The 144,179-nt window shown below is 34.0% G+C and overlaps 5 protein-coding genes across 15 annotated transcripts; 2 read left to right on the plus strand and 3 right to left on the minus strand.

Annotated features, from left to right (window-relative positions):
• The first annotated feature begins 1,115 nt into the window (after positions 1-1,115).
• Positions 1,116-30,752, plus strand: LOC128183935 (cytochrome b5 reductase 4-like). 4 transcript variants are annotated; one of them, XM_052853168.1, is made up of 18 exons: positions 1,116-1,229; positions 5,078-5,195; positions 9,413-9,430; positions 13,999-14,309; positions 16,830-16,930; positions 17,941-18,025; positions 20,280-20,327; positions 21,268-21,306; positions 22,329-22,380; positions 22,840-22,991; positions 24,222-24,254; positions 24,954-25,076; positions 25,796-25,936; positions 26,324-26,473; positions 26,724-26,874; positions 27,234-27,320; positions 27,888-28,052; positions 28,481-30,752. In XM_052853168.1, the coding sequence occupies exons 3-18, from the start codon at positions 9,417-9,419 to the stop codon at positions 28,533-28,535; spliced, it is 1,707 nt and encodes a 568-aa protein (XP_052709128.1). In that variant the 5' UTR covers positions 1,116-1,229; positions 5,078-5,195; positions 9,413-9,416; the 3' UTR covers positions 28,536-30,752. The 4 variants fall into 4 exon arrangements, with proteins under 4 accessions (XP_052709128.1, XP_052709130.1, XP_052709127.1 ...); XM_052853170.1 differs by lacking the exon at positions 9,413-9,430; XM_052853167.1 differs by lacking the exons at positions 1,116-1,229; positions 5,078-5,195; positions 9,413-9,430 and adding an exon at positions 11,349-12,955.
• Positions 30,753-31,985: 1,233 nt separating this feature from the next.
• Positions 31,986-74,121, minus strand: LOC128183367 (SAM and SH3 domain-containing protein 1-like). Of its 6 annotated transcripts, none has more exons than XM_052852351.1 (18): positions 73,545-74,121; positions 66,548-66,691; positions 61,857-61,979; positions 61,305-61,363; positions 55,640-55,689; positions 52,391-52,423; positions 50,687-50,794; positions 50,316-50,401; positions 44,910-44,957; positions 43,068-43,143; positions 42,004-42,587; positions 36,100-36,175; positions 35,511-35,665; positions 34,972-35,187; positions 34,533-34,683; positions 33,285-34,354; positions 33,040-33,171; positions 31,986-32,919 (listed from the first exon to the last, which is right to left on the minus strand). In XM_052852351.1, the coding sequence occupies exons 1-18, from the start codon at positions 74,007-74,009 to the stop codon at positions 32,629-32,631; spliced, it is 3,867 nt and encodes a 1,288-aa protein (XP_052708311.1). In that variant the 5' UTR covers positions 74,010-74,121; the 3' UTR covers positions 31,986-32,628. The 6 variants fall into 6 exon arrangements, with proteins under 6 accessions (XP_052708311.1, XP_052708310.1, XP_052708315.1 ...); XM_052852350.1 differs by having other exon boundaries at positions 50,316-50,419; XM_052852355.1 differs by lacking the exon at positions 61,857-61,979 and having other exon boundaries at positions 50,316-50,419.
• Positions 74,122-78,373: 4,252 nt separating this feature from the next.
• Positions 78,374-93,591, plus strand: LOC128183922 (neurofilament heavy polypeptide-like). 3 transcript variants are annotated; one of them, XM_052853153.1, is made up of 10 exons: positions 78,374-78,470; positions 79,236-79,433; positions 79,807-79,832; positions 80,141-81,992; positions 82,266-82,398; positions 82,707-82,883; positions 83,401-83,586; positions 84,271-84,351; positions 92,634-92,831; positions 93,203-93,591. In XM_052853153.1, exons 2-9 carry the CDS (start codon positions 79,258-79,260, stop codon positions 92,820-92,822), a joined length of 2,820 nt encoding a protein of 939 aa, XP_052709113.1. In that variant the 5' UTR covers positions 78,374-78,470; positions 79,236-79,257; the 3' UTR covers positions 92,823-92,831; positions 93,203-93,591. The 3 variants fall into 3 exon arrangements, with proteins under 3 accessions (XP_052709113.1, XP_052709111.1, XP_052709112.1); XM_052853151.1 differs by lacking the exons at positions 92,634-92,831; positions 93,203-93,591 and adding exons at positions 87,525-87,734; positions 88,123-89,777 and having other exon boundaries at positions 78,375-78,470; XM_052853152.1 differs by lacking the exons at positions 92,634-92,831; positions 93,203-93,591 and adding exons at positions 87,525-87,734; positions 88,123-89,777 and having other exon boundaries at positions 78,446-78,465.
• Positions 93,592-94,593: 1,002 nt separating this feature from the next.
• On the minus strand, positions 94,594-116,401 carry LOC128184797 (uncharacterized). The gene is made up of 9 exons (XM_052854384.1): positions 116,096-116,401; positions 115,689-115,773; positions 113,111-113,296; positions 110,846-110,996; positions 110,347-110,501; positions 105,098-105,217; positions 104,639-104,789; positions 98,446-98,594; positions 94,594-96,073 (listed from the first exon to the last, which is right to left on the minus strand). Exons 1-9 carry the CDS (start codon positions 116,399-116,401, stop codon positions 95,943-95,945), a joined length of 1,434 nt encoding a protein of 477 aa, XP_052710344.1. The 3' UTR covers positions 94,594-95,942.
• Positions 116,402-120,404: 4,003 nt separating this feature from the next.
• Positions 120,405-140,297, minus strand: LOC128185757 (uncharacterized). The gene is made up of 12 exons (XM_052855417.1): positions 139,323-140,297; positions 138,801-138,885; positions 135,369-135,554; positions 133,808-133,958; positions 129,902-130,053; positions 129,581-129,703; positions 129,322-129,472; positions 126,940-127,091; positions 126,437-126,556; positions 125,875-126,022; positions 121,897-122,048; positions 120,405-121,110 (listed from the first exon to the last, which is right to left on the minus strand). The coding sequence occupies exons 1-12, from the start codon at positions 139,614-139,616 to the stop codon at positions 120,977-120,979; spliced, it is 1,848 nt and encodes a 615-aa protein (XP_052711377.1). The 5' UTR covers positions 139,617-140,297; the 3' UTR covers positions 120,405-120,976.
• Positions 140,298-144,179: the final 3,882 nt, after the last annotated feature.

Raw genomic sequence — 144,179 nt, forward strand, 5'->3', positions numbered from 1 at the left:
AACTATTCTCTTTTCCCTATAAATTTAATTAAAAACAAGATTTATATTTAAAAGGGTTTTTGTTGTTATTTTTTGTCAAAATTTGAAATGTTGACACTTTTTGACATACAGTGAATTGTTTTCTGTCAACTCATTTTATAAAATTTGATATTTCAAACACAACAGGAAGATATTTTTAAGCGGCCTAAAAAAATTATAGCTTTTCTGATATGCGAGCTGAAAAATCTTACTGTCAAATCTCAAGAACTGAAGGTTGGAAAAATATTTCAAATATGATGCTAAAAAAGCTGGAGATTTATCAATCCAAATCTTTTCAAAATCGGTCAGGGGTTATTTTTTAATGATTCTTTAAAAATTTTGGTTTTCAATGAAATATATAGTGAAATTAAAAAAAAAAATTATCACACTTTTGGCACCTGAGTGTACATATCAATTCGTAAAATAACTCGGTGACATTAATGAGTACAAATTATTACGCAGCTGAACATGCATGGAGTGATTTGTCAAATTCATGTAGAAGACACTTGCACGAAAGAAAAACAGTCTTAGATCATAAACTTATCATGTGTACTGAAATTAGGACAAAAGTATAGAATTAAAAAAAAAAAAATAGATATGTATGTTATACCAGAGCATAGGCGTCGGAACCGGGGGGGCTAGGGGGGGCTTAGCCCCCCCACTTTTTTTGCAAAGTTATACCTAACCATTAGAAACATAGCATGATAGAGGGTTCAGCCCCCCCACTTTTTCTCGCAAGAAAGATTATTGTTCCTAAATTTACCTTGAAAGATTGAAAAGTTAGATTCAGAAGCAGACTAGCCCCCCCCCCCCCCCCCCACGGATTAGGAATTTCATGATTTTGGAAAAGAAAAGTTGGATAAGTAATTTTTTTTTTTTGGAAGTATAGGTATACTTCCCCCCCCCCCCCCCCCCCCCCCCCACGGATTAGGATTTCCATGATTTTGGGAATTACTTTTTTTCTCAATATTTCTGAGGATTAGTCTAGCCCCCCCACTTTCAATTTGCTTCCGACGCCTATGCCAGAGTCTCTGGTTATACATATGTATTTTTTCCCTCTCAATATTTTACTGAGTTATACACAAGTTATTCCCCTTGAACAACTCTCTCGTCAAAGAAGATACAAATTGTTTCTTTCATTTATGGTGTTTGTCCTGTTACTGACCAAATCGGTCAATTTTGTCGACGAAGCCGGTGATTTTAGTCCCAGAGTAAGTTTTTAATTTGTAAATTAACTATAGAAAATATAAAAAAGTATCAAGGTTCTAGGCAAGAGAGGTTTAATTTGCCATACAGGGAAGATTGGGTTCATTTACACATGTTTAATCAATATCAGTGCATCATTTTTCAACTGTTTATGGGAGCATGTAGAGTATATACTGACGCCAGTATCATTTAAGTACTTTACTTAACCAATTTTGAATGCTAACTATTTATAATTAAGCCATATGTCTTCCATATATGAGATAAATTTGGTCTACAATGATTAATTTTAAACCTCAACATCAAATCCCCCAGTCAGCTACCATCATTTCATTGTCAGGGAAATAAATAAATTCGATCAGTTATATATATTGTGGTGGTTTTCCTTATTTTTATTTTAGAGTTATTTCCCTTTAACCCGACCGGGCGTGGTATGCGCGTGCCGGGACTGTAGAGCCCGACCAGTCGGGGCGTTTTAGTCAGTCTTTAACTTTATTATATCAGATACAGACGCACTTTTGGGGATTGGGGCTAAATTTCATATTCATCTATTAATTACGGTAAATATCACACTCCCTTGGATTTTTATATGATACTGTTTCATACCTGTTACGTTTATATATGTTTATGTCTGTTATTTATTACAGAATATAATTTCTAAACACTGAATATATACTCGTTATCCTTTTGAATCCGGATCACATACATATGTACGGGACTTAACCCCTAGACGGTCCCGTTACAATATAAATTAAACTTTTCGCCTCTGTGTTTTGAGTATGACCAAACCAAGTCCCTTTAAGGTCAAGTCATCTATTAAATGAAAGATGCCTACAGGTTTATGAAATTCAATTCAGGATATAAATTCTTTCAATAATGCTTTATAACAAAAGCTTTGTTTGAAAGGGAACCTAGACTTATCGAGCGATCAAAATCTTCGAGCGATTGAAGTTCGTGCTATCAAGAGTTACCTGTATATAGCAAAATATTCAAATTTTAAAGCTAGAATATATGAAATTTTCTTTAATTACTAAATGATAATATATGTTTAATCAAATTAGATCTAAAAAATTAAGATAGATCTTATAATGACTTTGTTGACCACCCATACAGCCACCTTAATATCAATTTGTCTGCATTTAGTTGAACAGAACTTACAGATACAAGTACCGTACTTATAGTCCTGACCAATTGAACAACCAATTTGGTATAGATTTATAAGTTGGACAAAGGCAAGTGATCTCAATGTCTTTCTGTTCAATTTCAAAATCTACAATAACTTTTTAAAATGAATTGTTATGCTTTACACAAGGTACAGTAATTGTTGCTACAGATGTATTTAACTGGTATATTGTGTTAGCAATGAAGGTAGTAACAAGATATAGAGCTGTTAACTTAGAAATAATATACACACTGCATTGTACATTCTTGTACAGGGAGTGTGTTCATTTCATGATTTATCTACTTGATTGATAAAAGCAAACATCCTAATAAGACTTTATACAGGAAATTGCAGAATTTTTTTCTTCAATCACAAATTTGAAAAATAAAAGTAATGAATTCCATTTAATTTTTTACTTTCCTCTTGGTTCTCTGTGATGAACTATAAGAGTTGTCTATCTTTAATGATGTTGCAGACTAGAATCTATCAATCCTTTTATTCTCAAATTGTTTTAGAAACACATTGCAAAAAAGGTGTTTTGTAAATTATCCTGAAGATCTAATTGTAGCTACAGAGTGAAAATGATATTTATTGGTTATTTGACAGCTATATAGTCTTGAAAAAAAACTGAGAAGTCAAAGAGTACGGTATTGTTTCTGAACGCAAGCAGTGGATCCATAAGTCTGATGGTATTGATTTTGGTGAAAATTGGATGAAAGCTTATAACCCCTGGCTATATTTCCAGCAGTTGTCACTTGTGACATGAGCAGAATTAAAAATACAAAGCAATGGGCACTGAGAATCGCACGGAAAGAAGGAAAAACTCCTTTGTTACTGCATGAAATGTCTGGAGTTTTAAGTAGGTTCCATTAATCCTGTATAAATTAATGATTAATGTTCATCAATTATCTGTTGGAACAATTGTTCAAAATTGTGATAGTAGAGAGAGAGAGAGAGAGAGAGAGAGAGAGAGAGAGAGAAAGAGAGAGAGAGAGAGAGAGAGAGAGAGAGAGCTTTAATTAGGAAAAAGAGGAGAAATTCAGCTCAATGTGTGTTACTATTAATCTGTGAAAATTGCTTTATGATAATCATTACCCAAAATTTATGATTAATTCTCAAATATTAATCCCTATCTAATATACATATCAAGATCTGTGCAGAGTTCAATCTTGAACACTATCACCATAAATGTCCTCATCAGTTCGTGATTCTGCAACAGAGCTATAATGTTGAATAAGATCATTGCTCTACTCTGGTAAACCCCTGAACTCATCTGAGGCTTGTACAGGCAGGGAAGAAAAAATAAACTGGCATGCAGGACTCCCGGTCAGTCCTCCTATTGATTCCTCGTCCAGCGTAAAGCTGCGTAATTTGTTTCTTCATTTCCATTTGATGGTGATAGATTTGTCTTGTTAAATCAAAGGGCAGCGGTTCCTTCTTTCCCTTCCATCAGTTGCTTTCACCCTTTGCTTTACAGGAAATGGATTGATCGCTGCCTTTAAAAAGTTGCATATCAAGAGTCTTTGTGGCAAATAAAAATCTATTAAAGATTTAAGTCCTCAGCTATCACTGCAAGTCTAGTGGTTAGTTAATCGATGATCAAGGACCATATGGGTTTAAAAGTTAAGTCTTGAAAAATAGAATTCAGTAGAATAAACTGCCTTCTATATATATTTTATAGTTCTGTAAAGGTTTATATTTTAATTGCGTGAAAAATATTTGGTGAAAAATGATTTTTCAAGAAGTTAGCAAAGATTTGAATTAGGGTATCTCGGAATGTTTTTCATACAACTATACACTGCATTTACTTTATTTAGTAGTACCAGTAGTTGCTTTCCTCCAAAAAATCTAAACAAAACACTAGCTCAGCCATTAAATGTAAAGTGGTTACAGTATTTCAATCTTTTTATTTTCGTCATGCGTGTTGCAAAAATTGCAAAAATGAAATACATGTACCGGTATATATCTGCAATGTTTTTGATTAGATGAAATACTGGATAATTTTTATGGCATGTCACACTAACTAATTTCATTACAATATGTCTTTTATTTTTTAAATATTAAAATGAATTTGAAAATATGGTAGCAAACATTTTATTATTAATGTTGATTACTATAGCCAAAGAAAACAAAAAAAACATGGGATGTATCATATAATTTAGATGGATCGATATATAGCATTTCTACTTTGTGGTAGGTTCGAAATTTAAGAAATATTGTTACATTGATGTACTATAAATTACATATTGTGAAATAATTAGAATTTGTGGTGGCTCAGTTTTCATGGTATTCTTGGGTAGCCCTTCCCCATTAATGTACACCCTCATAGAAAGCAAATTAAGAAAGAGTTATCTTTGTTACTGAAACTGAAAATGGAAACATCCGCAAAATTACATCCCTGGGCAATGAATAAGCAAAAAACCCACAATCCACGAAAATTGGCCCCCATGAATTTACAGTAAATGATTCCACAGTATTCATATATTTTGAATTAATGTGTGTTTAATTTCATAGTGTAACAAAGTACCAATCTAAAGGACATTACAGATGACGACAACATCAGATTGTATTAGCATGAAAAGGAAATCCCAACATCAAGATAATTTAACAGGGATATTGATGTGTTTTTAATGACAAGATTAAGGAAAATCGTTGGTCAATATTTTGTTACATTTAACATTGTATTTTTTAAAGGTGGATTTAGAAAACTTCAGAACTAAAAAACATCTACGAGACTGATGACAAATTGACGTTCATCTTTCATCGACAGACGAGCCAGGATTAACGGCAAAAAATGACAACGGTTAATTAGGTAAGACAATTAACAACAGAAATAGATTCTTGGAGGATTTTCCTCCACATCAGGGTGGTTCATTACACACAAACGACGAAACAGTGAATATCCAATAGATATGGACCAATCAAATTAATAGAATATCCAGACAATAAGGAAGAAATAATGAGCTTGTCTTGTTCGTCCAATGACACTTGGATTTTCCAGTTTTCATTCTAGGGGAGTTTCCCTTTGGAAAAAATGGCATTGGAGGGAATGTTCTATTGAAAATAGCTTACGATAAGCTATTTTGATTGTCATTTAATATATATATATATCAATCGTTGATATTTTTTCTTTTGATACCTACATAAAGCTTTCTTTAAATGTGACTTTATTTTAAACTGCATTTGTGATACATGTAAAAAGACGAAAGAAGCATACTTTTTTCTAAGATTTCAATAAAAATCTCAATTATATGTAAAGGGACATCATTTTTTGTTGTTTAAATAAATAGTTTGTAGGTTATGCAGCTTTTACTATTCTAGCCAGCAGACAAGTTGCTCTGTACAACAATGATTACTGTAGAAATGAATGAATTTTGCAAAGCTTTTTTACTTTGGAAAAACACTCTAAGGTCCCCCAAAAAATCATCACTGCACAGACTTCTAAGATGAAACCATATTACTGTTGTGTGCTATTTAACAGTTTAGCATACCATTTGACCTATTGATGACAATGCTACCATTGCCGGCTTGCAATAAAAGTACCATTGTTCAAATGTACTTTGATTAATTAAGCTTTCATCAGATCATTGCATATTTACTAACAACAAGAAGTTCAAGGCAAAGGCAGGGCAACTTGTTTCGATTTGAACTCAATTCTACTTGTAAAGTGCTTTGAAAGAAGTTCTTCAGAATACACTTTAGAAGTCCTTTTACAAGAACAAGAGCTGTGTAGAATCTCTGAAGACTGGAAACAAAAGCAGTATTGAGTGGATTTTGACTTTAGAAGTGTTATTTGCATACATGCAGGCTTCTAATTGCCTTGCCACAGGTTGTGTGTGATGGGTTTGAACTTAGCAGAACAACGGCGTACAGTGTCGGAGCCTGCAGTAATATTAGGAACGTAAAGGAGCCATACTTCAAATCCGCCCATTATCTTAGTGTTGTGTGAATGACCAGTTCTATTTTTTTTTAATCATCAGACATATTTTAAAAAATAAAAGGAAAACATCTTTAGCTGTTTGATTGAAATTTTTCATGATATCATAAATTGCTACAAGACATGCAGTTAGTCAAACTTCGTAATCTCGAACTAGATAGGACTGTTTAAAAAGTTTGAGATATCAGAGTATTCGAGATATCAAGGGTAAAATACTTAAAAAATAAGGGATTGGGACTTGCAAATTACTTTGACATATCCATTGTATTCGAAATATCAGTTTTCAAGATATCAAAGTTCAACTGTAATTATTGCCGAGGTGTATTAATAAGTGCATTACATCAAATAATTGTTGCAGTCTATTGGTATTATATAGATATAGCTATGTTCTGCATGGAATTTAACTGTATACATGTATATTTACATCTACCAAGCATAATTCCCTCTATTTCTTACGGAAACTTATAGTTAATTCATAGCTCTATAGAAACAGCCAGACTGAAATCTACACACCCTATTTATCGATTGGTCTAAATCTACAGCGGCTGAAAGTGACATGACTGAAATTGACACGCCCTGTTTATCGATTGGTCTGAACCTACAGCGACCTTAGTACGGTAAAATCCCGGACTGCACGAAATAATCATGACGATGCCAGACTCAAAGTCTCACAGGAGACGATTTGACTGTTTCTTTTAGCTAACGTACTTTTGTACATTAACAGTAATTTAGTGAATTTTACTAACTTTTCATAATCAGTTTATTAATTAGTTAAAGAAAGATGTTAATATAAACAATAAAATGCTTTCTTTGATGATTCATGCGGGTTATGAAGGTAGCGATCATTGCAGGAAAAATTTACATAACCCCCTAACGCGGGTTATGTATTTTTCCTGCAATGTTGCTGCCTTCATATCTCGAATGAATCACCAAAGAAAGCATTTTATTGTTTAAATATATACCAGGGATTTTTTTCAATATAAACATGACATGTACATTATTTTTTCATACCCCTGTATTGTTGAAGAAATAATGTCTTTGTGATACATACATCGTCGGAACCCATGGGTTTTCTATCCGTTACCTATCTGTTACACTGCTTTACGGATAGAATATCCCTGGGTTCCGACAATGAACTAAAGTGAACATTTCTGGTACAGTGTATATGAAACTACCGTTATGTGAATGCCAATTACAGTTCATGTATACCCATATATGATCTGTGACAGTGAGAAATTGGAAGGGAGATGGTGTCTTTCAATCATACATAAATGTGCGATGTTATCGTCTAAATATCAATGCTGCTGCACTAGTCCATAATTCATCTCTCTCTCCGGTCACACATAGCAATGTGACCAATTGAATTATTGGAGGATGCTGAAGGAGAGAAGTGAACTTTAAATGCCTCTCAGAATAGGAATTCATATAATGAGCAATGCAAGGTGATGCTGATGCGAAGAACACATTTTTTTCCCCGATGGCCAGTATTGAATAGCTTGTAACTTTGCACTCTTCACGAGTCTGAAAATCTTGCATCATCGGATGGATTTAGTTCTGAAATACAGTGTGTATTAAAGATCTTTCCATCCTTCTATCGCGGGGGTATTCTATCAAGCCCCCTAACATTTATGAAAACACTGATGTCTGATCAATACGCTTGATGACTGGGCTTTGTTATAGATACAATTAGTGATAAGTCATGCTTTTAGTTCGGTGCTGATTCAATTGTGACAGCTAACAGCCTCAGTTGGGGACTGGCAATCGCATTACGCAATCTGGAAACAAAAATCATCAGTTCATTCCTCTTAGAAGTGATTTATACAGTTTCAATTCCGAACACCGAGCCAGAGAGGAGAGGTTATCCAATGGACAGAGATGCGCCGGTTACTGTGACGGATTTATCTTCTGCAGCTGAGGGCTTTCTGTTTTTTATAGATGTTCGATTTGTATAAACAGATATTCTACTGAATTTCATTCTCGGGGGATTTTATTTTTTTTTCCTTCTTTTGATGATGCGAGTGTATATAAATTATATATCAACCTGATAAATACTGAAATGGATGCAACATCTGTTACAGAGTGTCGTTATAAATCCACGGAACTGTGTACAGCTATTTAAATTCTCTGTGTGTCCGATACGAATCAGCTGTTTCAGTGAAGAGAATTATTCTGTCGAATTGTGTTTCTTATCCCCTGGACATTTTTCACTTCTGAACTGCATTATTAATTTTTGTGATAAAAAAAGGAGGAAAAACATTAACACGGAAGGATATATGTTAATCTGTTTAAAATTACATTCCTAAATACCTATATACCCATGGAATTTTACCAGAGGTTGAAGCAGTGATATTAAATAATTTATTTTTTTTTTGTGCCATGATGAAAATATCCAGCATTTAGCCTGGCTTATGTCAAATCTCTCAAGAGAGTTCAGTTCAATTTGCCAACAAGAGACAAGATATTGAATAACAATTAGAGCACCTGCAACTTTTTTTTTCTAATATATATATCCTATTCTCTATCTTTCTCACCGACCATTCATCAGCAGATATCTCTGTGGAGAAGAGGTGTATTATACTGAACTGCGTCACTCTCATCATATACATAATACATTCTCCCAGGGATTATTCAACACACTCAGAAACAAATGGATGTATAGCAACCCCTTCAACCAACCAACCCTAAAAAAAAAAAATCCATCTCCTAAGGACTCCAAACAATGGAGGCACCTGTCTATCCATAGCACCTAAATAGCATTTACATGTGGATCGGAATGACTTGAATGTGCTACCAAGTGTTTCCATGTTTCTTCTCGCCACTTGGCTGTCTTGAAGGATAATTCGCTTTCAGTTTACTAGGAGCTTTTTTTTTTCTTTTCGGCTTTGCCGGTATATTATTATATCGGCTACACTACTACGCCTGAGATGGATTTATGATTACTCCTGTGTGTTTTATTTATAGGCTTTGAGACATGGAGAATGATATTTGTTACCTCAGGATTGATCAGACTTAGATAAAAAAAACTGCTTTATTATATAAAAAAAAAAGTTGAATTTCCCTTACGTTTTCTTTTTTCTTCTTCCCCCCAACAGCATCATGGGATGTACCAGGTAAGGCCATGTTTTATTTACATGTTTGATTTTTTTTTTTCTTCGTCTGTACACCTCAAGCATGCATGCCTCTCTAGATGTAGATAAATGCTCTCTCTCTCTCTCTCTCTCACTCAAATCTTCCCCCAAGTTCTTTCCTTGTAACGCATAAAAGGTTATTTAGTACATTAACAAGCAACACCTCTTACTCTCCATTTCTCCATATCTGTCAAATGGTATTACATCTGAATCCCACAGACGTTTTAAATGTCTGGATATTTTAAATATTGTAATATTTGCAGGAAACTATACATGTAGTTTGTAAACATGTGTTGTTTTAATCTGAAGATTTATTTGTATGTGTCTACGTTTTTGAGAAGTTTCCCTCATTTTTCAAAATGCTTTCAACATAAAGTTGATGTCTCGCATTCTTGGAAAGTTGGCACAATGCTATGACAAGTTCCACTGAACCAGGAACGTTTTGTACCACCCTCATAGGCAGCTGTTGTCTCGGAGAAATGTTCCATTAGTAAACATTTAATGTTTTTTTTCAATTTTCATAAAAATAATGTTTTCATGTGTGTGTCTAATAGCATCAACTTTATATAGACCAAACAATTTGTCATTTTGCCATGTTACCGATATTTTTTATATTTTATTTACTGTTCAAGCTTGTTAAAATAATAACAAAATTCTTTATAGACAAATGTATTCAGACATTACCTAGATGGAAAAAAATTCATTTCTGCCCCCGAGTGAAATTCATTTTCTCACTGATTTGGCATGTATGGAAATGACAGCAGAAAGGATGAATTGGTCTCGGTGTGTGAATTTTGGAATTGCAGATCAGCAAAAAAATGTAACAATAATCTTTTAATGTTCTGCAGCCAATCTGCCAAAGGGTTTATCATTATCTCCCATCTCCAAGGTATCTCATACTAACTACTGTGGAACATCATATAAGTATGTGAGCCAATTTCTCTTGACTTTTCCTGGTGGGGATAAAGTTTCTTGGATACACTAGTATGAATGATGAATAAAGACTATTTCGGATGCATTATTAAGTTTCAAGAGGTACCAGAAAAATCTACAGTAATTGAGCATCACAAATTCGGATGATTATAGATCCTAATACTGATTGAAATGGATTTGTTTATTTTTATGATTTATAAGGTCTGATTTTATCTAGTTGATGAGGAAAATTTAATGACAATGTCTAATTGTGCCTTAACATTTAGTGATTTACAGTACCGGTATATATACTGTGGTTTCATTACAATCAGTGGGCATCACATTACATTGGATTTATATAATGAAAATGACAGTTTAAAGGATAAATAAATTTGTATATGATGATCCTATCAATACAACAAGTGATTAGAAATTGCACTTCAAAAGTTCAATTAACATTAAATTTTGTGCTTCATTACTCAACAATGAAATCCACACACACAAAAAAATGGTCAACAGATATTGATGGAACCAATACATGAAATGTTGGATGAAATAGGTAAGGTATGATTTTGAGGATCTATGTCAAATGACAGGATGAAATCAAAGACTTGATTCACTGTGTTATTCATGTGAATGTGTTTTAGTTACCCTACAAGATTAATATTTGCAAAAGATTTCTACCCCCCCCCCCCCCCCCCCAAAAAAAAAATATATGTAACAATGACAATGACAATTTCTTTATTCTCTGAACTGCATAATTTACAGTGTTGAGAAAAATCACAAAAATTTTGAACAATAATACATATAATACATACATTGCATGCACTGGAGTGACAATACATAAGTGAAAAAAAGGTAAAAGGAAAAAAGTATGATTAGCAATTAACCTAGAGAGCTAACAGAATATAAAGATCTTGGTCAGCTTTTGAAACATGGTACCGTTTTTATAATTATTTTTTTTTAACAAGCCATTAGTTTCAAACATGCTTCAGTTTGCTCAACACAAACCCAAAACCCAAGCCACCAGTGTAAAATCATTATCCTTCTCTTAGGAAAAATTTATTACCTCGCAAAAAAACGGGCAATAAAATACATGTAACAGTAAAATCAATTCTGCCAGTGGTTATTATAACTGCATTCTTCCCCGGAATCAGGAAATTAAATTGGGACATTTGTTTCTTGAACTGAGGGACGTCTGAATGCACTCCAGATTGACGTCTGCATCAAAAAAGAGATTGATTACCAATCAAATTGTAAATGTCTTGATACCTGCTCGTCAAAAACTCCCAAGAATAGCATATGTCGTACAATGGACAGCTTCTGCTGTAGTTCACTTACCTGTGATGTTATTTTTAAAGTGAATTCTATATCTAGAGATGCTTTATCAAAAACATGACTGTTTTTAGAACATTCTATTAGCACCTGATTTGCTAAAATAAGTGACATCAATATAATGTTTGCGTTATATTTTATTGAATTTTAGAATTTAATTAGCTTGCAGTTGTGGTATTGATGATTGTCTACCAGCGAAACGAATTGTTTACTTATTAGCGTCTGTTTGTATTGGCGTATGACGTCAGTTACATGCAGGTATTTACCCTGCTCGTATTTAAATGCTAGTTGTGTTTGTGTTTTGAAAAGACGAGAAATATAATGTCGAGCGGGCAGATAGGAGGAAAAAAGTTTTATTGCTGATTATTAAAACAAAGGAGTTTTTATACTGCATTTAGTATATTCCAATACTGGCTCTGTAGACAAAACTATTAAAAAAGAGATGAGCTGAGGTAATGTAACTTTGAGATTCACTTCGTGTCATCTTTTTTGGAGGAAAGGACTTTGTGGGGAGGAGTTGTTAAACCTAGTTTCTTGTGTCTTTGTCCTTATGGATTGAATGGAGATTAAACCTGGATTTTAGTGTGCAGACTGTCATTAATAAATTTGTTTCAATTACCTGACTGACATCGGATCTTTACGTAAGCACAGTTTTGCATGCCATTGTGTTCCGGACATTGCCTCGTGAAGCCTTTCCGAGATCCATGTTTATTTTTCCCACTCCTTGTTTCCGAGCCCAATTCCAAACAGAGCTACATCGTATGCACTCAGACAAATCAAGGCATTATTATGAATCCTCGACAAATGGATTTACTCCACGAGTAGGATTAGGAAAGTACTGAAGGCTTTTAGGATTAACAAGAGACAGTCGGATATTGAAGTTCGAGGAAAACTGTCCTCTCGCTCTGTTTTTCTTTTTTTTTCCCTTTTTTCATCATGCATTGCAGATTCAGAAAGTATTACAGAGGATGTAATAAATCAATGTTTCTGGACTGAATCCGCAGAACAGTTGTTACGGTAAGCGAGGCCTGCGATCGTAAGATATAGCAGATATTGAGGACAATGGAATCAGCACAGTCCTAGTCATGACTGTGTGAGAACTGTTAATACACATCCTGTGAGGTACCGGCTGTATTGTACTGTGTAATTGCACGATTTATCAAGTACTCTCTGGAGCCATAACCTTGTGTAATTGCGTTGAGACGACGTGATGTCTCAAAAGCAGAGTTGCTGTTTTCTTGGACGAATGTTCCAGCTTTGGTAAATGGATTCACAGTTCATGTCAAAATAAGTCAAAAATTGAATTACCAGTTATCATTTTTTTCCCCTGTGTAGTTTTTTTCCCTTTCTATCATTATGACTGTGTGCTGAGTGTGTTGATGTCTTTTTTGTTGTTGTTTATTTTACATCCAATCCTAATGCATTTAGAATAAAAGTTTGTTAGTGTCTGCGGGTTGTGTTAGGGAGGTTTGGAGAGGGGGGGGGGGGGGGGGGGGAGAGAGGGGGGGGGGGGGGAAAGGGATGAGGGATGTAGTATGCATGCTCATTTATCTTTAAGAATTAAGAATGATTAGAGAAGGTTTGCTACAACATTCTAGTTTGTGCATTATCTGTGTAAAGCTCTTGCATTTTGAGGCTTTACTAACTAGATATAATATCACATGAATCTTTGATAAAGAGACGTGAATTGCTTGGAGGATATCTTTTTCAATCCCTCAGATGCAATTCTAGAGTGCAATCATATCAATACACACTACTGGAACATTTTCTTGATTCCTATGTAAGACCAGGGATATTAAAACCTGCTGATAAAATGTGCTGGAAAATGAAACTGTCATCCAAAAGAGATTTTAGAAATTGAAATTTGCACTTTTTGGAAAAGGTGACTCTCTTGGAACATGCAGAAGAACATTTCTTAGATAATTGATATGTAATTTATATTGAAAGTTGAAGTCGTTGATAAGGATGCAATATATAGGTTTACCATCCTCCAGCATGTTCAGTTGTGTCATTTTTTAATAATTTACTGATTTTCCAAAAGAAATTTAAATTATAATTTGAATGCACAGTTTATTTCAGAATGCCCTGCAGGGCAAAGTTTGAAAAATATTGCCTAGTAACTAGACAATTTTCAAGATGAATTAATTCATAAATTTTACTAAAGGTTATCTCTCTTGCCAGAAGGTGGATGTACCTTAAGTTTGGGTTTAAAAAAAAAGATTTTATCAAGCATTTGTGCTGAACAATTTATATAATAGCTCAGTACACTGTACTGTATTAACTTTCTATCTTTGATATTTCAGCTCATCCAAATCCCAGGACAAGACAAAAAAAGGATCACCAACCCCAAGTAGAAGCTCCATGGACTACAAGATGGCTGGCAAGGATAACCTCCTCCAGCCCAGCTTTCCCGCCTTAAACTCCCAGCAGAGGCTTTCAGACGCCAAAGCCCGCAACAAGGTGGAGCTAAAACCAGGCAGGTCCTTGATGGACTGGATCCGACTGGGGAGGAGTGGAGAGGATCTAACGGGGGTGGGGGGTAAAGTCTTAGAAGTGGATGCAGAGGAATTGGCCAAGCATAATCAGATTAACGATGCCTGGATTGCTCTTCGAGGTAATTAGCACACTGCATGTACTGGTGCATCACATGTAGTTAAGATATACTGTAGAAGCACATGCATATTTTCGTTTGGTCAAAATTTTGTTGTTTTTGAACCAAATAAAATTCCGTTGGCATTTTATTTTAATTGCCACATTGTAATCTCTTTGTATCCATTAATACTTTGGTTAAAAATTTGTCATGGATTTAATTTTGTTGATTTTTACTGCCAACGAAAATAACGAAATTAAATCCTCAACAAATATTTCTGCTTCTACAGTAAGTAAATCTGATTGAAAACGAGGAGATTAAGGCATATGTATTATTACATGAGAGATTAAAAGTATGTTAGAGTACCCTGCATATACTGGTTCGTTACATATACATGTACTACGATAAGTAAACCTGATTGGAAATCGGGAGATAAAGATGCGTATTGACTACATGAGAGATTAATGGTCTGTTAGAGTTCCTAATAAGTGTTTATGCAGGCTTTATTGGCATCTCATTGCTGATCGCTGATAGAAGGACAGAATGAAAACTGTTAGAAGGTTTCTGTACCTGGGCATTTTGCATTTTCCTACATTTTCCTATTGATTTGTGCCAGTGTTGGCTTGTATGAGAACATTCCTGGTGTTTTGAGCAACAATTTTCTCAGCCCTAAGTTCGTTTAATTCCCCTTCATTAGCGTACTTTGTCGGATAATTTCCCTGACAAAGATACGTTCCCTTTCTAGTAATTGTGAAAGATTACAAGAAAGGAAGTGGAAAAAAAAAAGAAAATGGTTGGGATGAATAGCATTTCCTGAAACTTCTAATTTGAGTGGGAATTAGAGGGGTCTTCCAGTAGAATGATAAAAGAAAAAAATCCCAACGGAATCAGTGGGGGGCTGGAAGTGAAGAGATGTGTTAAATGGAAGTTGTCTGTCACGAAAACGGCTCTAATTGTCTGCTCTATACTTGAAAGTTGATCAAGTGCTATATACAGAAAATAGGGACTGTCTTTGATATATCTGTCATTGAAAGACAAAGTGATAACTGATTTGGTTAATTTTGATCCATATTTTGTTAAAATGTTAGTCAGCAAGTTGTATAGTTGACATTGTTTAGTTATCGTTGGTTAAATGTTGGGTTAGTCAGTTGGTTTGTGTTAAGTTAATTAGTTGCTGGTCACTTTTATTGTTTTAGTTGAAATGTTAGTTGATTGTTTTTGTTCAGTTTAATGGACTTAAAATTGATTTAAATAACTTCATGGACAACTTGGTAATAACTAATAGTTAGGATGATTGGTTGACCAAATTTGTGTCCAATGTTGAATAGTTTGCTGCTTTTTTATGCTGGTTTGGTTATTCAGATGCCCATTTATATGTTCATTACGTCATTTAGTTGATTTGTTAGTTATTTGAATCTGGTAGTTATTTTCAATTTTTTGATTGATTGGTTGTTGGCTCAGTTGATTTGATTAATCACATTGTTTAGTGATTAATTCATTTGAGAGTCAGATTTGTTGTTTTTAAAGTTATTTTAATTATATTGTAAGTCATTTGTTTGATTTGCTGGTTTGTGAGTTCACTGTTAACGGGAAAGTCAATTGGTTAGTCAGCTGGTTATTTGGTTATGGTTGAGCGGTTAGTTAACAAGTTGGTTAATTGGTTGTTTGATGGCTGCTTTGTTTTGTCATGATTGATAGGTTAGTTGATCAATTTGGCAGTTGAATAATAGTTTGTCAACCAGATGCTTTGTCAGTTGATTGAATTAACATAAAGATAGATAGAAAAGGTAAAAGGATATCACATTGGATTTCCCATTGTCTAAGTTTATCATTATTGCATTGAAAATAAACTACTCGTGATTATTGCCGAAAGAACGCTGATTGTGCAGATATTTTTGCAACAAGCACCTGGCTAGTAGTTCAGCAGGGCTCTTTGCAAATCCATTGAAAGTAATAGTAATAACTTGCACAACTATTAATATATTTAGATATAGACATTTGCAAATAGGAACATTATAGACTCCTACACTGTTTCTGTGGGTAAGAACACACCGTGGATTTGTTTGATTCAATAAAAGTCTGTCTGTGAAACTTCTGGTTTCTAATTGATTAATTACTGGGTGCACATTCAGAGATTACGAAACTTTGATGTCGGCTTTTAGGTGAAGGTACTCTTTTGTAGATTAGAGAGATGGTAGATGTTTTAAGAATGGGTTGCACTTTTGTGTCTGTATATGTATTTAATTCATTTTGATCTTTTTTACTTCTCTGTAGAAAGCAATTATAAAATATATGAGATGAACATTAAAGAAACAATTATAGAACATTTACGTCAAAGAAGGTGGGATGACGATTAGATTTGACAAAACTGTAGACCTAAGCAAATTGAAAATTACCTAACATAAGTGAAATTGAATTCCATTGAAAGTTAAATAATTGTGAAGAAATTTATTTTGTCTCATGTATATGATTCATGTTATAATATTATGTACAATCATAGACAAATATGTATGTTAAATAATGACGTAGACAAAAAATTTTCAGGCAAAGTGTACAATATAACGCCTTACATGGAATATCACCCTGGGGGTGAGGAAGAGCTGATGAGGGGGGCAGGGATAGACGGCACTCAACTGTTTGATGAGGTTTGGTCTGAAAAACTTTTTGAAAATTTTCAAAATTGAAATATTTGCAATCATCATAATTTAAAAAATGAGCCTACTGAAGAGCAAAAATGATCATTTCTATGTTAACTTCTTTAGGGGTCAATAGGTCATGTTTATGATGTTACAATGATCTTGAAAAAAAATTAAAGGTTTACCTGATGCTTTAGAATGTACAATACATGTATATAAAAAATACAGATTCATAATCGATCCGTTCCAAGCTTTGATATGAGAAATAAGTACTTAAAGTATTTGTTTCTTATATGAAAGCACAAAACAGATAATATTTAAAAAAAAAGTTCACAAGGATATGAACTTGGTTAGTATTCTTTCTGTTCCTGAGAAGCCTATTTTAAAATATTTTCTCCTTCAAATGAATGTACTCTGTATTAAAGAGAAGTATTTTAGAAATATTTCACATCCCAATGTCTTCATATAAAAAGATCTAGGTGAAAAAAATAAGCCCAGTATAGATATTCTGTCATAAGCACATTCTAGACATGGTTTAAAAAAAATTACATTATCTGGTGAACTTGCTGTGACGAATTTGCAAAAAAAAATGAATTTGTGTTTTGCCTTTCTTTATCGCTCTTTAAATCATCATTGTATGAAATATTTAGAGACTTAGGGCATTTACCGGTACTCAATATTTGTTTTTCTTAATAAGAAAATTAAGGTTTTTGCCCTTGTCACAAGTTCTAATATCCCGGAGATCAAAGTATTCCATAAAATGTATTTTATATATTACATGTATTAGGAATTGGAAAGTTAATTGGGCTCAATAACCTGTACATTAAGATTTCTTCTGTAGTCTACCGTCTCATAAAAACAATATGATATTTGTAAACTTACGATGTCAAACAAATATGAATCTCAGCTTGGACCTCCCATTGTTTCATTAGGTTATTTTCTTTTCATAAGAATAAAAATCAATTGAATGGAATGAAAAAGTAGATTATATATATATAGGATTTACTCATTTTTTGCAGGTTCATAAATGGGTGAATTACGAATCAATGCTGGAGAAATGCTTTGTGGGCAAGCTGAAATCTACACCCCCTGCACATAGGCGAGGTAGGAACGAGAAAAATAGGTCACCTTGACCCAATTTTGTAGTATTGATTCCAATTTGAAAGCAGTACGAAGTGTCCACTGCATCCAAATACTAGCTGGTGTCACAATCTAACAATGCAGTTACAAGTGGTCAATAGATGTACTTGCAGCGATGAAGTTGACCATCAGTTACAGTTTAATTACTGATCATTGATTACCTATGTGACCTGTTATTAACCCTATGGGAGACCTATCTACCACGAAGCAGGGAAAATGAAATCCAGTAATCGAATATTTGACAGCTATTATTCAGTTTATTGATCCACTTGAGCAGTAACCTTTTGGAGTTTTTTTTCTCTCTCTCTCTTCTCTCCACTGGCTGGTATAGATTTTCTCTCTCTCTCCTCTTTGCTGTTACAAGTATTGGAATAAGTTTTCTTTCTCTCTTCAGTTTAATATATATTTCTTTCTTTTTCTTTCTATATCTTTCCTGTATTGATATGCTATGTTAGGTATAATATTCATTCATCTTTCTTTCTCCCTCTCTGTCTCCTGTATTTGTCTGTATGTCTGTCTCTCTCTCACTTTCATTGATGTTCTCTCTCTCTCTCTCTCTCTCTCTCTCTCTCTCTCTCTCTCTCTCTGCATTGATATGTCTCTGTCTATCTCTCTCTGTTCGCTGCTGGTCGGTATATAGATTTTCTTTCCGAGACAAGGCAAGAGAGACCTTAGGCAGGCGAGTCTTGCTTAATCCATACATCCAATATAATTAGAGCCACTGAAACTGTGAAAAATGTTTAGAGTACTAGGGTAAATATTTAACAGTAACCGCCTCTCAATCTGTCACTAGAGCTGGTAAACTCCTCATCCAGTTGATAACTGAACTTCCTGAGGAGATATCGGTGTGGGAGGATGCATCATTGGATGATCCTGTAATTACTCCTATCTGAATTTCTGATAATAGGAAATCAAAAATGGTGTCAATTTACTGTAAATTTTGGAGGAGGCTTTTGAAGGGTTTTTTTTTTTTTGGGGGGGGGGGTATGGCTAAATTTTCATCATAATTTATTTTAAAGCTAATAAAGGTACTTTTGAACATTAATTGATTTACAAACTTTATTCAAATATTCTTTGTAACATTGTTTTGTTCAAATATAAGATTTGCACTAAAAAAAAGCTATATTTTAAAACAATCTCAATTTTCTATTGCAAGGTAGAATATGAATGTTTATATGTGATTATTGAAGCAAGAAAAAAATATTAAAGTAGCTTGAGAAACATATTGGATCGAGTTTAGTTTATCTGTTAATGACCTTTATAACATATCGGCTATTTATTTTTGCACCTTCATCTTAATATATATATAATTATATCTGTTAAATCAATCACCAGGTATGTAGGATTATCTCAAGTTTTATTTTCATAGCAAAGGTCTAAAATTTAAGCTAGATGGTGTATAATGATAACTGAATAAACTAGTAAGTTGAAATATGTTGCACAATATACTTCTTTCAACATTTCCCCTAAATTTTTGCCAAAATTTGCTCGAAACAATTTTTACATGGAAATTTGCAATTTGTTTTTGCACACATTTCTGGATTAAGTTGTAGGGCGTAAGTTTTGTCTGTAGACAAAAAAATCTTGAAAACTAATCTTCCTGTTTTGTTTTGGTTGGAAGGAATGTTCTGTATCCAAACACCATGTGTTTTTTATCGTACATACTAGAGTCGTACCTACTGTAGAATTCACCTCTAAGATTTCACAAGCTGTTACACGAATTGCAACATCAACACACAACCAATTATATGATATTCCCTAATCGCAATAAAATTTGTTTGATTTGGATGTTGACTTTAACAAAGGCTGTCCATTTTAAATGATGGATGAAATCATAAAATTTTTCACACCAGCCTAAGTAATATGGTACTCAGTTGATTCAGACTTTCATTGTTAAAGCCTTGTGTGTTTGCATGGTCCTTGGTCATTAAATATTGATCATCTTTCTAATCTTTAATTGCTGAATAATATGGTTGGGAAGGAGGAAGGTTACTATTTTGTTGATTTGTAAAAACAAAGAGAGAGAAGATAGAGGTAAAGGCAGAGGGAAAAGAAGAGAGAAAGTGAAATTAAGAGAGAGAGAGAGAGAGAGAGAGAGAGAGAGAGAGAGAGAGAGAGAGAGAAAATAAGACAGGATGAATGAGAAAGAGAATATAAAGGAAAGATTTTAGTGAGAGAATCTATCTTAGCAAATCACAGTTATTGTTTTGTGATACAGTATCCCTGCTAAGAACCTTGGAGCCAGGGGGACCTGCTAATACCAATAGTAAGTGTATCATTCTATTGCCAAATTGCCAGTGGCTAGCTATATGAGGACCCAGCAGAGCTTTCTCAATTTAACTATGCTTAAAAGGGCTTTTTTCTGAGAATGATTCTGTGTCTGTGTGTATATATATATGAAAATGTGGTAAGCAAAAATGACAGCTTGCTTAAACTCAAATGAATTGCCATGCTGCACTATGCTTCATTATGCTGAGAGTAATGCTGCGAGTTAACCTGTGGATTTTGGCCTCTAGACATATTCCCTTAGTTATCAAAAGGTTTTTGAAGGATGGAGGTCTTTTTTAAAACATACATCTTCAGCCTTATTTTTCCTGCTTATGACCAATTTTTTGCAGTTGTTAGAATTAATTAACACACATCCCTTAAACTAACATTTTTTTTTTTCATAAAAATTTTCATTTTATTCTTAATATTTCAAAACTTACAAAGTTTATAGAATGAAATTAATTTACTGTAAAATAAAACCTGCTGATTAACCTGCTTTAGTTGTTCTCTCTCTCTTCTAAAACATCATTTGTTTGGGCAAGACTCCTCGTTTCAAAATTAAAGATTTTATCGAAAAACTCTTGAAAACTCTTGCACCCCATTTCCCAAAACATTGGTGACAATGAAGTGGAAGTAAGGTTTTTGTTAGTTGCAAATAATGCAGAGTTGTTAAACTGAAAAGTAGAAACAAATGAAAGTTTTATATAACTACATTATGCGGGAGCCAATTTTTGTGGATTTTCAGTTTGTTCCAGGCTTAAAAGGACCACTAAATCCACAAAAATTGTGCGGCTATACAAATTCTAATGATTCTGCAATATATCATGTTTCATCAATAAAAAGTACATTGTAATGGCATTACATGTATATGTAAACATGAAAAATGATGACATTTATTTTTTTGATAAATATTATTGTTTTTGCTATTGTTTTCACAGAATCTCTGTTAAAGGCCAATTCTACAGAGTCAAAGAATGGTAAGTGACCTTGGATCTCAACACTAACTACGTGGTTAACCAAAAATGTCCTTACAAATGTCATCTGGCATTTGGAATAAGTAAGGTACTACAGACACTTGGGTGTCTGCTTGCGTCTGAACTGTGCGGTAATTAAATAAGGAATAATGAATCATTCTTTGAGTCTTATGAGGTGATAATTTTAGTCGGGGCGTGATCAAATCCAATAAAGCCCGAAGGGCTTTATGATAGATTTGATCATGCCCCGACTGAAATTATCACCTCATAATATTCAAAGAATGATTCCTTATTACTTATATTTATATAATTTTAAGCCATCTTACGATTAAATATTTAAATATAAATAAGCAAACCCCGCTGGCACCTCTGTATTAGGGTTATATACCGTAGTACAAAATCGATACGTGGTGTTATCACAGGCAAAGACACTGGAAAATGTAAATATTTCCGGTTATTGTCGATAAGTGTGAAGAATAGAAATTTAATAAGAGACTTATTAATTGATGTTTTTAATATCAAGTTTCATTTATAAAGATTATTTGATGTGTTATATCAAAAATTGTAAGATTTAATCTAAAGCAAGAATTTGATTGAAACTGTATGAATAAAGTGAATGAATATCTTCTTATGCAATGAATTAATGTTGATTTCATAATGTTCTTTTGAATACATTCTTTAGACCTGACTAAATCTGAAAGTTGGCAATAAGAATTTTGTATGCCATTATCAATGATTTTGCAATCAAAAAGTGGTGAAAATTAGGTATTTGTATTGTAAGCTGTATCTAAGAGGTCATTTAATGGTGACAAATATATATTGGTTACCGTGGCAATGGTACCTTAATGAAACATTCTACAGCCAAATTCAATGAAAGGGTATTACATTTTGATCGGTAAAATGAAGCGATAATGATTTGGTATTTCTTGACACAGTGCACACTGAATTATGAGTGATATGGTATGAAAAGAGATGATTGCACTATGAGTACTGGTAAATCACCAAATTCTCTCTATATTTTGCAGGACCCATGTCTCCACCAGCATTTAAAGTTCCAGAGTCCCCCACCCTTCCCAAGTATGTACTAGTACTGGTGTTTTGTAAACTTTGAGTACAGTGCAGATAGTCTAAGTACATGTACTGTCTATATTTATAAAAAAAATGAAAAATTTTTCTGAGCAGGATGGAGGGGTAGGAAAAGGTTGCATTATTTTTTGTTGTTTATCTTGCCCTTTGAAAAATAACTTTTAAATTAGATTATTAACCACTAAAAGGTAGTTTAGAAAAATTCATCATGCAGAAAAAATAAGATGGAAGCAAAATGACCTCCTTTTTTCTGGTCTTTGAGAGTCCTGCATCGATTAGAACAGGATTATTTACTTTGTATTAAGCATATTAACGATGCTGAAAAATCTTAAATTGTCTAGAAAAATGTATATTTATATTCCAAAGCATACATATACTCTAGAATTTTTTTGTTACTTTATTATATTCAAATTGAAGAAAAATTGTTTTTTTGTTTGTTCTTTTTTCCAGATTTGATTGGTTTCAAACTAAAACAACCGTGACTTTAGTAGTGTATACGAAATGGAAGTCCATGAAGTCCGATTTTGTTGTCATTGACAAGCAGGGAAACAACTTTCTAGCCACCCTGTACATAGAAGACTATATCTACTACCTACATATAGGTAAGTAATAATTTTAAATAATTTAATTCTGTTTGTAACACAGCATTTGATTGGATAGAAAAATTTATTTAATTTGTATAACCTGCTTTGCACATCACAAGACACGTCACAATGCACCAACATCAAAAACGTACGATTCCACTTGACATTACGCTTGAATTTTGAACAGAATTATTTCATTTTAAAAGGAAATGGACTCAGTTTGAACAGTAAATTACAGAAAATTAAATTATAAGGAATGAACACAATGTCTACCCAAGTTATACTCGTATACCCTGGGTTGGAGCAATTTACGCTTTTTTATAATCCGCCTAGCAGATTATAAAGCGTAAACTGCCCCAACCCAGGTTATACTCGTATAACTTGGTTAGACATTATGTTAATTTCTTAAGTAAAAAACTTGTGAAAGAGCTTTGGTTAACATTTCAATAACAATATCATGCCGTTACTTTGAGGGAGTACGTTGTGTTAAATTTAATAAAGGGAAAGGTTAATGTATTTGTCTGGATTTTTTGAAAATATTTATGCAGCATTTGAACTTCTGATGATATTAATTGCTGATCTAAAAATAGATACCAGGGTATGAATCTCTCACGATCTGCACAAAAATAAAAACACTTTCAAATATAGCTATGTATATGAATTTAGCAAATATCATGTCTGATTTGCTTTCCTATGGTCACATAATTTGTTTTTCATTTTTAATTAATTAAAATGTTTTGTCTGAAATGAATGACTTGTCCAATTTACTCTCAATCAATCAGAAGATTTTTTACCTTTCCCTGTTTCTGATCAACCTTTGCCTCGTAAATGTAACCTTTATAAACTGTTTTTCAATTTTTATGGGTGATAGACGATTAGGAGTATGTGAGACATAGAAAACAACCCTTGGAAAAATTTAATCAAATGAACTTTAGGCAAGGGTGTATGTGTTTTATATGTGCGAGATAAGTAGAAAATAGGGAAAAAATAACTTGTTTACATGTTTCTGAACATATGTCTGATCCCCATGACTCTGTATGAAGTCCACAAAGAATTTTCAAACTTCATTTACCGGTACGTAAAAAAACGTCCCATAAGCTTTGTGTAATATATTTAATTACTTATAAATCCTTTTATTTTTTTCTAACTTGAATTCAGGTAATTAAGGAACGAATACACATGTTTAGCCTAACTGATTTCCCGGACCAATATATTGATTCATTTCTACGTAATTGTTGTGTTTTGTAGAGCTTGCAGAGGCAATATCATTACATTATGAAGGTATGTATTATGATACAATTCATCATGTCAGAAGGATTATACAATATTAAAACAAGTTATGTCGCGATGATTGTTCCTCGAATAATACAGCTTTTAGGTAGTTTTCAGCTGTTGTTATGAAATAAAATTGCATAATTCCATGATTTTGATTAAAACGAGAAAACGTAAGGGGGATTGGGAGCTGCCTGATTGAAAGCATCATTAAAAAGACTAACGTTGTACCAGCAGAAATCAATCTGTCCCACATTGTTTCTGATCAAAAGCTTCAGGCCCACACAGTTTCCAATGATGTCATCATTAAGTAAATATTTTATAACCCGATGAAATAATTCATTAGTGCATGCAGGCTTTTGGTTTAATTGTTTCCATCACGTAATTAAGATTTTTTTTTTCAAAATTGCATTCGACATTGATAACTGGTATTTGAAAAACTGAGGGGGAGAAACACACTTTCTTAATTTGACAAATCCTTGTGAAAAAGACAAAATTTAACAAATCTTTGTAACATAATACAGTAAGGCTCACTTTGTATAAACACAGATTAAGTGAAATCACAGAAAAAAGGAAAGTTTTTGGGAAGATTATAACCACCAACAAAATATTTTGAAAATTCCTCTTTACTTCTTATATATAACTTGCTGATCAAACCTTCTTAGAGCTGTTTTGATTTTTTTAATTTGTTTATTTGATATTTGACAGTGAAAGTAAATACAGACAACGGCAAAGTAGACATTATACTGACAAAGGAGTCTGAGAAACAGTGGCCCAGTGTGGGAAAGCATCTACAGAAACACAACAAAACAGTCAAACTCAAAGACCAAGGTACACATAACCTGTTGATTTTTAACAAAACTGTATACAGGGTTATTTTCGCCCCGTGTAATTTTCGCCCTTCTTTACACTTGTAAAAAGTTTCACTCCATTTTGAATTTGCCCCGACACAGTTGTGTAAAGAGAGATGATTTGAAACATCAGAATATGCCCAGTCTTAAATTCGCCGCTGACAACAAGGGCAAAAGGAGCAAAAATAAAACAGGGGCGAATATTTCCCTGTATACCGCACTGTGGTTTCATCATTATTTATTGAAAACCAGTCTTCATGAATTTTGTTAAGTTGAAAACTTTTTATTAAGTGTTCATTGAAGTGCAGTATCTAATAACATATTGTATTGATAAAATCATTGCCCAGCAAATTTACATATCTTTGAAATAGTGATTTTTCACGAAATCCATGAAAATTGGTACCCACAAATATTTAATGAAACCCTGGTAATGTAAACTATAATGACCTTGTCAGTCTGTCAGTCAACAATAACCGTCCTCTGAACTTTTGAACTGTAGAATATAGAAAACCTTTATGCTTCCTGATGTTAAAGGTCAAGGTCTAAGGTCAATAATTCAAGGTCTTTTTAAGTTCAAGGTCAAATTGATTGTAATGGTTCTATTCTCTTTGAAAGTATAAGACTGATTGAAATAATGGAGTTTTGGTCATACAAAACCCCTTTGCACTGCATTTTTTGAGTTCCAATTTCTCCTTACAGAAATAACATACAGAACATGTTCCGTTGATTCCGTGTCTCAAGTTACCCATGATTCCAAGTTGTTATGCCTGTCCCTCCCCGAGGGGACCAGGATGTGTGTTCCTGTGGGGTACCATGTACACCTCCAGCACAAAGTGTCAGGTGGGTACAGAACTCTGGACCATTGGCTCTGGATTTTCATGAAAATAATTTGTCGAAGAAAGGTCCATCATGTGAAAATGAAACGTTTATGTATACTTTAGCCAGCGCACACTGTAAAGTAAATTTTATTCACATGCAAGGAAATTCCCTAAGCTATGCCATGAACTAATGCCTGTCAAACATTTAAAAAAACATAAAGTAGTACCTATACATTGCCAAGAAAATTAGTAATTTCATAGAAGATTATCAATGGTTGCTAGAAATAAAAGTTGGTTTATAGCATGTGGTTGAAAATAGCAAAATGTGTTTTTGTCATGAATAGAAATGAATTTTTTTGGTGCAATGCATTAATATTATTTTCATCTCCACATGTTCACCTGGTTTCAGGGATGGAGGTGGTGAGGAGTTACACAGCAGTGACAGCGACCTTGACTGGGGAGCAGGATCCTAGGGTCAAGGACGGGTCAGTAATATACCTGATGATAAAGATCTACAAAAATGGAGCTCTTACTCCATGGATCGATTCCCTCAGTAAAGGTAGGTACACAAACAGTGTAGCTTTAATATTGTGTGAGGTTTAACTTCAGTGTAAAATTTACCAGACCAGAAATAAGACTACTGTTACTTACATGTATTACTATATATATCTGCCATTCAGCATTGAGGTAGAGAAGTTATGTGACTAGAATGGTTTTTAATATTGTATCTGAATGGCAGATAAAAAAATTCTTAATTCAGAAGGCTGGATAAGAAACAAATAGTTCATGAACTTTGACCTCTGTTGTAGGTGACCCTGTAGAGGTCAGTACATTTACTGGGAACTTCAGCGAGGATCGTCTGTCTGTGTGTCAGAATCTAGTCATGTTCGCCGCGGGTACGGGTTTTACTCCAATGGTTCGACTTATTCATCACTGTATAGAAGACACAAAGTCTAGAGTGTGAGTATTAACAAAGTATGGATCAAATTTTGTTTTTTTGTATAAAAAAAATTCTTGTTATTTAATAAACATCTTTTATTTTATGTCAATTAAATATTACCTTTGGCCAGAGTAAATTAATCTATAGATTCTTAGACTTGTAATGCAGCAGGCAGGTAATTCATTTTGTAATGGGGAGTAACTCAGTTTTCATGTTTTAACTTAAAATTGAAAATTTGAGTTATTCCCCTTTTCAATATAGCAATGAAATTAGTAAATGCAACAGCATTTGCCATGATGCTGCGGTGCCTGAGAATGAAAACTTAAGTTTTTTAGCCTTTCAGTATCTGAATACTTGAATGAATTTTTCACTCTTCCAGAAATCTTAAGTTAGTATTTTTCAATAAGAGAGAGGAGGACATTCTTTGGTGTGACCAGCTACAGTCCCTGGCTGAGAAAAGTGATAGGTTTGTACAAAAGAATCACTGTGGTTTCATCAATATTTCATGGGCACTGATTTTTGTGGTTTTAGTGACAATCATAGTTTTAAGGATACATAAATTCGTGAACAATGATCCCATCAGTACAATGTAGATGTAATATTAGAAATTGAACTTTGATGCATACTTCATTCATTGATCAACTCGACAAAGAAATCCATGAAAATTGGTATTCAATGGATAATGATGAAACTACAATGTCATGAAAGTTGTCATTGATTTCAGTAAAATTTGGCTCCAATGCATTGTTTAGACTTACGCTTTGAATTTCATCAGCTGACTAGCTACATTGTAAGCTGAAAAACAGCAAATTTTAAGATACAGAAAAAAATAAAATGTTTCAATAACTTTAATTTTCTATCAAATTGGTAAAGGTAAGATACATGTATAATAAATACTGATGCATATATTTTTGATTTGCATGTTAAAAGAAACGCTTGCAAGTTTGAGAATTCTTTGTAACTTTTTTGTAAAGTTAAAAACACTGAAATATGGCTGTATTTATTAAATATGAAATGAATTTTGATAATACAGATTTTCCTGTGATTATATCCTGTCTGAGGCAGACAGTGGCTGGTCCGGCAAGACAGGAAGGATAACTCTCGATCTAATGAAAGCATCATTACCTCAACAAACAGAAAAATCCAATTTACTTATATGTGCCTGTGGTCCCACCCCATTTACTAACTTAGTTACTAAGTAAGTGTGTCCATCTGTCTGCCTTTTTCCTTTTTCTCTCGATTGCATATTTTTATTGGATATTAAATCTTTAAAAAAAATCTGAAGGTCTTATTTCAACCTCAGTGATATTTTAATGCAGTTCATACTGAATACTAAAAATGCACAGATTTCTATTCTTTCAAAGGTTCAATCTTGTAATATACTAGTTATTGAATAACATTTGTGGTCTTGAATATTTTTCACAAAACACATGTATCAAAATTTTGCTTATTTGATATACTTTTAATCAAATATGCAAAGGATTTATAATTTTCATGAATTTATGTTGACTGGTATGTGCATATATAGTAAATATACTATATTTGCAGAGGGCATCAGATATTCATAGTTTTTGTAATGGTTGATAGATAGATTTGAGTTAACGTCTCATTTATTTTTGTTGATAGATTTGCCAAGGAGCTCGGATATTCTGAGAGTGAGTACCATGCATTCCAAGGGTGATTGAGATACAAATTATCTCAACTCAAAAAATCCATCTCAGGGAATTTGTATCTCACAGCTCATCTCGGTCTGTCACCGGCCAAGTTCCGTCGGGGATTTCCTCTTCGAAATGACAGTATTTCACAGAAATGTGGTGGATGCTCCATTAAGTTCTTGAAGTACATTGGTCAAACTCCATGTTATTGTTAATGGCAATTAATGGCAGTTAGCTTACATGTTTAACAAAATTATGTGACTGTTGACAGAACTATTTTTTCAAAATTAATTTTTTAAAGTTGGTGTTCAGCTCCGTATTTTGCAGTTGTAATTAAATTAAAATTAAAGTGGTTTAAGAAATTTAGTTTTCAATTTTTTGTATGAAGAGAAAGTGAATCTTCTTTCAAAAAAATTACAAGTTTTGATAAGTTTGAGAATACATGTAGCAGTACTTGTGCATTTAATTATGCCGTGGTTTCATTAATAACTTTGGGGAACAGTTTTCATTGATTTAATGAATATCAGAGCCATAAAGTGAGTATTGTACTTCTAATGAAAAAGGTTCATGTGCTGCTGACTTTGAATTTTCTCACTCTTGATTTAGTGGATCAGCTTCATGAAAAAAAAAATTACTGGTACATGTTCAACATACAGTTACAGAACATATGAAACTACATTATTCTTATGATGAAGGAGACTAGCTAATAACAAATTTTTTCGGGCGTATTACATGTATAATGAAAGGGAGACAAATTCATTATTATTTAGCATCAAGATATTTTTCTGACTTATCAGTTGATGGAGGAGTTCAATGATAGAGACAGGCATTATGATTGTTAAAACTAGCATTCCTAGAAGCTTTCTAGCTCTGTATATCAATTTTCAATGTTGTCGGATTGTTTGTTAATTTTGTTGGTTTTTAGTTTTGATTTTTTTAAAATATTAAAATAAGATTGATGGGTAATTAATATTTATGTGTGTCTTGAGAATTTTTTTTTTTCGACTTGAATTTGTAAAATATTCAGGTTGTCCTCATAAGAAAAAAAAAAAGTTTTAAGATTTAACTTATTTTGTGGTCAGAAGTCATGCAAAGATACATGTGTTATACTTTGTAAGTATTAATTTGAATTTTTTTTTAAGACCTGTATGGTCAAGAGATTTTCAAGCAAAATTATGACACCAAGTGGTCCAATTCTGCAGCAGCATTGACAATAAATTGAACTATTATAAATATATGACAGCTCAATAAATAAATTTTAAAAAATGAATTTTTACCATCTAAAGGAGTAATTTTTAACAGTTATTTATGAAGTAAAATTATCCCTAGGCATAAGCACAGCATACTTTGAATGTTGCGGGGAGCTGGTTACATCAATACATATAATATTTGTGATATTAGGGTCTGCTTATTACAATGTAAATGTCTTAGATCTTTATTTGACACTTGGTGTCAATTTCTGTGATATCTAATTCATTGATTTCTAAGAACTTGCAGAACCTGTGGTAATTTTTAAGATTCTTCTCCCAGCTAATAGTTTTTATGTGTTTTTTATTTATTCTCACAGCTAGCACATGCATGCTTGACATATTTTTAAATATTTTTCCAAATTGTGTGCAATATATTAAGTGATGTTATATTATCATAAAGTGGGATGAAAAAAAGTCGTAAATTAAAAAATCCAAGCTATTTGTCGCATAAGCAATGAATGTAAAACCCAACATGAATTACCTCCCATCATTGTTTCTTTTCCCCCTCTTCATCTCCATTTCATTCAATAGGTTTATTGTTTACATTTCATTTGCTCAAATATTGTTTTTGTTTTAGAGTAACATTACAGAGTTATTTCCCTTTGATTGATTTCTTACATTTCGTATTGTCTCCACAAACCTATTTGTTTCCCTGACATATGATTTTTACTGAACTGTCAGTCTATCTATTCACTAGTATGAACCAAGATTTATATTCAAGTCTTACAAAGACCAACTCGTATACGACATTTCGTAATGATAGAAAGATTCTTGCATACAAGTTGAGTCTTCGGTTTTGTTTATGATATTTTTTGTTTACATTGAAGATATAAACCCTTATACGAATTGGTCTTTGTACGACTTGACTTGACCTTTGAACCTAACAACTTGACATATATGTATTCTCACCTTTACCTCAGGATCAAAAGCAATTATAGAATATTATTAAATGGAACATATGTAATATACATTTATAAATTTTTTTTAGTAATATATCTAAAAAACTTTCGGTTTTGACACCTGACCCAAAGAACTAGACATACATGTATTCTCATCTTTTACCTCAGGATCAACAGCTATTATAGAATATTATCAAATGGAACATACATTTATACTTATTTTTGGTGTAATATATCTAAATTATTATCTTTTGGTGGAATTTTACTCCACACAATAGTAAACTATGACAAATAAGATATTGTCAAGTGACTCAAGTCAAAGGTTATCAAACAGGTATTTTTTTTTGTGTGAGTTGAATTGACTTATCTTACTAAGACATCAGTGGTAAGGCCCCTCTGCAATACATGTATGTATTTTTTGGGTGTGTATTTGTTTTGTAATTTGTAATTCTACATATTTTAGTAAATTCTATACACACACCTATATAGCAAAGGTTGACTATTAATGAGATTACAAAAGTGATGAGTATTGAAAAAATTCATGTTTTATTACTTTTGTATATTTTGTGGTATTAAAAATCAAATGCAAGCAATGTAACTATTTCAATTAGTTTTGACAAGAGAAATTATGACAATATTTTAACAATATGTACTCCGCCACTGAAGGGTTTATAGATTAAAAAAATATATACTTTATTGTCCTGTAGGAGAAATGGATAAAAGAACAGAATCCATCTCCCAATGTGATTATAGAGTTTGGTTGATTGATTGATGAAGATACCGAGCTATTGTTTGTTTCGTTTCTTTGCTACTATTTGTCATTTTCATATGAAAACAAAATATTTTTACATTTTGTACAAATTAGTTATACTTGTTGTTATATAGAAATTTGTTTATAGTGTTACAACAAAAATAAATTCTATAGATACATTACAAAATCTTGTTCAGATTGATTAAGTTGGGTATCTGAAACATTGATATTTTGTATACCGGTACTATAAATATGCCCAAGCGAATTGGAAGTCCCTTCCTACATCACTTCATGTATAATATGTTTATATCTTAAATCCTACAATATCTCCATGTTTTTTTTGCTGTCCCATCAAGATTTGACTTCACTTTACTCATGCAATTTCTCCCCCCAAATTCCTGTCTCCAATTTCTCTCTGTCCTTTCCTTCACTCCCCCCCCCCCCCAAACTTGAGCACAGCTTGGATGCTGTGATAAATAACAAACTTTACCAGGAAATGTGCAGCTTTCTCACTAGCTAGAACTTAAAGAGACAGATATTTCATCAAAGTTGGTAACTAAAGAAGAAACACAAATATATTATGTCCCACTTTTTATTTATGTTCGTAAACTGTTTAACAGAAACAAAAAGGGATATAAACAACAAACGTCTTTGGCTTACAGCCATCATAAATTAAACTCAAATCTACATTTCATCAACATAGTATAACTGTGTGTGATTATGACATTCTTCATCCATGGACCAAATTAAGTTACAACCATCATGTTTTATACACAAGTTTAAACTTCTTGCATTTCAAAGCAAAAAAAAATCAAAATCAGAATCCACATAATTACACTGGTTTCAAACTACAATACATGTACATGTACCATAACATAACTTTTCCACCCACATAGTAATTTTATAAAAATTGTGTAATAATTTATACATGTACAGTACATCAATTAAAATGTATTGTTTAAAATAAGTTTTTTTGAACACTGAAAGCATCTGTAGTTTTGTTTTTAATAATATGGATATAATAGGTACTAAGTAAAACACATTTAATAAAACGGTATATGCAAATGACAAATGTGTCTGTCAAATATCTAAAAACGAATTGCCCTGGCATATATTTTGCGTAAAATAATATAAAATACATATAAGATTGCACCAAATTTTCATGAAAAATAGAAAACATAAGACTTTAAGCTAAAACTGGACCGACATTTGATATATTCTACACTCGATCTATCAGACCAGATTCGTCAGAGCCGATTTGTGCGGTCATTTTCTTTTTCACCCAAGTGAGAGCGTGAGAAATTCTCTTGGCATGCTTGTGAGGTGCGCCCGTAATGTCACGAATCTCCTGATTGGTCAATTTGTAAAGCTGCTCTAAATATTTGTAGTTCTGACCAATCACAGTACTGATATACATAGGAAGGCCAATGGAAATGAAGAAATCAGGAATGGACGAGGTTTTGAGCTCGGCACCTAGAGAGCATTTATCAGCTAGGTTTTCCATTTGTATCTAAAAACAAAGAAGAGAAACGATGAGTTTTAGAAAATTGAACTATTCAATGTCTGAACTCATGAAGAATTTCATTTGATTTACAAAATTGAAAAATACGTGAATGAACTTGAAACTTACCACAGGTCTATGCTGGGTGGTGAGCGAGTGCACTCGCACCTGTTCCAGTACAGTGCACACACTGGTCACGTCATGCTTGAGTTCCTCAGAGTATCTTTGGATAAGAGGTGGAGGAATCCGACACTCTCCAAGCTGAAAAAAAATTCCATTCAAAAATTAAGTCATTTCAAGATATGAAATGTTTGTTAAAAATTGTTTCTAAAAAATAATTATTTAATTTTCGTAAAAAATGAAAACTGTATTACCTTAGTGGAATAAGGTTCTTGGGAGAGGTTGATCTTCTCGTCCGCCAACTTGGCTGTGACTAGTGATACTAAGGATTTCTTAACATTCCTGAAGTCTTTGGGCGATGGAACCTGTCTTGAACTGTCCACAGACTGCGGTCTGTTGTTTGGCACTTTCTTGTCACTGTATTGCACTTGTCCCCCTTGACTTGATATGGCACCTAGAGAAGACTGGGCTCTTCCCTGTAGTTCCCCAGTGGGGGTCGAATCGGAGGAACCCCCCGTGGAGCCCCGCTGGTTCTGAACACAGTCTTGTCTCTGATTTCCTTCATGAACCAGTGAAAGAGGTCCAAATGGACACATCACTTGAACCTGAGCATCCTGTTTAGTGTTTTTGGACTTGTTCACAACCTTGCTAGGAAACGGTTTGGACCTCTCACACTCGGTAGCACCATTAGAAAGACTGTTCGCCTGAATGGCAAACTTAGAGCACCTTTGGTCCGTCGACTCACAATGGGAAGAGGTCTGTGTGGCAGCATTTGAACACATGAGAACATTGAAGTCTCCAAACACAGAATTATCCTCTGCCTGTGGGGTCACATGTTCCCCGGGGTGGACACAGGGAGGGTCACTCCTCTGGATGGCGCGGTTGATTTCACACACCTCCCGGTCCTCCTCCGTGAAGTCTTTGTCACTGCGCTCCATGTCCGACGTCTGACTCTCCCCTCCACAATTTTCCACACTGGTACGTCCACTGCTGGCACTCCCCCTCCCGCTGCTGTTAGCCGGTCGACTGCAGACATATCGAATATCCCCCACAGTTCGATTCTGATTCACAGGCTGCAAGTTTTCCTTATTATACTGAAGCGGGGACACACGACTAGTTTGGTTCTTTGACGAGATCATGTAGCCTTGTTTGTTAAAAACCTCCTTGTGACCCAAATGTTCACAGCTGCCAAAGCAACCAGAGTCCCTACTCCCCGGGCAGACCCGGTGGTGACAGTCGTTGATCGTCATCAGTCTAGGTGAATAACAGTACCCTGCATGATTCGGCAATCCGTTTGGGGTCCCCATTTCTGGAAACTCATCATCTGCAATGCCATGTGAAAACTATGTAAACGTTTTTTTGTGTTTTTCTTTTCCCTCTCTGTCAAAATGGGCTATCCTTTTATAAATAAAAGTAAAACCCTGTTTACTTACTGCCATCATACAGCTATATATGAAATCCTCAATTAATATCAATCAATGTTATCTTTGTACATGTATTACCTTCTGCACTACAGAGTAACTCTGCCGCTGTTAAAAGCTTGGCTCTCTGCTGAGGGTCCATGATTTCAAGAGCGTCCAAGTCACTCTCATTCAGGTCGGCAAAGTTGTCCAAGTGCTCAAATCCATTCTCCAGAAAGACTTTTTCTAGGCTCTGTCAATAAAAGAATTTTCATTTTAAAATTTACTTCGACCGATTCTTTTTTAACAGTGCTCTATATCATTATAAATATTGAATTTTTCTGTGGGGTGTTTTATGAAAATTTTGAAGCATTATCCATATAGTAAAATTAAAAAGATGCTGTTTTTATAGCCATCCATTCAAAATTAGCAAAAAATAATATTGGAAAAAAAATTTAAAATGTAAGTAAGCATATTTCTGTACCAAAACACAAAAATATAATCTGCAGAAAAAAACCAGTTAAACTGTGAACATGCTTACCTCTAGGCCTATCCTATATAAAAGCTCCTCAACCGTCCTGGGTTTGGTTTTTCTGGGGGTTCTCCGGGGGTTCGGGGTCCTCCTCTGAGTTCCCTCCCCATTGCCGTGACTACAGGGCTCTGTGTGGGAGGGTCTGAACCACCCCGTTCTCCCACTTAGCACTCCCTTCCACAGTCCCCCCGCAGTTCTTGTGGCAACCCAAATAATGTCTCCTTTCTGCAACGGAAGATATAATTTATTATTATGCAATTTTATCCATAGTCTATCATCTCAAGGCAAAGTACATTTACTTGACTTCCATGTAAAATGACCATGCTCCTTTTTTTTTTTATATTTTTCATTTTTTTGATAAATTGTAAATAAAGAGATATATTTAAATTGAAATCAAAATATACTAAATATGCATAAAAGAAAAAAATTATGGGGTAAAAAAAAATCTTAATTATATGGATCAAAAAGATTATGAAGAAGCAGTTAACGTTTCAGAAAACTTCTTATAATTAATTTTAATTCCTTAATTGTTAATCACAGTCGTATACCTTGATGTGTAGCATGTCTACTTCGGACTTGGACGGTGAGTAGTCGGTGAGGACCCTGACAAGTGAGGAGGTGCTGTTGTCATGGATACCCCCCACCCCCTCAGCCTCCATCGACGAGTGACTCTTGCCACTCCCCGGACTAGCACTGTGAGTGGCTGGAAGCAAATATAAAAATCTTGTCATTCAATTACCTGTAATGTCACCACATTTCATGGCTTCAATCTTTAACTACAGAAGGGCACCAAGATCAATTTTAAAATATTGAAGTGATTTTTTCGTTTCCATGCTAAGTCTAGAAACTCTCATAAATCATTTATTTCCATGTTATGTCATTTCATCATTTTTTTTGTAAAGTAAAAAATAATTAATGTGATCAATCTCACAATAAAATAAAATTTATATCCACATTAATCAAAATCAAACACACTTTCATCCAAATACCAGAGGTTACACGAGACCTTTATTTTGTTAACTACACAGAGAAAATGTGGGGGGTGATGCATACATTTCTATTTTCATCTCCCTCGTGAATTTTTCTGTGATATTTTGATCAAGAGATCAGTTGGAAAGTAAAGTTTATAATACATACACATGTTCCCCGATCCCCCACTCTGGGAACTATCGACAGAGCTAACCGATTTATTGGTCCCAGACTGGTTACGCACCTGCAAAAAGAAAGACGAAAATAACAAATTAGTTCTTTCGTAAACTCTTAAAAGGGTTTGATGCAATTCTCTGTGAGATATGGATTTTCTTGCATAAAAATCAGTGATTTATTCCCCTCTAATCTTTCTCTCCCTCTAATCATTATCCCAAATTAAGAACAATTATCGACATAAAACGGAAAGGGGGGTAACTCTACCTGCCCCATTAATATTGTCAAAAACATTTGTTACGTGAAATCTGATATCAATTTATTCTGACTGAACACGCAGGTGTGACAGTCTCAATAATCAATATCTTAAGCTGTTTCCTTTAACATGTCAAACAGTTATTACTTTAGGCGGTTTTCTCGCCTTCTCTCTTTTTTCCCCCCTTTACACAATTTCTTCTTCCCAAGTCAGTTTAGGAATAAAAGAAAAAAAAAGACAAGTTTCACCATCTGCAGATAATGCTATTTTCTGCATGATAAGCCGTGGTCAATTGTAGTGTGTTGACAACTTTATTAATGCCGAAATCAATGAGGGGACATCCTCGTCTAATTGAATAAATCTAAGGCTTCTCAATCCCTCTACTGTCTGACCCAACAATCGCATTACTTTACAGTTCCTGAAAAACCACACTTCCCACCTTCTTCTATATAATCTGACAATAAAAACTACTAAACCTTCGAGACAAAATCAATATTTCTTCCACATACAGTAAGCTCCGGAGCTATCTTCCGTGAGACAGATATTCTATATGCAAACTATTTTCACAATTTCTTGCTCTCAAAACAAAGGAATTGCAGAAGCAAATCCAAGCCCTATTTTTTTTTCTTTTTAATATTTCCGGTTATTAAAAAAAGAAGAAGAAAAAACCCAGAAAATTGTTTGACTTCTCCAGATTATGAACATTGATCAATAAATTTTTAGAACATTCAAATAAATTCACATCAAAATCCTATCAGCACTTCAGCATTAGTTAAAAACTTGGGCCTAAATTAAACCTGAAATGAACAGCCGTATGTAAACAGAAAGTGTCAGACGATATCGTCAGTTTCCATGAAAATGACACAGAGTTTGAAATCCAAGTCATTTGTTGATATCTGCTGCTAATGATGTGTATATTAGTTGCCTCATAAATATCCAAAATGAGGGCTGCAGTGCAAGATCTGTCTGTGATGTTGTTTATTTTAGAAAGCCCTGGGTTCTTTTGGTGTCTATCATAATTCACGAGAGAGAGAGAGAGAGAGAGAGAGAGAGTACTTTACACTTACATATGCAATTATTTTTAATTTTGATTATACATATTTTAGTCTCAGTATTTCAAAATTCATATCAGTTAAAAAACTATAAAATTTCATTTCTTTTTTTAAATGAATCTCTAAAAATGTTAAAAGCAACCGAATCCACTATTGATGTCTTTGCGAATATAAAAGAAATGTTTGAAATCTGACAAACATTGGACAATTTACATCTTGGTTTTTGAAATTTATCTGACTTTTAAGACAGTAGAGATACTTCACACACAAACTTATCTGAGAGAAAACACACTGCTCAAATCTCTTAAAAAAAAGATAATTACAAAATACATTAACACAGAGATGAAAACAAAAAAGATTGCAATAATTTTCGAGAAAACAATCAATTTCCCTGTCTTCAACACAATTATTATACTCAAAACTGAAAAATCCCTACAAAACATTTTCTTTAATTTTTTTTTCTTTGCAAACACTGCCGAGTACAGATTCATGCTTTAATTGATTCTGACATTGACACCCTTTTTCCAGTTCCTAACGCTGATCAGCTTGTGGTGCGAAAGTTCAGGATCCCTATGTATTATATATGAGGCATCTGATCAAAATCCCATCAAGCTATCAGCTAGCTAGTGTAGAAGAGCTCCCTTGACCCAAGAAATTAACACCCTGCATGGAAATCTTATTTTCATATACATGTACTAGCTTGCTTAAAACTGAGACAAAAAAATCCTGGTTTTAAAATTCTTTTTAGATGAAATTATCTACATCCACTAGTGACTACCCCCTCCTAATATCTTACATTGAACCAATATGCTTATAATTTTTTTTTAACTTATTGTGTTTTAGTTTTGTGCATTTTATTAATTAAAACATTGACATTTTATGAACCAGAAATCTTAAACCAGTACTTTTAAAAAAATAATTTCATTCAATCGGCATCTGACTTTCCTCCGTTGCTGTAAAATATGATGTAGCTGACATGAATCTCGGAAAAAGAAATTGCGTAGAATAATGGCGGAGACTATCAGAAATTGATCTGTGCACTCAGTCTTGGATACTGACATGGCTGAATAAGGAAAAGCGGAAAAGCAATACTGTTTTATTCTTCACAAAAGGAGATATTCATTTGTTGGTGTGTCAAAATATTTACGTAAATTAATTTTCGGCAAAAACAAAAAAATATTTTATTTCATTTCCTACCACCAAGGAGAAAGAAACTGAACCTTTTCTATTTTGAAGGGTAAACACAGATTTCTCCCATGTGTGAACTGAACAATTATTTTATTTGTTAAAAGTGTTATCAACATTAATTAACTGATATGGTCCAGATTTATCAAATTCCCCAAAAATATTCTTGAAGCAAATGGGAATGGAATATTAATGCAGTACAGCCATAAGCAATACTGTAACTCCATGTATTACCAAAAATTACCAAGACATTAGGAGGATAGGGTTGTTTTATATCAAAGATTTTCATTTGTATCTTCATATTACAGAAAGGAGAACTTGCATTTCATTATATATGTACGGTCAAACTTCATTATCTCAAACTATAGTTTAGACTGTTTTAAACTTCAGGATATCCAAGTATTCGAGATATAGAGGGTAAAATACTAAAAAAAAAAGTGGTTGGGAATTACTAATCACTTTGAAATATCCATACGAGGTATCAGTGTTTGAAATATCAAAATTTAACTGTACACGTGTATATACCCTTAGCTACTACACAGATTATTGATAACACCACAATTTATTTTCTCCCCCTCAAGACAGCTTTCAGGAAAATGAGACGAAGCTCTTCTTTTGTTTGATTTTTCTACAACTTTCAATTAAAGGCCTTTTAGAACTCGCCTGATTACTCCATCAATAATTGATGCTTCTTTGCTCCAACAAAAACAAATACCGATAGTGTATTCTCCTCTCTCAAACACAGCTTCATCAGATGCCATGAATTATAGAAAGACAATCGGAAGAGTTATTCCAGAAATTAAATATCCTTCGCTACATGATAGAACTTATCAGTGATGGCACGAGAGAGAAAGGGTCCACTCAATATTTAATGATATTCTTTTATTGATACCAAATAAATCAAAGTAGCATTGCCGGAATAAGCATCCCATGATAAGTTTATCTGGACGATCTTTTCTGTTATTTTTTTACTTCATTTCTCCATTTGACACTAAAGACCGTTCCTTCGGCCATAAGCTAGAGATTTTTATACAGAGAATCGACCATGGCAGTGAGCTAACATTAACATTGTCTCCTATGGCAATTTCCTGAAATTGTTATTCCACTGATCAAGTCTTATTTCCTTTTGGAAATATAATAAAACGACTTGCCATAAAACTTTGTGGCAGTTATCCTTTCCAAAATTTATCATAAATATGACTTGATGAGAGTCTTTTTACTATAGATACCATCATTTTGTCCTGTTTCTGGTTTTTGGGGTTGTTTTTTTTTTGGTTTGGGGGTGGGGGAGTGAGAGAGAGAGAATGAATAAAAAACTTAATAGGCCAAAAAACCCAGAAATGCTCCAGTCATAATATATATACCACTTGTCATATAAACTTGTCTTTTACTGAAAGGCACAACTTATTTTGCCATTTATTTCCCTGGCAGAGGAAACAGACAATTCTTCATCCCTTGTTTCTCTAGTGGATATAATAAATGGAAAATAAACAGCGCAGGGATGATTTCTTTTTTTCTTATTTTTTTTTTTTTTTTTCATGGCAGCTAAATTGACGACTATAAAGTGGGATTATGGGTTCCCTGCCTCAAGAGGGACAGTTCCGAGAGAGAGGGATTGATGCCGATATTACAATGTCTATCTGATCTGATAAAAAATTCGGGGTGCTCGAGTTGACTGACTGGTTAATAGGATGAGGGGACTAGTTTAACTTTGAGAACCCAATTTGGAAAAGTGACCTTATCGGACTGCCAACTTCCATCCAATACCTATTCTTAATGAATTACGGAGTTTTTGTACAATGTACTTTCTTGATTGTAAATAGATCTGAAATATCGTTTATTGATTAGATTATCATAGTGAACATCATAAAAAATTTAAACTGAAAATCCTACCTCTATAAGTTTGTAAAAATAGTACTGGCTGAGGAAGAAAAATATTTACCCCCCCCCCCCCCTTCCAATTTATTTTCAAAACCGACCAGAGAAAAGGCTCCATCTGTCAGACTTCCCGATAGAGACGAGATAAAATTGAGGACACAATATCTTATTCTATGGTAACAAGAATTTCTGGACCTCAGTGTCTTATAATTCACAGAGCATGTTCATCAATAATGCACTACATTCCTCCAAATTCCCTGCAGACACGATAGAGACAGAGACGCAGAGAATTTCGTGATTAGCCACAGTGTATCCCAGGCTGACCGGACACAGCTGTAGAGGTCGCGTAAGGTCAGCAGTCATACGACACAGGCACCAGACAGCCCAGAAATCATCCAATGTAAATAGATATGATGGAAGAGGGGGTGGGTTCTTATCAACACTGCAGTGCATAACATTTTTTACATCAACCAATCTACGTTTTGGTGCCACAATTTCACAATTTTCACTTAATATAATATGCTAACTTCAGGGTACCCTTATTTTCATGAAAAGCTTGGTAAAATTTGCAATTCTGCAAAAATTCAAACTATCACTATAGGAATTTGAAGGTGCTGGTATTTCAGATAGCGAAATTGGCTCACATTTTACAAAAAGCCCAAGCCTTGCTACTGCAATCAGAGAAAATTAAATTTGTGCCCCTTATCTGCAAACAATAAAACTGGGCTGGAGTCTCAGTAGATTTCCAAGTTTATGGCTCTCAATTATATCCTGGTTATTTTTTTCCCCAAATAAAATTCTTAATTAAATTACCACAAAACATTTATTATTCTTATTTTTCCTCTCCATCTCAAATTAATGTTGCGCACAACCTTAATGCAATGAAAAAGTACAATACAATTTTTTGTTTATGCTGATGGACCAACTAAATTAATAAATGTAAACTAGGATGGATTTATGAGAATCTCCACCTTTACTCAAAACGGATGGGCAGGTTTTGTGTACATTTTATTACAAAGTATGGATTTGGTAGTGAGCTAACCAGCACCTATCGTAAATTAATCATAGAAAGGACTCAAGTTTCACAGAATAATTCACATTAATTAACAGGGTTTATGTAAAATCAATTCATTTTTACAACATGTCTGGTACAATGTAATTATTGGCCAGGCCATCATCATCTGCTTTCATATGGAATTACTTGGTGTTGGTTTACAACAAATAATCAAGAGATATTAAAAATACTGAGATGGAGAGAAATATCCAACAAGACTTTCCAAAGGTCTCTGAAAACTGAAACTTTCTCCCAATGCTTACCGGTACAGCTTTTGAATTTTTAGAGTTCATTTTTTTTTTATCTTTCTACATGTATATGTCTAAGTAAACCCATCGAAGTCAAACCAAATTCAAGTGATTCATTTTCTTAAGTAAACCTACCGAAATGAAGGTATATTTATTCATGTGTGTTATATGTATCTGAAATTTTAAACCATTTTGTTTATGAGTCAACATGTTTTATTTCAATACCTTCTGCATTTTCATTGGGTCTCCTCCTTCGGAATTTTTTCTCCAGCCAATGGCAGGCGACGTATCTGAACCAGTCGACATGGCACTGGAGTAGGTGCTGTAGTTCCAGTTATCTCCCCTTGTAGCCGCGAGTTCCCCAGGGGTCAGGGCATTGGACTGGCACTCCATGGAATGTTCCGACTCCATAGAAAAGCTTGACATGGCTGATGGGGACTCGTGGAAGGAAGGGGTATAAGAGTAGTTTCCATGCTGACCATAACACAGGCTGCCGGTGTTGTAGACTTTACCCCCCTCGTGAGGAAAAACGGGGGAGTATAGTCGTGGATGACCGGGTGAGTAGAAAGTGACTGGTGAGTGAACTTCGGAGGAGCTGTAGAAGCCTCGTGTCGGGGTACATGACATGGCGCGGGCGGCCTCGGGTGATTTTGATGAAGGAGGGTTGAATTCGATATGACTGACACTGTGTACCCTGCGATGTTGGTAGCAATCAAAGCGATGACTAGGATCGCTGCAGAAGTTGGGCGAGGATTTGCTGGGATCGTTAGACAGAAAGCGTTGGCAGACCTGACATCTTGTGACTATGTCTAAAGAAACACAAAAAAATTGTTGATAATGAAATATCATAAAATTGCAATAAAATATCAATTTCACAACTACTCCAATCCTGCTAAAAGCAATTCAATGCCTGCAACTCAGTAAATAGTTTAATGATCCTGTAGGCATTCTCTTCTTTTGAAATTATCTACATAATTTCCTGCAGACTTAAAGCCTGTATATCAAATGACTCTGGTGGCGTTTTTACGATAAATGTTACAATGTCTGCCTTTCATTAGCTTTGTTATTTCGACCGACTAATCTATATCAGTCGTTTATCAGAATTCTAGCTGTGTCTACAGATTACAGCTTCATCTAATACCCATAATTCTCCATCTTTGAACTTTTGATGCTTATTGATCGATTCATGCAATCAAAACACAAAGTTGAAAGAGAATCAGAAAAAAATTTGCATGATCTCGGGATCTGAAACTTAGGATTGACTTTGTTATTTGTTATTTTTTGGTTACCATAGTAAGATGCCGAGGGCGATTTCACGGGTTTGCCTCCTTGCTTCTTTTTCTTCTGAGTTCCTTTATGGTTGCCCTACAAGTGAAGAGAAGAAATAAATATAATCAAGTCTAAATTTAAACCACTTCGTGAATTGATGCAGCCATGATGCTGCATCGAGTAATTATTGTCTAATCATTGCGATCTTTATTCTTATTTTATGCTTCAACAAGGTCAGAACAAGAGTAGAAATCAACATCTTTATGACTTTTTGGGGGGTTTTCAAAGCTCCCATCAGAGAGGAGCATGAAAAATGTTTCCTCTCTATGATTTTTACACTGATTTGATTGGTGTTAAATTTTTCATATCATTGCTGGACTGTTTTCATACACAGCCCACGGTTTCGTGCACGAAACACACACGCTTCAGTTGATGATGAATTGAAATAAGCCATTACTCCGAATTCGATATGTGGAATGTTTTCCAGCAAAAGTGACAAAACTCTACCCTTCCTTTCCAGTCCAGCTAGTTTAGAGTCTACAGTTTCATCAGCTCGGACTTTTAATGCTATTGTCATTCAGGGGTAGAATAATTTTCAGTTTAATAAAAAGATATTTGGAACACAAGGTCAATTACCCAAATGCCACAATTAAAAAGACTTTAATATTGAGTGATCTGGGTGGAGGTGAAGTAATTCTACACAATAATACATTTTGTAGCAAAATTCCAAAGGAAGACTTATCTGACCTCTTACTTAATACCCTCAATTATTTTTTTTATCATTAATTCCGGATCCCTTGGGATCACCAATTTTGCAAATACATAGAGAGATGTGGCAGAAAACATTATCCCTGTCCTATTCTTTGTTCTTCACGCTTCACAGCTCTCCGTGACAAATATGCTAGATATGATATCAAACATATCACTGTCTTTACAGATGTCATACATGCAACAAACCAAGACCCTTTCCCCATATCACACAATATAAAAACACAGTTTTATATCTGAATTCCTTGGAGGAAAAGATATCTTATGTCCAGGTTGTTTTTTCCCTTTCAATTCAATAGCACATTGAGAGTGCACCTTAGAAATGAACAAAAATGCATGACCCTCTCTTACCAAATATGCAACCAGCCATTCCCCATTGAACCCCCTCCCCTTCTCTTTCCCAATACGACCACCATTAGACAACTGATGAGACTTTCTGCACTTCCTAAGTCAAATATGTCAACCCCTGAGAACCCTGCATGACAGAGTCATGAGTTTGTCTGACTATCAAGATATCCTGTACTGATGTCAAGGAAGTACCCAGGAGTACTTATCAATGAACATGCTGTGCTCTTCCGATCATCCTACCCACCCCCTTCATTCCGCGGGATTTATCTCCATTAGTTATCAATTTATCTCAGGCCACCTACACTATCAAAGGTTCTCATGTCCACAGATTAAAATGTCAAATCCTATCTTGTTTGATAAATGAAGGAAATGCAAACTCGGGTGAACGACACATGAACTATGAGAAAACTGCCTGTCTTCAAAAACTCATATATTCTTGCACCATGCAAACTGGTATAGAGTAAATCTACAGATGTATGTTTTTAAACAAAATCTCATTTTTATAGGTACACCAAACCAGGTGTGAATGAACTTGCAGAACTAAATTCTTTAATACACAAGAACAGAAAACAAGTTGAATCACAACAAAATACCAATACATCAAAGAGAAATTTTCTTCCAATTGATCAACACTCTCAAAGAGTAATATCCCTTTATCTGGCCATTGTGCCCAGTTATCTCCCCTTGTTTGTAAGATGTTAACAAGATGGCGCTATGATCTGGTACATCTTTCTATAGTAACACACCTGTTGTTGATGCCATTCCCTTCGCCTCTCCTCTTCATACTGTTTTACCTAGGAAAACAAATAAATTAACCAAATAAATATCAAACTCACACTTAATGAACTAGGGCATACAAATAATATTAACATTCTGTTAACTGACATATTGTTTTAGGAAAAAAAATGGGGGTGCATGGCAAAAAAACTTGGCATAACATACACACACAAAAATTCTGCTTGACTTAAGGGAAATGGGTGCTAATAGGAAAAATAGGCAGGTAAATGAGTATCACTTGGTATCAGTCCGTACAACACCTGCAGTTTATCTACCTTAAATACCAAAGCTGCCTTGTTGTTTGATACATATTTTCTTTCTTGATATTAAAGCACAGACAGTAGCGTAATTCATATATTATACCTCCCCTGTAAATTACACAAAAACTAGGCATATCAAAACTAGACAGTAAACGACAGAGCGTATATGATCCTCCCTTTGATGGTCAGATGATCTGGATCTGTTGCATCTTTGTTGGCGACATTAATTTTTAAAAAAAAATAAATTCAAGACCTTAATATAAATTTTCAGGTCATAAATACTACAGAATTATACATTCTGTTCAAAATTGTAAGCTTTATAATTCTGGTTACATTTGTAGCTTTCTGCGGCTTCTCAGTTTTACTTGATCTGTGCATATATTAATTATTTTGAACACTTTCAATACACCCGCTATTCCCGGACAACAACACCAAGTGTTGACAAATGGTATTCACTCAGACACAGGCTATCCCCCTCCATTCGTCAAAAGAAAAACACCATTCATTCTTTATCTTGGCCCCCTCTTCATACCTAAATCCACCTGCTTATGAATCTGTGTACTATACATACACTCCGTGCAAATCCAGCAATTCTTTAATGTCTAATCCTAAAAATAACTTTGGGTTTATTTCTCGAGTGAATTCTATATCCTTTGCAAATACCTCTGGTATTTGAACAAGGGATAAGTTGGTATATTTTCTCCATTTCAGTATTGGTATGGCAGGTCTAAATAGTCATGGTGTCATGATATTGCAGATTCTCACAAAGGGCACCTGCTTCTAATCCCAATAAATGGGATTAAATCCCATCTAACAGGATCAAGGACCACATGCTAGTCAAGGGCACAAGTGCATGCTGAATCAAACTGAGACAGAAAATGGATGACTACACCTTATTTCTATTTCAAAACAAGTGTGGTTGTGGCTTTTGAACAAGAAAAACAACAGTATGATCAAATGCATATTGCCTTCAAGTACTTTCAAGTACAAGTTGTTGGAAATAGAATGTGGTGTGGTCTAGCTACTACAATAGGATAAAATCTATTTGGTCTCCAGCGTTGATGAATAAATGATTTTAGTGACTATAAAATTTGGATAAACCCTAAACTGACGTCAGAATATCAGTGGGAATCCTCAGATTAATTTTGTTTTTTACGTAATTCATCACATTCGTTTTTTCTTATTCATTAAGCAATCATTCACTCTTATGCAGTTCAAAATCCATCTTAATTTGCCTGTGTGTACACATATGATATAAAACAAACAGGCAATAATTTCCAGAGATTTGTATAAAAAAAATAATTTTTTTCTGTTTTTAAATTGGTAACAAATCTTCTCAGCTAAATAATTATGACAACGAGTGGAAAACAATACATCATCCCCTGACATTTCTCAACGTGATCATTCGGAGGAAACTCTGTGCATAACTGAGGTTAATGAATAAGCATTGCTCGTACACATTGTTGGGAAAAGTGTTTAAAAAAAAAACCCACCCAAAAAAACAACAAATTTCACAAAAATCCGGATATTGGAGCAAATGCAATAATCCATCTATGAGAACATCAACAATTAAATTACACACACCATGATTTGGTTTATATTTAGCCTCCATGATTACATTACATTTTAATTCTAATTTCCATGTTTCAGGGGCGTTTTTTCACTTCATTAACAATCTCATGACGATAAGCATGGGAAAAATCATTAGCATCAACAGGTGTATGTAAAAAAACTTTAAAAAATGGTTATAAATTTTCACAAAAAATGGAAAACCACCAAATTTCCTTGCCTCCTTATCTTGATTTCTCATGCTTTCATCACAATTTTAGCTTTTGGGCTGTCAAATGCAGGAAATAAATAGAATTTTCGACAAATTTTGCAGTAATGTCTACAACTTGCATGCACAAAATCCTGTTTGAATTTCTGAACTTTGCGGAAAAAATTAACGGAAATACTTGCTTCTAAAGAGAAAAAAGTATTAAAGTCTTTTCACATTATATAACGTTCTTATAAAAAAATCCCTGGAAAATATCTAGAAAATACCAATCTTGACATCTGCATTCATGATCACAGCGAATATGACATTATGGGAGAATAATGATTTTTGATAGAAAAGCTTGCATGATTCTCCAAGATAACCAACAATGTTTTAACTCATTTGAGTAACAAGGGAAAAATCATTTCTGACATAATTATAAGTCAGATGTTAAACAGACAAACGATTTGTCAGATGATGGCTTTAACGGGTAGATAATTGAGTAAAATACAGAAAGAGTCATCTCCCTTGATTAATAATCAATAAAATAATTTTTTTGAAAAAATATTTCCTGAACTTGAGTATATACACCAAATGCAGGCTTTCGCCTTGCAGATTTTCAAGCAAATAATTTTGAATGTTCCTAAAAAAAAATTACAAGTTGCCCTAGATATGATTTTGAATAATAAGGTCAAAACAGTATCATAGGAGGAGAAAATATTAATGCATGAAATACAAAAATTTGATATAAACCACATGGCAGCTATCACAGAGGTTAAATGTCCTATCAACAGCGTCCAAATCTTTCTTAAATATCGGGGCACTGATAAAGAAACCAACAAATGGGTTCTGCTATATGATGGGGAAACTTTTGAGAGGTTAATTCAGTTCAGGCCAGGTTTATTGGAGTAACACTTGTTATGTGTGTTGTACAAGTGTTCAACGTCAAGAGAAGGTTGTCCTACATACGTCATAACACTCAGAGAATTGGAAGTGACAATGCAGCAAGCAGGGAGCCGGCGCTTGCACAGAACAGGGAATTAAAGAGTGCAATTGCTAATAAAATATATACTAAAGAGATGTACTGCACTACTGGAAAAATTTGAACTCTTTACTAACACTTTCTAAAGATTTAGCAATGTCTATCACCTTGCATCAGTTTAAAGATCAGTATTATTATTTTAATCACCATCATTTTTTTTTTGGGGGGGGGGGGGGGGGTTGTTAAAAAAAACCCATTCACATGACACCATAACCAGGTGACTTCTAACCCAGTTGCAATTGTTTAACATTCTGCAGACAACTGTTTTCTAAATAAAAGCGGCTTGTCGTAAAACATCATAACACAGCTCTCAAGGCTATGTCCTCTCTCTTTCATTTTTTGGACTGACACAGTTTCCATTTATATAATAATGATAAAAAGAAACTGTCTGGGAAAGAAATAATGGCTCTCTCTCTTTCTTGCAAAACGCTGTCTGCCAGTTTCTTTGTTCATTCACAATACAAAACACAATTGTTTATTTCAAATAGCAGGAAGCACTTAAATCTAATTAATATTTGTACTACGTGTTTTGACATCAAACAAGCGATTTCAAAGTAAGCGGTAGACGTGCAGGTCTCGTTGAAATCAAAATTTGCCTCTAACAAGGAACAACAACTTCATATGATTCAAAACCGACTTCTAAACAATTTGTTTCCTCATACCAAAAAAAAATGTACGTTTGACAATCTAACTCGCAAACGTTTACAGATTGAATTAAAGACTTTTCAGATTAAAAATCAGAGACAGGTCGACAACTAGCCTTTCTCTGATTCCTGGGATCTAAGTCAAAAAAATGTTTGTTCAACTAATTTCAAAAGATTCTGATATATAGCCGAATAAAGAAATCAGTTAAGTATGGAAATCCTTTAACCCCTAGACCCCATTTGAAGAAGTGGAAACATCGCCACAATTCAAACAACGCGTCTCCCATTTACTGTGATGGGATCTTGTCATTTCTTAATCCCGTGGACACCAAGTAATCTATGGTCCGCCACGATTTATGTACTTGGAATTATTAACAGGACACTGGGTCTCAATTTCAACCTCACGTCTCGCCCTCCATTAGGCGATATTTCTCGTTTTCCTCCATCCAAGATCCGTCGCTCTGATTTATGTGGTAAATGTTACCGAGAGAGACTTATGAGTCAGATATTTCCAGGAGTCTAATGGACAAATCGTATTTTTTTTTTTTTTAATTGTCTACTTCGCTGCTGTCCTTTAAGTCAACTCACAGCTGTTTCATATGCCATTTTCTCTCTCTCTCTTCCCCCCCCCCCCCCTTTTTCTTTATTGTCCTGTTTTTTCCCTTTCATTGTCAACATTTCCATAACTCTTCCAAGATTTCGATCAGCTACAAGGGTCATATTGACAACTATATGTATCTACAGCGAAAACCAATCTGTTGCTAGAAAGATAAATTTCATCCATCGCTTGTAGAGCTCCAAATGTTGGCATAAAATCTTTTTTTCCCTCATTGCTAGTGTCATGTTTCGATCAAGAAAGACAGCGAAAATGTGTTTTCCAGCCAGCATTCAAATGTAGATCTTTTTTCCCTCTCTCAATAAGTGAGGATGTCACAAATGAGAGAGTGATACAAGAGGAATCAAGAAAATAATTTGGTGTTTGTCAAGATGCTAAACCATGCATGAAATGATGGATTTTTTTTCTTAACCATGCAACACATTTCAGATTTCTAATAATAATCTAAAGCAATGGAGTATTTTTCAAATATTTTTTTCAGCCATTGACTTTATTAATGAATGTGTGTGAACACTTATGAACTCAAATTTTAAAATTTAGGGCAAGTTCTACAAAATTTTTGGCAACATTGTCTGTAAGAAAGATGAAGGGAATCTTAATATAAATTAAGGTATATCATTTTAGTGAATAAGATACTTAAAATGATTTATACCGACATAATGTCATCTTTTTTGGTATATAATACATGTTATCCCTCAACCTCTGCCATCTATACTGATACACTTATACATTAGGACTATGTATTATTTAAAACATTGCCAACATCAAAGAAACAACTGAGTCCAAGTCTATGGGATGAAGACTTCAACTTTGATCTAAATTCTTCTCCAGTCAAGAAATTAGATCCCAATGTGAATATACATTTCCTTTGCACATATCCCATTTCAATGGTACAGCAAAGTGATATGGATGCCAAAACTATATTTTTTGGTGAAAGAGTAAAAAAAACCAGAGAGTGTGTTTTTTCTTCTGTTTGATTTTAAACTCACTCTCTATGGAGAGAGAGAGAGAGAGAGAGAGAGAGAGAGAGAGAGAGAGTGCCTTGTCTTTAACTCACCATGGCCATGGCCTGTTCTGTGGTGAGGGCTCCATCTTTGACCATCATCATCAATGCCTTCCTGTCCTCGTCGCTCATGGTGATATCTGTAGCACATAAATCACCTGTAATCACAGATAAGCAGAGACTTCACACTCAATTTCACTCCCCGTCTTAAATTATCTTTACTTCGTGCAAGAAAACTGGAGTTATAAATTTCATTACAATTTGTTGGGGTTTTTTTTGGGGGGGGGGGGGGGGGGGGCACATATAAATATTCAAAGAATTTAACATTTATTCTGAATATTTCTTCATATAAAGAACACAAGAAACTCTTTTAAATTTAAGAACACAAATTAAACTTTTTTGGAGGAAACAACCTGTTAATTTACCATCATGAGGCTTGTATTGGTTTTTCTTCCCCGACCGTCTGATACCCATGTTCCGGAAAAATCTCCCCAAGGAGGATGTTTTCTTCATCTTGTCTCCATCTTGTCCATCTAAAATAAAATGATTCATGCTCAGTCACAAAACTATTTCTGCTTAAAGAAACTAATGTATTTTGATAATCATAAGTTTATTTCTATAAATATAATTCATAAACTGAATAATTTTCAAGGGTTTTTTTCTAAAATTATTTATCTTCTTTATAATTGTGACAAAAATACTAAAGATGAGAGGAGAGGAGATCTTTTATTTCTTTAAAAGTTGAAAATTCATTAAGTCTTTTAGAGCTGAAAAGGGAGCATAACCCAAACTTAATTTTGAATCTTGAGAAGTTGTAAAAGTGTCCATTTCTTCAACTGAATGCATAATGTTATTTCTTCTTGATGTGTAAACTCACAGAAGACTCAAAAGCTAACACCCTTCTAAAGCGAGCATCAGAATTAACGGCGGAATTTAAGAGTCTTCAGATTACCTAATCAAACACTCCCCTGTCAACTGTTGCCGGAAAATCAAATACGGAGCCACTAAAACCGTCGTTAGAACCTGTCACTGACGCGATTGTCCACACATCCCCTGGTTCTGTTTAAAGGGGGGCTACATTAGGTTAACTGTATTAGAAGTTGCATTAAAACGTAACCCTAACAGGTTCTGAGGAGCAGAGGGTGTTCGAATGGCTGAAACGTGCTACATACATCAGACATAACACACTGATAAGCCTATAACATCACATTGTCACTGTCGAAACAAGCTGTCTAGTTTGCCATTACTTAAAAGCATCGCTTGTGATACTGTAAAAAAAAATTCTCGAAGCCTGTTTCAAACTATTAGTCACTTTTAAAGCAGCTTTAACAGGCAAGAACGGTAAAGATAACATAAGAGCTCATGTACAATTTGCCTCAAGTCACCATTCAAAACATAAACTGCAAGCTTTCCATTAAAAATGGTGTCGTTTGACTGAAAGTGTGATTTTAAGAGTAATTCTGCATCATCAAGCACATCTTTGTTAATCTTATCAGCAACACATTTCTATGAAGTGATGAAAAATCTGTAATTTTCCAAATAATGCTCATGAGAGAAATCTGTCTATATTGATAAAAAGCAAAAAAAGAGATTTGCAATCCAAATTACAAGCCTATATCATCCTTAAAATTAGATTGTTTACACATTGTACATTCTACTACTAAATTATAAAATTATTCATAAACAAAATCTTCCTTGGTTACAAAATTACCAATTTTACATACTGGTATTTACAAAAATGAAAATTAATATTCTTATTACATGTATGTATATTATCAAAGTTTCAATAAATTTGCTTTCCATAACAGGTTTTTTACAAATTGGTTTTTAAATTAATAGACCAAGAAACCATGTGTTGTCTTGCATATTGTTTCATTAGGTCAACATATCTTTCATTAAACATTGCAACTTCTTTTGTTCAAGTTATACAAATACTAAAGTAGTAAGAATACTTTTTGAATATCGGAGAATTCTTTGAAGGCATAATAAAAGAGGTGGAAGAATATGAACATGCAAACTGATAGATATAGCTATAAGCGTATTCCATGTAGCAAACAAGGTTTGAAATGTTTACAAGCCAAACCAAGAGAAAAATGAGAGCATGCATGTTTGAATCAAATAATGGCTACCTCTACTGGAAGTTAAGGGGAGACAACAAAAACCTGTAGAAAAGAAAAACCATCACATCACCACAGAAAAGATGTATATATATGTAAAATAATTGTTTACTAAAGGCATTCAAAATCATCATTTATGTCATGCAAAATTGTACAAATAAACAAAGAACAGCTAGTTCAGTTTAAATAGAAAACTTTCACCAATTTAAATTAAATTAGTTGACTAGTAAGGAATTAATACATGAATTTGAGAAAATTCTTAGACCTTCATTATATATTATAATAAACACTATACAAAATCATTGACAATGTCATGATCAAGGTCACCATTAATGATTTTTAATAATACTGGTGTAAATGTATATTTAGGTATCTGACATATGAAATACTTTGATATTTGTATCATATATCATAATATGATACAGATCAATATAGATGTACAGCCATAAATTCCCTAGTAAAAAGCTAAACTCAATAAGGTCAATACTTTTCTGCAGCAAATTTATTTAGATCCATCCAACATGAGAGATAACACTCACGAGTGATACATCTAGAGTATCTAGTTTTGTGTGGTATTTTGATCTAGGCTATAGACTTCAGCATTTGCCAACTCGTTTGGCCATTGATTTCTGGTTGAGGACAGTTCCAATGATACAAACATGATGTCTGACCAGATTCTGCTGGGGGTGAGGGAAATCCTGACAGCTAATCAGGGACAGCATATTAGGAATCACCATTGTTCATGTTATAGAACCCTATTGTTACAGACCAAGAAATTCCCCACAGTAAATCTAGTCCCTAGTCATGATATTCAAGACTAATGAATTAAAAGTACATGTAATTGTTTTCTCTGCATATTCTAGCTGGCCAAAATGTGTTCAAGACATGTTTATCAGTTATTGCTTCAATAAGTACAAAATGGCTAAAAATTGTACACATACACTGTAAAATTTAAAGAATATTATGTATTACGTTTATGAAGTTGAATCTTGCCAACATTCTCAACATAATTCAAAGATGTAGCAACATTTAAAAAAAAATCTCTATAGTTTCTTTCATGTAGCCAAAACTGCCAATTTGAAAGCACAAATTCTCTTCTTATAAGTACATTTGATCCTGTCTGTAGCAACTAAAAACATTGAACACTGAGATACCTACAAGAAGATGAAGTTCAAAGGAATTTTATAACCCTTTACCACACATTTGATAAATCTAGTTTGTACAGATAAAATACAAATAGAAAGCTATCATCTCGATCAAGACGACTTCTTGGGCATTAAGCTTCGAACAACAAAAGATTTCAATACTCGCTTTCTGACAGTTTGTTTTTTTAAGTTTATAAGACGGTAAAGTCCTATCTATTGATTTTACTTTGACAGAAGTATATTCATTTTGGTTTCCATGACAATCCAGAACCAGAGAAACTAATGTGTTAAAGATTTTCATTTCACTGATTTTTCTTTTTTTAACACCCAAGCTGTTGTTCAATAATGGGTCCATAGCCCAAGAAAGCATATTTGAAGTCTGGGTCTTATATGTGACAAGCAACACAAAAAGATAGTGGAGAAAAATGGGGCTTCCTGTAAAGAAAAGTCACTCCTTAGAGAAACCCTAGAAACAAAACAAGGAAATGGAGATGGCTGGAGAAGATGAAGGAACAAACATAAAAACTGTTTTCCCTGGCTAAGTGTTTGGTTTTAACGTTAATGACCATCCACAACAAGAAACGTTAGTATTGATTCTATAGAACTCTTTGCATTCAACAGTCTCCCTACAGCAGCTGCCCAGGAGAGGCATTCTATGAGAGAGGAAGCATTCGGTGTATTAAAATTCTGTATCAATATTATTTTTTGCTGAAGTTACGAAGAGCTCAGCTAGCCGATACAGCCGACAAGTACCTCAGATTGCGTCTGCATACAGACAGCGCCAATTTTCAATACTACGTTAGAACAGTCACTGCCTCTCAATGGAGGAAAATTAAGCAGATATTGTATTTCAAGCATTCTTCATCCTATCCAATGGCACTGCTAAATATCTGGAATATCACATGCCAGCCATTAATTTTTTCCCTATCATTAACAGCCTGTTTCCGAGAGCTTCGGTGAAAAAACTTATTAGCAGAGCGCATCGCTTCCACTTCAAGCACCAGGTAAAGAGGCCTTCTGCAGCAACTTTAGTCCTACGATTTATCGCGATCCATAAATTATTGATTGAGTAAAAAAATTTCCGGATGATTTTCTTTCCATCAAATAATAGAGGGATTAATCTGAAATCCTGTATGTAGAATATTTCTTCCCATCCTTACAAATTGTTCGGGAAAAAAAATCCATTGAAAGAATTCAGAGTCGCAAGGGACATCTTACTATGATGAAAAATATCAATGCATTGACTTCAGAATTCTTATGATGTGAGATAAGAAAAAAACCTATAATGTTAAATTTCCTGATTGAAAAATTTATGAAAAAAGTTATTTCATATTGATTCTTCCTGAATTTTAGTCATAATTTTCAGCTAATTGAATGTTGTAATGTTTCCATTAAAGTTTCAAATAGTTTAGGGAGTAACTATTAATATCAAAACTATATACAAGCAGATATTGTTTAATGACATTGAAGCATTCATTTTCAAAAAAATAATCTTCCATTTAATACATTCCCAACTTAAGCTACAGCAAGACATTTTGTAACCAAGACACATTAGATAGGTCATTAGATAAGAAAGCGTACAAAATCAAATGATGAATTTTGGTAAAATGAAATTACAGCTATTAAGGAGATTATTAATACAGGATTCTTTGCATGTGTATAATAAAAAGAAATCAAATATGCAAGGCATTTTTGGGGGTTCTAAAAGGCTAGCACAATAGTTGTAAGATCTTTATAGCTTTGCTATCCATATAAATTCTTGGCTTGATACTGGTGCTTACAAAGACTCCAGCATCACCTCTTCAAAAACTCTCCTCCAAAACAGAATAAATTCCTATCAAAATTGTTATATCATACAAGAAGTGATGGAAGCTTTTTCAATGCTGCAAAACTTTTCGGCAGATCGAGATTCCTCAGGGGCAAAAAGAAGGAAAACTAAAGAAGGTGAAATAAAAGTTGCACCGATGGAGCATTTACCCAACCTAGTCTGCACTTTAAAAATCATGTTATAGTGTCAATTAACTTGAAGCCTTTTCGTGCATACATGCATATTCAAGGAATTGCTCAACAACACAATTTGGGAGTGCAAATATTTTGGCAGAAGACTCCGACTTACCGGAAGATCCAATGGTCATGTAGTTAGCCTGGTAAAGACCTGCATCTTGTCTGCAAAGACAGAAAGAGAAAAAAGTTCTTTTATTAGCAAAATCGCTAAAAAAATTTCAAATACATTTTTATCATATTAAAATGAAATCTCATTGAGATATATATAAACCTCAATAAAAAAACAAAACATGCAAAGGTAGTCTTCACAGTAAACTAATATTTTTTTAAATAATGGAGTTATGTAAAAAATTTAATAACTCAGATAAATTGCGAGATGTGTACTGAGTTCAGTGTAAATGTAGAATGAATCATTTCATATTGAATGTTTCCTGAATTTTTCATATCGTGAACTAGCTCACTGTGCTATAGCACAATTGTGGGCAACTGGGCACAAAGCATTATACGAAACGAGGAGACTTTTGCTATATTGGTGGCATCCTCATTTGCATTTTGTTTCCAATGAGAGTCATAAAAAGATCATGAATTTGACGACCAGACAGTTCTATCGGTGGGCTCCAGTAACGATAAACTAGGGATGGAAATCGCAAACGACAATACAACAACAATAAATCTACCCCTATCTCTATATGTAGATATACAAACGACAATACAACAACAATAAATCTACCCCTATCTCTCAAACTAATCACTTCCATAATTGTTTGCCTCTTTCCAAAGTCTAACCCTTGTTGCATCATAAATTTTCTTTTAGACTCCCGATTATTTGATTTTTATGAACCCAGATCTACGGGGGGTTTTTTTTGAAGTGAAATCAATAATGACTGAAACAATATGAAATCATGATTAATTAATTGGGATGCAATTCGTGTTTTTTTTTCTATTGTTTTTTTTTTTTTTTTGTCAGCAAGGTTTGCAAAACTCCATGGCAACATCCAATCAGGACGGTGAAGAAATTCCACACTGCCTAAAGCCATGCAGGGCCAAAAACTGATAGAAGTCCTCACCAAAACAAAGAGGGATTTGGGTTTTATTGATACATTTCCTAGAGACAGACTATTGATGGGAATAAGTCTTCAGACAGAATCTGTGCATCCTCAGACATACTAAAGACACAATCAGGGTGATACAGAATTGAACAGCTTTGGACAATTTGTTTGATGTAATCTTCAAAGACCTTATTGTCTGCTCTTTAGTGTTGGGAGGAACAAAAGCTGCACCACAGTATCAATCTATTGAGTAAATGTATACACTAGAACATCTGCAATAATGGAATGTGCTTCTCAAATATTTACCTGCATGCCAGCAGAAGTGTTTGTTTAAGACTATAAGCAAAAATCAACAGGCTTTATCCTTTTAGAAAGTACCAATATAGGAATTCTCTGAAAACTCTAACATCTGGACTATTACAGAGTAGGCAAATAATTTCTTGTCTCACTTAAACAAACTTTAGAAGAATTGATTCAAGACCTGTCTACCGGGCAATTTTAAAGTAATTTTACACCAATGACTGGGATAACTTCTCCAGATTACTTTCAGAGTTCCATAGTGTCCAAACAACGCTGGCCACCATAAGTGGATTAAGGTACTGTACAAACCACTTAGAGATTTGTGGTCGGGGTACCAGACAAAGGGTCACAAGTTCAATAAAGTAACAGATTGTTTCCCCTTGTTATGAGGTTTGTTAGCATCAGCTGCTGCCCCTCGCTAACAGAAGACCACGGTCTTTGTGGTTAAATGAGCTCACACTATACAGACCACTAAACAAGGCCGTCCGCAACAGATTCAGGGCCTTGTGATTTGCATATGTGGCACGTACGATGGAAGGTTACGCTAATCAACAAATGCAAATGACTTATGTTTGTTCCTTATTTAAATAACTTGAAAAGATTTACAAAATTAGACATGCTTTCACGGAAAAAAAGTAGCAATGTTACTAATGTATCTGCACATGCTCTTTTAAGAAAGTTCTGTCAATAAATGTACATTACACGTTTGATAAAAAAAAAAATTTTTTATAATACAGGCCTATAGGGGAGTAGATTGTTGGTTCTCTAATGTATAGGGATGATAGTTTTTTTTCATTTATAGATACTTTACCATTAGTTGTACTTGTAGAAACAACTACCAGTAAGTCTTAATTATCCAACCAATTTATGGACCCAGAAACATGTTCAAAGGGAATTTTGTAATACCTAAACACCATATATGAAAGAATAATTAATAATCTCTACTATTGCGTTACATTTAACTATCACATTTTCATTTGACATTTATTAAGTGTCTAGCAGAAACTCTTTTATTGCACTTCAAAGAAGAACAGAATATATTCCAAGAATCTACATGTCTGAAGTTTTGAGGTGATTTGTGAGAAACATTCACAATAGCTTAATCAGTCCAGGTCAACACAATAACTGTCAAGACTCGATCATTATAGATAATTGGCACGATCAAGTTTGCTTTTTTTATCAACACGATTAGAAGAGAGAGAGAGCTAAAAAAAAAGAAAAAAGAAAAGGAAGGATCTATATTCCATAGCTTAGATTTTATTGCCATTAGCACTTAACTCTCTGCACAAATAAAATCCAGAGAAGTGAAAGAAGAGCTGTCACAACTAAAGATTCCGAAATCTAAACAGCCCCCAGGACGTGTGCTGATTAGAACTATTCAACATGCATTGTGCTCGGGTGATAGATCTTAATCCTTCACCTCCGATCACAATACATAGGTATAATAGTCGAAAAGCCCCTCCAGGACTTCACAGTTGTATTCCGTGATTTATTCCCGATAAATGTATGAAGTAAAAATTCCTGAGCAATTACAATTATCACTGTGAAAATATTTTAATGCCTGTGCAAAAAGTGCTTGAAAACTCGTTTTTCTTTATACATGTATATACACCCCCCTAAGATATCCACTGAAAGGAGAGAGAGAAATTAAAGAACTTTGTTATGAGATATTAAACAAATATTTTTCTTCAGTTTCATTGATATACAAAATGGGGATATCAAGCACTTAATGTGTGGGTGAGGGATTGAACTTTAACTTATGGACTTATTATCAAACTTAAAAGTCGAAATAAGGACAAAGTTAGACAGAAGGAATTGTTGGCATTCTTATTAAATAAACACAAAGTCAAATTCACATATACCCGGTATATATTTTTTTTGCCCTCTATGAGAAAACAATCATTCTGACCAACTCCAATACTTATCTTTAATTATATCTTAAGGCTCTTACACTTCATGATTTTTTTTTATTTCACAGAAAACTCATTTTGCAGCATGCAGGAGTGATGTCTACACTTGATAAAGAATTTACAGGCTCTTGAGACAAGTGGTTTCACACCCTAGTCATTGATCAGCTCTTGAAGTCAAACACCCAATCAGTAGTCCCCGACTTCCACTTGACGAATACATGAAAAAGCAGTTATCACTACTCTGTAATGTCTGTCTTCATTTAGGTTTTCCCCACACAAACCAGTGGAGTTTACCATTAAAATTTCTACAAGGATTCAAAACTACTTTTTTTTTTTTAAATTTTCTCTTCTTTCGAAATTATATGCATAAATCTTTCACACCACTTGTGAATTTGGCAAAACCTTTTAAAGTTAATCATGCTTGCCTGAATAAAGCAATTGAACAACATTATCTAATAGAATACCCTATTTACACATGCAGACTACAAATTACGTCGACAGGTGATTTTTTTTTTACCTGCGAATGCATATAACGGCCCAGTTCTAAACATTTTATTACTTTATACATGTATGCACCATAGATCAAAGGTATACTCTTATCCTATAGAACATTTATCTGTATGACATTTGGAATCTCCTCCTTGCACTTCATGTCCACATAATACTTCATGTGGACGTGTAAAACCTAGTGTAAGATATGTGTGTTTTCTTGTACCCAGATAGGATGGATATCACAGTAACAAGTCCTGATATATACTCCGTGTGTTATACATTGATCTGTGTGGATCATCACCTCAGGCCTACATTATCACAAATTTATCTCTGTCAATAACAGATAACATTGTCTATAACGGGTAACCCTGAAGAACACCAATGATGCTTGCTAATTATTCAGTGATTATGATGATAAAACAATTGGATAGAAAGGGCATTCATTCAACATTTACTGTGGTTTCATCAATATTCGTTGAATATCAATTTTCGTGGATTTCGTTTTTGAGTTGATCCACGAAATTAAATGTTTATTGAAATGCAACTTCTGTTAACATTTTGTATTGATTGGGTCATTGGCCACGAATTTACATATCCTTGAAACTGTGATTTTCACTTTATCCACGAAAATTGATACCCTTGAATATTAATGAAACCACAGTACATCAGATTATTATGTTACTCTTATAAGAATCATTGAATTATTTTGTCTATCAACCATCATGATGATTTATTCATCATTAACTTCTTTTTTCATTCATTCATTCATGCATTTTAAACTAAGTACACAAATGGTACCCTATCATGGACCTCTCCTCTTAAGTTACAATGTAAGACCTCTCCCTCCCTTTTTTTTCTTTTTTCTAATTAGCTAGTTGCTAACCTTCAAATAGATTTGGTTTCACAACTTTTACAAAATTCATTTAAAAGGCTCTTTAAAGGACATAGAATATGACATAATGACTTTTATCTTTGCAGTTTACATGTGTATAGCTGAAAAAAAATCAATGAAAAAAGTATAAATTCTATTGGCATTTTGGTTTTAAATATTTTAAACTTCCCTGTGGCCATTTTAAGAACAGGGTGTGTGAAGTCATTGATGACAAAGAAATATTCAAGAAAAGGATTTATAATGGCAGTAAAGTTACATCATACAGAAATTTTTGGACACATTTCATCTCTTGTATGAGATAATCATTTCCTTATCTTGATTTAAGAGAAGGCCAGTGCAAATATGTATTGCCTAAAAGAAAGATATGGAGATTAGAACAAAAGATACGAGGGTCCAATAAAAGTGAACCTCTCAGTGTTGATTTCTTATTTCTATGTATGTCTACCTTCTTTTCCCCTTCTAATGTCCTGATTTTTAAATAGAGAACCATGTTTTGACAACATTTTGATTACCATGAACAACACATTGTCTACGTATTTTATCAAAGATCCCCTAATTGAAGTGCCAAAGAAAATTAATGAGATAGCCAGGTCGTTCATTGAGAAATCTTTCAATGAATCAATAATTCTCTTTGATGTTTGTATGTAACACAGAATTTTACTATAATTATCAAAAAATGTGATTTCTAAATTGTAATTATATAGTCTACTTATAAGTATAAAGTATTGACATTGAATTTTCCATATTCTTTATGATTTTATTTCACTGCGAAGAATTTTTTAATCGGTGGAGCAGCAGATATTTATTTTTCCCACCTTAGAGATTTAAACAGACTAGAATTTTTCATTGCTTAACGATGTGTGATGCATGCAAACTTTCAAAGAAAAAAACCCATAATAAAACTCTTAAATGCAAGAACGATTTGAAAGAATATCAAAATTTAATTGCTGGGTGTTTCAAGAGACCTTTGGGAACAAGCTTAGCAATATTCAATTCGAGAAGCGATATTCACTGTATGTATAGGGGGATGAGACTTTTCCAATTCTCAAAACGGTGAGACGATACCTGTAACACAGAGGTTATGCACATGTACACAGACAGTTCAATAGGGAGGTCGAAAGGTGAAAAACTTACCTGGAATTAAAGGTGTGAACTTTTACGAGTCTGTCTCCATCCATATGACTAGTAGAGGGCTGAAATTTTAAAAAATAAATCTTATAAGTGATTTGTAAGTTTCTTTCATTTATTTTTTGTTTTCAAAACCAATCAAAATAAAAATTCTCATACGATAACATGCATATACATGTATTGATGTGCTTGATGATGGATAAAGTGAAGAAAAATCAAACTTAAATGATACATGTACTGTTAAACATGCAAGACACTTTTTTTCTGTCATGACCGTTGAAATAATCACAATTATTAAAAAAAAAATTGAAAAACTTTATATTCTAAATGTGCAGTGTGTATATCAGCTGAGTAAGATGGTGAGGTATGCATGAATCACTATTACCTATTGTCTATCTGAATGTAATAGATATATAATGTAAAAACCTGATTATCATGCAATACATTTGTCACCCTCGACACAGGTGTACATACATTCTAGACATTACACAAAGGATGAAGATACAATGACGATACAAAAATATGATACACGATACAGCCCACGATACATATACTTACAGGGGGACAGTTGGGAAGTGCTGGGGGTATGCTACCCTGGAAGGGCACATGATGGGGGGTGAGGTTTGAACACCCAGGACTAGGGGTCCCAGACGAGCATGACGAGGGTGAGGTAGGAACTGCCTGTAAACACAAAACATATAGAAGACACATGGGAAATGTGACACAAGGTTACACAATGGGGTGCCTAGTAACAGGACTGGCTCAAAACAAATAGGTTTACAAATGTTGTATGAACAATAATTAACAAAGCAGAGCACAAACTTTTAAAAGTCATTTTCACAGCAAAAAAGAGGGTGGGGGCTGGGTTTTTTCTTTAATTAATTGAATCAGACCTGGAACAACGTTTCAGACGAGAGAGCCTCGCGGTAGAGTTTGAGAGAGCACGGAGACACTATGACGAGATGAACCGACGATGGAGGGTAATTGATACATCTGATAGCATTGTAACTACCCGAACAATCTAACCCCATGACAGAATTAACTCGTCTGATTAAGGAGTGTGCCATTCAGGTCGGGGTATCAGAATTCTACCCCACTTCAGCCTTCTCGCCCTGAAGCATGCACAAGTCGAGAGTTCTCTCTTAACTCCAGCCTTAGAGGGATATGTTTCTATTAACAGTAACCGGATCATTAAACAAAGAATTTTTATATTCTCAGATTTTGGGACCATGCACCCATTAAGACACTGAACAAAATTGTTCCGGAGGCCTCATTTGCATAAAGGTGCTAAAAATGGACCAGCCTCTTTGATTTGGTGGGGATACCAAATTGCGGCAAAAGTTTATACAAGTGTTTCTGGCCCTGAAAAACCAGTTGAATGGAGTGGATAATTTAATGGCTATTGAGAACTCTTTGTGGTACTTCCATTCCACTTTAAAGCCCACTAACATGGTGTTAATGTGGGCATTATGTGGGTTACGACCCCTTCAGCACCACTGTGATGTCTTAAAGCACAAAAACATGGCTACACCCTATTTAACATTGTCTAACGGTTTCAATGCAAAGGCTACTTTCTACAAATTTTAACATTCCTAATAAAAATTTTACAGTTCATTTCCACATCTTCAAATCCCTGGAAAGATTTATTTTCATTCAAGGAAACTCCATCTCAAGGAGGAAATTTTTTTTTCTTTTCAAATAACAAATTGCACATCTGCTTGTAATTGCATATCAAAGGGATGTCTGCTTAACTAATAAAGCCACTACTTTAGATGCAATAAATCTGCCCTTATGCACATGTGACATCCCTCAAAGTGCCCATAAATCACTAAAACCTGTCCAAAGCTTCCCCCCCAAATCATCAGCACTCTGGGCCACACAGCCTCCCCAACCCTCAGTTTGACCTTCACCTTTCAAACCCCCTCCTCCCCTCTCCCCCTGTTCTCATTCAAACCCCAGTATCTCAAAGTTTCCCTAATGTTTAGTAACAGCTTGTCATATGTTCAGTAATCAAAAAAATACATCCATAAAATGTAACCAGATATTCTAGATTCTGTTCTTTCCTAACAGTTCCGAACAGTTTAACAAAAAATAAAATTAATCCTGACTCATTTGCTAGCTAGCTAGTCCTCCCCTAGCTGTGTGAAATTGCTGGGTGGTCTAATATCTGTGTCTCTATGCAAATAATCATAAATGATTATACCCCTCTTGTCTCTGTGGATAACGGGTTCACAATACACACCTCTACACACAGATTATCTCTAATAAGCAGCTGAATATGGACCTGTATACAGAAACATTTGGATTATTAGATAGCCCTGTAAACACAGAGACTGCCCATTGTCATCCTATCCACTCGTCCTAACCTCGATAAAGGACTGGCCAGTTGATAAATTATGATAGTGGCTAAAATTGCTGTACCAACAATCTCCTTTTCAACCCACTGTATGTACGTGTGTCAAGTTTTTTACATTTGTCTTTCCAACTAATTTTTTCAATTAATTTGGTTAATAGACTAAAATCCGATTAACGTAGGTATGATGATATTGATCTTAATCGGTAAAAGTTAAAAGTGCAGGTATCAAATGAATTTCGATGTCAGTTTTTGAACTGAGCTAAATGACCTTGGTTAATTTCAGGCTCTTATATAGTATGCAGAGAAAGCAAAATATATTCCATTCAATCCCCAATCCTGCCTCTCAATTCCAGATAGCGGATCATAAAGTGTATTCAGTTCGCAGACCACAGAGTATCCCATTCCGCGAGAGATGCTCGAGCGAGCCTAGAGCGAGCCTTGTATCGGAGCAATGAGCCAAAAAATGTCAACAAGAGAGGAAGAGTTTGGCGCTGGGAGATGCAATCAATATCGGTCTGGTTCCAGGCTGACTGTGTCAGTGAGCTCACTCTATCAAAGATCAGATCTATATGGTGGTTTATGATAGAAGGGTATTTGCAAGAGAATATGTAACATAAACCCCCCTCCATCCCCCACCTTTAAATCTATATCCAAGTATGATGGTTTTTGACATGATGGTATGTGCAGGAGTATATGAAATATAACCCTCTGCCATCACCTCACCCAACCCCAAAATCTCCTAAAATCTACGGAACAAGGTACGTTCTAAAAATCAGACACCTTTGTGGTCACCAAATATAGTAAATATACATAATAAATACAAATTTAACTTCATTAGAAGATAAACATGTACTTTATATACAGTGGTTTATGACGAGAGGGCATGTGCAAGAGCACCTGTAAATGAAATGTAACCCCCATCCTCAAGCAGGAAGGTTCACAGATAAAGTACATTTTAAAAATTGGACCCGACTTAGGATAATCAAATCTTCTAAATCTACATACTGACACAATACCTCAGCGGAGAAAGAATAATAATAATATTTAAAAGCTTGTATTCCAGATATCAGATCTATATGGTACTGGTTTAAGACATGACATTAGGTGTAAGAGTACATATTATGAAACATAACCCCCCCCCCCCCCCCCAAATCCCGTGAACTACCCCATTACTCCCCAATATTATGGAGCGAGGTTCACTGACAAGTTCATTTTAAAAAATCTGACATGCTTTTTTAGTAACTAAATCCTGTAAATTTATAAACTGACACAACAATTCAGCAGAGAAGGAAATAATAACCTAATTAAAATTAGATTTAACTTTTTAAAGCCTTAAAGACATGAAAATAAGGACATAAAGATTGTATCATACAGAATGAACAAACAAAAACACCTCAGCTTTATTTACGGAGGTTCTTTAGGATTGATACTGGTTTATATACAAATGTAATATAAGGTTTTCCTAGCAGCATTTCTTTTCTTGTCAAGGTAAATGCATGTTTATGAATTCAGAATTTATTCCTTAATGAAAACAAAGACCAGAATAAAAAAATCTTCGCTGATAGCCAGAGGGACACACAGACTGAATGAGAGAGAGATAGTGGAAGTGATGAATAAATGAAGAATAAACAGAGGAAAGTTTTTATAGATACAAAGATAAACAAAAGTGTATTCTAAAAGCATGTTGGAAACACAACATAGCATCTTATTTCCAAAGCCTGCAAGCTGTTTTCTCTTTTTCTTTCATTTTCTTTTTTAACAAAATTCCAGTCTGAGTTTCTCTCCTTTATTTTGAGACACGTCAGATTCATTTTTTTTTCAAATGATGCATGAAAAAACACCTGGGTCTGTATACATTGATAAATGTAAATTAATAAACTTCTTTTTTAAAAATTCATTGAATAAGCAAGGAGAGTAAAATTTCAATATAAGCATTAAATATTAATTATTAAGATGAAAACATTTATCTCTCATGTTCCTATCTTTAAACTTTACTGGTTGCTTGTAGCTTGATGCATCAAAGATGGCACTATTATACCAATCAACTCCCCATAATTTTTCATCAAGTAAACAATGATAAAAATCAAGAGAGAAAATGTGGCATCTATCTCATTCTCAATGTTTATAATCAAATGTATCTTTTTTATATATCTTTGTTCCGTAAATATTTATTCTTACCCTGTGGGTAATGAGAGACATAAAGTGGTATCTATCATTTGATTTACAAAAATTATCATGGCTGTGCAATGCGAATCAAACTCCTATGAAGATATTTATGATTATTTTGGTGAGATGGAATGTAACACTTGAGCAAATGGAGGTCAGGCTGAGTGTACTCAAATATTTATCTACGGTATTTACAAGTTATCACATCTTATATCAATGATAAAATAAAATTCAGTTGTGAACAATACATGTACCAATATTGTTTGCTTGCAACATTTGGTCTGTGTGTGGATGGTTTATATGGTGGAGGAATGGAGTGGGGGATCGGGGGATCATAGTGTATACCACTTATCATGCCAGAACTCTGCTTACAGTACCATATGTTTACTAACAGCCGCTATACCACTTATCCCAAGTTTACAACTAATACCACAGTATACCACTAAACCCAGTTTATCACCTACTGCCAGAATACCACTTACCATTAGTAAACCACATGCCCCTCATTTACCATTTACCCCCAGTAAACCATTTTAAAACACCCAATATACCACTAACCACCAGTATACCACCTTCTCCTAGTATATCACCTACTGTCAGAAATAACCACTTACCACAAGTAAACCACATATTCCGTCTTTAACATTAACCCCTGTATATCAATAACCACTGGTATACTACTAACCGCCATTATACCAGCTACCGCCAGAATACCACTACCACTTACCGTGTAGTGCGAGTGGAGATCCTTCTGTAGCACCCACTGCCTCAGTTCTTCCAGCCTCTCCACCACATCATTCGAGCGTGTCCTCAACTGAATGGCGTACTTAGCTGCCAAGGTCATCAGGCTGGAGTGACAGGGAGTCCAGTCCTTGAAAAAAGGAGAAAATATTAAAGCTCTAGTGTTTGTAGTGGGCTGTTGTGTGCATGTCATATCATATTCATGTAAGCACTGTTGCCACACTGCTATCTAATATGGTATTCTGAAGTGAAGCTTAGTTAAATACTCCTTGATCTTAATGGGGTTTTTTAAAACTTTATTAAGTGTCCCTTTCCTCTTCTTTCAAGAATAGTGCATATCTTAATGTTTATTTGTAACGGCTCTAAACTGCAAAGATCCACTGTATTGCAATTTTCAACGTGAAATTCAATTTAAATATACCACACCCATTGCCATGTTTGAATCATTTTTATTAGATCTTTAAATTGATCATGCCATATTTCATATCAATTTTTTAAATAAACTATAGATACACTTATGAAACGGACCACATTTACATAAGCACTATTTTTATACCAACACATCTTTATAAGAAATATCCTTTCACACTTCAGCTTGCTCATTTTCTTGCCAAGACCTCCATCAAAATGTGTATAGTTACCAGTACACATATATATATATAGCATTATCACAATGGCTACTCAATTTATCTGATGAAGACACGATTTTTCATGCTCAGCAATGATAAATAAAGCCTAATGCTATGGATACTGATCTATTGACTGCAAACACAGCAGGAAAACTAATTAACATTCACAAGAAGTAATTATCATTAAGTGAAGGTATTGTATAATCACTAATCAAATGTTGCCATATTTTTCCTCTGGCTGCAGAAGAAAGTATATTACTTGATTCTCTCTCTCTCTACTGAAGAAGTAACAAGCTTTCCGAGAAAATATTTTTGGGCAACTTTTCAACCCAGAGGAATGGAGAAGTGAGATGCAATTGATTGGTTTCTGTATCCCGCGCATATTTTTAGTTACAACGGCATACAATAAACATGACATCCATTCAGATAGTCGCCTCGCTGATGTAATGTCTACACATCAATTTCATGAGTGGAAAGTTATTCAACCATTTAACGATTTCACCATGAGGATATACTCCCCTTTGATTTGTACACTCGGCAATTCTAATACCCTTTATCTATCAATTTAAAAAATGGGAGAGAAAACGCGAATTTTTTTTTTCTTTCTCAAAGAATGGAATTTTTTTATGGGCGGTTGCTTTTTTCATTTTTTTACCAGACTTGCCCGATTTACACCTGCTTAATACATGTATACTGAAAAGAGTACGAGACACCAGACTAACCGTGTCAGCTGTAAGCTTTAATCGTGATCTTGTCTGAGAATTATTTTATCTTGTCCACAGTTGTTGATACTTCTGTCGGCACGATAAGCCTGGGTAATTCTTTCACTTGTCTGACGATTCTCACCGAGCAAATATTGCGATTAATAATGCTTAATAACAACAGAAATCCTATATCAGTTTCAAAAAACATGTCTCAAATTTATCAGATACCAGACACATATCCTGATTTTTTTGGTCAAACAATAAACTTAATTAACAGGGAAACACTGATTGCAATTCTCTGATCTTCATAGCATGAGTACATTTTCTCCACGGGGCGTTAATGTGCAAGTTCAGGGGAGATAATCATGAGCAGAACCCCTGGCTGGCCCTCCCCCTTCCTAATCTTTTAAAACTGAGGATGAGTTTAATCAGTTCTGGAGATAGTGCAACAAGAAAAAGATGACCATACCCTAAACAAATACTTGAGGCAGATGCTTCGGAGAAATCAGTTTCAAGTGAGGGAAGGTATATACACAGTTAGTATCTGTTGAAAGAAAAATTAATGAACCATCTTTGCCACACACAGAGGGGCTTTAATCTTCAGAATCAAATCTTGACCTGATGGTCAGCATCTCCTGAATATATGTATATACACACTGTAAACTATCTTCTATATTAACCCCTTCAGTCTAAATCAAATCACTCAGCAGCCTATACATCCATCAGTATATGACGGATATTGCATTATGTAGGTTGCTGTGTCAGAATACTGCTCTGTAAATGACTTCATTACAATTCAATGACTTGCTTTAATTGCAAGGATGTTTTATTGAAGAATTGGGGGAAGGGACTTGAGGAACACCTGCTTCTACAATCTATACTCTTCCACTTTCTCACTTCATCTATTGGCCAAGTCTCTCTCTCTCTCTCTCTCTCTCTCTCTCTCTCTCTCTCTCTCTCTCTCTCTCTCTCTCTCTCTCTCTCTCTCTCTCTCTCTCTTCACACTGTGTAGCAATCCCTAGACATCAACTGAACATGTTTTATGTCAGCTAACACTAAGAAAGTTCAAATATAGTGCAAAAATACAGTGCAAAATTTTATCCTATCTCTATGAATTGCATGTCTAGCATTTGAGAAAGCATCAAATAAGCATCCATTTTTTGAGAACCGATGTATTATCTATTGGAAAAGTTTCCTTTTCCCCATCAAAACATCCCAAAGCTACGTCTCTTATCACCACACTCTCTGGCAATTAGACTTCTGTGATGCAAAATCAATTCTAGAATGTTGGGCTACATTGGTGTATCAAAAGTCCATTTATTTAACAAAGATAAAAAATGGCATTGGACTCACTCTCTCTATCATCTCCCAAGTCAAGGGCTTCTGATCCCGCTCTGCTACTCACAAACTTTGTGAGTAGCGGGCAGATCAGAAACCCTTGACTTGGGAAGTTTCTCTCTCTTTCTCTCTCTCTCTCTCTGTATCAGTGCGCTAAGCAGAGAATTTATGAGAGTCTATGCAGAGGTGGCAAGCACTGACTGAGACTGGGTATTCCTAATCATGATAATTAGCACAGGGGATGGGCAAATTAACAGCTAACATGGTATTAACTGCAAGAAATTAACCCTCTGAAATAGTTGATTACTGGGGAAATATGGCTACGCAAGCATCTGTCATCACAGCACATTAGAAACAGAACAAAAACATGGGCGTCAACACTCCAAGAGTAGGCATAATTTTTACATAAAACCACACATATACTTCATCAAGACTCCAGCGAGTCAAATGACCTTATTAATTTTTTTTAGTTTTCCGACGAAAGCCCACATTACAATGAAATGTCACAATTATACAGGAACACGGCCTAAATTGTGCTAGGCACCTTCATTGAACTCATCACCTGCGAATGCAAAAACATGGGGTACCTGTCACATTATTACCTGTGACTCATTATACAGGTAGAGCCCTCCCCCATTACACCATTCAAGGCTTTATCAGGACCCTCAATTTATCAGCAGCTTTTTCTATTTGGCAATCGTGACACTGACAGAAGCCCCTGTTCAAATCTCATAAAAACTCGCCTAAACTTTTACACAACACTTGCCAAATCTTACAAACACTGTAAGTTGACCTTATATACATCTTATAAAAAAAAATATGTGGGTTAAGTTGAAGTCAAGAGGAACTTTTTGAACAAAAAAGAAGCTGAATTAAAGTACATTAAATTAATAGAACACTGTCACACAAGTGCAGTAATACTGATGAGATTTTTTCTTTCGTTTGTAAACCGAATGGTCATCAAGGGAGCATATTGATACCAAATCAAAATACATTGATTTGAGCATACCCTTCCGAATGAGACCCTGAAGCAATTGCCTTTTCTCAGGTCAGGGCTACTTTGAAGCTCTCTTTGATCGGGTAGAGACCACTTATGAGACAACACACTGCATCGGAAAACCACTGTGGGATTTGAACTACCGGTAGGTGACCTTTCAGTTACTCGCACAAACAACCTTGGACCACTGAGCCACAAAATCCCAAAGGATATCAACATTGAAATACATGGAAATATTACTAAGCTCAGTAACTAAAAGTGGAAGAAAGTGATTTATTCACAACCAAAATGTCACTCCAACCCAAATTTCTTGCTCAGCCAGACAGTTGAACAGAGCAGGCATGGTGCTGGGTTCATCAGACAGACAGAACAAGATGTTTCCATCACATCATCATGCATCCTATCACAACCCTCTAGAGTCCGTCTAAAGACCAAACAGCAAGACTCTACTTAATCAATAATAGTTTCCCAAAACTAATTAGCTTTTTTTTCCCCCTTCCCTTTCACGTAACAGCATTTAATAGAACCAAATATTTTTTTACACTCCCTTCTTGCTCGGTGATTGTAAATATTCCCCTCACTTGAGATTGGAAAACAAAAAGAAAACAACTGAAGATATATAAGTGGGGGAAAATTGGTTGAAAACATTTTTAAATCTACAACACCCCCCTAAAACATACAGAGAGCAAATTAAACATTTGTAATTTGATTTCCTTAAAGGTCTCATAAAATTTGGAAACAAAACACATTTTTAAACACAATACTATAAAGCTTGAACATCTTGAGAAAACATAATTCAATATACGGCTCAATCCCCAGCAAAACGATAATAAAGAAAGACACAATGCTATCCATAATACAGTTCAAAATGAGAGTTTACCAAATCAGACTTCTTGAACTATGAGAGCTGAACCACATGAAATGTGACATTAAAAATTGATCAGCATTTAAAAGTTCCAACAATGTGCTTCCCATACACCATTGCATTCTCTGGAAAGGCCCTAAAGACGGACTGTTTTCAAATTTTCAATACATCTATAAAATTCAAGTTGTGGTGTTAAACCTCAGTCAGGGTAGCACATACTTCACATTTTCATGGTTTTGTGGCTTTAAATTTTAATTGCATTGTGGTGGGAAAATTTAGAGACTGAAGAATTTTCAATGTCTCACAACTGTGTTACGCATATTAGAATGTGGGCTATATGGATTACTCATCTCATCGGTGGCTGCAGATATCTGGGGTTGATTTTTATCTGCCTTGGGGTGTTATACCAAAAGAACCACATTAGCTGACCACAATGTGATTTAAAACTTTCACACTAATCAGGGCCCCTGATGGTCAAGATAACACGAGGTGATGGACCTAATCAATTTATATATCTGTGTCAAATTAGGTCAGGACAAGCACCTGTCATAATACTGACCCCCCAGGCCCCGAAATTAACGTGGTCCATAACCGTAACACAGTTGTGAACTGTGAAACATTACTGGGGCCATTTATCATCTCAATTAATAAGAATGGCTCTTTTATCATGTAAAAATTAATTTTTTCCCCTATATATGACCCCCTCTGAAAAAGTGATTGACTTATGTATTTTGGCTGAATAGGCTAGCTTATAGTCCAAATAAACTAAATTAATAACGATGCATAGAGAACATTTACTGAATCTGGAATAAGATTTACATAATAATTCAATCAAATATCCCTGCTTTGTCACATTCCCAGTAACACCTTTAATTTAATCGATACTCTAATATGCAATTCGAGATAATACCATTGAGTCGAAAATCCAATTGCTATTGACATGTATATTACATGGACACAAAACAACAGTGTCGTTTTACCAAGTACTCTTGAAACTCGGCCGATCATGTTTACCAACCAAACCTTTTAAATATACCTAAGTAAACTAAATAGCTACTGTGAGTTATGGTCAGTAAATACTCTTCAACCATTAAGGCACAACAATTGCCTCGCTTCTGGCGCCAATTCTTCATTGATATTTCCCCCTCGTAATGGGCCAAGTACAATCGATGAGATGTATTTTTGTTTATGCCATCTACATTTATTTACACGAGAGTGCAGGTTGCCAGCTTGTCTGTCTCAGTGAGTGGAGCTAAGATCGAAAGAGTCTGCACATCAAATTTCTCCATTACAGTACAGGAATTTTATAAAAATAAACTCATATATATACTCTGTACATTTATGTCCCCCCATAAAAACGAGAACGGGAATATCAAATTTCCCTTTGTCACATTTATACTAGTATCACAAATCAAAGTGACTTGCCATGGTTGCTATGTAATTAATTTTATCTCATTACCATAACTATAAAAGATTTCATTAACCTAGTAAACATACTTTTCTTTTCTTTTTTTTTCAACATCTGGATCACACCACAAAGAAATTACCAACAAGAAAAAAAAGTATTATGAGCATTTCCGCATATTAATACAATTTAAAGTTTGGGTGTGATACATGTAGATTCATATCACAATACATCCCCTATCAAAAGCTGAAGCTTTTAAATCCTAAATAAAAATATAAACGAGATTCAAACGAGGGGGACATCGCACAAAACAACCGTGATGTGTTTTTAAAAGCTGCAATTCGATATAGTCGACCTGTGTACCTGGTAATCATTACAAGCCTTCCCCCAGGTAATAGAGAGAGCTTAAAATATGAATGAAAACCGTCGGAGGTGATCGTAAAAATATTGTGTTAATTTATGATTAACTACATTCTTGTTCTCCATTCTTTTCACATTTTTTCTTTCATTGGTCTTGATTTACACAGGTGGGACCAAATGAAGTCATTTCCTAAACAGATCTATCATATATGGTTTTAAAAGTACGATATAGTGTCACAATCGCGATTAGTCATTATGTAAGTAACTCCTGTATTTTCATGCACTATCTCTACCGATAGTAGAATATTGGCAGGTATACAGGTTTAGCTATCGCAGGTCAATTTTACAGGTGGGATTTTTCTAATTTGACAGATCAGCGTGATCCCTGGGGGGAAGTTATTAGGTGGGCAAACAACATTGTGTGAAATTAAACTGTTGTTTTTGTTCTGTTGTCAACAGGTTTGGAAGAAAGAAACCGGTACAACAGGGTGATAAATAATTGTGTGTCACAAGATAGTTACACTTTTGACACCAAGCAATGTATCCAACATCAAAAACCATGACACCTGCTGGTTTCAACAAAGCTGAGTGTGCTTTCCTCATCTTCTCATTAAATTATAATTTGAACTCTTTGTAGGACTATACATGTACCTATTTTAATTTTCAAGAAAAAATTTATACTTACTCTTCGTGTGTAAGGTGGACTTAACAAATCAATGTTGTCCTGTACTAATTTATCCCTGACAATCATTCTAAGCTGTGCCCGGGGGTAAATTGTCACCATCTCCTCGGGCCCAGGCCCTCCCCCTCCCGTACAAGACACTCGGGAGGGGGCCCTAACAGGTTCAACATTGGCCGAGTTTCGGCGATTGGAGGGTCCCTGTTTTTCGGTCAGATTTGCATCAATGACAGCCACTTCGGCGGACTCTAGAGTAAAATACACAGATGTGGCCCCCTCTTCTTTGATTTTGGTCACAGCCTGCAGAATGATCTGTCGGTGAGTTTCATCGGTGACACCAATCGCATCCAAGTCAGGCTTCCCGATCTGCTTGCAGACTTCCAATTCGTCATAACCGTTATCAATGAACGCCTCGGTGTATATTTCCAAATTAATGGACTTCAACCAGTCCTCAACTATGTTGTCGGTCATTTTCGATCACATTGAGTTAAATATTCCGAAATAAAATAAGCACACTCCACATGCTAACCTCACAGACGTCGAACCGACTGAATGCTTTTCCAGTCACATTGCGCTCGATATACAACAGCTTGCGCGCGCACCTGTCCACTGATAACTCGACGCGTTAACCAATGAGCGAGGAGTTGTAAATTCGTAAACAAAAGCACGTGTTGTTAAAAAAATTAATCTACTTTCACTTTCAGTCAAGCAAGCAATTTTTTTTTACAATCTTCCTGTTCTTGTTCAAAGTTTTACAATAAAAAGGACAATGTACATGTATAGAGTAATATATGATTGTGAGTGCAGTAAGGAATTCTTAATATTTGTGAAAAATATTCTTTTTTGATATTTTGAGTTTGAGAAATTCAGTGGAAATGATATTGAAATCTCCTTTCTTTAAATACTCTTTCTTTATAATAATTTTTATGAATATTAGGATATTCAGTCTATCATCAGAATACAGTTTAACGCAATTAACACATTCATGACATTAACAAATAATTGTTCTTTTTTAGTAAAAGAAAGATAACTCCAACAAAGTGCGAACCACCTTCATGAAAAGCATCTTGTGGTTTAGTATTAGCATCCTTTTGAAATGTTGGTGTTATTTATACGAATAGGCGTTTGTCGAAAACAGTAAATTTTGTTTAAACCCACAAAATTGATTGTCCCCCCCCCCCCCCCACACACACACACTTATTCTTGCTGCCAACATTTTTCTTAAATGCATGTATGAAATTAAATTGTCATGGGGTTCCTCCCAGTGGCGTAGTACACATTATTTTAAGACCAAAAATAAAAAATGTTAAAATGTCACATTTAATTTTAAAAAAAAGCACACAGCAAATATCTTTATTTTCCCTATTTCAAATGTTTGATTGCTTGAGGTCACAAATATGTGACATCGATGACGCTAATTATTGCGCAGTCAATCAGTGAAAGGAAGAACTTTGGATGAAATCTTTAAAATCATTTGAAATTCATAGATCGGGGCATTTTTCAATCTCAATTATCATTGACAAATTTGCGGCTAATAAAAATAGACGCCTTGACTTCGTTTAACATCATGTACGACTTAAAAAACAAAGCAATATTTCTGTTTTCTTATAAATATTTAAAATAACCATTGCAACTGTTTTTGAATTATGACATTCAATTACAAAGTCTTAATGTTCTCGCTTTAATAGTAAACTAAACTAGAGACAGACAAAAGCTTTGGTATAAGTTGATGGGTGGATAAGGCGTATAAAATATATATACAAGGACGGAAAAGATACTGAAAAATTAAAATATCAATAAATCTTTTTTTTTTTAAAGAATATTCAAAACAATATATATTAAACATATCATCAATTTTTAACTTGGAATATGTTGACTCAAACGGACGTATACTTATCAAAACCTCCAAATAGTGTCATTTTTGACAACTTTAAGGTCTGTTCATTTATAGAGTGGGTCTCTGCTCCATATTTTTCTCATAATCTAAATAAGGTTTAATGGAAAACACACCGCGATTTCAATCAACAAAAACTTGGAGAAATGACCCACTATTCAATAAAAATATCATTTTGTTTCTCAACAAATGAACGTTTTGAACAAAATTATTCAAGTCCTTAAATTCGTGGCCAAAGGCACACATAATATTTAAACAAATTATTTTGTTGTGTATGAAATGGCTCAGAGGTTAGAGCATGCACCAGACATTAGCTAACCTTATGTGGGTTCGATGCAACCAAAATTTAAGCAATATTTTTTTTTCTATCATTTGTTAAATATAATAAAAACTGAATTTATTTAGAAATTGAGCTTTTGCAAACTTGTATTATAATAAATTTGAATAGATTTGACTTTAAAAATAAATTTAAAATTGTACTTCACATGACAATGAAACCGCATGGGCATTTGCCCTATGTTATTCCCCCGTTTCTTTTCCGCCATTCACTTTGATTACGCTTAAAAAGACCGCTGGTGAAAACAATATTGGATTGTATTAAAAAGTGTTTTTGGCCTTTTTTATCACGAAAAAATTCTTTAAAAAACCCATAAAATTTTATGTACGAAAAGTGCCAAAAATTTCTTCCTGGGTGTTCTCTAAAACACAAAATCCGTTTTCCGTCGGGGGGCTTCGCCCCCCTGAACCCCCTACCAGAGCGCTGCCCTGGACCCACTGGGGGCCTTGGGCGGTCCCTAGACCCCTCGCCTTATTTGGTGCATATACTTCGTTCTATATAGTTCTAAATACGCCACTGCCTCCCCATACTTTTTGGGTTTTTGGGAGTAAGTAGAAATTGGGAGTGAAAAGAAGGAAAATATTAAACATTGAAAACCGAAGTTATAGGTATAGTTAAGATCATCATGAAATTTGCCTTTTTTTTTTAACTTGTAAAGATTTTTTGGATGAGTTTTCCTCTCCCTTTCAAAACCGATGCCACGCGTTGCCTGACTGTAGTTTTTCATGCCCCAGTGTATTTGGTATGTCGTTGTGAGGATCCTCACGGCGACATACATATATATCAAATTGATAAGAGAGCGTAAAAGATCCAATTTTAATTTGATCGGGAATGTTCAATTTCTTTCGTAATATTTTTTATTTGCATGAAATCTTCATGAACATTCCATCCAGGTAACTGAGCATTAAATCTCATATATATATATATATATATATATATATATATATATATATATATATATATATATATATATATATATATATATATATATATATATATATATATATATATATATATATATATATATATATATATATATATATATATATATATATATATATATATATACTGTATATATATGAAATGAAATTTTTTACGTATGTATGTACATGGATATTTTTTGCGTAGTTTAATATTCATTTTTGAGCTCGTTTACGTTGTATGGCCCCGTAGCATGCAGACCCATCACATCTACTATATAGATGATATATATCGAAAAATTCGTAAAACCAACTATAAGGTCATTTAATTTAGTTTACTCACAAATATTTTTAAAGACATTTTATTCATTTAAAATTTCCATTTATAATGATTTTTTTTTTTACTTAAGTTCGAAAATTATGGCACAGAAGAAGTATAATTCGGTTGGGGTATCTAATTTAAGATTGACAATAATGGTATGTAAAAACCAGATTTGACAAAATGTATGAACATGCAATTATTTTAGACACAAAAATTGACTTCAAGTATATGTATAAGCAATTGATTTATTATAGTGACATGTCTATATTATATACAATATTAGGAACCCGGTTCATTGAACCCTTGAATACATAAACGATTTCAGTTCATCACAGATTAAACAAACGTATAAATTATACTGAGGCTGTGATACATCACTGTATTTAACACTGAAAAGTTTCTGTATTCAAGTATAATTTGGGGGGGGGGGGGGGGCTTAATGCTATACAGTGTACTTCGAACGATCCTGGACCCCCTTCATGCATGATCAGTTCGTGCGTGCATGGGTAACTATATAGATTTAAGAAGGGGGGGGGGGTTTCAGTCCCCCTCAACTCAAAACGGAAGGCCCCCTTTCCCCTGAAAAAAAATTTGACGAAGTCAGTGATTTTTGGCTGTTAACAATTTTTTTGTCACGTGGTTTGAAGTCCCTACTCCTTTTTTTTTTTATTTTAGTACCTATACTGCAGTAAAGCAATGGCAGCACTTAATCAATATGATCATGCCACGCACGTAGCATCGGGGAGGGGGGGGGCACCTTTTTGCGGAGCAAAGATTTTTCTTAAATTTACATACAAAATACTGAATTAACATGGACCCCCCCCCCCCCCCCACTTTTTTGTGACCATGTCAAAATTTAATTGAAAATAAGGTAATAAACGGTTAAATTGAAGTGAAAATTACCCCCCCCCCCCATAGATTAGAATTTTGGAAAGTAACCTTTTCCGTTTTTTTTTTTTCTGTGTTTTTTTTTTTTTTGCTTGTCAAGATTTGTTTGGATGAGTCTGCCCCCCCCCCCCCCCCCCCCCACTTTCCAAAACGATGCTACGTGCCTGCATGCCTACGTTGTATCTTACATGCACATAGAAAGAATAATCTTACCGTGACCAGGCAACGCTCAGGTCACAGTAAGTTAAACCGGGTCCGTAGGACATCTGTCATTTTGACGATAGAACATTCTATCTAACATGCACATAGACTTGGCTTATATTTGAAAATTTCCCGCGCATTTGGATAATTCGTGCTGATGTTTGTAGTTTCGCATAATAGCTCTTATAAGTCATATCGAATTCAATGAAATATGAAGAATACATTTAAATTGCCGTAAATTGAATCATCTTTTACATTTTTACTGCATTTCGCCAACTTTCCCCTTGCAGCATTGTTTCAGTTTTAGCCAATGAAATCGCAAATCGCTATTTGTCTCATGTAATGGCGGCATCCTTGTTTATGCGGTAAGGTACGTATGCAAGCGATATTTCTTGATTTTAAGGAGATAAAAAGCTTTTTGCCAAAATTATTGGATTGTTTTACATTTTTACATGAATACTTTTTCAAAAAATGGTACTTTTGTATGTGAACACAACTTATTTTTGTTGCAAATTGTCATAAACTTCTGCAGTTTGGAACGCTTGGCGTATTTTAACATGCATAATGTTATGCAGCCGGGGTACTTAGATTAAGTACACAAAAGCGGGCGGTATGAAGCCATCTCTTTGTTAGATCCGGAGTTATTAACACGGCACACGGCTCATAACTGAGGATGGATCTTGAAACTCGAGTACTGTAATAAGTTTTGCATAGCATCAAAATATTTTTGCTTATTGTAAAATTTTGTTCTATTATGAAAAAAAAATCAACAAATTATCTAGATTTGAGTTGTCTACTCAATCATATTTTGTCAGAACACAGTTATTATTATTTGTTAAGTAAAAAAATGTTCATTTCTTTACAAAGTAAATCATGTAAAATGAGTGTGCAGACTGGTTTTGAAATAAGTAGGCCTACTTGGGATGATTTCTTCATTAAAATAGGGCCTGAGGTTATATGTTTGCATTTGAATCATTTCTACATGAACCTATGGACATATTTATAGGCTTTTACATGTAAAGTCATTTCTTTTGCTCAAAATAATGTTGGATGGCTCAAGGATATTAATGACTGTTACCGCATATTATTTAGAGATAGATTATAATATTTAAATTCTTCTCTCTCGTTTCCACAGATAATTCACTACAGACCTAAGCATGCCTAGGAGTAAAAAGCGAGGTGCCTCTAAGTCTGCTGCTAGTGAGGCAGCAGCTGTGGGTGAGGAAGTTCTGGCTACTGTAGAGGGGGCACCAAAAGGAAGAAGGACACGTGGAGGGGCATCTCAGAGCCCTGCCCCCCAAAAGGCCTCCCCTAGTCCAGCACCCAGGTCAAGGTGAATTGCTGAACAACTGAGCAATATGTCTTCTTCTGTAACGTGTAATGTTTTGGGACTTAAAATGATATTTAATTGATAGGTAGAGATGAATACATTTGAAATGAAGTGGTACAATTAAAGCATTTTAGCATAGAAAGGAGGGGGCAATTAGAACAGTTTATCAAGAATATGTAAAATATTTGTTATTAATGTTAGGCAGTAAAAATTCAAACAGCATTACCGGTACTTGTGAATTGTTTTCTCTAATTGTTACACAATTCATTTGAAAAATATATTGATATCACAAGGACAATTTTAACACAGATTCATTGTCATATATATATAATGGTCAAGAAATAGGGACAATAAACATGTTTATTTTATATTTCAGGAGCAGAGGCAAAGCTCAAGCAAAAGGTACAGAGTTTATTAATTTGCTTCTTTAAATATTGTTAGAATTGACAACTGTACATTGTTTTTTATTTTGATGTTGCTGAAAACTTCACATGTTTTATATTTTGATGTTGCTGAAAACTTCACAATAATGAATTATAATCTGCTATGTTTTATTTGAAAAAAAATCCTATTTAACAACTGTTACAATTCATCATCATTTTAAAATTCCAAATATATTCAGTTTCATCAAGTTACTATCTTATAAATGTTAGCCTTTCAAAGGTATATCACTAGTAAACAAGATTAGTATATAACTACCAATGTTTTAGGTGACAGTGCTGAAGTTCCTGATAGAGTAACCAGGGCAGTAGTACAGGAAGTGGAGGAATCCCCAAAGAGAGGTCGGTCCACTTCTCGGAGAGGAAAGCAAGCCAGTCAACCAAGTACTCCCGCAAGCACTAAGAAAGCTACTCCAGCAAAGGCCAAGAAAACTCCAGTCAGGGGCGGTCGCAGTAGAAGTGCACGTGGTAAGAAAAAAGTGGTGGAAGATGAAGAAATGGAAGATGAGGAGGAGGATGAAGAGGAAGAAATTGAGGAACCAGTTGTGTCCACCCCAAAAGGAAGAGGTAGGGGTGCCAGAGGTACCCCGAAAAAATCACCAGCACCCAAAAAATCTCCTGCAAAGAGGAAAGCCCCAGCTAAAACAGCATCTAGGTCTAGGAGCAGAGGGAAGCAGGGAAGCCCTGCAGGGTCTCAGAGTCCTCTTCCTGATGCCCAGATTGTTCTCACCAAAATCGACTCACCTCAGAAAGCCACATCCCCCACCAAAAGTCCATCTCCCAAGGCAGCCAAGAAAACTCCATCACCCAGCCCAAAAAGAGCAGCACGATCACCAACCAAGAAGACACCTCCCTCCGCCAGTAGAGGGGGCCGTTCCCGAAGGGGGGCTCCAGCTGAACAGGAGGAGGCCGCAGTAGCAGAAGACCAGGCCAGTGGTGAGGTAGAACAGAAGGAAGAGGAGGAAGGAGAATCTGTAAAGGAACCAGAATCTGAAGAACAGAAGGAAGGTGAAGTAGGAGGAGAGAAGGAGGAGGAGGATGAAAAGGCAGCAGAAGGAAAGACAGATGCACAACCAGAGGTTGAAGCAGAAGCAATGGAACAAGAAGAGAAGCTGGGTGAAGAGAGTGTAGAAGAAGATGTAGCTGATAATGAGGAGGTGATGGAGGAGAAGGAGGAAGCTGAAGATGTACAACCAAATTCCATCAAAGAAAATGGTGATGATGCAGAAGCACCCAGTCAAAAAAGAAAGTTTGAAGAGGTTGAGGATGAAGTAGAAGAGAAAGAAGAAGACTTGTCTGCAAAAAAAGCAAAATTGACAGAGGAGCTTTTACCACAGGCAAACGGAAGTCAGGGGGAAAACAGTATGGAATCTGAACCAAGCGTAGAAGACGTGAAGGAAAATAAGGTTGAAAGTGAAGCGGATGTAGAAAAAGACTATGTTATGGTGAATATTAATGAAGTTCCTGCTGCTGATAGCAGTGAAATCTTGAATAGTATTCCAAAGGAAGAGAATAAGGAGAAAGAGATAATGGAAGAAGTTGTTGAAGCAGTTCCAGTTGTAAGCCAGGTGGTGGAAGAGCCAGTTCCAGTTGTTGAAGAGAAAGAAGATGTTGTAATGAGAGAAGAGGCAGCAGAAGTCCCAGAGGAAGTGGTTGAGGCACCCATCCAGAAGGAAGTGTTCGTACCTCTTGGAAACCAGGAAGTAGTTCAGGAAGCAAGCAACATTCCTGTGCCTCAGCAGGAAGTAAGTCAAGAGGCAAGCAGCATACCACAACCAAACCCAGTAGCAGAAACGGTGCAATCAGTGAATGCAGTCGTAAATGAACAATCAGTAGTCTCAAATCAGAACTGGGTATTGAATCGACAGTTTGTCAAGAACCCCGCCTTTAGGGACGAGTTTGGAGATCCCGCTAAACAGTTTAGTGTGGTCAGTTACAACATCCTTGCCCAATGCCACCTAGAGAGAGGTAACTACAGCTTTACAAAGCCTGAATTTCTGGCTGCAGATCACAGGTATCAGAAACTGATGGAGGAGATACGGTACCTGAATGGGGATATTGTTTGTATGCAAGAGGTTGATACAGCATTTTACAATGGCATTCTGGCAGCATCTATGAAAGCGTAAGTTATTTAAAAATATTTTTAATGTAAATTTAGTGGTTTTTAGAATAAATCTTTAATCAAATATGCTTTAAACATGTTTATAATGCAATGATAAGAAGCTAACTTTTACAGAGAAAAAAACTCCAATCATTTCTTGAATACATGTTTTTGTAATTTACAATTAATACCATACAAGTTGTTTGGTAAATAATTTTTTTAAAAATACTTCAGTGGTACATCTATCAAATTATTATACAGTTATCTGTTATGGACCTTTTTTCCCTGTTGTAGAATGGGATACGAAGGTCTGTGGAAGAAACGTACCAATGAACTCTATGACGAGGGTGAAGCCACCTTCTACAAAACGAGTCGGTTTACTGTGGTAGAGAGCAACACCTACTCTTTGGCTGATCTTGCAAATAAGGTAAAAAGTTGTGTTTTACTTAAAATAAAATTAAAATACCTTTTTAATACATGAAGAAATGCACCTCTCTCTATTTTCTACTGGTATTTATTTTATATTACTCCAATCTCAAAATAGAGAAACTTGATTGTCTAAATTACTTGCATTTCTTGGATATACATGTAATAAAAAACAAGTTTATTACATCCCCTCTTCTATGAGAAGTATCAAATTAAAAAAAAAGATACATTGAAGAGTTTTATTTATGTAGCACTCAGACTTGGAAATGAATACCACATCTTTTCATACTTGATCTGATCAAATTGCAGGAAATGGATGATGGTTTGGATCCAACACAAAAGGAGGCTATCCAGGGATACCTGGATCGGCCGGATGTGATGGTGCTGGTCAAGCTCCGATGTAACTCTACCGGACAGATCGTGACCGTGGGAAACATCCATGTCCACTGGGGCCAGATGAAGCTCCCTGATGTCCAGTGTATACAGGTAAGTGGAACCCTATCCACTATTGTTATTGTAAAGAAAATTAATCTGTCTTAAAGATTATTTAGGTTTGATGCTGAAAAATTAAATTAAATGGGGGGGGGGGGGGGGGGGGAGGGGTTGAAACCTGGGATTGTGTATGCAGTTCTTCTATTTTAACTAAAAGATGTTTTACTCTTCATTAGAATTTTCTTGTCATTGAATACTTTTATCTACTTTCATTTAATAACCATGTTATTTAAAAAAATAAACAAACAAACAAACAAAAAACTTCAAATTGAAATAATTTGTATTTTCTATTTTAAGCTTAAAAAAATTTCATTAATCATGTTAATCTTTCATACATGTACACATCCTTTGTGTTTATATTTTCCCTTTTCCTTGCTTAAGAAAAGGAAGTAGAATTATTAATTAATTGATTAAATAATCAAATGATTATTGCCTGTGATATCTAAATAAATAATTAACAGAGAAAAAAGAAAAATGTTTTGAATTGACGTTGACCTTTTCAACTCTACAGATAGCAAGTGCCATTAAGGAAGTAGTCAGTAAGGCAGGTGGTGACCTGACCCCCCACATCCTGTGTGGAGACTTCAACTCGGAGGTGACCAGCCCTGGGTACCAGCTGTGTACGGAGGGATACCTGTCTGATGCCTGTATCCAACAACTCCAGTCATTGGAGAATCTACAGTTCCAGGATGGAACAGTGAGTAGGATAAAGTACTCTGTATTTGTCAAGGGAGATAACGTTTTTTTAATATTTGAAATTTGGTTTCTGTTTAATCATTGGAATTTCTGACTGTTCATATTTTTATGGGTCCCCTTTACACATGAATTTATATCCTTGACAAATTATGAAACATGGTATTATTTGGTACTCTGTATTTGTGACGGGAGATAATGTATTTTAAACATTTAAAATTTTGTTGTGGAATCATTGGAATAACTTAAACACAGCGTCTCATAATTAGATTTGGTGGCCATTTGCAATTGCAATAGTTAAATCTGAATCATTGCATTGTTTGCAGTTATGTTCATTATAAAGTCAAGCGTTGTACTGACTTGAGTAACTAAAATGTGGTCCTAAATCTTGAATTTTTCTTTGTGGAATAAGCAAGCCAACTATCAACATTTTATTTGATTCATTGAATGATAAAAATAGGCAATGCACAATGTTAAATCAGATGCGCATGGGCCTGAAACCCAAGGAATTAATTTTTAATGGCCTTTTCAAATTTCTTAATCAATTAATTAAGGTCATTGAGATTGTCTTCATGAAAGGGATAAATTACTCCAGGAAAAAAAAAATTATTTGAATAAAACTTTGGGATCAATGTATTTTCATTAAAATATGACATTATCAATTGATGTGAATGAATTTCTTTTGCAGAAATCCTCATTAATAAACACTTTATGGAGGGCATTTCAGCATACATCTAGCAGCATGAAAAGTGCTTACAACACCGCCCAAGTAAGTCAACCTTCTATGATGGACCGTATATCTGGGGAGTTTTTTGTATGCCACAATATTTGCAAAAATTGGAAATTGTTAACATTTTTTATTTTTGTCAATAATTTATTGCAATTTGAAAAATTTCTTGTCGCCAACTATATTGGTTAAATTTTCTTCATATTAAATATTTTGTGATGTAGAAATGATTGTGACAAATGTTGAAATCGGATCATTGCAAAAATTAACAGATATACGGTATATCGTGGTATTATACTGTGCTCATTAATACAGAGGGTTCCGCTTAATCTGATAGTCAATTTGTCAGAGAAAAATTATCAGATTAACCGATTATTATATTAACCAATTTAGCGTTTTTGTGCTCTTTAATTTTGGTAAAGAATAAAATACAACTTGTTTCAATACATAATTTATCAACAAAAAGATATAATCTGTTTGTCAATAGTTTGAAATGAAATAATTTACCTTGCATTAGCAATGAAATAGCATTTTAGCCGTTATTTTGTTTGTAAATGCTCAAAAGAAAATGTTTCCCTTCATCACTGTTCATTACGATGGTTTCAATGTGGCGGCCATTTTGACAGGAAGTAGTAAGAGGAAATGGCTATTTGTCTGAACATTCCCTCTTTTCACCTGGACAATTTATTTTAATTCTTTTTCTGGTATATATAATGCTCTTCAATAATTAATTATGCATGATAAAAAATTATTTGAATTTTTGAATATAAAATATGATGTAAAATTGAGAGTAATCAGAATTTCCTCGATGTCACATGTTCCCAAGCACTTTTGATTCAGAAATTACATGTTTAAATAATTCTTAATGGTGCAAGCCTAGCATGAAATTAACACAGGCAATAGGTACATGAAAAAACAGTAAAATGTGTACACAGGTAAGGTCAGTCCTGTGTGCGGTCATCCGGAACAACTATCGATGTCGGTAGCTTTCATCTTACGAAGAAGTGAGCCACCCGTGTGTGTTGAAGTGAAACTAATGCCCTGTACAGAGTTACTGTGTACACAAAAGGGTGTCAACTAATTAAACAAAGGTATATAAAGGTGTTAGAGGGTGGGCTGAACTATCGATGTCGGTATCTTTCATCTATCGACCAGCTGACCATCTGTGTGCGTTGAGCTGTGACTAATCCCCTGAAGCACCCTTATTTGCAAGTTTTAGGCACGTGCCAAGCTGTTTACACAGTGAGAGGTTATACACGAAGTGGACATGGTGGAAGAGGTGTGAAAACGTGAACTGATATTTGATCGGCCGACAGAAATCGTATCAGATTAACCGAAAATGACATTTTTTTCAATCAGATTATCAGTAGAAATTACAAAGGCTTATATAGCAAATGGATCGGTGTTTTGATTTTATATCAGATTAACCGAATTATCACATTAACCGCGATCAGATTAAGTGGAACCCTCTGTACCAAGGTCAAAGAGATGCCAGCGCCTTTCTCTGATGATTCATGAAACATCAAAATAGAAAGTTATTAATTCCAATGTATGTTGGAGGTATGCTTCCTGTATACGAATACATATCAATTTTGCTTGGTTTCCCGTTTTTACACCTATTTTTAAGGAAAGCAGCTATCGTATGTACACTTATAATGTATGTATATATGATTCTAAAAAGTGAAGGGTGCTGCCACGTCTAAACAATTCTATAAATATAAAAAGAATCTTAGTATTTAAAAAGTGCTGCTCTCAGCATTGAAGTTGCTATCTCGTTGGACAGTAAACCTGGTAGGGTGTTTATAGCAAGTAAACATTTGCATCGCGTCCAATATTTGCTGTATATCAGCTTGAGAGCCATTGGGCTCAATGGCCAATATTCAGCTATCGAGGGCTAATATTGGATGTGATTGAAAAAATGCTATGTCATGATTTTAAAAATCATATATTAAATATGATGAAAAACATCAAGTAATGATTGATTCTTGTCAGCTAATCATTTCTTCCTTGTCCATATACTGGCACTTGTCTCTTATTGAATTTCCTGTCAATTTGCTCCAGCTGTTTGTATACAAGTTGACATAGACATACTGTAAACCAACTTTTATTCGTGTGCGGTTAGCTAGAGCCTTGTTGTCGCGAATATTTTTTCGCCGCAAAATAAAGTTGCCGCGAATAAAAATTGGTTTACAGTACCCTAACTTATTTGAGGTCATACTCGGACATTGGAATTGATCGACGCATATCAGTATCTACATCATAATTGCCGATTAATAATGGAAAAGTGTTTGTAATAACAAATAAAGATTGCCAGAAGGGGTGTGTAATAAATTTTATTACCCGCCTTTAAACACTGGTAGTCAAATTTTTGGTTTCTTTTGACAGGACGGAAAAGAATACATTTTCTATCATGCAATACCGTATGCATTTCAAATTTTTAAACTAATCGAGACCAGTCATCGCAAACCTTGGCAAGCAGCTATATAAATGACATTAAAGAAAATTAAAAACAAACATATACGCTTCATATATTGAACAAAGTAAGCGCTAAATTATTCCAGTAAAATAGCAATTTATTTATGATTATTAATGTGTCTTTAGAATTATTAAACCAGTACTTAATATTGTTACGACTAGGTATTCTATATTCATCGTAATGTCAGAGTTACCTCCCTTTAAATCTTTCAAAGATATGTAAAAAACATGAATTATGATGTTGTTGTAGTACATGTTTTATACTTCAATTCAAATTTAAACTGGCCGTGGTTGATTACAAAAAAACAATTTCTAGCACATTAGAGTATTGACCAATGTGAGAAAAACATTCTGTGGTTTGACCTTTGGGGTTATCTTTCAATATCCAATCGCAGTTTACGTAAAACATGTTTTATGCTGATGCGGTGGCTAGAGAAGATAATTGAGACCATTCTACACCATGTCTTCAGGCAGTATGAAATTATGTTTTGGTGTTTTGGGGTTTAACATAATCTTTCAAGCCAAATATCGGAGCCAACTTGCCTGACTTTCTGACCAAGTTTTGATATTTAGAGATGTTTTCAGTTCTTATGGGTAATAAAGGATAACATTGGAGACAAAGAATTGCACTTTATAACAAAAAAAGCCCATTTCTATATAAAGTTCTCCATCAGAATTATCCTACAAAATCCGCATTGGACCAAACATTTTTATTTAAAACCTTTTCTTACCCTTTTCAGGGGAAAGAACCCAAGCTGACATCCTATCACACGTCCATGAAGGCAGCTGTGGACTACGTTTTCTTCAGCTCCAACTGTCTGGATAACGTGGGTGTACTGGCGCTACCCCCAGAGGGAGCCATCACCCAGACCGGGGGAATTCCTAACGAAATCTTCCCATCAGACCATGTATCAATCAAAGCCGTCTTCTCATTCAGATAAACATCCCATGTAAGTGTATAGTATTTTTTAGAGTTTTAAGTGGAGGTCGATTTTGATGCACATGTTTGAAGTGACTTCATTTCGATGTTGTCTAATTTTTGTTTTTGTTTGATAAACTATTACATGCATTGGTTTTAATTTCATGATACCTGTAGTTTGGTCAGTGAATTTAGTTTGTATGGTATGGTGCATTATTTTTTGGAATATATTTTTGCTGAAATGATAAATTGAATCGTAAACATTACAAAATTAAATCTTCATTGATTTTCCACTGTATCAAGGATTAAATAATCTTTAATGTTTGTCCAATTTTAGTTTTATAATGCATGATATTTTAAAAGAAAAAATACACTGTCACCACATTCAATTGCAAGTTTTGTGTTTTATTTCATTTCAGGTCATGCTTTATGGACAAGCCACACCCACAGATTTATTCATGCTAATCATTGGTCAAATCATCTGTCAATCATCCATCTGAATTACCTCTACAGGTCATGACTAGAATACTAGTGCAGCTATTTTTGGAAACATGAACACTGTGTGTGACAACTATCCATCAGGCTGGTTTTTTTTTCCCCAAAGGAACTTTAAGTGCATATTTTGATTTCAGTTAGATAAGCGGTATATCATGATAATTGTTTTATTTATATATGCACACAACTGAATCTTTCCTTTTCTCAAACTTCTCTGTATCTCAAGAATTGTCCAAATCTGTTGTGTGTAGAAAAGATCCATATTTTTTGTATAGGATGTCGGAATCGTTTTGGGAAATAGCGAAATCGTGTTCTTTGTTGTTTTTAATGATAGAATTAATGAATTAAGTTTTATTTCACACTTTTGTGAATTGATTCTGGTGTTTTAACGTGTTTCCTGGTGTTTTATTCTTGTTTGCAGACAGTTCTAAAAGAATTTGGGTTCAAGTGTTAATTTGATGACAAGTTTACTACTAATAAGTGTCAATAACTTCATATTTGCAATGTAATTCAATTTCCATAATGCTTTGATGTATTGCATTTAAATGTGTCGTTGTTTCTGAAATTTTGGGGTTTTCCCCCCAAACTCAATTGTATTTCTACACAGAAATCATTATTTTTAAACACAAGGTTGGTCCTACTCTTAACCTGGTAAAAGAAAGCTGAAACCACCCCTGTGTTTTTCATGCATAGAAAATCAATTGGGAAAATATTTGTATATTAAATACTGGATACATCTTGACTAGACTTTGACAATGAATGTCCAATGAAATTTGTTTTTACAAAATTTAAGATGTTTTATTGTTAATAATTGATAAATTAAATTATTAATAAGTCTTAACCTCAAAGAGGCAGTAATTTATTGATTAAAGGTGCTCTTTATTAAGATGCTTTGGATATATATATTATGCCAAAATAATGGATATTTTATTGGTTATTTTAATTTAGCCGTTTAATGAATTCCTTTTCATGATACAAGGTAGATAACTGTTATTTTGAAAATAGATTGGTATTATTAAGTTAAGGATTTCAGGAGACACTTCTCTATGTCTTTGACTGAATGGCATTATTTTACATCAAGAAAGATTGGAATGTTTGTTTCTGTTCTTTTTTTTTTTTAATGAAGATGGGAACTGAAAGCTTTTGACGGTTACCGTAGTGTACAAAAGTTATCTTTTTTTTTTCAGGAGTTTCATTGTAAAATAATCATAATCATTCAATTAGAATCTTATTAAATTTTTTTAATTTTCAAGATAAATGTTGGTGTTAAGATGTCATTTCAGAGTTGTCTTCTTTGTTTTGTACAGATTAATAGAAAAAAATCTCTACCTATATATATCTATCTATATAAACATCTTATGCTATAGATAGTTCTCCATGTTTATGGCAAATAAGAAATGTTTGTGGATAATGCCTTAGAGTGTTTATTGACTCTATGAATTCATTGTCACCCATCACGGTAGCCCAGTGATATCTTGTAATAGTCACCAGCAATAACATTGTAACAAAATTGTATTTACGTTCGATTATGGCAATTAAATTGCAAGGTTGGATTTTGAAATAAACATGGATAACTTGTGACGACCTTTTTGTTTTTTTTAGCTTGCCTGAGCTTTTCTGATCAAGATTTGTCCATTGTCTGTCGCAATTGTCATTGTCGTAAACTTTTCACATTTTCATCTTCTCCAGAACCACTGGGCCAATTTCAATCAAATTGGACACAAAAGCAAGGGTGAAGTGGATTCAAGTTTGTTCAAATGAATGACCATGCCCTCTTTTAAAGGGGAGATAATTTAGAATTATTAAAAATTTCTTTGTTTTCAAAAAATCTTCTTCTCAAAAACTATTTAGCTAGAAAAGCTCAAATTTGTGTGGAAGCATTCTCAGGTAGTGTAGATTCAACTTTGTTTAAATCATGGTCCCCAAGTGTAGAGTGGGGCCACAATGGAGGGATAAATTTTAAGATTATATGTTAATAAGAGAAAATCTTTAAAACAATACTCTTTTTAAAAATCATTCAGACAGAAAAGCTTGAATTTGTGATGAAGCATCTTCATGTTATGTAGATTCAAGTTTGTTCAAATTATGATCCCCGGGGGTAGGGTGGGACCACAAATGGGGGGGGGGGGGGGGTGGGCAGTGAATTTTTACATGGGAATATATAGAGAAAATCTTAAGAAATTTTCACAAAAAACATTTGGTCAGAAAAGGTTAAATTGTGTGGAATTATCCTCCGGTGGTGTAGATTTAAGTTTGTTCAAATCATGATCCCCAAGTATGAGGGAGCTACATTTAGGGGGGGGGGGGCTAATTTTTACGTAGGAAGATATAAAGAAAATCCTCTGGAAACGCATTCAGTCCAAAAACCAGAAACTTGTTTAGAATTAAAGGTTGTACAGATTAAAGATTTATCAAACCATGAATCCCAAGAGAAAGTGAGGCCACAAAGGGGGGGGGGGGGGAGTGTTATATAGAAATAGAGAAAAATCATCTTATGAATGCTGAAACGACAAAAGGGGCTTGGTATTTACTATAAAAACACGAGAATAAAAATCGGCAGATTTTTTGTAACGTTTTGAGATTTCTGTACTTAGTTGTCATTAAGATAATTATTTTGATACTATTATGCTGATTTGATCAGTTATGGCTATTGTTACACAGGTGAGCGATGTGGCCCTTGGGCCTCTTGTTGGAAGTCGCACCTGTATTCAAACTCCCTAGGCTTCCACACAAACACGGGACAGTAATTTTGCGTGATACGTTTAGAGAGGGTTATGTGAGCGCTTTTTAAAAGTTAAAGTTGTTCATTTTTTTTATCATTGTAAATTTTACCTTCCCATTATCCTACACTGGATATTATAACTCTTATGGGAATGGCTCCATCCTAATATATACATTGTGTCAGGTTGCAATCATCTATAACTGTTATACCAAGCAGTAGAACCATTTAACAAGACCTTGGATTTTCGGTTGGACTTAGCTATCTATTTCTGCGTCAAAACAAGTTAAAAATGACGCGGTTTCAAGCGAAATATGCACCGATTGCGTAGTCTAAGCTCAAAAGCCAGACAAATCATGTTGATTTCACAGAGCCATGGCTGAGTGGCCAGCAATGAAATAGACAGGCCTACGTCACATTGCTGTTTGACACATCTACCCAAAGTCCAAGCTCTTGTTAAAATGGTTCTATATCAAAATATGAAATGCAGCCTCAAAAGCAAGTTTATGTACTGTATATGGCGGAAGGAAGGATTAACAGGAAAACAGAGTTCGATGTTCCAAGATCTTGTTAAAATGGTTCTATATCAAAATATGAAATGCAGCCCCAAAAGCAAGTTCATGTACTGTATATGGCGGAAGGAAGGATTAACAGGAAAACAGAGTTCGATGTTCCAAGCTCTTGTTAAAATGGTTCTATATCAAAATATGAAATGCAGCCTCAAAAGCAAGTTCATGTACTGTATATGGCGGAAGGAAGGATTAACAGGAAAACAGAGTTCAATGTTCCCCTACTCTTAATGTTTTTTCTTGTCGGGCAAACGTGACGCAAAGACCGTTTGTGTAATGTGTTTTCAAATAATTTTTAAGCAAAAAATTTGCATCATTCCAGATTACAGGAAACCTTTATCATGCGAGGTCAAATTTTTGCGTGACTGCTGATAAAATCGAGCATTATTTTGCGATGCAAAATTTCACAAATCACTGATTCAAAGATTGATTGTTAGGAACAAGAAAGTTTTTGGCGGGTTATGGATGTCGTGAAAATAACACTATATAAACTCTCTGCGAATAAACAAACCCATTTCACATTATAATTATAGAATAAAGCTTTTTCGGGGCCTTGTTTAACACGATAGTTATATAGGCGATGCGTCTTACGACCCTTTTATACTGTTATTATGAAACTGATAACATACTTGTTCATATATTTTATTCATTAGAGGTCACCCTATACAAAGTAAATCGCATGTCTGAGATGCACCATGGGTTTATGATGATTTAGAGGCTTGAATATCTATATTAAGAGCTCCTGATGATCGTGGCCATTTTTAGACTGTATTGATCTCCTTTGGAAGAAGAGCTCTATATAAAAATATAGGAAAATACTCAAAATTAAAAGCTAAACATTATGGAATTTGTTTTTTCACCAAATATTCTTACAAAGCTTAACAAATCAAATTTAAACATTTAAGGTAGATCTGATGGTTAGAAATATATGTTTATTATTGTTTTATGTATGATTGTATTTCGGTTTGCAGTGTTTGTTTATTTAGCTATACTAGATGTTTGGGTATAAGACCCAATAAATTTTTTGCTTCCTCTTAACTCTTAATTGTTAATTGTTCATAAACTGATGGTTAATTTTTTGACCCCCCCCCCCCGCCCCACAGCCCCCAGCCCCTGATTCAATCAGTTTATTTGCCTTTCTTTGTAGGGGAAAGAACCCAAGCTGACGACTTACAAGAAAGCTGTGGACTACGTTTTCTTCAGCTCCAACTGTCTGGATAACGTGGGTGTACTGGCGCTACCCCCAGAGGGAGCCATCACCCAGTCCGGGGGAATTCCTAACGAAATCTTCCCATCAGACCATTTATCAATCAAAGCAGTCTTCTCGTTCAGATAGACTCTCCACGTGAGTGTGTAGCATTTAGAGTTCCAAGATATTTAAATCAATAACAAACCCATCTATCTTATTATGTAAAAGTAATATATATTGTCTTGACCTGCTATTTATAAGTAGAAGGTATAAACAGGTTATGCCGGTTTTCCAATCCTTATTGAGTATACTCACTTAAAATATGTTTCAAGTATAAAATGTTCCAAAAGGATACAATCTAGATTGTTAAATTTAAGTTTGATTTTTGTAGAATCATTATTAAAATTATGAATCAAAACCAATGTGTGATCGACCGTAATTTATTTGTTATATTTACATTTATACATGTATGTTCATACCATAAGTCCGACGCATTCCATTACAAGTTCACGTTTTTCTTCTTTCAGGTCATGAGTCCTGGAAAAAGTCACACTCACAGATTTATTCATGCTAATCACCTGGCCAAATCACTTGTCAGTAATCGATCTAAGTTACTACTATAGGTCATGGAATAAAATGATAGTGCATCCTATAGTTTTGAGAATGGGCCTGTGAGACAACTACTAGTATATATCTGTTTGATTTTTTTTCAAGGAATTTTAAGTTCATATAGACAACCGGTATATCATGATCATTTTTATGTAGACATTTTTCTAATCTCATTTTTTCTCAACCTAACTTGTATTAATTTTTGTTGCATGTAGAAGATGTCTAAGACCCGAATATTTCATTTATATCAAATTTGATATTTTTGTGAAAGAGAGAGATATTGTTCTTTTTTTCGAAAGAGTAAATGAAATTATTATTTTGTATTCTTCATTTTTTGTAAATAAATTATAGTATTTTAACATTTTTTTGGCGTTTTTTCGTCCTGCTTTTTCAGACAGTCTGAATTTACCTATATTGTAAACCAACTTTCTATTCGCTACGACTTTTTTTCGCCATTAGGGTTCAACTGGCTCGCGGCCATATATTTCGCGATCAAGAAACCTTGGTCATTTTACTCGTGTTGATATTACATCCATAAGCCAAGTACTGATTCGCGGCGGGAAATATTCGCGACCACCAGGCTTTTGTGAACCTCGCGAAATTTTGTCACACGCGAAGAAATTTGGTTTACAGTACGAATATATTTTCTGCATACTTAATTTAAGATGGCTCGATGCTCGTGGCCTTTTTTGAACTATATTGACCTCATCAAAATAAGCTCTTTATAAAGAAATAGGAAAACACTCAAATTTTAGAGCTAGTATACATGTATATGTTATCTTTTTCTTTACCAAAGTTTGACATAAAACATCATTTCTAAAAAAATTTAAGTTAGATCTGATGGTTTGACTAGTGTTGACTTATCACCCTAATTACGGTTTTCCTTAGACTGAATAATCAGTGACTTTTTACTAAGCAATGCGCTGATAAAAAAAAACCCATTAATTTGATTGCTTACAATAAATAAAAAAATGTTTTGAAAGTTTTAGTAGTCCTTATTGAAAATTGTACTAAGTTCGAATGCAAAAACTCCACCTAACAACAATTTCACTGTTAAAGTTCCTCCTTTTAATTCAATTTTTACATGCTTCCAAAAAATAGATGTGAATTTAAAAAAAAACCAACCCTGTCAGCTGCGAGAAAAAGTAGGGAGCCCCCTCCCCCCCATCCCCGATGCTACGTGCCCGATCTATACCATGAAAAGAAGTGAAATATCGAAGTTTTTCATGTCTAATACAATATCTTCTGAAGAAAGAAAACATTCGCATTTTCACGGATGCTAGAAAACTATAGATATAATATAAAGTCATGAATTTATATGGAATTTATTGCAAACAAATATTTTGTTACAAACTTGTTACAAGCCAAAAAAAAAAAAGACAAATATAACAGTATATACAGCAAAACACAAGGTTACAACAAACTCAAATATAATGAAAAGAAAAAATAAGCAAGATCACATACCCTTCGCTTCCCCAATACTTGACAATAGATACACATAATGAATAATAGGGTATATGCATTAAATACACAAACGTAATTTAATAGAGAAAATAAGCCGCAAAAATTCATCAGATCAAATCTTAAGCATCAACAAAATTATAAGTTCAAAAGGGCCGACACTCCCAGAAAATAATGGAATAGGAATTTCTTGGTAGGCTAAACTAGAACTATCCTTATAAGACTAATACCCCCGCGAGGCTTATTCTAAATGGGACAAATATGAATTTAATTAAAGTAAGTAAAATATATAATTAAATAATAAAAATTTGTGACACATAAATTAAAAAAAGTCTAGAATGTAAAAAAAAAATTATTTAACAAAGAAAATATTCAAAATTGTATATATTTTCAGAAAATTCAAAATTAAACATATTTTTAGAGTGTTTTAAAAACTATTAAATGATTAATAAAACTTTAAGGATTACCTCCCTTACTTTTCAACATTAATGTACAATATATAAGATAAGAAAAATGAAAACTGTCATAAAATCGTTAAATATCGTCTAGTCTTAATACAAATTGCAGGTACACATCTCCAGATAGTATTCCACATATGTACAAATCTCCAGAATTTTCCCAAAGAAAATAACCCATTCTATAGGGGGCTACAGACAGACAGACAGACAGACAGGGTAAAACCAATATACCTCCCCCCAAACTTTGTTTGCGGGAGTATAAATAATATGCACATATACGCATAGCTGCAGGTCTGTAGCTCCCGGTCGGAAATATACGGATGAACGATCCATATCACGCATTGCCACCCAAATACTTTCAACGTTCTCAAAATTCTGTGCAGCGATTTAAGAGGAGTTGCGCTTACAAACTCTTTATTACTATATTCACTATATGGCCAAAATTTTAAGTTCAAATTAAGCCAAAAATGCCCGAAATTCCAAGAAAATACTGGAATCGAAATTTCCTTCTACTGTGCACATCTACACACCGTACAGCGTTTTGAAGGGAGTTGCGCTTACAAAAAAAGTGGAATCAGAAATGAATTTCCTGGTAGTATGCACATCAACAGATTGTGACATAAATACCTTCAAAGTTTCAGCGCTTACAAATTGTTCATACTATATTTGTTCGATATACGACCAAAATTTTATAAGTTCAGAAGGGCCGAAAATGCTCGTAATTGCGTGCGGGCGTGCATTATACGTAGACCACGTCATCTTCGCCTGGAATGGAAATTCCACACTGAATGTAGTTATGGACATAAATCGTCGTGCGATTACCCATGACACCATATGAAAAATCCTGGCCAGCTGAGTCTCTGTAGTAACCTGGGATACAGAAAATCAAAGTATTGAGTTCGAATCCTACAGATCGCCTTTGTATAATTAAAGTTCATTAACGCTCTGTACATTCATTGTTAGATTTTACCTTATTTGGATAATTTTTCTTTAAAAAAACCAAAATGCACTTGATAGAAATAATAGGCTTTTTTTAAAAATAGAAATTCAAACTTTTGATTAATTTGACCAGAATATCATTTCATATTAAATACTAGCTATATAGCTGAGCGTCCATGTACCACAAAATTTTAATATACATGAGCTTATATTTACATTCCACATATATTTTGCATGTAAAGCTACCGCAGATATAGCACCATAACACACACAGGGTACTAATAGGTTAAATCACGAGTTTTAATTGTGACGTCACAAACGTTCTACGCTGCTAAATACAACGTCACAAGCGAAAATCAAAGATCACGCTTGTGGCTGTTACTGTGGCTCTTCCATTAATTTGAACTTACCAATAGGATAATACAGTAATTTTGAGGTATAATTCGCATTTGCGTACAAGACAAGAAGGTAAAAAAAATGTAAATATAAGCATTAAATCCTTATTTTTTGAAAAATATAGTCTCATAACTGCAACGGTGTGTGCAAACAAATTTTCATAACGCGCTGAGGCGCGTTATTCAATTTGTATGCACACACCGTTGCAGTAATGAGACTATATCTTTCAAAAAATAAGGATTCAATACTTAAATGATTGGTTCTATGCCAATAATTCGCAGGTATGATAAGGCAACTCACAGCGATCAAATTCCTCTGATCGATATGACGTCACAATAAGCAGCATGATGTCATATTTTACTCAGAAACATGTCGATTTTCACTTTATCACTGGTTTAAATTATAAAAACTACAGGCATAGAATATCACTAGAAACTTTTCTAACTGAATATATCTTCGATTTTTCTCTATTGCTAGTCCGAAATATCTGACGTTTTTCTGGCTTTTTTAACGATTTTGATATTTACTAAAAATATCTGACGTTTTTCTGGCTTTTTTAACGATTTTAATATTTACTTGCCAAGAAAACGTCAGAACCGTATTCCACATGTGTACGTAGTAAAGTCATTTTTTTATTGTTAAGTTGTGAGTTAAATATTTGATACGATTCGCAAGTATTTAAAATTGGGCCGAGAATGCCTCCAGTTGGAGGCGGCGAAATTTCCAGTTTTCGTAATGGCGCCGGTTCTGACGTTTTCCTGGCAAGTAAATATCAAAATCGTTAAAAAAGCCAGAAAAACGTCAGATATTTCGGACTACTCTATTGCGTATAATTATCATTGATGACGTCACAAGCATGTCTAAAAGAGAAGATCATGTCGGGAGACAAATTATCGGATTGCAGTGTAAACAATGCCGAAATAAGACTTATTTAATACAGATACCTAAGATTTAGATGAGTGTCAGTTAGAATATAATCAGGATAATACAGGCATGGATATTTTGTTTAATCAGCGAGTGTTATAAGGTAAGCGGATCGATATTTATATGGCTTGACCAGCCTTTCCTCTGTCAGTGTGTACAAAAAATGGCAAAAGTGTAACACTACCCCGGATATTAGGAAAGATGATTTTGGTAAATATCCGTTGAACGGTATATGACCTAAACTACCTGAAAAGTGCTGCTAGAATCCTGTGCTTTGTTGTTTTAAACGAAATATACGTAGTATTTTCAATGAAATTTTAGAAGTTGAGAGGGTTTCCGATAAATATTTACAATATTTATTTTATGCAATGTACAATAGGATTCTAGCAGTAATACTAATAAACATGAACTAATTACCAATCGAATTATTGTAGCAAACATACAAATGAACTTCGGGGTAGTGTTACACTTTTTGATTTTTTGTTAAGGTAAAAAAGTGATCTATTTTTAACTGTCACGTGATACCATGGCACGGCAGCTTCAAAGATTGAGTCGATTCCGAAGTAGAAAAATAATATCTTGTTGAACTCTTTCACTTGGTATTAATATCCCGCGTTGTTTTCATAAAAATAAACATTTTCTAAATTGATCATAATTTTGACGGTCGTTAAACTCGGAGTTGCCTTAACCTACCCGCGTTGTGGGTCATTTTTCGTCACAGTACAATATCTTTTAAAATCATATTATAATATAGTGGAATAATTAATTAAAAATTATAGTTATTCATAGGTATAGTAATTGGTCGAAGGCAAGTTCGTCAGCTTACTAGGATTGATCTAATAATGCCATGGACTAGAAACATTTCACAACAATAAACTGCATCCTGATTTACTTTCTGGTGGATTTTCAAGGGTTTATCTTTTTTCCAAGGGAATAGGAGTATAAATATCTCAATAATTTCTGACCAGCCCTCGTATACTTACCATAAACGCGAAGGAGAACTTTATATTCTGCAGGAACTGCATTATTTTCAGATCCACCCACGAGTTCACAGTGATCCTCGCCCATGCCATCACCGTCCCCGATGTTCATGAAGGTAGCCCCTAAGCCAGAGCCAAGGAAAAACTTGTACCTGAAACACATTAAAGTAGTAACATATATTCAGTTTTTACTCGGCGCCTGATATTACGGACAAGGTCAAGCGATGTTACGATTGGTCAAATATTACGGTTACACTTGTTGGTATGATATAAAACGGACGATTTGAGTATGTTCCAGAGTTTAGTATAATCAAACCTGTGACCATTGCGTCATACCGTGTTCCACTTCTTTCATATTATAAACATAAATACAATTTGCGTGCTCCTAATAATGTTTAAAAATCCCCATCTCTTTGACAGACAATTAAACAAAATACACAATAACCAATGGAAAATTCAACGAAAGGTTATGTTATCTCATGCAAATCAATTTTCTGTTCCGCACACACACCAAAAATTCGTGCGAAAAAAAAATATGGTACGAACCGATTCTAACTTTTACAAAGCATAAGCAAGATGTAAATTTGGTATTTTTAACATTCATTTTTTGGCAAGTATTATGTTTAAAAGCTAAACAAAGTTTTTATTCCTAAAATTTTAAAGTATATTTTCATATATAAGCTGTTTTATGTACTTATTTAAATTGAAGGAAAACGTAATCGACACGTGTTCATTTTCCCCCATTCCCTCGATTTCAATTCTACTTCTTTCACAGGTATGTGTATTTTTATGAAAATGGCGACATTGCAGAAAAAATACATTACCCGCTATCTTCATAAACCGCATGAATACTCAAAAGAAGTATTTCATTGTTAAAGCTGCTTGGTCCGATTTTTTTTGTAATTACAGTTTCAAAAGTTTTTTCATACAAATCATTTATCTTAGAAAGTTATGCACTTTCTCCTATTTACACCTGCAGAATCAGTCTCCTTTTAAAGTTAGAAATATTCAAAGTAAATAAAAATAATTTCTCTTTGGGCAAACGCAAAAACAAACCAAAATGCATCACGGGAATGTTTAGAAAAGGAAACCGCTTGGTTTCGTCCCTCGAATGATTCGGGTTATTCAACCCGAATGCTATGCATCGATTGTAAAGAAGGCAGACTTTAGAAATATTAGCAAACAAAACGTACACATGTTTATTTGTAATTTGTCTGATCATTTCGACCTTTATTTAAAGCGGTGTCAAATTCGTAATACAACTATACCCGTCTCGTCGTCAGGGGCGAAATTTAACATGAGGCGAATTAACGAGGTACCTTTTAATGTCGTTTGTTTTGTTAGCAAATTTTGTAAGTATTTTTCTTCATTGAAATTTGGCATAATTGACGGGTAAAACTATTGAAATGTCTATTATTATACATATACTAAGCATAGCCATCGTTTTAATGCGTGCATAAAATTTGATATAAAATCGGACCAAGCAGCTTTAATGTTTACATCTTTCTTTCAACAAATTAATAAATTTATTGAGAGTAAATAAAATTCACTAAATTAATGTGAATGTACATCAGTACGTTAGCTAAAAGAAATAATCAAAACGTCTCCTTTGGGAATTTGAGTCTGACATAATCATGATTATTTCGTGCAGTCCGTGATTTTTCTTATGTCGCCGTAGGTTTCGACCAATCGATAAACGGGGTGTGTGGATTTCAGTCCTATCATTTTCAATAGAGCTATGAATTACAATACATTTCAATAAAAAATAGAGGGAATCATAATCGGTAGGTGTAAATATTCTAATGTATTACCACAGAGAAATGGATGCGTGTACGTATTTAATTCTAAAAAATATACTGATATATAAATTACCACCAATAAACTGAGTTTACAGGTATTTTATGGCAAAAAATATATTAAGGAGAGCTTATAAAGAAAGTGTTTAAAATACGTCCGAAAATGAAATGGTCTGCAATTAAACAAAACCGAATATAATACAATTTAACTAATCAGAGTTAAATTCATTTATCAAAGGGAAATCATGTTTAGATTTCATCATATTAACATTTTATTTTATTATCAACTCATAAATCTAGGCACGTATTTCACAACTATTATTCCCACAATAATCTGGGCCTCCTGGTATTAGCCTTACCATCGGCCTTAAATTTTGGGCTACTAGCCAAACCCGTGACGTCATTTTGTACTTGCATCAGTCATCCTTCAAAAAATTCACCTGGTTGAGTCAATGCTTTTACCTATTAGCTGTTTAATTGATAAACTGTTATGAATAAATGTACGTTGATTCTTTTCTTTGCTGCTGTTTTTTCTTTCTGACCATTGCAGGACAAGCTGAAGCCTGGTTCGTTGTGACTTTGTATTTGTTGGCCTCCAATCGTCATGGCTGCTGAAAGAAATCCCACGCAATTCCAACAGTGGGCGGCATTCTGGCTTACCAGTAGTTCTTATGTCAACAATATTAATTGACAGTTATTTGCATTTGTGTGTGTGTGTATATATATATATATATATATATATATATATATATATATATATATATATATATATATATATATATATATATATATATATATATATATATATTTATATTATATATATATATATATATATATATATATATATATATATATATATATATATATATATATATATATATATATATATATATTATGGACTAGGTGAGCAAGCAGTTGAGCATCTGTTCCCAGGGCTCAAGCTTTTGCTTTGCTTGTTTGTTAGGGATGCCCTATAAGGCAAGAATTGATGCCTGGCTCCCACATTTTTAAGCAGCCATGGCCAATCATCGCCAAATAAAACTTCAAATAAATTACTGTGTAGTTGTTTTTCATTGGGCGATTCCCCAAACTTGTTTTGTTTTCTGTATTTCGTCTTTGATAATTGTATATAGATTATTGTTTTAGGTGCATACATAACAATGTTATTGCAAGTCTTGAAAAAAAGATTCTTTGAATATCTATATTACATTATCATAAAAAATTAGAGATGTACAACAATTTGATTGATGCAGAAAACGAAAATTTAAATTTTCATAATTGTTTAATCTTTAAATTAAAAAAAAACAACCCCAGATCCTTTTTAAAAGGAATTAAATGATAAACAAAGTCCAAGTAATATCTTAACTACATGTAAAATGCATTGGCCGTATTTCATGTTTTACAAAAGGAATATATGATAGAAAATAAATTTTACTCCATGAATTATTGCATTTCATGACAGAGTCAATTTCGATTAGTTTTACATTGATGTTATGTGTGTTGTCAAGCTAATTGCAAAATACACCGCAACTGATTAGAAAAGTAATGAAATTGATGACTATGGTTTAAAAATCTTCCCTTGTATCTGGACAACCAATAGAAATGGTCTTTTACGCAGCACTGTAGCATGTTAACTGTACATATTGCGAAACCATCTGAACAAAGCAATTTATTGTAGTGTCAAAAAACCCCCAAAAATAACAATTTACGAGGCATTTGTTATAATCAATTATATAGAGTATAAATTAACGATGTGGGTTTTTTTTTTTTACCAAAAAGAAGTAAAGTGCTCCATGATATATCTCTGCTTTTCCTGGAGAACATCAAAGTTACAAAATGGGAGTGTGAATGCATAGATTCAATTTTTCAAAAGACTGAAATGGAAATTATCAAAAGCTATATATCATTTGCATAAACAGAGGCACTTATCCTAATGGGTGAGGCAACTACCGCGAGTATCGCAATATCTTACGATGTCAATTTTAAATTTCAATATCTAATATCAATTATATCAAAACATAAAACCTTTAAAAATCAATATACATCAAGATTAAGTCAACATTTATGCAAAAGCGACTTTGTATATCTTACTCTTTGCCTTCTCATTGCAAGAACATCAATCGGTTCATGCACTTCATTATAGTATCACAAAATATATAAAAAGCTGTTAAATCCACAAACCGCGTATAAAATATAGCAAAGTAAGACAACCAAATATGCTACATGCCTCGTATATAAAGAATTTCTCAAAGAAGGCAAACAAGCGTTATTTTGCTTATTTGGAAATTAAGTTTGATTCTTAAACTAACTTTAAAATTCAAATCAATCTAAATCTAAATTCAACGGTAAGAATATGATCAGTAGTAGTAACGTAAAAAAATTTGACACCTCTATAACAAAACCCTCCTTTTTCATTATTTCCCCAATGATAGCCAAAGGAGACGTGATTTTCAAAAGACCAATTTTTTTTCTAAAGGTACTCTTTGCTTGGTTTAAACATTGGTTGCAGTTAGGCAGTTGGAGATCAAGATCAATACATTGCTTTGGAAACTATTTTGTATATTTGAGAATACATGGATTATGATGATAACGAACAGTGCTTCAAAATCAACAGTCCAAAGGAAAAATACAAAACTGGAGTAGAACCAACACGGACCATTACAAAAATTAGAGGTAGAATCAGGTGCCATGACGGATTGAGCATTTTTTTGCTAACTGGTTACACCCGCCATGTGCTATTAGTCGAAATCGGAAAAACGGAAAAATCAGCAGACAATGCGGTGATTAATAATGGCCTAACAATAAGCATGAAAAACGTCAGTCAGCATTCGACCTAGAAGAAAATTCTATTTCCTGACAAGGTCGTTGTACCGACATTAGAACTAAGAAATGGTGACTTTAATCGAGGCTGTTGATAATCTTGTTTTATCATCTTATTTTACAGTACTACTTAGCTTGCCTCGTTTTGAAAATTGTTCATACGTAGAGCATACCCTTGCGTATCGAATCAATTGAGAGACAAAATCTCCATATGCAGGTAATGAAGGTATATTGCTACATAAGTAAGGAAAGTTGACGATATATTAAAATATAACAATATATTTTGAAAATGGGAATAGAAACGCTTAAGTGTTCAGAAAAGTTAGTTTTGAGGGTTTTTTTTAATGAAACAAATTGTTACTCATTTTTTAAAAAGAAAATCATTATTAAACTACCATTAACAACACTGTTTGGAGAAAACGAGCTACTCTTTGTTTGAGTTAATGCTATAGTTTGTTTGCAACAAATTTTTGCGATTCCTTTATTGCCTCTCCGTCCAAAAAACACCAATGAAAGATTTTTTTATGATATTATGATGATTTCAACATTAATGTAAAACTATATAGGTATTGATAATCAATAGTGGTACATTTATTCGTTTAAAGATGTTCAAACAGTACATCTTTATATAAATGAAGTAGTACCGTTTGGAATGTTAATATTCTTGCATAATTTGTAGTGCTGGGTATCAAACGCCTCAAACCTAATACGCAAAACTTGTGATATATCATTAAGAAATCTAGCCATCTTGACAACAAATAATTACTACGCAAACAAAACTTACCCCTCCAAAAACGGGGGGGGGGGGGGGGTAATATATTTGATGTAATTCTCAAGGGAAAGAGCCTATCAACGTATTTCTTTGTAAATGCTTGGTAAGTATTACGATATACACATTCTCTTGACAATGCCCAGAGATCACTTAGAAGGATAATTTGTCAAACACTATCCGTCAGACTAATGAAGTAATAAACGCTTGCCGTAAATGTTTGAAAATGAAAACGATACATTAAATATTATAATTATTACTAATGAAATTTTAAAGTATCAATAATATTACTCAAACAATTTAATGCAGTTTTAATCTAAATTGAATAAAGGTGCATGAAAAATGACAATAACAATCTGTCAACCATTTAAAAAATCCATAAAACGAAATACAAATTCAAAGCAGAGCAACACGAACATCTAAAAATATAGAGGTAGGATCAGGTGCCTAGCTAGGAGGAGTGAACATCTTCTGCTGACCGGTCGCACCCGCCGTGTGCTTCTTGTCACAATTAGGCATGTCATAATCGAGGTAAAGGTCAAAATCGGGAAAATGTTATAATAGGGAAAAAAAATTTTTGTCTCAATGTGTAGGAGTTAACTTGAAATTCCCGACAAAAATGTAGCCAATGATCCTTATTAAGCACATTTTTGATTAACATTTTTCAATTATTAGTTGCTTACTATCTAAAATGCCGTATGTGTCATTTAATATCAAGTTTTGATTAATTAAAAACCTACCATCCAGGATTTTCAATTTTATTATCGACATTGATTAAAAAACCTCATCTACTTTTTTTTTCAGAAATTACCTAGTGGTATTGCACAGCTGCACAGCGAGAAAAGGAGCCGATGTGTAGTTTGTTCTCTTGACAAGTATCTGCCCACCAGTACATCCATTTAAGCTGTTGTCTACTGACACATTGTAGGCGTACCAACAAGGGGGCGTGGCACTCATACAGGCTGTAAGAAGAAGAATGCAATATAATATTTCTTTCTAAAACAAAAGACATGGTGTTTATCTCCTCTATCTGTCTTTCTGTACGTCTGTACCTCTCACTCTCTGCCTCTCTGTGTCTCTGTCTCTCTCTGTCTGTCTGTCTGTCTGTCTGTCTCTCTCTCTCTCTCTTTCTCTCTCTCTCAAGACAATGTGAGATTTTTTTCTAAAACAAAAGACATGATGTGCTTCTCCTCTATCTGTATTTCTGTCCGTCCGTTCGTACCCGTCTGTCTGTCTCTCTCTCTCTCAGATCAGAAAGAAAACCACTTGCCTGGTTCGACTGGTCCTGGTATCTCTACCCCACACTCATACCACGGACTACTGTACCATGAAGTAGCTCCTCCAATGGCTCGTATGATGAATTCCTGGCCTTCACCTAACCGACCATATCCTGAAACGAACGACAATATATATATATATATATATATATATATATATATATATATATATATATATATATATATATATATATATATATATATATATAATAATAAGCACAGGGAAATTCTTTTTTGTTGGAGCTCCACCTTCCGCCCCGACCGAGGCTTGAACTCACATCCTCTGGAACCCATTCTCCATAGCCGCTCCCCACTCGGCCATCTAGGCAAGGCATAAAAATCTTGTTTCGATGACGAACGGAACCTAGCGCGCTGGCCGCGCACTACACAGTCGCTTGAGATACAGGTGGAATACAGTTATATATATATATATATATATATATATATAATAAGCACAAACATTGCAATAACTCTCAAATTGACATATACCTGCCCATAGTGAATGATAAAGATATACATAAAGCACAAAGAAATTCACCTTGTTGGAGCTCCACCTCCGCCCCGGCCGGGGCTTGAACTCACGACCTCTGGAACCCATTCTCCTAGCAGTGAGCGGCCACCGCGCTAACCACTGGGCCATCTAGGCAAGACAAAAATCTTGCTTTCGATGACGAAGGGAACCTAGCGCGCTGGTCGCTCACTACACGGTCGTTTGAGATACAGGTGGAATGCAGTTAAACGACAATTTGAGAGGATCGGGACGATACACATTGCATAGATATATACATATAATAAGCACAAACATTGCAATAACTCTCAAATTGACATATACCTGCCCATAGTGAATGATAAAGATATACATAAAGCACAAAGAAATGGAGCTCCAACAAGGTGAATTTCTTTGTGCTTTATGTATATCTTTATCATTCACTATGGGCAGGTATATGTCAATTTGAGAGTTATTGCAATGTTTGTGCTTATTATATGTATATATCTATGCAATGTGTATCGTCCCGATCCTCTCAAATTGTCGTTTAACTGCATTCCACCTGTATCTCAAACGACCGTGTAGTGAGCGACCAGCGCGCTAGGTTCCCTTCGTCATCGAAAGCAAGATTTTTGTCTTGCCTAGATGGCCCAGTGGTTAGCGCGGTGGCCGCTCACTGCTAGGAGAATGGGTTCCAGAGGTCGTGAGTTCAAGCCCCGGCCGGGGCGGAGGTGGAGCTCCAACAAGGTGAATTTCTTTGTGCTTTATGTATATCTTTATCATTCACTATGGGCAGGTATATGTCAATTTGAGAGTTATTGCAATGTTTGTGCTTATTATATGTATATATCTATGCAATGTGTATCGTCCCGATCCTCTCAAATTGTCGTTTAACTGCATTCCACCTGTATGTCAAACGACCGTGTAGTGAGCGACCAGCGCGCTAGGTTCCCTTCGTCATCGAAAGCAAGATTTTTGTCTTGCCTAGATGGCCCAGTGGTTAGCGCGGTGGCCGCTCACTGCTAGGAGAATGGGTTCCAGAGGTCGTGAGTTCAAGCCCCGGCCGGGGCGGAGGTGGAGCTCCAACAAGGTGAATTTCTTTGTGCTTTATATATATATATATATATATATATATATATATATATATATATATATGGGAAATAAAAGGAAATTTGTAATTAAAATCTCTAACAAAATCCATTTTATATCAATTTTTTGTAGTAATTATAGGTATGCTGAAAGTACTAGCAAATCTTCGTTAATAGGTCACCGAAGCGTTGAAGCGAGGGCTGTGTCAAAAATAACTCGGACCGGAAGTATTTGATAAAGCACCGTTTAATATAGCAAAGGTTTATCAGACGAGTAGTATACACCACACGTCTGATATATATTCATAAATTAATAGGAGCATATAGGTACATTTTCTTCCTCAACAACTTACTAGTTATTGTATTTTAAAAAAATATTAAAATAGTTATGGTATTTTATCTAAAAATTTCTATAGATGCGAAGAAGAAAATTGTATTTCAATGCGCTCAATTCCTCAAATTTAATTGGTCTTCCCCATTATAAAAAAACTGTTGTTTACCTGGCGTAAACTCTTGTGACTTTTCTAACGCTACTCACTTAATTGATTAATAAACTCGAATAAAAAATGTTGTCACGTAACCAATGTATTGACAGGCATATCACTCTATTTTACTAAGGCTAACACATTATTTTCATCTTTATTCAAAAACAACAAATGGCTTCAAATCAGGCTGTAATATTTTCTTAGGAATAGCGAAATTGCCTTTATCGAGTTTATCCCCGTAACAGAACTGTGTCAGAACTATGGAAACTGTTTTAACGGTGTCGTTTTTATTTACTCGTGTCTAAAATTGATGTAGATTTCATATTATTCATCGTATAAAGAGGGGGCCCCATAAAGTATTTACAACATATCATCCTTTAATTTTTTTTGTACAAGTGTTTAACGTTCAGCGAGACATTTTAAATTATCAACCAAAATTTCAGTGTCAATCGTAGAATTATAAGAAATTACAGTGCCCTCAATATTGTTAGGTTAGAGTCATATTTTGTTCACATGAGTTTATTACATTCAGCTTTTTAACTTGTTTTTCCTATTCCGCATTTAAAATGTAACCCCCCCCCCAAAAAAATGGCCTCAGATTTGTGTACAAACATAGAATTGTAATCAAAGCTCTGTATCTTGCTTTTAATTCGAAGTTTAACACTCAAATATGGTTAGTAAATAGAAATTATAAACAATTAAACAGAAGAAACATGCACTAAAACAAATAAATATCACAGTTTATTTTTCAAAATGAATCATATATGTACCTACATATTTCCGTCAGCGATAATAAACTCTGTTTAAACTGAATAAATAAAAAAAAAACCCCGAGCATCTCAACAAAACACATTGCATTCATCAACCATTACGCAAAAGATCATACCTAATTACCAGTAGAATGAATTGTATTTTTGTACTTTGCTAATACATCAGATTTTGTTTATTTTTTGCAGGTACATTTAATTACGTAAACAGTCAACTATCTGATTAATCGAAGTCTATGTTTGATTTCATACGTAAAAATGTCAAAATACAGGCGATAGTTCCCCAGGTTACAAAGCATAAATAATGAAAATGAAACTAAATCAAAACGAGCTAACATAACACCACCATCAAATGTGAAAACTGTCAACGCATTGAAAAAATTAATCTCAATTTACTTCACAAAATCGGCACCAATGTATCTTGCATGTATCAAAGTTTCCCTTCGCACGCGAACTGTTGCACAACAAACAAATTCATCTTTGTCAGACCAACCCGTTTAACAAGCGTGAAACATGGCTGCTTTAAAAATAGAACCTCGTTCAAGAAGTATTGAATACCGAATCCGAAGTTATAAACCGATTTAAACACGCATTTCCTTTATCATAATTTTCGTAAAAACTCAGATTTAGAACAGAATTAGCCCATTTTTGCAATTTATAGTTTTCTCTCCATAAAGATTATTTATGCTAAATTACGTTGAATTTAAATTCAGTAGTTCTGGAGAAGAAGATTTTAAAAAATGAACCCCCTTTTTCTACAGTTTTGAGGTTTTCTCCGCTTTGAATAAAGATCGGTCTTTCATTTCTGCAATTTATATTTGCCGTCCCATAAGAATGCTTTGCGCCAAATTTAGTTGAAATTGGCCAAGCGGTTTTTGAGAAGTTGAAAATGTAAAAAGTTAACAGACGGACGGACAGACGGACGACGGACAAGATGTGATCAGATTAACTCACTTGAGCTTTCAGCTCAGGTGAGCTTTTAATCGATGCGTGTTCGAGAATGCGTTCAGGCGTGTTCTCCCTTACTCGAATAGATTTGTTTTTGGCAGATTTGCAGCAGGTCCACTGTATGTTTGCAGCCAATAAAGTAATTCGAAGGAAGAAAACGTTCTATTTTGCATATGTTCGCCGCTTGCTGCAATCTTGCGGACATAATTGCAGCAAATACTGCAAACTTAAAGCATATTAACAGATTTTCTTGTCTGCAGGAGCATGCATTGCCAGAAACATAACAAACCAATTTCATTAGCAAAACACATTTAACAAAATGGAAAGCAAATCATAATAATTTTCTGTTGTGGAAGGAGTCTTTTCTGGTTTTCGACTTCATTAAATCAAGATGTAAGGAAATTAAAATAGTATATTTTTCTTTCTTTTTTTACTATCATACAACTTAGCATATAAAAAGAAATCAATGTTTAGAATCTAACAAGGACTATATTTTTGGCGGAATATTGGCGTAGGAAAATATGTTTCGCAATTCAGAATTGCTGCAGATTAATGAGTCTGTTTTAGCATTTTAAAAACAATACATTAATGTTGGATTTTTTTTTTACTAATGTGAACTAATGATATGATACTTGGGGTTCAGAATATGTTTTCAAAATACTATTTGCCACTCAAATTCTATTTTTTAAAGCCTTTTAAAGCGCTCATTCTATACATTGATTTGTGTGAAAAAATCACTAAAATCAGTTTTTCTCTCTTATAAGATGGTCAATATATAAGCCTTTCTGTCAATTTATATCTTTATATCAAGTCTTCATAATACACTGTACGTAAAAATAAGAAATATTTTAATATTGGAAGCATTAAAAAAATAATCAAAATTTTTCAAAATTTAAGAAATCAATTTTAGTATAAATGTTTATTCCAATTAAGTAGTATAAGCTGATAGACATTCTGATATTCTATCATTTCATTGAAGAATAGAATCTTTAAATCTTAAACAAATGTCTACATAACTGAAAAGAGCTATATTTATTTTTATCATCCTTTAAGTTGAGGAAAAAGGTAGTGACCTTGACCTGACCTTTACTCGAAAACAAAAATGTCAAATTTGATTAAACTGATAGAATCATTTGGTAAAATGATCAGTTTGACTATGTCAAAATTTCATTAATTTCAAATTATAAGAAGTATGTTTGATAACGAGAAGACTCATTCGTTATGACATGCATAACATTGATAGAAATACGTGTATACGTGTACACTTTTTAAAATGGCATATCGTCTTTTGCCCAATGATTAGAGATCAAACAGGAGAAAAATAGAAACGAGGAGAAAACCATCCTGTTAACAGTATACATGTATATAATTGCATGATTACATTTTAGAATTAAAGCACTATACTTGCCACCGGTTAGGAATTAAACTGTTGATGCAAACATGCTATCTCCTTCTTCAATTACTTACCTGCGGTGAGCGCAGGTGCACTATCATTCCTCTCAGGGAGAACTGCATTTACCTCCAGCCCCCCAACCAATTCACAGTGGTCAGCTCCCTCGCCCGACCCATCACCAATGTTCAGAAACGTATCCGTTAAATTTGCTCCAAGAAATATCTGATACCTATCAAAATTTGCAAAAATCTAAGCTTAAATCTCAGGTTTGATACTGAATAACTTAACAAGAAAGGTTTCTATTGTAAGTTTATAATTGTAGAATTCTGGAATCAGCTAGACATTGCTGCTTTGAAAATTTGTCAATATCAATCATTTGTATTATTTTTCATTTAACCTTGATTTATTTCATGGTTTTATTCTCCAGTGTCGTACCAACATTGGATTTTAAAAGCTTAAATTCTTTTACACTCGATTTTGACATAGAAAACGCATTAGGATAACGAGAAAACGTATTAACGTTTACAAATATCATCATTAAATAGTACAAAAAACAGTATTCCAAAGATTTACCTTGTTGAGTTGCAAAGTTCTACTCCGACAATAGGAGCGGAAGTATATTTGGTCTTCATGACGTACTTCCGGCCACCTGAACACCCGTTCCACGTAGTATCATGAACAAAGCTATACTCATACCAACACGATGTCGTAGTGTTGAAACAAGCTAAAATTGAACATACAGGTCCGAAATTTAACTATATACATGTATTATATATAGATACATATATATATATATATATATATATATACAGTTAGTTCAAGCATATCTTTTACAACATACACCATAGCATAGCACAGCATTGAAATCTCATAACATAGCATCAGAATCTAATAGCAAAGCATACAATCTCATAGAATCGCATTCGTCATATCATGCCATAGCATACCATAGCATAGCATACAGCATTATTTTAACTCGGTTTTAAATATTTTTATTTGAAGAAATAAATGCTCATATAATAGATTTGTGGTAAACTTTGGCTTCTTATTATTTTACTTCGAAATGTGTGGAACTCTTCTGTGTATGGAGGCGTTTTCGTTCAAATCTTATAGCATACCATAGCATAGCATACCATACCATATCACTGGGTTCTTCATTTCAATTTCTCATAGCATAGCATACAAATCTCATAGCATGGCATACAAATCTCATAGTATATCATTAAAATCGCATACCATATCATATAATAAATTTGTAAAAGATATGCATGAAATGACTGTAACCTTTACTATAGGAGGCAAGTGTGTTGAAATAGTCTGTATACAGACATTAATATGACATGAATTCAATAAGCGTTGTTTCTTATATTAGAAGAAAAAAAAATCATCTTTGTGTTTTTTAATCTATATCTAAAAAATACCCCATATTTTATCTAACCTCTTATTTTCATTTTGTTTATGTGGATTTTATGAAGAAAACTCTTTAAGAGCTATAATAACAACACTTTGAATATAAGCGATTAAAGAGTCGAACATCATATGAATGCTTTTTACCTCCACTTTTTAAGTTGATCCATGTGAAGTATAATTGATTTAAGGTACCTAGTTACACCTTGACATACTTTTTAAGTCACTATGTCACAAGATGGTGATTTAAATGTTTTGTTAAATTGTTTGTATGACATATGGTGATGACGAACAGTGTTCAAAATCAAAAGTCCGAAGGAAAATACAAAACCGGAGCAGAGCAAACACGGACCTTTAAAAAACTAAGAGGTAGAAACAGGTGCTATGGAGGAATGAGCATCCTATGCTGACCGGTCATACCCGCCATGTGCTCTTTGTCGTAGTCGGGTACAACGGAAAGTCCGTAGACAATTAGGTGATTAGAAACTGTTCATACGTAGAGCATGCCCTTGCGCATTGAATTACTGAAAGACAAAAACTCCATATGCAGGTGATGATGTAAGGAAACTTGACTTTAGAAAATTTGAAGTCATCACGTTTATAAATTTTAAATCTTCGTCAAAATTTGATAGTCGAATATTGAGTAACAAGCGAGATACAGAGTTTGAAATTCTTTGTTTTGTAAACAAAGCTTGAGTTTTGTTATTGTATTTATTGTATTTAATTGGTGTAAGTTTTAATCAAATGTTGCTTGAATCAGTTTATCTTGTTTGGCACGAGTCATTTTGTCAAAGAAATGATAATTTCTAACTTTAGATTATTTGTAAACAATATAAGACTTGAGTTTTGTTTACATAACAATGAATTCTAACCTCTGTATCTCTCTTATAACTTGACTTCTAACATTCAGTTTTGGTCAGTCATTCAAAATGCACAAGTACCGTATACAGGGAAATTAAATATTCGCCCCGTCTTATTTTTGCTCAACTGTGTCCGGGCGAATTCAAGACGGGACGAAAGTGGTTGCAATTGTAGGAGAACGAAAATTCCATGGGGCGAAAATACCCCTGTATACAGTTATCTTTTTTATACATATGATTAACCTTAGACTTAAAGCCTTAAACCAAAAGTATGTCAAAACTATTGATTGGAAATTAGTACATCGTTGATAATGGGAATCCACGATTTGGTTTTAATTGATGATATTTTTTCCAAGGAAGTGTCCTGTACTTTAAATTGATTGCTATCTCTGGAATTGTTTTCCTTCGCCAAAAATACAAAAAAAAAAAAAAAAAAAAAAACCCCAAAAAACTTTACTCCGTTTTTTTTTTTATCAATAATTGTTCAGGAATTAATCTCAACACAGGTTACTATACACAAATGCATTTCTATCTATAGTATATTGTTAGATTGAACAGAAAAAAAAAATACCAGGAGTATCCGGCAGTGGTTCATCACACGAAAAAGCAGAAGATGTCCAAGTTCCATCACCTCTGCATTTAGAGGTTAAAGTTATTGAAGTATCCGAGTTACACGTATAAGTTAAGACAGTCCCAATCTTGGTAGATGTGACCTTGACCCCAGTTGAATTGGTGTCAGGGTGATTGACAGGACAATCTAAAATAAAATTCCTTAATTAAAAGTAATGGAGCAAAGCATAACTTAAAAATGGCTTACTATTGACGTTGGTCATTCTTCTAAAAGGTTACTGTATAGTAAATTATTTCATTTTAAGAAATGAATCACATAAAATTCAAAACTTTTAAATATTAGCTTGTTCTCTGTGAAAATCCCCCAATGATATAAAGATACGTTAATGCATGTTTGTTTGAAATTATCAGAAATATTGTTCGATCGAGTTTTTTTCTGTACTCTGGAACTTCATATTTCAGATGTGCTGTTGCGTGTTTAAAATAAACAACCTGCTTGGACCGAGAGATTGTCAAACCGATTATATTTACATATTCCAGTGTCTTTGCCTGTGATAACACTACGTATCGATTTTGTACTATATAACTCATAAAGCCAAATTGAGGCACCAGCGGGGTTTGCTTGTATATATTTAGATATTTAATCGTACGATGGTTTAAAATTATATAAATATAAGTAATAAGGATTCATTCTTTGAATATTATGAGGTGATAATTTCGGTCGGGGCATGATCAAATCTATCATAAAGCCCTTCGGGCTTTATTGGATTTGATCACGCCCCGACCAAAATTATCACCTCATAATACTCAAAGAATGATTCCTTATTCCTTATATATTTACATTTTACAGTGTCTTTGCCTGTGATAACACTACGTATCGATTTTGTACTATAAAACCCATAACTTCAAATGACGCCAAATTGAGGCGCCAGCGGGGTTTGCTTATAACACTTATAAAACTGTGCGGGATATATTTATATTTAAATATTTAATCGGACGATGGCTTGAAATTATATAAATACAAGAAATTAAGAATCATTCTTTGAATATTATGAGGTGATAATTTCGGTCGGGACGTGATCAAATCTCTCATTGGATTTGATCATGCCCCGACCAAATTTATCACTTCATAATACCCAAAGAATGATTCCTTATTTCTTATATAAACTGTGAAAAACTACAATCTAAAAATAATAACGCACGCATCAAGCGCATTAAAATTTAAAAATGGTTTTCAGTTTTGTCAACAATGCAGTGTGAAGGGCAATGAAAATTATTAGTTTCACTAATAACTTAGTAAGAAAATACTAAAATTTAAATATATAATGACATTATTGTTACATGTATTGTTTTGTTCTGGCATCTAAATGGTTTTACCAAAATATTTTTGGGACACTCTGTCAAATTCAGCGATTATAATGTTATCCTATATATTAATACGTGGGTCTAATAAAACGATGGCAAAGTTGTAAAACGCATACCCTTTTGAAGCACCAAATATAATGTATTATAGAAAAATTATTTTAACTCTAGAGGAAATAGTTCAAAATACTAATATTGTACTAGTTGTGTTATTATATTAATAAATATTTCAATTTAAAAAAGAATTGTTGAATAAATTAGTTTTTAAAAATATCAATTAAATGACTTCATAATTAAGCATTAAGCTGAATATAAAAAAAGTTTTATAAACTCAATACAGGTTGTCTAGATATGTCTTAGTATTTCATTCACGTAAACATTGAAAACATGAGGGTCAGTAATGTACTATTTTGGAAAGAGGGCTACAAAGGCTAAATTCTTTCAAGATTGGCTTAAAAGTTTTCAAACTGTTTCTATATGTTTGCATATTTTTATGCGAAAAGTCTATCACACTCTTTAGAATTAAGTTCTAAATGTTAAACTGAACCTACAAAACATGTTTCAAACATATTACAAGTTAAAAGTTTGCATGCATAAAAAAGAGATATTCAGTGTTTAGCGAAATGTATTTTCAAAAATAGCACGATTTGTACACGTTTTCTCAGATAAACCTCTGCATAAAAATAGTTTCTGACAAATCTTATCTGTTTATGAATTTTATTGATTTCCTTAATGAATGTTGTGTGATTATGAAATATTAACCTTTCTATCCTGAGAAAACAAATAAATTTAGACTTATTTTAAAGATAATGATCAAGTGAGAAGTGGACTTAAAATGTGACGAGTAAAATACATATCGTACATAAAACATGCATTTTTTAACCCAGCAGCTGCAACCTAACCAATTTGCTCTAAACGACATAGACAGACACAATTTTGATTTGAGACTTCAATTACTTGTATAATCATCTTCTATTATTTTGACTCTTTTATTTCATCCCATTTATGGAATTTGCTTGCGTATACATGTAATTTTGTTTCTTTCTCTTTTTAAATTTCATTTATTTCTCTAATTATTTACAAAATCGTTTTTCGTCATGTCCTATTTACTGAATCCATAGTACTTTTATTCTAAATTATTACCTTTATATAGTTTTCTCAAAAAGTTGAAACAGATACTTAGTACTTCATATTTACTACATACTATGTAGACTAACCTGATTTGACGCACGTTGGTTCATTTGACGCAGTGACGCAACTTTCTCTTTTTGAGCATGACGCATTACAGGCCTCAAAATATTCCTGAAATACATGAAACAATAATATCAGCAAATTTAGTTTGACCCTTAATTCTACACTTGCCCTCTCGAATTCTTTAAGGTGTATTTATTTTTCATGCTAGTTTTACTGATATTTGTTGAAATAACATCAAATTCAAAACTGTTTACCTTCCAACTTTTATTCTTTAACATTTATAGTTTTTAAAATGTAAAACTATAATAGGAAATACTTCAAATCATCTTTAACAATACTCAAAGATTTTTAAATGAAATGACAAATGAAAATTGGAAAATAAATTGATATTATTGATAGTGGGCACAACAAAATATAATGATAATATAACCTGTGGTATTTGGTTCCTTTTGATGTAGATGAACTCAGAATCTGACGTCATGTTGGATGGATTCGTTGTGGCGTCACTGTATGACAACTCGCACTCCAATCTTCCTCGGTGATAATTAAGCGACGCACACGAAATTCTTTTCGAGCATTCTCGAACACACATAACCATTCCAATCGGAGAAATTTTATCTATGACAAATCCAGACAATCGAGACTCTGGCGTAAAGAGGTCGTAAAGTCCTGCATCAGAACCGTGTATGGACAAAAGAACAATAATACAAACAAATTTTGGAGTCATTCTTGTCATGCATGTAAATCCCCCATCTGACTCTTTGTCGTATGAAAGGATTTTTAAGACACACTGTGGATGCTTTAGTTTCGTGTCATATATATGAGGGCGTTACTTAGTGTCCTGCATACAACCAATGACGCGGGGATAGCAATGATGGAAATAATTGCAACTTTCTGTCAGGCGAAAAATTATCTGCTGGTCGCTGTCGGTTAAATTGTAGAAGGCAGAGGAAAAGATAATATGGATATAATTTTGCAAAAAAACCCCCAAAAACCCCCAAAACAAAAAAAAACACACACCAAAAAATGATGTTTTATCAGGTCGTAAAGTCCTGCTTCAGAACCGTGTATGGACAAAAGAACAATAATACAAACAAATTTTAGAGTCATTTCATGAGTTATTATGATATGATTAAACATGATATTTCATTGTGTTTACCAATTTTTTTTTTAAACCCTATCAAACAAAGCTTTTGTTACGATGCATCATTGAAAGAATTTATATCCTAAATCTTACAAACCTGTAGGCACCTTTCATCTACTAGATCTTGACCTTAACAGGAATTTCGTTTTTATGCAGAAAATATATCTAGGATTTAATAATGTAATAATCACACTACGTTCCTTTACAGGTTTCAAATAGCTTACCTTTAATGAATGACAAGTGCGTGGAGTGAAAGTATTATATTAATATGAACTTAATTTTTAAAGTGTAATAGGCGATCATTTTTCAATTTTATGCCATTAAATATTTTAGAGATACTTTACTGTTTAATATATTGCACAGTAATATATAGAGATGTTTATTTTTATAGGAATAGGATATGAGGTTTATGGAAAAGTGCATCAATGATTGCTGTAATAAAAGTTGAAGCTTCCTTCTACAGCAAAAACCGGTATGAACATTTTTAAGTGTGCTTTCATTTTTTGACGCTCTATTTTTTTTTCATTTACAAACTAATAAAACTTTATTGTTTAAATAATTTTTAGCCAAATTATATTTTGAATTTGCAAAATTTTTATTCCTAACCCAATCTCTTCCAAAACGAAAAAAAAAATTGAAAAAAAGAAGGACAACCAAAAGCCTCCAATGTATCAAAAGCCAAAACAAATAAAACTATGACTACTACAGTCTAGTAACCGCCGAATTTATTTTTTTTTTTGCTACTTAATTAAAATGTTTCTGAACATTAAAGAAAGTACATTGGTCCTACTATAGGAAAGGGTATGAATGACGGATTTGGACCACAAAAGGAGGCGATTCAGGGATCCTAGTCCACCGAGCCAAATGAAAGTCCATAATGTCTAATGTATCAATGTAAGAAGGAACTCTTTGACCATGGTATTGCAAAAAAATATTTATCAATCTTATCCTGAGAAAGATCTGTTATTTTTTTTTCGTGATGGAATTAGTAAATTTATTATTTTATTTCCACTTACTTTAGTACTTTCAAACAAGCAATTTATGAATCCTTTGACCTATGATCAGTCAAAATTAATCAAATTCTAGAAAAAAAAATTGTATAACGTTTCACGGGTAATTGATTCCAATCGGTATTGTTTTATTTTATCTAAAATATGAATTTATGAGTAGTACCAATATATGATCCATAATTTCCAGAATAGAGGTGACCAAAATGGCTACCCAAAAACAGAGGATCGAACCTCTTTAAGCAGACCCCCAGAGTAAATTTCCACATATGTGTTATAATTAAAACGCGTGTTTTGTTCAATTAATCTCCCTTTGACCGAATAACAATTCTGTCAACTGTCAAGAAGATTGATTTTTCTCCTATCTCTATTTCAAGGTCAATTGTATCTTAGGGAGCGTGATCCAGTAGCTGGGTCCGTGTCTCCAACACATTCAGACATATGTATGTTCAATTGAAGTAAGGCCTGGTGACTGAACTGCAAGTTGGCTTTATATAATACTTAATTCACTTTTGGAATTTATCACACTACTTTCCAGTGACACCTTTACCGTAGGAAGCAATATATTTCATCGCTTCCTTTCATATCTATTGACATTTTCAAGCGATGAATTAAGGTGTAAAATTATATTTTTGGAATAACCATGGTTAACTAACATTTAATTTTCTTTTTTTTAAGTCGAGATGTAATTCTAGGAAATGCTGTTTATTTAAAACAATTGGTAAAATGGTTCTAAAAATGGAACCCAGCATGTTGAATATCAATTAATTGAGTGATTTAAATCGAAATGCGTACTTGTATTGTCGTGAGTAAACGGCTCAATTTATTGCAAGCACCTGCAATTATCCAAAATAACGTAGTTATAAAGCATAAAAGTTTGGACATAAACTTGCATTAATAAGCTATATATTTTAATTATTATAAAAGAAGTTTAGAATACCTTCATTGTACATTCTCTGTAGTAAAATTAGTATCATTTTGGCATTCTTGTAAACTACAAAGCCAAATGACATGAAGCTGCATTTCAAGTATTAGTGTATTGCAAGTATATGAAATACTGAAGTTGAAGACATATTTTCCTAGCGTCTTGTATTGTATTAAAAAAGTGGTTCCATTATAAAGTCAGAGTATTTTCGCATATAATCGTATCGTAAAAAAATGTTTATTGATTAAAGTTGTCATAATGAACTATTTTAATGCACTGGAACCTGTTGTCGGAGTTAATCATCCACTGCATTACTTAAAAAACCCTCCAATAAAGTTTAAGAAAAAAAGATAAAGCATTTGCCTATCATTTCAATAGAAATTTTGACATGTAAGAAACATACGTACGATTGTTACCGCAAAACAATTGATTGTGTTGTTTGGGTGGGTCAATCAAAAAATACGAAGATAACGTGGCTGTCTATCATATATTTTTCATTGAATTGAAGTCATAACTAACAGGTTAATCTATGCAACAATACTTATTTTATTTATATACGAAGTTTCATTCTATTTGATGATAATGTATTTTTTGTTTCCCGATTTTGAAATCAACATGTTTTGTCACCACGGCGCACGGTAACGTTGAAAACAACGTCAAGATGACGCACGCACAGTTAATAGAAATCTGCAACCTTTATGATATCACCCCTAGTCTTTTGTGCTTTTCACCATGCAATTTAAATCAGCACTATTTTACTTGACATCTAGTTTGTTCGAAAATCATAAGTTAGTTCCACGAAGTTTCCTTATTTTTTACCGCATGTCTCTTCGTTTACAGTAAAAAAAATTCCCTAATTGTCATATGACGTTGTTTATTCTTTTGATAAAATAATAACATATATTTTACTCTCTTTCGTATTGTTTAATGTTCAAAATACATTTACCACAACTTTACTAAATGTATAAGAGTTAAACACAAATGTGCAAATGGTTTTTTTTTAAAGACTTTTTGTTACCATTGAGCATTTTCGCACTTTTTATCGGCCTTTTCCCAAGTTAGATCCATACTGTTTATAAATACTTTTCGTTGCGCCGTGACGTCCAGCGATGTCAATGATTTAGTCAATTTTAAAGAGGACTGAATGTCTTTATTTACTGATATCTGTTCAACAAAACTATATAGCCCGTCATTATTTGGTACATCGATTATCATGACAGTATTTTATTTTAGGTTTCAATATTAGTTGGTTTTATGCCAAATTTATCGAGATATTACTTTCAACATAATGTGATTTATTGTTGACACAACACAAAGTTTGACCGTGCGCCGTGACCTCATTTTTGCATGATTAGATTCTAAATAACTCTTAGAAATGAAGGAATATATGATCTATTTGTTATTTCAAATTGTTTGAAACAATTGCGAAATGGTGTCTACTGAATTTAGTAAAAATATTACATTAAATAACATGGCTATGGCAAAAGTCTTCGTATTTTTTGATTAACCCCGTAATATAATTATTCCTTGTTTTGAAATGTTTTGTTACATCTTTATTTTTTTTTGCGAGCGTAGTACTTGAAATATATCACTTGTAAAGGTTTGTTGTAAAAAAAACTTCAAATAAGGTAAACAATCGTCCAACGTTTATTGATTCATTGTACATACACAAAACATTACTAACAGTAACTTTACAGTTAATTTGATATTGATGATTTATCTCATTTTTTCTGATCTATTTAAAAAGAATTATATCCTTTTTACTTCAAGTTAACATTATGTAAAGTAAAAAAAACCCCCGAAATCAAGCAAATAGGTACATTTATATCTGATACGTTGTGAAAACGATTGTTAATCGATGCTTGAAGATAGACGCTATATGCGATATCATAACAAAAAGAGATAATCTGAAAGCGGCAACAGTGCTCTAAAGCTTTAATCAAGTCTGTATAGCAATGATTTGCATAAAATAACAAACATGACAAAATCGTTGCATCAGGAATATGTTTTACGCATATACCTGACTTGTACATTAAAAATTAACGATTATATACGAAAGTTATAAAGTTAATGTATATAATATGATTTGATAAATAATATTGACTAATCTGTAAAAAAGAATCCCCGTTAAATTATTTTACAAGCAGTGATGAGACTATAGCTTTCACACACGAAAAAAACATTCTGGGATTGACGAAATGCCGATGTCGAATTGCGTGATGTCTATATATAGAATTATCCATAGACCACGGTAGTTGTTCCGGGAATTGACACTCCACACTCCAAAAAGCTGTGGAAATAGTAGGATGACTGTATATAACCTATGGGTCCGTAACTAAACTCCTGGCCAGCCGTGTTCCTATAGTAGCCTGTAATGTAGAACATCGTGAAAGTCATGAGATTAAATTACACAGACAAACCGTGTATAATAAGCGTTCAAAATTAATCTGTAAGTGCCTATAGTTTGACCCAGGTTACTGCTTCCCTCATTTTTTGACGCACTTTAACACATACCTTTCAAAGAAGGTATAAGGGGAAATATTCAAAGTTTCTTCATTGATATATATATATATATATATATATATATATATATATATATATATATATATATATATATATATATATATATATATATGTGTGTGTGTGTGTGTGTGTGTGTGTGTGTGTGTGTGTTAGTGTGTGTGTGTATCGAGTATATTTCCCCTATTTTTACGAAAACTTCCAAGTTAAATCAAAGCTCTAAAGAAACAACCAGACTGAAATCAACACACGGCGTTTATCGATTGATCGAAATCTACAGCGGTTGAAACTGACAGGACTGAAATCTACAAGCCCCAGTAGTCGATTGGTCGAAACCTACAGCGACCTAAAAATATCACGGAGTACACGATGTCAGACTAAAATTCCCGAGACGATTTAGCTGTTTCTTTTAATTAAGGAACTGATGTACAGTAACAGTAATTTAGAGAATTTTGCTTATTTTTATTAATTGGTTAAAGAAACGTAAAATATAAACAATAAAATGCTTTCGTTGATGATTAATGCGGGTAATGAAGGTAGCAATCATTGCAGAAAAAAATTTCATACGGTAACCCGCGTTACGCTAACCAAAAATCAACAAAGAAAGCATTGTTCAAATATATACATATACGTACCGTCAACTGATGGGGAGCTCACGTAGTTTCCTGCGTCGAGTGCATTAGCTTCAGACCCATCCACGAGTTCACAGTGATCCGCGCCCGACCCACTACCGTCCCCGATGTTCATGAAGGTAGCCCCTAAGCTAGAGCCAAGGAATAACTTGTACCTGAAATACAACACCATTCATGCAAACAGATTGAACACGTCGATTACTAAAAATCAGCATCATTCATTTTTCAACTTTCACCTAGGAATGTTACTACAGGTGTTTCATTACGAAAAACAAGAGGCCCATGGGCCACATCGCTCACCAGAGGAACAATAGGTATGATAAAATCAGCTCAATGGAGTCATAATACAAACTATCTGGACAATGTACAATAATTCATGTAAATCCTGTATAAATAAAATCCATTTTCCCCTAGATATTCTTATGTTTATAATCATTAGTCCCTTTTCTAACAGGATGATTTTATAGTCATATCATATGTTGAGTATTGCAGTTCTAAAAAAGATCCCTAACAATAGTTTATATATGGGATAAAAACGTACATCGAACTCTAAACCTTCTCGTGAGGCCAAAGAATTGTCCTGGGGCCAAAGTCTTAACAATTATAAAGAATCATTTGGCTGATTAGTTTCTGAGAAGATTTTTAAAGATTTACCCTATATATTCCTTTGTTAAACTTTGACCCCCCCCCATTGTGGTCCCACCCTACCCCTGGGGATCATTATTTTCACAATTTTGAATCTACACTACCTGAGGATGCTTTCACACAAGTTCCAGCTTTCCTGGCTGATTAATTTCTGAGAAGAAGATTTTTAAAGATGACTCTGTTTATTCCTATGTAAAACATCGACCTCCCATTGTGGCCCAAACCTACCCCCAGGGGTCATGATTTTCACAAATTTGAATCTACACTACCTGAGGATGCTTCCACACAAGTTTTAGCTTTCCTGGCTAATTAGTTTCTGAGAAGAAGATTTTTAAAGATTTACTGTATATAATCATATGTTAAACTTCAATCCCCCATTGTGGCCCCAACCTACCCCCAGGGGTCATGATTTTTACAACTTTGAATCTTCACTACCTGAGGATGCTTCCACACAAGTTCCAGCTTTGCCGGCGAATTAGTTACTGAGAAGAAGATTTTTAAAGATTTACTGTATATATTCCTATGTTAAACTTCGATCACCCATTGTGGCCAAACCCTACCCCCGGGGGTCATGATTTTCACAAATTTGAATTTACACTACCTGAGGATGCATCCACACAAGTGTCAGCTTTCCTGGCTGATTAGTTTCTGAGAAGAAGATTTTTAAAGATTAACTGTGTATATTCCTATGTAAAACGTCGATCTCCCATTGTGGCCCCACCCTACCCCCGAGGGTCATGATTTTCACAAATTTGAATCTTCACTACATAAGGATGCATCCACACAAGTGTCAGCTTTTCTGGCCAATTAGTCTCTGAGAAGAAGATTTTTAAAGATTTACTTTTTATATTCATATGTTAAACTTCGACCCTCCATTGTGGCCCCACCCTACCCCCAGGGGTCATGATTTTCACATCTTTGAATCTACACTACCTGAGGATGCTTCCACACAAGTTTCAGCTTTCCTGGCCGATTAGTTTCTGAGAAGAGGATTTCTAAAGATTTACTCTATATATTCATTTGTTAAACTTCGACCCCCCATTGTGGCCCCATCCTCAGGTGAGCTAAAAAGGTTAAGTTTACAATTCAATAAGTTGGTTTCTGATAGAACAGATTTTGAAAATTTTCGTAATAAATATTGACAATTTTTTTTTACTTTTTAAAGCGCTAAGCATAGCTCAGCGCTTTATTGTCGTTAGACTTCAACTTCCGGTGCATCGAATAACCGCCCCTATAAGCAAAAGTATACATCATTTAAACTGGTTAGGGAACCAGTTTCAGGGGTTTATGCACATAACTGCACGGGCTATTGTGAATCTAATTTACGGGCTATTGTGAAATTAATGTACGGGGCTTACATACATCATTGCAGGGACTGTCATGCAGTGATGAGGAAATATAGTGCGTATACAGAAGCTGAAATGCTATATACATATATTTGTTATATACATACAGAAGCTGGGTTAGCGCTTTTTAATACTATCAGTACTTTGATTTAATCTTTAGCTTTTAAGATCTCTGTATCTTGCTTATAATTCGAAGCTTAACACTCAAATATGGTTAGTAAATAGAAATTGTAAACAATTAAACACAAGAAACATGCACTACATGTATAACAAATAAAGAACACAATTTATTTTTTCGAAATGAATCATATATATACATGTAGATACCTACATATTTCCGTAAGCGATATCAAACTCTTTTTAAACTGAATAAACTAGAGAAAATGCCGAGCATCTCAACAAAAACCTATTGCATTAATCTACCATTACGCAAAATATAATGCCGAATTACCGATATAATGAATTGTATTTCAGTACTCTTTTGATACATCAGATTTTGCTTAATTTGCGCAGGTAAACAGTTAACGTAGCTGTTTGATTTACCGAAGTCTCTGTTTGATTTGATACGTAAAAATCACGAAATACAAACGACAGTTTCCAGGTTACAAAGCATAAATAATGAAAACGAAACGAAAATCAGAACAAACATCAACGTCATGTGTGAAAACTGTCAACGCATTGAAATATTTAGCCTCAATTTACTTCACAAAATAGGCACCAATATATTTTTCATGTTTCAAAAAATTCCCTTCATACGCGAACTGTTGCACAACAAGCAAATTCATCATAGTCAGATCGACCCTTTTTCGTATAATGTCATGGCTGCTTTAAACAAAGAACCTCGTTTTAGAAGTATGGAATACGAGTCTTGGTAAAATGGGTACGCAAACCCGGGCCGTGGCAAAATAAAAGCCGGGGCAGATCGGCAATCGTCAATTCCAAATACGCATTATTTTGCAGCAGTATTTACAGCAAATACAAATATACTGGTCCATCAAATATCCTGAAATTTTAATGAGATTGGCAGATTAATAACTGCCAATCTTTTGTTTTGGCCAGGCCAAGTCTTGTCTACCCATTTTACCGGATGCCGAATCCGAAGCTATTAAACTGATTGAAACACGCCTTTCCTTTATTATTATTTTCGTAATCACTCAGATTTGAAACAGAATTAGACCTTAATTTTTGCAATTTAAATTTTCCTTCCCATAAGGATAATTTATGCTAAACTACGTTGAATTGGAATCAGTAGTTCTTGAGAAGAAGATTTTTAAAAATGCACCCCCCTTTTTCTACAGTTTCAAGGTTTTCTCCGCTTTGAATACAGATCGGACTTTTATTTCTGCAATTTATATTCGCCCTCCCATAAGGATGCTTTGTGCCAAATTTGGTTGAAATTGGATAAGCGGTTTTAGAGAAGAAGTTCAAAATGTAAAAAGTTTACAGACGGACAGACAGACGGACAGACGGACGGACAGACGGACAGACGGACGGACGACGGACAAAAAGTGATCAGAATAGCTCACTTGAGCTTTCAGCTCAGGTGAGCTAAAAACTAGTCCGTTCTAAAGATAATGTTCTTTGAACTAATTATAATTATTTTTTTGTTATACTTTCATGTTAAATACTGGAATCTGATTGGTTTAGGTGCAGTCTATAATCCGTTCTATTACCCTCGATGTTAGCAACACACTTAGCAACGGGTAACACAACGAAGTGTTACATACGCGTAAATTATGCGCGTACGGTTCGCTGTAGAATTCTCGTCATTCCTAATTAAAAGCAGTAAAGTTTTCTTTAAAATAAAGACATTCAGTATAATAAAATAAATAGTGCCTGTTTGGGAGAGTAACAGTTGAAATTGACACCCCTCGAAAACCATTGTCAACCTCCGCTTCGCGTCGGTTGACAATGGTTTTCTCAGGGTGTCAATTTCAACTGTTACCCTCCCAAACAGGCACTATTTATATATCATTAGATCCTTCATCACCTGGTGCTACTGCACAGCTGCACGGCGAGATAAGGAGCCGATGTGTAGTTTGTCCTCTTGACAAGTATCTGTCCAGTACATCCATTGAAGCTGTTGTCTACTGACACATTGTGGGCGTACCAACAAGGGGGCGTGGCACTCATACAGGCTGTAAAAAGTAGATGGTATGATGATATGTATTCTTAATTGATCCCTAATTAAATAAAATCACTACGTAGAAATTTTTACACCTTCTGATTAGTAATTTTTCTAAGAAACTTGCTATATGCATCATTAAGAGTGAATTAAAGGTATTTTTGCTAAAATGGAACAGAAGAAAATCTAGTTCCAGAATTCTAAAGACACATCCCCTGGCCCAGTGAACTGTATCAATAAAACTGTCCCGTGCCACATTATTAACACCGTTTTCTCTTCTACTGCCTGTTTATATTTCACACCGTTTTGAACTTTTAAAACTTTCTTTATCTCTACCTCTCTCCTTTTTCAATCTCTCAAAAGGGTTCCCTCTGTGTGTATTCAATACCATGTACCTGTATGTCTCTGTTAGGATTTGATAACTAACCTGGTTCCTGTGGCCAGGGTATCTTGACCCCACACTCATACCACGGGTTACTGTACCACCCTGAACCTCCTGCAATCGCTTGTATGTTGAATTCCTGGCCAACGGATGAACGGGCATACCCTTAAATAAAAGGCATGTAACATTGTTTCAAATATGGATAATCATTCTCCATGAAATCATTAAAACAGTAATTCAGTACTCAGTTTTTCTTTGAATTCTTTTTCACAAGATTTTTATTTTTGCAAACAAAGACTCTTACAAAAAATGAGATAAAGCAATTACTTTTCTCTTCTTACTTATGTTTCCTTTCTTTCCCTAATCACAAATTTTCCTACTGGGTAAAACAATATTTTCGACAAAAGGTTCGTCCTTTTAAAACAAACCATATCAATGGTGATGTTTGGAATTTTCTACTTTGATGAACATCAAATAATGTTGTAGGTTAGCCCAGCAACGAAATCCAAGATGTAGTCAACGAATAATGATGAAGCCTTAAAATTTACCCGTGAGTGCAGGTGCGCTGCTGTAAGTCCCGGGGAGTACAGCATTCACCTCCAGTCCCCCTACCAATTCACAGTGGTCTGCCCCCTCGCCCGACCCATCACCAATGTTCAGAAACGTATCCGTTAAATTTGCTCCCAGGAAAAGCTGGTACCTATCATTTTAAAAGAGAAGAATATACTTGTATAAAGAATATACTTGAAAATTTTTGCCTTCGTTTTATTATTGCCCAATTAGTATTTTTATAAATTATTTCATTTTAAACATTACAGGTTGAAATTCAAAAGCGGATGAAATCATTTCTTCCACTGTGATTTGTTAAAAAATTAGAAGGTATAAGTTATAAAATAACCCCGTATTCAGCAATCACGTATGGTATTGTACTTAAATAATCGCATTTTGTAAATAAAATTATACTTGTCTTGATTTAAAGAAAAGGTGACTTTTTTTTGGGATGGGGGGGGGGGGTGGTTTTCTTTTCTTTTCGATGCATCTAGTTGTAATTCAAATTTGATTATTCTGATTGATTTCTTACGTATTTTGAATGTGCTCGTTTATATATTCATATATTTCAAGTGATCATTATTTAAAAAAAAGTTTAATTGTTTAAAATGTACTATTGGCTATCTCTATGCTTTCCTCGCTTTGGTCCAATACCATGCATTAACCAGTGTGTCAAGAAATGAAAATTCGATTCAACGATTTTTATATGGTTCACTTAGCTAAGATTCCCGATGTTTACCATCATTGAGTGTATATTTACACATACTAATTAATGGATCAAGATCTTCTTGTCTGACATAAGTGTTAGCATGATGCACGAAGCAAATATTAGTGTTTTTCCAATATCCGACGAAGTACCACCCTAAGATTTGACACCATCCAAAGGTTCAAAGTCGTTTCTGACATTAAAGTTAGTGCGCAGATCAAGAAAAAATTACCAGGGATGGGGGTTAGGGTCCGAGGGAATATTGTGTATCCTATTTACTATGTTCCTAAGTTACTTTGTGAGTTTAATTAAATTTGAATTTTTTCATTTTCCGGTGGGGAGGCGGACCTCCCGACCTTTGGGTCCTCACATAAAGTAAAGGCCCTGTCACACCAAGCTGCGTGCCCACGGCGTTGTAAAATTCATGGAATCGCCGTAAGATCGCAAGGAAAATTAAGAAAAAATGTACAGTTTTATTTGAAAATTTTACAAGTGGAGTCGTCACGGCGTCCTGACGGCGACCGAGGCGTTCTTACGGAGCTCACACGGCGTGTAACTGCGTTGCCACGGAGTTCTACTTGGCGATTAACTGCGCTCTCGCTGAGTCTCCGCCGCGCGCTCATGGCGTGCTAGGAGATTTTACCGCGCGTCCACGGCGTGCTCTGCGCGTGGCTGCATGCACAAGACGTTCTTTACTTCTTGGTAGGTTAATACTAATTTGTACAATTGAATGGGAAACAAACAAGAATTTACAACTAGTAAACAAATGATTAAAAATTGTTTTGATTTTATGAAAAGGTACATTGTAATTGAAACATAGTTACTTCCAAACAATTTGTGAAGGACTAGGATTAAACTCTGAGTAGTCAGGTCTACAAAAAAGATCCGTTATTAGTTGTTAGAAAACACAGAAAAGATCTGAAAACATTAGAACCAAATGGCATGAATTCCATCTACGTCCATTGATAGGTCTTGGAATATTAGCAAATTCTACTTTTTACATAGTCATCTTCATCCAGTTTGATAATTATTACATTGCTTGCTATTGTACAACAGCCATTTTTCGAGTTTTTGTGGTCTTGATGACAACGCAGTAGAAACGCCATGGGAGCGCGGTATAAACGCAGAAGAAACGTCACGAGAGCGCGATGAACGCAGCAACAGCTCTTTGGGGTCGCTGTGTGAACGCAGCCAAATGGAAAACAACTTGTTCAAACGCTGTGGATGCGCAGTGAGAGCGCGATAGAGACGCAGTGAGATCCCAAAGGACACCGTGAGGTCTCTTTGCAAGCGCAATTGATTTATCACTGCGTCTACACTGCGATTAGCTGCGTTCCTTGAGCGCGCCGACGGAGCTCTCGTGGCGCTGTTGGAGATCTTACGGCGCTGTCACGGCGACCTCACTACGCTTCTACGGCGTGTTTATCAGAACGCCGAGCCACGGCGCGTACTTTGTGCATGTTCAAAGTGCGCGCCGTCACATGGCGTTCTTCAATGTTCAATTAAGGCGATCCCACCGCGACGGACGAAGATGCCGTTGCGTTCTTACGGCGCTGTAGGAGACTCCACTGCGTTTACCTTGGCGTTTTACATTATTTAAGGACGCAGCGGAATCGCAGTGAGGACGCAGCTCCGGTGTGACAGGGGTTTAACTACGTTGCTTTCAATAGTTTACCTTGTTGAGTTACAAAGTTCTACTCCGACAATAGGAGCGGAAGTAAATTTGGTCTTCATGACGTATCTCTTCCCGCCTGTACATCCGTTCCACGCAGTATCATGATCAAAACTATACTCATACCAACATGATGTCGTAGTGTTGAAACAGGCTGTTTTACAGAAAAGGATAAAATTTAAGTTAAATTCTGCAGATTTCAGATTTCTGCTGAGTTACTTTAGAATTCTTCAAGATTTTTAATGTACCTTTTCCTACTTACCAGGTTCTGATGGCGGTGGAATAGTCACTCCACATTCTTGCCACGAATTATAGAAATAAGATGTTTCCGAGTAGCCAATTAACCCAATAGTGAAAGCCTGGCCCCAGCTTGAACGGTAATATCCTTAAAACAAAATATTGCTGTATATATTTTTAATCACATTCACTCTTTCTCTACTAATTGGCAAACAAGGGGTTCGTGTCTTTCTAAATTTACAAAACTGGACAAAGTTTTGTTTTGTGTTAGAAGAGAGGGAGATAAAGAGAGATAGAGAGAGAGAAAGAAAAAGAAAGAGAGAAAGAGAGAGAGAGAAAGGCGTACCTGTAAGAGCTGGGGCTGTTGTATAATCATTTGCCATCACTGCATCAGCCTCCAGGCCGCCTACAAGTTCACAGTGATCCGCCCCTGATCCAGAACCATCACCAACATTGAGGAATGTATCAGTGAGAGCAGGCCCCAACAAAATTTTGTATCTGAAATTTAATATTTTTTTTAAAATTATTTCAGAGGCTATTAGTATTTTTGTAAAAACAAGAACTGTTTGTTTACATTTCATGTCAAACTACTATTTTTGTTCCACAGCGTATCTTTTATTAGCTTTTAAATTGAAACATGGATTTTTTTTTTACAAGGGTACAGTCACAAAATGAGTTAAAGAAAATTAAACTTGTTTCCAATTTCAGACTTTCTGTTTCTTAGAGAATGCTTTTATGCTTGACCAGCATTTGTTAAGGTATTAAAAAGAGAATGCCATTTTGTTGAGTTGCATGTATCAATAGATGATATGCAAAGCTTACAATTGTTTGTGATGTTAACAAGTTTTTTTTTTACAATGATTTTGTTTTCATAAGTTATATTTGAGGAGTTGATTATGTACACAATTCAACATTTTTACTGTGAATCATATCTTAAAATCTTTAATGTATGGTACTTTTTATTTAAACAAAAACATGATAAGATAAAAGTCTTGATTACCAAACAAGGAATAAGGCTCTGTTTCCTGTTTATATCTTGACAAACTCGTGATTACCATCCTTTAATTCGTTTTGTTTTTAAAAGTAGATTGAGAAGAAATAAAAATAAATGGATTTTGCAGGAATAAACTAAAGTACAATGCGATTCAAAAAAATTGGTTTACCGAAATCTGTCTAAATATTTTCACAGATTGTGCTTACAAGAAAACAAGAGGCCCATGGGCCACATCGCTCACATGAACAACAATAAACATGATAAATTCAGCTTAATGGAGTCATAATACATGTACAAAATATATGTATACTGTACATTAAATAAAATAAATGTAGATCTTGTATAAATAAAAATCCATTTCCCCCTTCAATATTCTTATGTTGATAACCAAGCCCCTTTTCAAACAGGATGAGTTTACAGTCACATCACATGTTGAGCATTGCAGTTCTCAAAAAGATCCTAAACAATTGTTTATATATGAAATATTATAATAAACCTACATCAAACTATGAACCCCTTGTTAGGCCCAAGAATCGTCCAAGGGCTAAAGTCTAAATTTTCATAAAGAAACAGCAATTGGTAAAAAAAAATTATAAATAATAAATTAAAAAATAAATTTAAACGTTTCAGTTTTTGGAATAATTGAAATGTTTTTCTTTGTTAAATGGGATCCTGAATGTAGCCCAAACTACTTCTCCGACATTTTATTTTAACGAATATGAATTTACTATAGCTAAGGCTACTCAAACTAAAGTTTCAGCTTTTCTGGCCAATTGGTTTTTAAGAAGAAGGTTTTTGAATATTTTTCTCTATATATTCCTATGTCAAAATATAAACCCCATCGCTGTCCCATCCTACCCCTGGGGGCCACGAATTGAACAAACTTGAATCTACACTAGCTGAAGATGCTTTCACATAAGTTTCAGATTTTCTGGTGAAATGGTTCTTGAGGGGAAGATTTTTTTAAATTTCTCACAATTTTCGAATAATTTCCAATAATCTACCTTTGGAAAAGGGCGTGGTCTTAAATTTTTATAACTTTAAATCCCTTATGCCTAAGAATGCTTTGTGTCAAATTTGATTGAAATTGGCCCCGTGTTTCTGGAAAAGATGCTAAAAATGTGAAAAATTTACGGACCGACAGACTGATAGCTAGACGGACGACAGACAAAATGTGATCAGGAAAGCTCACTTGAGCTTTTAAAATGAATAATATAATATTATTACAAATATGTGAATCCTGAAAATAAAACTGCTACATTTAAAGTAAAAATATGTCAAATAGCAGTAAGTTATAGAAGTAATGCGCCATCACAATCTATGAATGACAACAATGGATTTCTAAAATGAAAAAACTTGGATCTTGTTTAAAATGAAAAAAATGTCTGAAATAAGTCATCAATTCTTTTCGCTGCACCAATTTGGCGGAATATTTCAGTCCAGTTTTGGAACTCTTTAATGCATCCATTAAAAAATCAATGTTTATATTTAAATTCTCTATTCTATATTTATTTATACGCATTTGCATTTGCACACACTTTCTTTTTACACACAGTGCAAAGGAATTTAAATATTTACCGACTACAGGCAAATAATGACAATTTGTTTTCATATACCTTTGTGACTTGGTCCTTATATAGACATGAATTGTAAAAACGTTATCTTAGTAAATAGAAATGCGTTAGAACTAATATTATTCCAGTTTTAAGGGGAGAGCTTGTTTCACTGTTCTGACTGCAACAAAGATGTTTAATTAATGTATAATTACGTAATATACGTAAATTCGGTTTAATTACTTAAATAAAAAGATCAGATGCAAAGTTTACAAACGAACGTTTCCCTCAAAGTATATCGCAGTGACATTTTGCATTTCTGAAATACTTTTACTTATCAGGCTTGTTACTGTCTATGGAAATATGTATGGTTGTAAAAGTTCATAGTGGGCGAGTTGACATATATTTTTGTTTTTGTTTTTTGTCGAAGACCCAAATGGTTAAACGCCAAAAAGAACTATATATGATATGAGTTGAATTTGGCCCCCATAATTCGCCATTTTTTAAAGTGTTTGGGGAATATTAAAATGTTATGTTATATTTTAGAGGAGTTGATATAAAATATATTTTTCACTTATTTATTTGATTTATTTGCACTCACTCGCAGTAAATGACGTCAGAAGTGACGCTATTTCTATAATTCAATCAAAATCGGTCAGAAATTGACATTTTTCTTACCTTTAAACAAATGGGAAATATAGAGCGCATGCTTGAACAAGGAAAATTTTTTGGTCAGTTATTAGTCTTGGCTAGTTACATCTCTGATTAAAATATTTTGTTTGTTCAAGCATGCGCTCTATGTTTTCTGAAAGAAAAACTGCTTGAAAACAAGCTGTTTTATGCTAAAAATGCAAAAATGTCGGGAAAAGGCTGTCTTCATGATACAATATTTCTAAATTGTGGGCACTTGAATCATAATGAACATAATGAATAAACATCACATGTATATCTGTACAAAGAAAACAAAGAATTACAGTAAAATGATGATGTTCATTTTAGGGGGCCATTTTAGGCCCTTATCATATATAGTCCTTTAGATATACATGTATTATAATATAAAGAAAAATGCGATACCGTCGATATGATTAACGAATGGCGTTTCGTCATTCTAAAGCGAAACAAAGTTATATACTTGACTATCAAGATAGTAAGTGCACTGATATAAAAATAATTGAATCAGTTGAAGCAGTTACTTCACATATTTAATGTGACGTAAAGGACTATATACTGTTTGAAAAGAGTTTTCGGCCTCAATGATTCAACTTGTGACGTTTTAAAAGTCATTCAGGTATATCATATTGTATTGCTATTTTGCAAAAGAGTTGATAGAAGATTAATTTTCATCTATTTTAAACTCATTATAATTCACTCATTGTCAGTATATGACGTTATTCAAAAATACATGCATAAATTTGTCATATCTTTTTTTCGAATGGGAAATACATGTATACAGGTTTGAACGGGCAAAAACCTATCTGTCAGATGTTAGTCTTGCTCGAAAAAATCTTTAATGATTTTTTTTCCCCTTGCGCTAAATGTTATCTGAAAAATAAAAATGCTTTTAAGCCGTTTTATGCCAAAAAGGAGAGCATAAAAAAAACAACCCATGTGAATAATGAAATTTAATACAAAAATAGCGGGAAAAAGCCAAAAATTATGATATCATATTTCTGAAGGGCGTGAAGCGTTCTAGTTAGGCGTTTACCTGGTAGGACTACACAGGACCACGCCCACATACGGTGCGGAAGGATACTGAGTTCTCCGGACATAACGAGTTCCCCCGGTACATCCGTCCCAGGTGTTGTCATAAGTGAAGTTATGCTGGACCCAGCATGAGGTTGTAGTATTGAAGCAGTCTGAAGTCAAAGAATACAATGAATCAGATAATCGCATGAAATATTCCCCATTGAATTTAAAAGTTGTTATAAACAAGGAAATACGCCAATATTTTAATTTTCGTTTTGATTGTTCTCCCCTCTGGTTTTATTTTTTTTTTGGGGGGGGGGTTGTACTTCTATTGAAGAAAATCTAATAAAAAATTGACTTAAACACATTGAAGTTAGTTCTCTTACCAGTAGGACTTTAGCGGACTTATAACATAAACACTTTGAGGTTAACGGACTTAGGACATAAACACTCAGAAGTAAAAAGACTTAAATTAGGACATTAACACGTTGAGGTTAGCTGACTTAGGACATAAACACTTTGAGGTTAGCTGACTTAGGACAAAACACTTTGAGGTTAACGGACTTAGGACATAACACTTTGAGGTTAACGGACTTAGGACAAAAACACTTTGAGGTTAACGGACTTAGGACATAAACACTTTGAGGTTAGCTGACTTAGGACAAAACACTTTGAGGTTAACGGACTTAGGACATAAACACTTTGAGGTTAACGGACTTAGGACATAAACACTTTGAGGTTAGCTGACTTAGGACAAAACACTTTGAGGTTAACGGACTTAGGACATAAACACTTTGAGGTTAACGGACTTAGGACATAACACTTTGAGGTTAGCTGACTTAGGACATAAACACTTTGAGGTTAGCTGACTTAGGACATAAACACTTTGAGGTTAACAACGGACTTAGGACATAACACTTTGAGGTTAGCGCACTTAGGACATTAACACTTTGAGGTTAGCTGACTTAGGACATAAACACTCAGATGTTAAAAGACTTAAATTAGAACATAAACACTTTGAAGGTAGCGGACTTGGTGTCGAGGGTCCAATTAACAGGACAAGTGAGTGTTTAAATTTTTAAAAAATTCCCATAAATTATAAAACTACTTGCAAATTCCATTAGTCATTTCCCGCTGATCAATAAATTTGTTTTGCAATATCGGATAATTAACAACATCCCTTTTCTTGAAAAATTGTTGGTCACAGCTGTCAGTTTGAAAATCGCACAGTGTCACATAATGTCAACTCCACATTTTGCTTCCCAGCGATTAAATGTACCCAAGGGTGTTTCATTTACTTTGAAATTTAATTGCTCTCTCCAGCATTGCTTTTTTTCCCTAACAACAATAGATCAGTCAAAATAAAAATGGTCTATGTACCCTTATTAAAGAAAACAACGATTTTAAGGGATTTTTTCTACTTCTTAATTACCAACAATCGTTAATGAAGACAAATCAATTGTATAGATCGCCGTTTCATAATTTACTGTAATTAATACACGGTTTAACAAACTTCGTGAGATTGGTCGATTTGCACAAGCTAGAACATCGTTAAAAACTGTAGAATTAATCTTGTATACCAGGTAATTCCGGCAGTGACACGATGCACGAAGTAGCAGAGGATGTCCAAGTTCCATCACCTCTGCATTTAGAGGTCAAGGTTATTGAAGGATCCGAGTTGCACGTGTAAGTTAGGACTGTCCCGATCTTGGTGGATGTGACCTTGACCCCTGTGGAATTTGAGTCCGGATGATCAGTAGGGCAGTCTGAAAATTTTGATTTTGATAATGATTCCTGTATCAGAAATTAGAGAAAACATTCCTAAACTATGACTGAAATATATATATGTTTCCTAATAATGTAACAAAAGGATACTGAAGTGTTATGTAAAGTAACGGTAAAAGTTTGAATTTTTAAAAAAAGAATATAAATCAAGATAAGAAAGAATATTGTTTTGTGTTGGTCAAAATAAGAAAAAACGAAAAGCCGGAAAATACATGAATAACATATTTTTAGAATATTGATTGAATAATTATTGAATTATTTACTGCGCTCACGTACATCATTCATTCTTAAGCGGTTCACGAGACTGTCCTAGGCAAGGTAAAAAAAGAACGCGATGAATTATGGGAGGGTTTTTATACATTTCATATATCGGAGAAAGTTATACGAAACAACTGTAAATTGATTATAAAATAAAAAATTCAATAAGGGCCCTTAAACGTCGTTGTTATTTTGAATGGCATTATTTTCAAAGTATGAAGAAAGAAACATTGTTACACATTATTACAATTTTATTGCTCTATTGGACAGTCTGTTGGTCCAAAACGTATTTTCTTAAAACTCCTAATACAGTACAAAGAAAATAAAACCTGAAATTCAACAATCACCTACTCCGGCTCTCACTGCTCCTTCCCTACCCAAGAATAAATTTTGGCTGTGTTTAATCTGAACAAAAATAAAAGGCCTAAATAATAATATATAGACGGCTTTTCACCAAAAAATCCCTGTAGAATAAACATTGAGGAATCAATGTCAAAAGATTCATAGAAATAATAATTTTTGATGCTGGCGTTTTGCCCTTACATCTTCTCCTTTTCGATGCAATTATTTACACTTGATTTAACAGAGGAAAAGATCGATGAATCATGTCAATGTGTGCAGAAAATACAAATCGATATTTCATCCTTCGATAATAAATTATTAACCCCTTCACGGTAACTGCAGTAGCCTACTGCTCTTTTGCAGGGCAAAATTACATAGTTTGGTGAAATATGACGTAACGTCAATTGTTTCATTTACGTCATTTAATTATCTACCTACTGAAATTTCGGCAAAGTATATCATTTTGCCCTGCAAGATAGCAGTACCGCAGTTATCGTGAAGGGTTCTATTAAAAGGAAATTGATATCAAAATTTAGAATTTAAAATGCAGATATTATGGTTTTTTTTTCAATTAGATAGAAGACCGCAAATGATACAAGAAAGCATGTCAACGGGTATTCGTGTACTCGACTATCGCTCGGTCACGACGACCATCGACTAAAACTTTCTTAATGTGTAATAAATTTAATAACATTCTAAACATTTTATTTTTTTCTCAAACTCAGTATATTTATGGGCTTCGAATAAAAATAACAACTTTCGTTCTCTGCATATTGAAAGTCCGTTAATGACTGTCTATTTAACGGTGCCATAGATGTACTTGCATTTTTTAGAGTCTAATTTAAATCGGTGTTCAAATAATGATATGAAATCAAATTTTGTTTTAAACAGACATAATAACAATGTTATTAATATGTATCGATGTTTAATCCATATTTTGTTTATTTGATTAGGATATGCAATGACAAATGCAGATTTTAATGAAACAGAGGAAATTTGGTTTAACTTTCCTATTTTTTATTTGCCTAAACATCTTTTGGGGCAATACACTTACAAAAGTTATTTCTCATGGGGATTTTGTAAATAATGTTGCATATTTTGTTTCAATAAAATATTAGTAACATTTAGTAACTCAAAAGAATGCCGACAATAGACAATTAATGGTTTAGGGTCCCTGCTAATCTTTGTTGTAATATTTTGTCAAAAATTGGTTAAATTTGAAAAAATGGAAGATGAAAGATTTAAATCAATATTCATCTTTGACGTTGAAACCAATTGTTGCAATGTACAGTAAGAAAAATCAACATTTTTTAACTGTTTACCTTCCCAAAGTTTACTTATTCTATGGTTTGTTATAATTTCAAAATAAGTAAATCTTTGTAACGGTGTAAAATTTTGAGCGATTCAAAAACCACAAGGAAGAAAAGAAGGTCAAGAAAAGTAAGTCATTGACCTTGTTAATTGAAAGTGAATTTTAGCACTTCGCCTTTGTTACATGCATGAATTATCATTATCATGATTTAAACATGTCTTTCCACATAGAACATCTATTAAAACATCTTAAAAGGCTTTTAAGCGTTGTGTACATGTATCTCAATGCAATGAAAAAATGACAATAACAAACCGTCAACTACATGTATATCAAAAATCCATATAACGATATAGGATATAAGGATATTGAGATAAAAAAAATTCAATTTATTTTAAATCAAAATCATTTATTACATAAAGTTATGTTTTTAAATTTTTTCCTAAATTTAAAGACACGATGTGACAGTAGCACGAATTTATTTGAAAATGACACGCAATTATAAATTAATCAACGAGCACTCGACTATCGCTCGACTAAAGTCCCCGATTAATCGGTAAGTCTTTCCAAGTAATCTTCATATCTTTTTAATAATTAATGAAAAAAAATTGATTTTAAATTTAAACAAAATTAAAACACATGCAAACTAATGCTTTACAGTAATCGACAGTGAAATCAATGTGAATCATCTCTAGAAATCATTATGCTATAATTGACATCCACCAAAAACTCCCTTGATATGGGAATATAATCGCTGTTAATCGTTTTCGAATTATTTTAATTCCTTTTTAAATAAATCATTTATATAACTCACTTTTAAAAGAATAGACGTGTCTTATAAAATTATTTTATTAAATCAATTATATATTGTCAACCCAAATATAAGATTTGTGCAATATTGGTAAATATATCAAGAATGCCTTTTTTTTCAATCGACCCGTTTATATATATATATATATATATATATATATATATATATATATATATATATATATATATATATATATATATTTATATATATATATATATATTAACATGTGTATTTCAATCGTCTTGCAAATGTCTACGAGCTGTTGACCAATAAACAATAGAATATCTCATTTTTACCGTATCATATTTCAGTAAGTTCCATTCATTGCATTTATTGTACTTATTCAGTCATAGAATATTTATTTGTAAAAATAAATAAATAAATAAATAAAAGTAAATAAATAAATAAATAAATAAACAAACAAACAAACAAACACAAACAAACAAAGAAACAAACAAATAAATAAATAACAGAAAAACGCCGTAGAAGTAAGTAAATTGAACTAACCTGACTGGACGCATTTGTGTCCAGTTGACGCAGTGACGCAACGCCGTCTTGTGGAACACGATACACTACAAGCGTCGAAATACTCCTGAAAAGAAACGAAACTACCATGCCAACAACATTTGACAAGCTTTTTGAAACTGCGTTTTTTTTGTATTATAATTCTACAGATAACAGATATATTGCGACGCAACTATCGTCCTACGTTTTGTTCTGCGGATCTTTATTTACTCAAGTGTGTGATAAATCGAAGAGAAATTCACACGCAAAACTAATTTAAGTGTCAATCTAAATACTTTTAAAACTAGTTCTTATGTGTTCCTTTTCCTTTAAAGGTTATTTATACCTATAAAGTTTGAAGATGAATACACCTGCATATATTATAAACAATACTAATATCAAATATGAAAATTCATCTTTCGTACAATTATTTCAAATAATTAATTCATAGTTGATTTAAAGCACTATTGAATACAACTAAGTGAATTTTTTTCAATGTATATTGAAATAAACAGAAACATATACTTGTGGTATTTGGTTCCTTCCCATGTAGATAAATTCGGAATCTGACGTCATGTTATATGGATTTGCTGTGACGTCACTATATGACAACTCACACTCTAATCTTCCGCGGTGGAAATTAACAGAAGCGCAGGAAACCCTTTTCGAACATTCTCTAACACACATATCCATTCCAATCGGAGAAATTTTTTCCATGATGAATCCAGACAATCGTGACGCCGGCGTAAATAAGCTGTAGATCCCTGCTTCAGAACCGTGGATGGACAGGAGAACGAAAATGGCCGTAAACTTTGTCATCTTATGATAATTAATTTCCGTTAGGTTCTAAATTCACGAAAACCTTCAAACGGAAAGCAGCATAGGTCCTATATTTTATCGCATTATGAAGAAAATACGGGCGTTAGTTAAGTCCCTGCAGCCAACTAATGATTGGTTCACGATCACAGAGGAGAGAAAAAGGTAGAATATGATGCAAAACCTGTCAATACTAAAACTAGCTGCGGATAGTTAATAGTCATTTGATATAGCATCAATTGTTTCTTGTAAGTCATGATGTGTGTACAATCATGCATTAATCCAATACTTTTTTAAGTTTGATAAAGAGACTTGAGAAAAGTCCATTTAAATTCAAATTTAAACAAATAAACACGTCACGGTGAGGTAGTCTACAATAACAACCAAAAAGAAAAACGAAACAAATGGGAACTTAAACATATGGAATCGTGTTAAAGAACAATAGCCCGTTAGATAGTTTGTCTGATGCGATATGTCAAATACAAAAATAATCAAACGATTCGACAGACCTTCAGGGAGTGCTTTGAAATTGACATATCCATATTTAACCGTTTTATATTGATTCCAGACAATTCATAATGGCACAGATCAATAACCAATATTGCATGTAGTGTAAACTTTCAGCTTTTTAATTTTTTTATGTAACTTTTTTGTAATTTCACGGTCCAGTTATCAGTGACTTTAAATTTCCATCTTCTTCATAACCTTTGTCATTACTTGGCATATATAAAAAGGAAATTCGCCATATCAACAACTCCTGTGTTCTAGATGAATATAATTGCAACGAAACACGATTTTTACTATGATTGTTTTTTTTACTATTGTGTTTTTACGACTCTCAGGGCAAATTAATCGTTTATTTTAAATGTATTTTTTGACATTCAATGTAAATAAACTTTGTACCGAATATACGCTGCTATCAGTTGAAGTAATTTTTTTGGTGCTAAAGAAAAAACAAGTTGCTGTCCTTTAAAAAAAGGACTACAATACGTGGACCATTTGCATGTGTTTCCAACGAAAATGTGAAAGCCTTAAGATTATCAGAGATTCCACCGACTCTAGCCCTCTGCTTTTAACCACTAAATTTGTACGTTGAATTACGTATACATGTACATGTATGTATAGCCCTGACTTTTTATCTCAGAATTTAAAGGATTAATACTTCTAAAATAATTATTATCTATCTATGAATGAAGTTTGCATTATAGTATCAGGCATTCGGTGAATTCTACTATTTGCGCACACATTACGATTCGCACTACTTTGTTAACTATGCAGTGACAGCTTTGTGTAAATTAAAAATTTCATATTTTGATGCATTTTTCTTGAGATTAAAACTTTTATACAGTGACATAATTATTCAATCACACTTAAATGCTTAAAAACATTTAATCGTTCTCTAGCCTCGCCTATTATAAAGGTAAAGTTAAGTTACATGTGTATTCGGAAAACAACAAAACATTGCAAATTATGCTTTTTGATGCATGTTGTAGTTTTGGCATAACATTAACTTATTTCATAATACTGATAGTTCATATCACATGCCAATCATTTCTTTGAAATGTGTATTGTTTACCGACAACTTTACAATTACAGCGCCTTTGAACTTATGCACCGAATTCCGATCCCGATTCAGATAAACGTGTGCTAGCCTGGTTCCCTGAGCTACCCATTATGCACAGGAACCAAGTTAGCTCATGCGCAGGCTGAATTTTCCCCATTGCATCCGGTTTAACCTCGCTTATATATTTTCTGCGTGGACCTCAGGGTCCACGCAAAAATCACGTGCAATGAACGGACACAAATCTCACGTTTCCTTTCATGAAAGCTTTTAATTTTTTAGATGCCATGGCGCATCATAAAATGTTGATTTGCGATTCCAACATTCGAATATACAAAGTTGTAAAATTTTAAAACATGAATCGTAAATAGATTGCTTAACAAGAGGCCAATGGGCCACATCGCTCACCTGAGGAACAATAGGTATGATAAAATCAGCTTAATTGACTCGTTCAGTATACAATGTAATACAAACTATCTGGACAATGCCGTATAATACATGTTGATCCTGTATAAAAAAAATTCATTTATTCCCCCTGGATATTCTTAGCTTTATAATCAAGTCCCTTTTCTAACATGATGATTTTATAGTAATATCACATGTTGAGCATTACAGTTCTCAAAAAGATCCTAAACAATTGTTTATATACATGTATGGGATATAAACATACATAAAACTCTGAACCCCCTGTGAGGCCCAAGAATCATTCAAGATCCAAAGTTATTTTTAAAGAATAGCCTTATTGTCCAATTTTAAAGAATCAGCAATATGTCAAAATGCTTGCATATAAGTAAACCCACATATCATAACATTTCAGTTTTTTTGAACATCCTTTGTATAATCGGATCCCCAATATGATCCCAACCTATTCCTCCAGATTTTGATTTGAACGAATTTGAATCTACATTATTTGAGGATGCTTTCACTAAAGTTACAGCTTTTATCGTCAAATGGTTTTTAGAAGATTTTAAAATATTTTTCTCTATTTATTTCTTTGTAAATGTTTGCCCCCCCCCCCCCGCCCCGTTGTGACCACATCCTCCTGATCGTCGGGGATGGTATCAACTTCTAATGATAAAACGCCGCCTAATGAAACAAATATCATTAAGCGTTTCAATTGCAACCCCTAATGCTATATTTTCTTGCATTAACTGTTGACAATATCAACCACTAATGATAAATCGCCGCCTAATGATACAATTTTATCATTAGGTGTCGCGAATGCAAAGCAGACCCAACGCTTAATGAAACTAATCTGCAATGGACGTCCGACTTGTTGTGAATGTCTTTATTGTCTATAGTGGTTATAATAGAATATAAGTAAACGTTATAAACACCTTTAAAACTCAATGAAAATCGTACTTTTTTTTTAAAATCATTTATAGAACTCCTCCCCACCTTATAATGCATTATGATGGTACTGTACATGACAACATACACGTGTATATGCGTCCTCTTTTGACTAAAACTAAAATCTTTAGTAAAGAGATATTAAACATAACATTCTTTTAAAACGATTACAATGGTACATGAATGTAATTAAACTGCGCTAGTCTGATTGAAACATTAATATTGAAAAATATTTGCACAGTATTTCCTTAAAAACAATAATTTATATAATATAACATCTTTACGTAGAGATAGGTTAAAGAAGTTTTTATTTATTTAATGCACCCTGGTTCTTAAAATAGCATTTGTTATCCCTAAGAGAATGATTAAAGATTTAATTATTTTATACCCGTTAAATGATAGCGTCAGTGATATATTTAAACCCAATATGTAGGTTTAAACCTCTTAATCTTAAAAATGCTGCTACAAGTTACTAAATAGCTATCTATGCTACGGAATAACAAATTTTCTTTGATTTCCAAACTTACAGTAGAAATGAGTGTCATATTCAGAGGTAAAATATTGTCCCCAAGCCCTTTAATTTGAAATGCATTATATCAACAGACTTACTTTGTAATAAATGGTTAAATTATATAAGTCTGACAAAGTCAGTTGGCATTCGATAATGCCATTTATGACTAAAATAATTATCTAAAAATAATTTTTTTGTCTTAGTTAGATATTCATTTGTATACATTTTAATTATATTGCAGCCAGAAAGCTCTGGATGTTGACAGTCATCATGAAACATTTATCTAATAATATTATAGCATGCAAATACTGGCTGCTGACATTCACCTTTAAACATTTTTTTTTTATTTTCATTAATTACAATGCTTTAGAAAAGATTTCTATTGATAAACTAAAATGTGAGTGTCAGTCGTACAGTTTTAAGCGAAAAACAGAGCTCACAATTCTTTACTTGTAAACAAGGCAGATGCCATGTTTAAGTTGACATTGGTTCAATATACCGGTTTTTCAAGCTGAATTTACTCTCTCTCTCTCTCTCTCTCTCTCTCTCTCTCTCTCTCTCTCTCTCTCATAATTCGTTTTAAGCATCAAAATCGTTCATAGCGTTTATCACATTCAATTTAGGTCTAAAAATGTATTTTTCACTCCGAAGTCCAAACTTACATAATGTAAGCTTTGTTAACATGACACAAAGAATTGTGAGCTCCGTATTACGCTTATAACACGGCGACTGAAACTCAATTTTTGGTTGACTATTTTAAAAGATGTCCTTACTAAAGTATTGAAAATACATGTAATAAAACTCGGAAGAATAATTTTTTACCAAAATCGAGACCATTCGTGTAGCTTGCAATTAATAGCTATCGACATATCAAATAATATTTATGCATGTAGTACTGGCTGAAAAAATCCCCAATAAACATTTTGTTAAATATTGTAGCTTGCATATATTGGCTATTGATATATAGTAGCCGGTGAAAAATAGAAAAATGACCCCCGTTGAACAATGGCCGGGTGGTATTTTTTGATGTAGAATAATGACCTATTATGAAGATTATTCTACGTAGAAAAATGGCCCTTTTGCCTGAAGAATAAGTGTCATGTTGATAAAAATGAGCACACTCTACATGAAGAAAAGTGACCCC

The sequence above is a fragment of the Crassostrea angulata genome, chromosome 5 (assembly GCF_025612915.1).
Source record: "Crassostrea angulata isolate pt1a10 chromosome 5, ASM2561291v2, whole genome shotgun sequence".
Lineage (NCBI taxonomy): Eukaryota > Metazoa > Mollusca > Bivalvia > Ostreida > Ostreidae > Magallana > Magallana angulata.

Coding starts and splice junctions, on each gene's coding strand:
- LOC128183935 (XM_052853167.1), top strand. CDS start 12,906: ATGTCTCAAAAGCAGAGTTGCTGTTTTCTTGGACGAATGTTCCAGCTT. Junction 12,956..13,998: donor GGACGAATGTTCCAGCTTTG/GTAAATGGATTC, acceptor TTGATATTTCAG/CTCATCCAAATCCCAGGACA. Junction 27,321..27,887: donor CTGGCTGAGAAAAGTGATAG/GTTTGTACAAAA, acceptor TTGATAATACAG/ATTTTCCTGTGATTATATCC.
- LOC128183367 (XM_052852350.1), bottom strand. CDS start 74,009: ATGACCGACAACATAGTTGAGGACTGGTTGAAGTCCATTAATTTGGAA. Junction 61,980..66,547: donor ATCTCCACTCGCACTACACG/GTAAGTGGTAGT, acceptor TTGTGTTTACAG/GCAGTTCCTACCTCACCCTC. Junction 52,424..55,639: donor CATGACCATTGGATCTTCCG/GTAAGTCGGAGT, acceptor TCTTTTCTACAG/GTTTTTGTTGTCTCCCCTTA.
- LOC128183922 (XM_052853151.1), top strand. CDS start 79,258: ATGCCTAGGAGTAAAAAGCGAGGTGCCTCTAAGTCTGCTGCTAGTGAG. Junction 82,399..82,706: donor TGGCTGATCTTGCAAATAAG/GTAAAAAGTTGT, acceptor ATCAAATTGCAG/GAAATGGATGATGGTTTGGA. Junction 83,587..84,270: donor TACAGTTCCAGGATGGAACA/GTGAGTAGGATA, acceptor TTTCTTTTGCAG/AAATCCTCATTAATAAACAC.
- LOC128184797 (XM_052854384.1), bottom strand. CDS start 116,401: ATGACAAGAATGACTCCAAAATTTGTTTGTATTATTGTTCTTTTGTCC. Junction 113,297..115,688: donor ACCAACGTGCGTCAAATCAG/GTTAGTCTACAT, acceptor ATTTTATTTTAG/ATTGTCCTGTCAATCACCCT. Junction 98,595..104,638: donor CAGCTGTGCAATACCACTAG/GTAATTTCTGAA, acceptor AATGTGTTTCAG/GTACAAGTTTTTCCTTGGCT.
- LOC128185757 (XM_052855417.1), bottom strand. CDS start 139,616: ATGACAAAGTTTACGGCCATTTTCGTTCTCCTGTCCATCCACGGTTCT. Junction 129,473..129,580: donor TCCACCGCCATCAGAACCTG/GTAAGTAGGAAA, acceptor TCTGTAAAACAG/CCTGTTTCAACACTACGACA. Junction 126,557..126,939: donor CAGCGCACCTGCACTCACGG/GTAAATTTTAAG, acceptor CTTTTATTTAAG/GGTATGCCCGTTCATCCGTT.